Here is a 144,179-nt window from a genome sequence, read left to right as displayed (position 1 = left end):
TAAGAAAAGCAGTCTTCACATCCATCTGCCATATCTCATAGTCATACCATGCAGCTATGGCAATAAGGATTCTTATGGACTTGAACATAGCAACTGGTGAAAAGGTTTCATCATAGTCAACTCCTTGCCTTTGAGTATAACCTTTCGCCACCAATCGCGCCTTGTAGGTCAATACCTTACCATCAGGCCCAAGCTTTCTCTTGTAGATCCATTTACACCCTATTGGAACAATTCCATCGGAAGGATCTACTAAAGACCAAACTTGGTTTGTATGCATCGAATCCAATTCTGACTGCATAGCTTCAAGCCATAAATTCGAATCCGCATCAGAAATTGCTTCCTTGAAGTTTCTTGGATCACATCCAATGTCGGGTTCATCTTGATCCCCTTCAAGAAGAAGACCATATCGAACTGGAGGTCTAGAAGTCCTTTCGGATCTTCTAGGTGCAGGCGTGTCCAGCAATGGTTCCTGAGGTGTAGGATCGTTATTTTGTATTTCGGGTTCTTCTCGAACTTCTTCGAGTTCCATCATCTCGCCTTTCTTATCCAATAAGAACTCCTTCTCCAAGAAGGTGGCATTCCTAGAAACAAACACCTTTGTTTCAGCAGGATAATAGAAATAATATCCGATTGAATTCTTCGGATACCCTACAAAATAACATAAGCTGGATCGACTATCCAACTTATCTCCCACTGTCCGCTTCACGTAAGCAGGACATCCCCAAATCCTCAAGTACGAATACTTAGGAGCTTTGCCATTCCATAACTCGTATGGTGTTTTGTCCACTGCTTTAGTGTGGACGTTGTTCAACAACAATACCGCCGTTTCAAGCGCATAGCCCCAAAACGAAGGTGGAAGCTCAGTGAAGCTCATCATAGATCGAACCATGTCCAACAAAGTTCGATTACGACGCTCCGATACACCATTAAGCTGTGGTGTCATAGGAGGAGTCCACTGAGAGAGAATCCCATTCTCTTTTAGATAGTCCAAAAACTCGGTACTCAAGTATTCTCCACCTCGATCCGATCGAAGTGCTTTAATACTTTTACCTAGCTTGTTTTCTACTTCAGCCTTGAATTCTTTGAACTTTTCAAATGCTTCAGACTTATATTTCATTAAATATAAATACCCATACCTTGAATAATCATCAGTAAAGGTAATGAAGTAGGTGTGGCCATGTTGAGTCCCTACTCTAAATGGACCACAAACATCTGTATGGATCAAATCCAACAGATTTTGACTACGCTCAGGCTTCCCCTTAAAATGAGATTTAGTCATTTTTCCTTTTAGGCAGGATTCACAAGTAGGTAGAAAGTTAATATCAGACATATCAAACATGCCCTCTCCCACTAGCTTGTTCATCCTCCTTGAGGAAATATGACCTAGTCTAGCGTGCCAAAGGTTTGCCGGGTTTTGACTATCGATTTTCTTTTTGTTTGTTGTCGCCGGTTTGTCAATACAATTCACTGGAACGTCTTTTAGTTTTAAATTGTATAGATCGTTTTCAAGTTGTCCATTTCCAATTAAACATTCATTCTTGTAAATATTGCAAATCCCATTCACAAAATTACAAGAGTAACCATCTCTATCAAGCATAGAAATAGAAATAATGTTTTTAATTAAATCTGGCACAAATAAAACATCTCTCAACAATAATTTAAAACCATTCTGCAAAATCAAACAAACATCTCCAATGGCCGTAGCTTCAACTCTGGAACCATTCCCGAGCCTCAGCTGGGTCTCACCCATTCTAAGCCTGCGACTTCTTGTCATCACCTGCAAATCATTGCAAATGTGAGATCCACATCCGGTATCCAATACCCAAGAAGTTGTATTAAGTGACATGTTTATTTCGATATAGAACATACCCTTTGCAGTTCCTAACTGCTCAAGATACTCCTTGCAGTTGCGCTTCCAATGACCCGGCTTCTTGCAGTAATGGCAAACATCCTTGGATTTTCCATTGTTTGAAGCCTTTGTCTTTTGCTTCTTCTCGGGCTCAACTTTCTTGGGTGGGGTAGAACGTTTCTTGCCCTTCATACTTGGCCCCTTCTTCGCAGAAGATGAGGAGCCCACCAAGAAAGCTGGCTTATCCTTCTTAAGTGTGGATTCATATGTAACGAGCATATTGACCATCTCTTCAAGGGTGGCCTCTATCTTGTTCATATTAAAATTTATCACAAATCCATCAAATGAAGAAGGAAGAGACAGAAGCAATAAATCCACATTGAGTTCATGCTCCAACACCAAATCTAGGGTCGCCAACTTCTGTATGAGCCAAATCACTTGTACCCCATGATCACGGACCGAAGTCCCTTCACGCATGCGGCACGTCATCAACTCCTTAACAGTAGCGAACCTTTCAGCCCTCGACTGAGCCCCAAAAAGTTCCTTGAGTTGCGCGTGAATGTCAGCAGCATTCACCGTGTCCTCAAATCGCCTCTGGAGTTCATCAGACATCGAGGCTTGCATATAGCATTTGGTCTTGATGTCATGGTCACACCATGCATCAAGTTTGGCCAATTCCTCCGGACTTATGTCAGCTGGTGCTTCCTTCGGAGGTGCTTTCTCTAACACGTAGAGCATTTTCTCCGAAGTTAAGACAATCTTCAACTTCCGGAACCATTCCGTATAGTTGGCGCCAGTCAACTTGTTTTGTTCGAGGATCGAGAATAATGGATTTCACGAATTCATTGTATGAAATACTGAAAAGAAAAACAGACATATATCAATGATTGTTTAACAATTTACTAAGACATAAAATAGGCGAATTTAATTTTATGAATCTCACTCCCACTATTTTAACGATTTCACCACCCTCTAGTGAAAACGGGAAACTTTTTCCTTAGTGAGAACATGGAGTCCAATTGACAAACTTATGGTCCCGAATAATATCAGCCAACCATAATTCTCAAAAGGTAGAGCCCAATTGCTTCCAAAGCAACCCCCATGTGTTTACCTCATGTCCAATAAGGGCCCAATAATATGACGCCGTTTAAAGTGACATGTCAAGATGACCCATCAATATTAAGTTGTGATGGACGGTCGCCATGTGGATCCCCCAATAATATGAGCCGATCCCATGGGAGTTCCACCCAACTTACAACATTTGTCGATCCAATGTACAGCTTTTCGACGGACGGGCCCCCCAATAATATGAGCCGGACCGTATCCGCGGGTAGCATCACATACATTGACCGTTGATGGAAGGTAGGAACATTTAAACAATATTTAAATTTCCTTTATTTATCTTGATATAAATTTTAAATCATATTTAAAATGAGGGATTTCATTTATAAAAATATTTGTCTCATCATATTTAATTTATTGCATGCATTGCCGGATTCACGCAATTTATGTCTAAACATGCATACAATCATAATATCACATATTATATAGGATGATCGATTCCATTTCTAATTGACCCGTGGTTGCCAATCACGGGTCTTAGTCCAATCCTAGGTAATATGCAGTATGCAAATGCAATCCTATTACATATGCTTCCAATTTACATTTCTTCAGTCTTCATTGTCTGCTGGGTCCACCATCTTCAAATCTTGATCTCCCACTAAATCTAATGTATTTACAATAAATAACAATGACAAGTAGGGGATACATTTTTAGGGGGTGGGAACGGGCTATAAACCAAGCCCACTTTTATTACATATGACATTCATATCGGGCCATAAACCAGGCCCATTAATAAAACCAACAATAATAAAGACAAAATGTAAATTCCTAACATACACCTACAAAATTGGTCATGGCAATCGATCATCCTTATCCAATAACATTTAATTCAAAATTAATTTATTGGATAACATGCTGTGGCAATTCAAATTTAAACAAGATAAAATCATATTTTATATATAAAATCTCATTTCACATATAAAATCATATTTTATCTCTATATCAAATAAAATCATATTTTATCTATAAAATCCAATTTTACAAATAAAATCATATTTTACTTAATATATCATAAGATCATATCTTATCATCAATTGTACCAAAATAATTGATTTCAAAATTCAATTTACGGATAAAATATTAAAATTTTCCAAAAATTCAAATTTATCCAAAATCAATTTTAAAATTTACGGACTCGAACAATTCGATCCGAAATCTCGTGAACCAATCAAAAACAATTTTTGACCGGACCAAAAATAAAATTTTAAATATTAAAATTAATAAAAATATAATTTTTCCCGCGGGCCGCCCGGGACACTCCTGGGCCGGCCCGCACCCGGGGCGCGGGCCGGGGGCAGCCCGGCTGCCCCCTTAGGGCAGCGCCTGGCGCCGCCCTGGGCGGCGCCGAGCGCCGCCCTGCGCAGCGCCCAGCGCTGCGCTGGGCGGCGCCGAGCGCCGCCCCTGGGCGGCGCCGAGCGCTGCCCTGCGCAGCGCCCAGCGCTGCGCTGGGCAGCGCACAGCGCTGCCCTGGGCAGCGCACAGCGCTGCCCTGGGCGGCGCCGTGCGCCGCCCTGGGCGGCGACGGTCGCCGTCTTGGGCGGCGCCGTGCGCCCCCTTTGGGCGGCGCCGTGCGCCGCCCGGGGCAGCAACAATTGCTGCCCCACCAGGCAGCGATCCAATCGCTGCCCGAGTTTTGCCCCGAAAAAATTTTTTTTTATTTAAAAATATTTATTTTGTTTCAAAAACCGAGACTCAAAAATTTTGTACAATTGATTAATTTAATCGTTTGATCTGAGCAACCTGACTTTGATACCACTGTTGGAAAACTCTGGCGGTCAGATCAATCACGATTGATACCCGGTGCAGCGGAAGTTTAAAAATTTTGTTATGGAACAATTCCATAGTGTGGGTATCAACCGTTCAACGATTAAATTATTGTGTGTGTAAAATTTAAATAACAGTTATTAAATTTTACCTCCAATCTCGCAACGAGATTAATGGACACCAACAGATTTTATCTGCTCTTGTTGTCTCTCCCTGGAACCGATGAACTCCTTCAATCAGGTCCACGAACAGAGGTTTAATCCCTCTGATAGATTGCACTAGAAAATCTATCAGAAGTTTTCTGCGAAGAGAATAAACGAATCTGATTCGCTATTCCAGACTGCAATTCAAAATCACAGACCGGAAAATCTCGGGCAGAGGGGGAGGGGTCGGCCGAATGCTTTGAGAGAGAGGAGGGTTTCGAAAATTTGCTCTCAAAATTATGACCTGTTGTGTGTAATTTCTGTACTGCAATAACTTATTTATAATGCAGGCCACTAACACCTTAGGGCCCATTAGTCATAAGTCAGGGCCCGACAAGCAAAGCCCGCTCGTTCAGAAATTAATATAAAATTCATCGTGACTCCGATTGATGAAACGATTTCACCAATGTGCACAGAAACCATTTCTGCACGTTTTAAAGTCAAAATAAATTTTCCTGAATCCGAATTCAGTGGTTTCCAAAAATGTCCATCCCTATGTCATTTTAGGAAATCCTACTCCCTTACTCTTATTTAAGAAGTCCAACTCCTTAGTTCATTAAATTTAACTCTTTAAATTTAACTATCTCAACGGGGATTAAAACTCCATTACACTGTGTGACCCTCAATGGTTCAGGGATACAGCTAGCCGTGGGCTCACAACTTCCTTGTGACTCGGAACAACACTTTCCGACTTGCCCAACGAATCATGGTAAAGCGCCTAGCAACATCGCCCCATGATTCCCTAGGTATCACTGATAGTGCCTACAAGAACCAGTAGATTTTGGTTAGCGTACAGTACGGTCCCTTCATCCATATATCCCGATCGAATCAACAACCATTGGTATATCGAGAGTCGCTCAAGATTCGATAACTATGCAATACATCTTGAAGATCAAATTAGTGACATCGCATGTGCTACTAAGAAACCATTTCTTAAATCACATCAAGTACTCTGGCCAGAGATTTGTCACACTAATATCTCCTCAGATCGCATAGGATACCCACACTCGCAAGTATGTGGTGAATCCTTGACAACAATGCATTGACTCCTATATGTGTCGTAACTGTACCCAATCTCGACACCTGATGACCCCCATAGAGTCGGTAAACGAGTCAAAGCACAGCACTAGCATATAGAGTCTCCATGATGTTTCAAGTCGTAAGGACTAATGGTGTACAACCAAAACCGCGGACTTTATCCACTCGATAAGTGATAACCACTTGGAAAGTCCGGATGGGGTAGTTCGATTATTCATCCTATGAATATCCATTTGCATGCTTCGAACATCTCTATGTTCCCTACCAATGAAACGTGGTACTCCGCATCGCAAATGCTAGTCTCAAACTCGAGCGATCCTTATCCTTATTATCGGACGGCTCAATCGACTAGGAACAGTTTAGAATAAACAGTGACTATAAGATGTATTTCATGATAGACATCTCCATGTTCTACCACATCTTACATACACTATGGTATATTCAAGGTCTTTATCAAAACAACAATAGTATATCACAATATAACAATATGAAGTAATATAAAGTCATTGCCATAAAAGTGTAAATAATATTAAACAAAAGATTGTTTATACAAAGAGTCATCAAAGCCCATAGCCACACAGTTGGCTCACTGGGCACCCACTCTTACAACATTTCCACTTTCTTTGACAAAAAAATACATTTTGGTCGCAGTCGATTATGTTTCAAAATGGGTAGAGGCCGAAGCTTTTGCAACAAATGATGCACAGGTTGTACTAAAATTTTTGAAGAAAAACATTTTTAATCGGTTTGGTACACCCCGTGCAATAATTAGTGATGGTGGCACCCACTTTTGCAATAAACTTTTTGACAAACTCTTAAAGAAATATGGTGTCAAGCATAAAGTCTCTACCCCGTATCATCCCCAGACCAGTGGCCAAGTGGAAGTATCCAATCGAGAGATCAAACAGATTTTGGAGAAAAGTGTGAATACTAATCGGAAGGATTGGGCACTTCGAATGGATGATGCCTTATGGGCCTATAGGACAACATTTAAAACACCTATAGGCACCTCCCCTTATAGATTGTTGTTTGGAAAGGCATGCCATTTACCTGTTGAATTAGAGCATAGAGCATATTGGGCTATTAAGACTCTAAACTATGAATTTGCTGCTGTAGGTGAAAAAAGATTTCTAGAGCTTAATCAACTGGAGGAATTCCGCGACAGTGCATATGACATGGCGGTTTCGTACAAGGAACGAACCAAGAGAATACATGACAGGCGCGTTCGACAGCGGGACTTCAAGGAAGGAGATGTTGTGTTGCTGTTTAACTCCCGGTTAAGACTATTTCTCGGAAAACTGAAGTCTAGATGGTCTGGGCCCTATAAAATCACAAGGGTGTACCCATCAGGGGCCAAAGAGATCAAAGATGCCCATAACGAGTCGTTCATGGTCAATGCTCAAAGGTTAAAACACTATGTGGGGGGTGATGTGGATTCCATGCCAGTCATCACCACATTGACTGACCAAGACTAGTTTGGGGAGGATGAAAAGTCAAGCTCTCGACTTTAAATTGAGAACTAAATTCTACCTTTTTCTTTTATTTATATGCATTTTTGTTTATTTGAGTAAGTGTTAGAACTTTTTAAGTTAATTACTGTTATTTCTCGAGTGGAGTACTGTCTCTGAAAATTTTTCAAAAACGAGGGGTGCGCTCGCGCGGAAGTTTTCTGCCGCCCGCACACCAAAACCCACTGTCTCAAAATTTTTGGAAACGAGGGGGTGCGCTCGTGCGGCAGTTTTCTGCCGCCCGCGCACCCAAAACCACTGTCTAAAATTTTTGAAAAAAAAGGGTGTGTGCCCGCGCGGCAATCTTCTACCGCGCGGGCGCCTCGCTAAATCTCAGAATTTTTAAAAGCCCGATCCCCTTCTTTCTTTCTTTATTTCCCCTCTTTCTTTTCTCTCTAACCCTAAGCTTCCCTCACCGCCGTCTCTCTCTCACTCTCTTAACATATCTCTTCTCTAATTTTCACAGGTTCATCGCTTGATTTCTCATCTCTATTGACATGGCGCCCAAGAAACAGAAGATTGCTACCTCTAGGGCCAACCCATCCAAATTCATAGATGGAAAATTTGTTTCGGAGGAAGCCAAGGTGAGGTATGAGGAGGCCAAGGCTACAAGGAATCCAATTGCAGAGAGGGGAATCGATCTCTCTGAAAAACGCACCGCCTCCCTTGGCATCGTGGCTCGAGGATGGGCCGAGTTTTGCCGCCAACCTCTCGCGGCGTTAGTCCCGCTGGTCCATGAATTTTATGCCAACGCCGCCGAGCATACTGATAGCACAGCTTTCGTGCGGGGTAAGATGGTTTCCTTTACTCCCGCTGCTATTAATGAATTATTGAAAACTCCGGATGTAGATGATAGCCAATTTCAGGCATTTAAGGCTAACCCGGATTATAACGAGATCACGAATAGCCTATGCTATGATGGAAATGTGTGGAAGGATTCGGTAAAATTTATATCTTTTAAGGAAAAAAATTTGCAGCTAGAGCCGACCTTGTGGTATGCTTTTCTGACTCACAGGTTGATGCCGGTGTCCCACACCCATGATGTCACAATGAGCAGGGCGGTGCTGCTGTATGCCCTGCACAAGCAATGGCCGCTTAATGTTGGACGGATTATCAACCGAGAGTTGTACAATTCCATTCGAACGTCCAACATTTCAATTTTTTTCCCGACCATTATTTCTTTACTATGTGTGCAAGCTGGTGTCCCATTCAAGGACACCGAAGAATGGTTGCATCCAATGCAGGCAGTGGACAACACAATTTTGAAAGCAAAACATTCATTCCGCCTCCGAGACTGCCAACCTCCCAGCCAGGCCAGATCTGGACCCGGTCAATCATTAAGGAATGTGCTTAAGCCACCCCCTGCTCGCCGCACAACGAATGAATTTTTTAGCAAAATCTCGGCTTGGGTGCAAAACATGGACAAAAGACAAGAGGTGAACGCCGCCTACAATGAATCCACCAACGCCATGATGCGAGGACTGCTCGCAAATGTTGAGATGGACCCGGCCACTTATCCAGTACCACCGCCATATCCTCCACCGTTCCAATTCCAATATGCTCCACCGGTTCGGGATCTGCCCGAAGACATGGATGAGGAGGAGTCTGATTAGTACCAGGGGAGTTTTTAGTGCGTTTTGTTTTTATTTTCTTTTTGTTTGTTTTTAGATTTGGTGGTGTAAAGTAGCATTGGGGACAATGCTCGTCTTTAGTTTGGGGAGGGTGTGTGTCTTTTGTGTTTTCATTTTGTTTTAGTGTTTTCTTTGTTTGTTTGAGTCGTTTGTAATGTGGTTGCAAGGGTTGTGAATGAAAATCAAAAAAAAAAAAAAAAAAAGCCAATGAAGAAAAAAAAAATTTATTATACCATTTTTGCTTAAAGTCCATGATTATCTTATTTGTTTGACAAATCATCTTGAACTAGTACAACCAAGTCGATGAATAGATCTCAAAACACTCTGTGAGGTGTACTTCAATCTGAATTCAAAACATACAAACTTGGATATGATTGAGGCAATTTGTTTGATCGTTGGGCTTAAAATGTTTTTTTTTCGTGAATTACCCTAGATACCCAGTTAAACTTTCACGTTTATATGAGCACGAAAGGTGCATGATCTGGTATTGGTTTTGGTGTAATCATCGCTTACTATTGATGATTTTCTATTCTGCACTGATTGAGATCTATTTGAGTTGACTGTGAATTGAAATTTGTCTAGGACAAGTTCGAACACCCCTCGAGGCGCAATACGAGTATACTGTGACTTAGGAGTGATGTAGGCAATTCTTTATGAATTTCGGTTGTGCCTTTCAAACCACCCTTGATGTATTATGTCCCTAGTACCTAATTTGAGCTTAATAACGAATGGCATACGTGAAAACGTGTGGTAAACCCCATTCGACATTATTCAACATCCTACAACTACTACCCATAGCTTAAACACTCATTCCTACCTTGTAGGGAGTAAATTGAATGTAGATTATGTCTAAATGTACTCCGATTGCATAATGTGAAAAAGGAAATGGTGTGATTATTGACTTTCAAAACAAAAGGGTAGTTGAAAACAAGGGATAGAAAATTGTGGTGAAAGAAAGAAAGTTTTGTGGGTAAAAAGTTAATATTTGGAAATCAATGAAGTGAAAAGAGGTGATGAATATGAAGAGAAGGAAGTGGAGTCGAAAAAAATTTGGATCATCAATTACTCCCTCTTTGAATTCTTTTCCTTCATTTGGAGCCACTAACCTAGCCTGACATTATAAGCCAGATAAGACCTATTGACCGAGTCACAGTCACCCAATATACTAGTGGAGAGGGGTTGTAAGAATTTTGCTTATGGACTGTTGATAAACACGGTTAATGATTCAGGATTCTTGATTAAAACACGCACACACTATGTTCATTGAAGTCGTACCAGTCATAAGGGTGTGTATCATTGAATATTCCCAAAGTCTTGATCCTATTATAACTGAAAAAGTCCTTATGATCCTAGAATGTGTGAATTGAATTCGGAGTAGAGTATTCCAAAAACGGACTTGCGAGATTTTGAAGTTTGCAAGGTTTGCGAGTTAAAATATTTTTTTTAGGTCAGCATATATGGATATGATTGGACTGTTTTTCTTTTGGAAAAAGTTTTGAGGCTTGAGAAGATTGATTTTACTTCCTTGTTTCATCGTTTTGTTGTGTCTGCTTGTTAGTTTTCACCTATTTTGTTCGAGGGAGAACAAAAGGTTAGTTTGGGTAGGTCGATAGGAGTCGTTTTTGTGTGTTATTTTTCTTTGTTTTGCGTTTGTTTTGCATTCGTTTTGTTTACGTTGTGTCTGTTATTTTCCATTCTTGTTTTGTTTATTGTTTTTTTTTTGTTTTTGTTGTCACTCCTCTGGTTTATTTATTTATATGGAAGGGATTCACCAAGAAATGCTGATACTCGGTGAGAAGGCGATGCACATTGGAGGCCGTGAGGAGAGCACAAGAAGAAAGTCACATTTCTGGAAAAAGCAAGGCACGCGCGGGCTGTTGTTTTCTACCACGCGGGCGCAGTCATGGTTGAGAAAGACAATAGCTTGATTCAAGCGAGGCGCGCGGGCGGCCATTTTCTACCGCGCGGGCACGGTCACGATTTTTGGAAACAGTAGGTGGCAGAGTTTTGAGGCGCCCGCACGGTAATTTTCTACCGCTCGGGCGCGATGCGCTGATTTGATATTTTAATTTTTTTAAGAGTTTATTTCGGGAAGGATTCTTGGGGAATTTAAATACAATTATTTCTTTAGTTTTGGAGGGTTAGACAGGCGCACATCAGGAGGCAGACGACGGCTGAACACTCGAGAATTTCTCTTCTCTGTTGGGAGTTTTTCTTTTCTTCTCTTCTGAACTTTTATGTTAAACACTTTTGAGATTGAATTTTTGTAATGAATTTCAGTAGCTAAGTTTTTATTTTGTTGGAATCGAGGGGATCCTAACCCCGAAACACTTTAGTGTTATTGAATCATCGGACGTATTGAGATTTTATTTATGTTTATAATTGAGTTTATCATGTTTTTCTTTCTTTGTTGATGATTAGCTACCCTTAACATAGATTCGTAAATTGTGAATTTCTATCGAGAGATAGATTCTTAATTAGGACAAATGATAGAATCCATGGACTTAAAATATTCATAGAGATATGGTATTTAGTACATGTTGATTGCCATAGACCACCAGGTTGAAAGTTGTAGAATTCATAGAACGCAAAGCAATCATTCATGATAAATAATTAAAGAGATTTAATTATTTCACTGATTTGATTAGTTTGACATCACCTCAAGAGAGAGTGTCAATGTTGTAGGAATTTCTGTCAAATTTATAATAATAAATTAATTTCCAATCGTCCAGTTCAATTAGGGGAAAGGTGAACCGAAATTCCAACAAAATCATTTTGAATTGGTATTCTTCAATCTGAGAATTGATTGTTTGGTTGTGAAATTCACTTTTATTTACGTTGAGTTATAAATTTTAAATATTAGATAGTTTCAATAAAAATCAAATTTGAGACACTTTGTGTAGTTGAAAATCAACAAGACAAATTACTATTGTTAGTCCCTGAGGACGATACTCGTACTCAGTACATTTTATTATAACTTGAATCGTGCACTTGCGATTATTATCGACTGGATTTGAGAGATTTGTAAATAAAATTTAAGTGTTAGTATTTCGTCGATCATAAAACATGATAAAACATATAGCACATACTCATGCAACATACATGCAAATATATCATGTCGGCTATCTCGGTCAGTACTTACGTACCTCTAACATTGCTTGGTCAAAACCTAGCTCCGCTGGTCTAGACTCCAAGCCTACAAATCCAGTCTATTGCTACTACAATGAAATTACCCATGCATCAATAATTAAGCTCTAAAAGCCTTAACTAAGCTAAAGCATATTCCTAAATATTTTTAGGATGCCAAAGTTATTCCTGCGTCCATCGATATCCCTTACCTGTAGATAGCCTCAAAACTAGGCCACAGCTCCGCTACGACGCCTAGACTGCTATGCCACTTCCGGATTTCCCGTAGGACGCCTAGATCTTCCTAGATCTGAGTTAGAAGGCTTAGGAATATAGAGAGAAGAGATGAATTGGTGCATCTCAAATGAACCCTCGGCCCTCATATTTATAGACACGGAACGTTGCTTCCATTCGGGTTCGTTGCGTCCGTTCTGCCTGACGAACGTTGCGTCTGTTCCTCTTCGTTGCTTCTGATGTCCCATTAAGTGCGTAAGCAATGACGTAATATTGCTAACATCACGGATGACATCAGCTGCCAGAACGTTGCTTCCGTTCAAGAACGTTGCTTCCATTCTGGGTCACCCTCCGAACTATTTCCGATCATTCTGAATCCATTTCAGAAGTCCGTTAGTCAAACAGAAACTTCTTTAATCATGTTTTACTTAATCTAAACATAATCCTATGATTAATATACTCATTAACCATTAATTACGGATACGGGTCACTACACATTCTCCCTAAGATACTCTTGGAATTCAGCACTCAAGTACTTACCACCTCGATCCGATCGAAGTGCCTTGATGCTTCGTCCCAATTGTTTCTCTACTTCATTTCTGAATTCTTTGAACCTTTCAAAAGCTTAAGATTTTTATTTCATCAAATACACATGCCCATACCTTGAGAAATCATTGGTAAATGTGATGAAGTAGGAATGTCCATACTTAGTGGTGATTCTAAGTGGACCGCACACATCTGTATTGATCAAATCCAATAGTCCTTTGGCTCGCTCCACGTGGCCCTTAAAGGGAATTTTGGTCATCTTTCCTTTTAGATAGGGTTCACAAGTAGTAAGAGAATTAATATAAGACATATCAAACATACCTTCTCCCACTAGCTTGTTCATCCCTCGTATGGAAATCTGACCTAATCGAGCATGCCACAAGTGTGCTGGATTCAAAGTATCTTGTTTTCGTTTGTATTGTGTTGATATTGCTCGGACATTATTCAATGGAATATCTTTCAATTTTAAATTATAGAGATCATTTTCTAATTTGTCTGTACCAATTAAACATTCATTCTTGTAAACATTGCGAGCACCTTTGCCAAATAAACAAGAATATCCATCTTTATCAAGCATAGAAATGGAAACAATGTTTTTCACCAAATCTGGTACAAACAAAACATCTCTTAATACTAATTTAAAATCATTGTTCAACAATAAGTAAACATCTCCCGCCGCTTTAGCAGTAACTATTGCCCCATTGCCCATTCTCAAGAAAGTCTCACCTTCCCTTAGTCTCCTACTTCTTGCCATCACCTGCAAATCATTGCAGAGATGTCAGCCACAACGGGTATCCAATACCCAAAAAGAAGAGTTAATTGAAATGTTTACCTCAATGTAGAACATAACCTTTCCAGAACCAATCTGGTTAATATATTGCTTGCAATTACGCCTCCAATGTCCAGGCTTCTCGCAGTAATGACTGACGTCACTAGTCTTGTCAGCCTTAACTGGTGTGGCTGCCACAACGAGTATCAGAGCTTGATTCTTGAAGGAACGTTCTTCTTGGGAGGAGGAATAGAACGCTTCTTTCCCTTCCCACTGTTTGAAAACTGGCGTGTTCCCAGATCAATCACGATTGATACCCGGTGCAGCGGAAGTTTAAAATTTTATTATGGAACAATTCCATAGTGTAGGTATCAACCGTTTAACGATTAAATTATTTGTGTGTGTAAAATTAAATAACTATTATTAAATTTTACCTTCAATCTCGAAGCGAGATTATTGGACACCACACAGATTTCTCTGCGCTTCTTGTATCTCCCTGGAACTGATGAACAAGCTTTCCTTCAATCAGGTCCACGAATGGAGGTTTAATCCCTCTGATAGATTGCACTAGAAAATCTATCAGAAGTTTTCTACGAAGAGAATAAACGAATTTGATTCGCTATTCCAGACTGCAATTCAAAATCACAGACCGGAATTTCTCACGCAGAGAAGGGAGGGGCGGCCGAATTTGAGAGAGAGGAGGCTAGGGTTTTCGAAAAACCTGTCTCAAATTATGACCAGTTGTTGTGTAATTTATGTACTGCAATAACTTATTTATAATGCAGGCCACTAACACCTTAGGGCCCATTAGTCATAAGTTGAGGCCCGACAAGCAAAGCCCGCATGTTCAGAAATTAATATAAAATTCATCGTGACTCCGATTGATAACCGATTTTACCAATGTGCACAGAAACCATTTCTGCACATTTTAAAGTCAAGATAAATTTTCCTGAATCCGAATTCAGTGGTTTCCAAAAATGTACATCCCTATGTCATTTTAGGAAATCCTACTCCCTTACTCTTATTTAAGAAGTCCAACTTCTTTATTCATTAAATTTAACTCTTTAAATTTAACTATCTCAACGGGGATTAAAACTCCATTACACTGTGTGACCCTCAATGGTTCAGGGATACAGCTAGCCGTGGGCTCACAACTCCTTGTGACTCGGAACAACGATTTCCGACTTGCCCAACGAATCATGGTAAAGCGCCTAGCAACATCGCCCCATGATTCCCTAGGTATCACTGATAGTGCCTACAAGAACCAGTAGATTTTGGTTAGCGTACAGTACGGTCCCTTCATCCATATATCCCGATCGAATCAACAACCATTGGTATATCAAGAGTCGCTCAAGATTCGATAACTATGCAATACATCTTGAAGATCAAATTAGTGACATCGCATGTGCTACTAAGAAACCATTTCTTAAATCACATCAAGTACTCTGGCCAGAGATTCATCACACTAATATCTCCTCAGATCGCATAGGATATCCACACTCGCAAGTATGTGGTGAATCCTTGACAACAATGCATCGACTCCTATATGTGTTGTAACTGTACCCAATCCCGACACCTGATGACCCCATAGAGTCGGTAAACGAGTCAAAGCACAGTACTAGCATATAGAGTCTCCATGATGTTTCAAGTAGTAAGGACTAATGGTGTACAACCAAAACCGCGGACTTTATCCACTCGATAAGTGATAACCACTTGGAAAGTCCGGATAGGGTAGTTCGATTATTCATCCTATGAATATCCATTTGCATGCTTCGAACATCTCCATGTTCCCTACCAATGAAACGTGGTACTCCGCATCGCAAATGCTAGTCTCAAACTTGAGCGATCCTTATCCTTATTCTCGGACGGCTCAATCGACTAGGAACAGTTTAGAATATACAGTGACTATAAGATGTATTTCATGATAGACATCCCCATGTTCTACCACATCTTACATACACTATAGTATATTCAAGGTCTTTATCAAAACAACAATAGTATATCACAATATAACAATATGAAGAAATATAAAGTCATTGCCATTAATAAAAGTGTAAATTATATTAAACAAAAGATCGTTTGTACAAAGAGTCATCAAAGCCCATAGCCACAAGTTGGCTCACTGGTCACCCACTCTTTCACCCACGTGGTCCTTTTTTTGCACCAGATGAAGAACCCACATAAAGAACCGGCTTCTCTTTCTTGATTGTGTACTTTTACGTAACAAGCATGTTAACCAACTCCTCAAGGGATGGTTCCATCTTGTTCATGTTGAAGTTCACCACAAAAGAATCAAACGATCTCAGCAGTGACAAAAGCAACACGTCTGTGGTCAACTCGGCTGGAAAACAAGATCCATGCCAACAAGCTTTTCCACAAGCCCAATCATCCTCACACCATGCTCATGGACTGATCAAGTTCCCATCTTGCATGCGCAAAGTGATCAGTTCCTTGACTATCGCATGTACAAGGGGCCATGTTTGCTCAACAAATAGCTCTTTGAGATGCAAATGAATGTCGGTAGCATGCTTTGCACCCTCAAAACGCCTCTATAGCTCATTATTCATAGAAGCCTGCATATAACACTTGGCTTTGAAGTCATGGTCACACCAATCCTTGTAATTTTGTAGCTCCTCATGGCTACATCCAGTCGGAGCCTCAGCAGGGGGCGACTCATCAAGTGTATATGCAATACTCTCTTAGTTCAAGACAATTTTCAGATTTCAAAGCCAATCGAGGTAATTCAAACCAGTCATTACATGTTTGTCGAGTATTGCAGATAACGGATTGCGAATCGATGACATGTCAAAAAATTTGTACTCAAAAATAATAACAGATAAATGTTAATGAATATTTTAAAATATTTATTTAGATATAAAGTATGTACTTTTACTTTATAAATATTTGCTCCCACTGTTTTGACATTTTCACTACCCTCTAGTGAAAAACGGGAAACTCCTTTCCTCAGTAGGTACGTAAGGTCCAATTAACCAATCATAATCCTGAATAATATCAGCCAATCACAATTCCTAAAATTTAGTTTCCAATTGAATCTCCATGCAACCCTTACGTAAACTTTTTGTCTCACGCTTGATTAGGACTCAATAATATGTCGTCGTTCATCTTTATGTGTCAAGCCTTACCCACAAATATTAAACCTTAATTGACAGTCCCCATGAGTTCCCCCAATAATATGAGCCAAAATAATGGGAGTTCCACGTAGTTCACATCACCATGTCAATAATTGTCACTGTAGTAACCCATACACAAATAAGGTGATTAAGGAATTAATCATGATTAATTAATTTAAATCAGGTTAAACGTGATTAAGGAATAGATAATAGAACTAAGGACATCGAATAATAGTCTAAGGAATTTCCAAGATTCGGACGATCCGAACTAAGGGATCGGAGGATCCAAAGTATGGACAGTTTGAAAGCAACGATCAGGGGATCGGAAGATCCTATGAAGATCGGATGGTCCGATCGGAGTTCGGAGGCTCCTAACACTGGCAGGCAGCTGTGCATGTGATGTCAGCTTGATGACGTGAGGGATGATGTCACTGATGGGAGATCAGACGATCTGAAGTCCCGATCGAAGGCTCCGATGTGCAGGCAGGACGCGTGGAAGCCATGCAGAGATCAAACACTCCGAAGGGGTGGATAGGAGGCTCCGATCTCGCTCTATATAAGGCAGGTCTGAGAGCTCATTTGCTGCACCGAGCTCATTTTCTCTCCTCTTCCTTCTTAGTATATTTAGGCTATTTCTAGTCCTATAGGCGTTCTATTAGGAATCTGGAAGTGTTTAGGCGCTACGAGAATAATAGCAAAATTGTGTCCAAGTTTTGGAGACTATCGCCATCAGCGGACTGATGACGCACGCAGGTATAGTATAGTGACCCGTATCCAGAATTAACGATTAATGAGTATATTAATTGTGTGATCAAGTTTATATTAATTAAAAAATGATTAAAGAAATTCCTGATGGATTAATGGAGTCCGAGAATGGATCCAAAACAATCAAAATTAGCCGAGAAGTTCCGAGGGTTCGGACGATCCAAACTAGGTTCGGAGGATCCGAACTGGGAACGGAGCCAAGGATCGAAGGGCCTGAAGAGTTTGGAGGATCCGAACGTGCATGGCCAACTGTCTTGGAATAATGCATCATTGGTGATGTCATAAGGGTGACTTTGAACGATCCGAAGATGGATCGGAGGATCCGAACTTGTGTCGGCAAGCATCCTTTGGAAGCTAGACATGTGGTTGGTTGAGGAAGTTCGGACGGAGGGTTTGGACGCTCCGAACTTGTTCAAAGGATCCGAACGTGGATCGGACAGTCCGATCGTTGTCTATATAAAAGGCAGCTGAGATCATTTCTCCTTGCACCTTTTCCTCCTATCCTCTCTTCTCTTAACTAGTATTAGGCTTTCTAGGCATTCTATTGGGATTCCAAAAGTAACGGAGCAATTCAGGCGTCGTAGCGGAGCTGTGGCCTAGTTTTGAGGTTGTCTCCATCAGTGGGCTGAAGACGGACGCAGGTATAGGTTTTTCTTCCTAAAAATATTTAGGAGTATGCAATAGCTTAGTTAAGACTTTTGGACCTTAATGAATTATGCATGGGTATTTTCATTGTAGAGTTGATGATAGACTTGGAACCTAGAGTGGGACTGCTAGGAACTTCCTGTAGTAAGGTACGTAAGTACTGGCTGAGATGGCCAGCATGATATATATTATATGTGTTGTATAAGTATGTGCTACGTGTTTTGTATGTTTTACTGTTTTAGCACATGCAAGATTTTACGGTAGACTCCATCTGTATGATGTGAGTCATGACAGTGTCCATCGGTGAGGGGTTACTCCTTATGGATTTGTGTCTGGGGAGACTCAGCCCCTAGTTTTTATATCACTAAGAGTGGCTAAGATGGTGGGTTTTGACGCTATAGTTTATAGGCGAATATATGAGCGGCAACGCGGACTAGCTATCCGACATAGCCCTGTATATTCCTGGCGCCCCTAAGTATACTGTTTTACCCTTGTTTTTTACACACTTATGTGTTGCATATATTATATATATCATTGCTTATGTATTGAGCTTAGAGCTCACATCAAGTCTTTTTTGTTTATCTGGACACCCCATTCTACGGGGCAGGTGTAGGTGCAGTGTTGAGCACCAAGAGCTTGGAGTAGCCAGTGACTAGTGAAGACAACAGGATTAGCTGTAGGTCTTTACCCTAAGGATTATTTGTAATTCTATTGGGTTGTATATTGCTTTATTTAACCTGTTGTATTCTTCCGGTCTGCTTATATTTAAGTCTTGCGCAGGGAAATATTTAAATGCATGCTTAATTATGCTATAACTCTGATTAGGTAGTGGATCCGGGATGGGTCGCTACATTTATTGGTATCAGAGCAGCATGCAAGAGACTTGGGAGATAGTAATGAGACTTTTAGGATTATCCTTGTAGGATTGATGTGACCTTTAAAGATATGATTATGAGGCGACTAGTTTGCCCGAAGACTATCGTCATCGGAAGAAATTTTAAAGATTTGGCTTATGGGATTCCTGCAAGTGCGGACAGGAGCGATGAATCGTGTCCGAGTTTTCAAGACTTCTACTTATGTGGATCCAAGCATTGGATCGAGTACCGGATGCCAGAGGTAGCGGCATAGGATTGGTTGGGACGCACTTGATGCTTGCATCTGTACAATCCGTACCATGATGACACTACTCTGAAGATTCTCCAACCGTAGTTGGAGAGATTGTCATAAAGACCTTCACTAGGGAATGCCTCAAGTGGCTAAGACATGACTGGGTTTGAGCATAAGGTCATTAAATTCATGTAGGACATGATTTTATCTATATGCTTGTGTCGATGCTTTCGGTAGGCACACGGGAAACTTCATGTTCAAAATCATGAATTAGTTACAAGAAGAACGTTGACGGTAGATAGTGAGCAGAAGAGGTCGGCTGACATGAACTGATGCAGAGCATAACTGGTTAGCGAGCTCGAGTTATTTCTCTGGAAGTCTTGGCAGGACGAGATATCGAGATATTTGGGCAGGACTATGCTTGCATTGATGCGTGTGTCTATTAGAAGCTTCATACTCAAGCATCGAAGACTAGTACGATGATTTTAAATACTGTATTGTTGTAGTTGTAGATAGTATTTCAGTTGTAATAAATCATCAGACTCTGGTTGTATCATTTCAAGTTATTGGATGTACATTTTCATTGTATTTTGAATACTGTATGTATTACATGGATTGTAATAAAGAAATTGTATATAACTTGAAGGAATGATACGTGTATTATTTATCCAGCAATTCGTAAATGATTGCAAGTGATTTTGCTGAGATTGACATTGTTCTAGTTAGGGGTGTCAATTCGGGTAGGTCGGGTGGGTTCGGGTCGGGTTGACAAAAATAGTTTTAAAAATTTCTTCAACCCGAACCCGACCCGAACCCGAATCAACCCGAAAATGCCCAACCCAAACCCGAACCCGACTAACCCAACTAACCCGATCAACCCGAGCCAACCCGAATTTTTTTTATTTTTTTAAACAAATTATTAAATAAAATTCAAGAAACACAATAATAATAATAATAATTAATTTAAAACACATAATAATAAAATCTAAACTTATATATAATTTAAATTTGAACTTTTAGTTATAAAAAATTTAAACTATACTTAATACAAAAAATAAAAAAAATATTTAAAAAAATAAAAATTGTACAAAATAAACATTAAATTAAGAAAATATATTATATGAATATATAATAATTTTTTTTCAAACATACAACGTATAAAAATGTAGTAAATCTATCTTAATTTTATATAAAAATAATAATAATTAAAACTTTCGGGTTATTTTGGGTCAACCCGGGTTGACCCTAACCCAACCCAAACCCGATTAATTTTTTCGGGTTAGCTTTCGGGTCAACCCGATTTGACCCAAACCCAAAAACCCCCAACCCTAACCTGATATTTTTCGGGTTGGGTCGTGTCGGGTTGACGGGTTGGGTTGAGTTTTGACACCCCTAGTTCTAGTTGATTAGTGTTCAACTATTGTAGCTCATGGGCTTTAAGTAAGTCATCTGTAACTGTTTCACTTGTGGTTAGTCTACGCTTTTCCTAGGATTGACCTAGTTATTCAGTGGACTAAGTTAGTGCCAGTGATGAAGTGATTCATCTAGAGGCATGGGAATATTGTTCGGCTTGGAACAATGGGCTTTGTTCTAGGTTTTTTCCTTAGAATAGTGATCTGTATGACCTTCGTTTGGTTGAGACTTGTGATGATGGGTTTTCTTCAGGATGCCAGGTCCAATATATGCCGAAGGTTGTGAACTTCCTGAATCCAATTTTCCACTCCAATAACCCAATTGAAATTTATTTAATCATGTTTTAACCTTTTTAAATATGTTTAAATCACTTAATTTTGTAAAATGAGACTAAGGTAACTACAGTGCTCCTGCATCCCTTCAAATTATCCATCGGAATATACGAAATTCCGTATCTATAAATAGCTTAGCAAAAATGATTATCCTTTTTGAGAATGTGACTGAAATTTCAATATCCCTTTGAGTACATCAGTTGTGGTTATTCGTCAGTTATGCTTGGTTCCATTTGAGTTTTCCTTGTCCAGTTACAATAATAACTTTAGTTGTGAACTCTATTCAATCAACTTCTTCAAGTTAGGTGATTTTGTCCATTTATGAACTTGTCCAATTTTCATGTAGTTCAGTTAAGGTTTTGTACCAAGTTCATTTAGTTCAATAGACTGTTGGAGTATGGAGGCAAAATATATTTTGATAACTCACGTTAAATTAGATTTCACTCTAGAATTTATAAAAAATTACAACTACAAATATTAAATGCATACTAATTAATAATTGGAAAATGAACTTTTGACTGATATCAATTCTTCAAGCATTCCAAGAAAATGTCTCTTGAGATCACATGTTTAATTTTTATCACCGTCACTTAAACATGTGATTGGATAACACCAAGTTTATCTCTGAGTCTTTGGATATCTGAAATCTTCAATGCCTTGGTAAAGATATCGGCTATTTGTGCTTGAGTTTTCACATTCTTCAGCAGAACTTCACCCTTTCTTACACAGTCACGAATAAAATGATATCGTGTGTTGATGTGTTTACTTCTTTCATGGAATATCGGATTCTTGGCTAATGCAATTGCAGAAATATTATCAATATTAATATGAGTTGTCTCTTGTTGCTCAAGTTGTAACATCTTCAGTAGATTATTCATCCATATAGCATGGCAGACACAAGCGGTGGCAGCCACGTACTCAGCTTCACAGGACGATAATGTCACAATTTGCTGTTTTTTCGAACTCCAAGCTACCGCAGCAGATCCAAGAAAAAATACAAAACCCATAGTACTCTTCCGATCATCTAAATTTCCTCCCCAATCACTGTCACAAAACCCGGTCAACTTAAAATCTGAATTAATTGGATAAACTAAACCAAAACAGATTTTTCCCTTCACATAACTCACAATTCATTTGAGTGCCTTCATGTGATTTTGAGTAGGGGCAGTCATGACTCTGCTCAGAACACCTACTGCAAATTGAATGTCCGGTCTGGTGTAAGTTAGAAACCTCAAACTTCCAATCAAGCTTTTGAAAAAAATTGCATCTGCTCTACTTGTTCCATCATCTTTGAATAATTTAACACCAGAATCCATAGGCGTAGCCGCAATGTTGCAATTCCTCGTTCCAAATTCATTTAAAATTTTTTCTGCATATGTTTTCTGATTTAACCGAATTCCAGAAACTTCTTGTTTAACTTTAATACCCAAATAATATGACATGAGACCCAAATATGTCATCTCGAACCTTCGCCGCATGGATTTTTGGAATTCTTCAATCATGCTAGAGTTATTGCAAGTAAAAATAAGATCATCGACATAAAAACATACAATCAACACATCTCCAGCCTTCCCTTTCTTAACATATAACCCATGCTCAAGTGGAGATTTCTGGAAACCAGATTGCTCGAAATAAGAGTTAATGCAACTATATCATGCTCTCGGAGCTTGTTTAAGTCTGTATAGTGCCTTTCTTAGTTTCAAGACTTTGTCTTCATTTCTTGCAGAAATATATCGTTGAGGTTGAGTAACATAAACCTCTTATGAAAGTTCTCCATTCAAAAATGCGGATTTCACGTCCATTTGATGCACTTTCCACTTGAGATGTGCTGAAAGTGCCAAGATCAATCTGATTGTTTCAATCCTTGCAACAGGAGAAAAAACTTCTTCATAATCAATCCTGTTTTTCTGTATGAATCCTCGAGCTACCAATTAAGCCTTATATTTTTCCACATCTCCATCAGCGTTTTTCTTTACTTTAAATATCCATTTCACACCAATTGCTTTCTTTCCGGGTGGCAGCTGAGTCAACTCCCAAGTATGATTTTTGTTGATGGATGCAATCTCCTCATCCATAACCTTTTTCCATTCGATTTGATTCTTTACCTCCTCAAAATATAATGGCTCAATATCTGCAAATAAGCAAAAATAAGTAGGATAATTGATAATTTCAGAATCATCATATATCTCGGTTAGATTCCTGAACCGTGGAGGTCTTTCATTTGAATTTCAAAATGAGAATCTGCATCCATACGTTCAGAATGTTCAGTTTCTGAAGTCCAAAAATTGATTTTTGGAGATGACAAGAAATCATACTCATCACCTTGATTTTTCCAATCAAATGACTTGCTTTCATCAAATACAACATCTCGGCTAATGACGAGCTTTTTTGTATTTGGATTATACAACTTATATCCTTTTGAATTTTCCGCATAACCAACGAAAATAATTTTCTCACTTTTGTCATTAAGTTTACTTCTCGTCTCATCAGGAACATGCGAGTAAGCCACACGTCCAAATACTTTCAGATGAGAAACACTTGGCTTTCGCCCACTCCAAGCTTCAATCGGTGTCATTTTCACCAAAATTTTAGTTGGACAACGGTTGGATAAATATACTGCACATGCTACTGCTTCCGCCCAGAAATTCATTGGCATATTCATACTTTTCAGCATGCTACGAACCATATTTAAAATAGTTCAATTCTTCCGTTCCACAATGCCATTTTGTTGCAGAGATCTGGGAACAGTTAGAGGCCTTCTAATTCCATGTGATTCACAAAAATTTTTGAATTCTAACGATGTGAATTCTCCTCCACAATCGGTTCTCATGGCTTTAATCACAAACCCACTTTGATTTTCCACGAATGCTTTGAATTTTTTAAATGATTCAGAAGCTTCAGATTTCTTCTTGAGAAAGTAGACCCTTTTTTTCCTCGAAAAATCATCGATGAACAATAAGAAATAATTTTTCTTACGAAATGAAGTTGGCTTGAGAGGTCCACATATATCAGCATGTATTAGTTTCAGAGGTTTCGATGCTCTTGTTAAGTACTCCTTCGGAAATAATTTTCTTCTTTGCTTTCCAAAGATACAATTCTCACATAGTTGATTAGGATGACAAAATAATGGCAAAACATCAGCCATCTTCTCTTTACTTAAATTATTTAAACTCAAATGTCATATCCATGATGAATCAGAAATGCTATTCTTGAAACAATTCAAAATACATGTTTCTATGTTGGGAGCAGACATCCTGTTTTTCATCATAGGCACTTTAGCAATGATCTTCCCTTCATGGCATTTGAGTACCAGCCCATAGTTCATTATTTCAACTGCATATCCTTTTTCTAACAATTTTCCAATGCTCAAAATATTTGACTTCGAAGCAGGAACATAATAAACCTCGGAAATAAATTGATGATCTCCGTTCTTTAGTTTAATCAAAACATCTTCTCTTTCATCAATCGAAACTTTAGTTTTATCTCCCAAAGAAATGTTTCCTCCAAACGATTAATAAAAAATGGTGAACAAATCTTTGTTACCTGTCATGTGATTGCTAGCACCAGTGTCGAGATACCAAATTTCCCCAGCTCTTTGTTCATCCTCACTTTGGGATGCCATTAATAGAGTCAATTCTTCATTTTCAGCTTCAAGATAATGATTATTTTCTTCTTTCTTTTATGTATTTTGGCATTCACTTGCGTAGTGGCCAAATTTTTGACAAGAGTAACATCTTATTTTCGCTTTATTCCTTCCTCATTGTTGCTGAAAATATGATGTACCACGACCTCTCGAGTATTGATTTTGATTATTCGAATCATCATGGTATCCTTTTGAGTATTGAGTATTGGACTCACCATTGTATCCATTCCATCTTCCTCCTCTTCCTCGAGAATTTCTGCGTCCACGTCCTCTTTCATATTTTCTGCCTCTTCCATGTCCACGGCTTCCATGACTAAAATTTTTAGAATCATCATTCTTTTCTCCCAAATAAATTTTGGTTTGCAAGAGTTGAGAAGGTTGTTCTTCCTTTCTTTTAAATCTCTGTTCATGCGCTTGAAGCGATCCCATCAATTGACTTTTACGAACAGAGCATATGCACGAAAGAAGAAATATTCATCTTATTGATTGTGAATGAATGAATTTACAGTTACAGTGGGAAAACTTTATATACTATCCACCTAATACACATCATCACCTATGCATACAAAATATGTATATATTCTAATACTCCCCCTCAAGATGAGGAGTGAATATTGTGCACGCCCATCTTGGCTAAAAGAGAATGGAAATGATCAGGAAGCAACGATTTGGTGAATAAATCGGCGAGCTAAGCACTGGAAGAAACATGCAAAATCTTGAGAATACCAGCTTGTAATTTTTCCCGCACAAGATGACAATCAAGCTCAATGTGTTTGGTACGTTCATGGTACACAGAATTGGAAGCAATGTGGATAGCAGCTTGACTATCACAATATAAAACAGGTAGCTTACGAAGATGAACACCCAAGTCACGCAAAAGAGACAAAAGCCAAAGCACCTCACAAGTAGCATTGGCCATGGACCGATATTCAGCCTCGGCAGAAGAACGGGAGATAGTATGTTGTTTCTTGGAACGCCAAGAAATCATAGATGCTTCGAGAAAAATATAGAAACCACTAGTGGAACGTCGTGTATCAACAAAGGCCGCCCAATCAAAATCGGAGAAGAAACTTACTATAAGAGGTGAAGCAGAGCTATAGAAAAGGCCTTGACCCAATGTCCCTTTAATGTATTGAAGAACAGAATAAGCAGCTTTTAAATGCGTCTTACGAGGCTTAGAAACAAATTGGCTAAGCTTATTTACAGAATAACATAGATCAGGGCGAGTAATCGTAAGATATAACAAATTCCCAATTAAGCGATGATATACCAAAGGATCTGAAAGAAGATCACCATCATCTTGGCTAAGTTTTAGATTAGCATCCAACGGCGTTGTGCGAGGCTTACAGCCAAGAAAACCAACATCCGACAACAATTGCATGGCATAATGACATTGGCAAATAGAAATACCTTGATACGAACGAGCAACCTCAATACCAAGAAAATATTTGAGAGATCCCAAGTCCTTTAAAGCAAAATGACTGTGTAAAAGGGCTGTTAAATCAGTTGCAGCCTGAGCATCATTTGTAGCCACAATAATATCATCAACATATGCTAAAAGAGCAATAAAGACAGAGCCTTGAGTGCGTGTAAACAGAGAATTGTCAGCTTGAGATTGAACAAAACCAAGACTGAGCAGAGTAGAAGAAAACTTAGAGAACCATTGTCGTGAAGCTTGCTTAAGACCATACAAAGATTTATGCAATTTGCAAACAGCAGTGGATGGTAAATACTCCCCCTTTTTGCCATATCCTGGTGGCAACGACATGTATACTTCCTCGTTCAAATCACCATGCAAAAAAGCATTGTTCACATCCAATTGAATCAAGATCCAATTATGAATATCACTCAAAGCTAACAAGACTTTAACGGTAACCAACTTTGCAACCGTAGAAAAAGTTTCAAGATAATCCACCCCTTCTTGTTGAGTATAGCCCTTAGCAACCAATCGTGCTTTATAATGATGTAAGGTTCCATCAGCTAAAAACTTTGCCTTATAAACCCACCGACATCCAGCAGGAAACTTTCCAGGAGGTAGAGTAACAACAGACCAAGTTCCATTACTTTCCAAAGCTTGCAATTCCTCCTCCATGGCTTGCTGCCACTCAGGAATTGCAGCTGCCTGGGAATATGTATGAGGCTCAAAAACAGAGTACACATTGTGAACAAATACTGTTGGAAAACTGGCGAGTTCCCAGACCAATTACGATTGATACCCGGTGCAGCGGAAGTTTAAAAATTTTTCATGGAACGTTTCCATGGTATGGGTATCAACCGTTCATCGATTGAATTACGTGTGTGTAAAATTTAAATAACAATTAAATAAATTTTACCTCAAATCTCGCAACGAGATTAATGGACACCAACAGAACAATTCTGCTCTTGTTGTCTCTCCCTGGAACCGATGAACGCCTTCAATCAGGTCCACGAACAGAGGTTTAATCCCTCTGATAGATTGCACTAGAAAATCTATCAGAAGTTTTCTGCGAAGAGAATACACGAATTTGATTCGTTATTCCTTACTGCGATTCAAAATCACAGACCGGAATTTTCTCGGGCAGAGCAAGGCAGGGGTTCGGCCGATTATTCTAGAGGAGAGGCTAGGGTTTCGATTTTTCTCTCTCAAAATAATGAGCTGATGTGTGTAATTTCTGTACTGAAATAACTTATTTATAATGCAGGCCACTAACACCTTAGGGCCCATTAGTCATAAGCTGGGGCCCGACAAGCAAAGCCCGCTCGTTCAGAAATTAATATAAAATTCATCGTGACTCCGATTGATGAAACGATTTCACCAATGTGCACAGAAACCATTTCTGCACGTTTTAAAGTCAAAATAAATTTTCCTGAATCCGAATTCAGTGGTTTCCAAAAATGTCCATCCCTATGTCATTTTAGGAAATCCTACTCCCTTACTCTTATTTAAGAAGTCCAACTCCTTAGTTCATTAAATTTAACTCTTTAAATTTAACTATCTCAACGGGATTAAAACTCCATTACACTGTGTGACCCTCAATGGTTCAGGGATACAGCTAGCCGTGGGCTCACAACTCCTTGTGACTCGGAACAACACTTTCCGACTTGCCCAACGAATCATGGTAAAGCGCCTAGCAACATCGCCCCATGATTCCCTAGGTATCACTGATAGTGCCTACAAGAACCAGTAGATTTTGGTTAGCGTACAGTACGGTCCCTTCATCCATATATCCCGATCGAATCAACAACCATTGGTATATCGAGAGTCGCTCAAGATTCGATAACTATGCAATACATCTTGAAGATCAAATTAGTGACATCGCATGTGCTACTAAGAAACCATTTCTTAAATCACATCAAGTACTCTGGCCAGAGATTTGTCACACTAATATCTCCTCAGATCGCATAGGATATCCACACTCGCAAGTATGTGGTGAATCCTTGACAACAATGCATTGACTCCTATATGTGTCGTAACTGTACCCAATCTCGACACCTGATGACCCCCATAGAGTCGGTAAACGAGTCAAAGCACAGCACTAGCATATAGAGTCTCCATGATGTTTCAAGTCGTAAGGACTAATGGTGTACAACCAAAACCGCGGACTTTATCCACTCGATAAGTGATAACCACTTGGAAAGTCCGGATAGGGTAGTTCGACTATTCATCCTATGAATATCCATTTGCATGCTTCGAACATCTCCATGTTCCCTACCAATGAAACGTGGTACTCCGCATCGCAAATGCTAGTCTCAAACTCGAGCGATCCTTATCCTTATTATCGGACGGCTCAATCGACTAGGAACGGTTTTAGAATATACAGTGACTATAAGATGTATTTCATGATAGACATCTCCATGTTCTACCACATCTTACATACACTATAGTATATTCAAGGTCTTTATCAAAAACAGCAATAGTATATCACAATATAACAATATGAAGTAATATAAAGTCATTGCCATAAAAGTGTAAATAATATTAAACAAAAGATTGTTTATACAAAGAGTCAACAAAGCCCATAGCCACACAGTTGGCTCACTGGGCACCCACTCTTACAATCTCCCACTTGCCCTATAGCCAACTAGTCATACTACGTAGACCCATTGCTTCGCGATGTTTGTCAAACAATGGTCCTGGCAAAGGCTTAGTAAGTGGATCAGCGATATTGTCTGCAGAGGCCACTCGTTCGACACTGATGTCTCCTCTTTCCACAATCTCCCGGATTATGTGGTATTTCCTCAGTACGTGTTTGGATCTTTGATGAGACCTTGGTTCCTTTGCTTGAGCAACGGCACCCGTGTTGTCGCAGTACACCGGGACTGGACCAACAAATTCAGGAATGACGCCCAACTCTTGGACGAAATTCCTCATCCAAACGGCCTCTTTAGCAGCAGCTGATGCTGCAATGTATTCAGCCTCAGTGGTGGAATCCGCTGTGGTGTCCTGCTTGGAACTCTTCCAAGAGACAGCACCGCCATTGAGCATGAACACAAATCCAGAGGTTGACTTCGAGTCATCCACATCACTTTGGAAGCTAGAGTCGGTATAGCCTTCCAGTTTGAGTTCTCGTCCTCCATAAACCATGAACATATTCTTAGTCCTTCGCAAGTACTTAAGAATGTCCTTCACGGCTTTCCAATGCATCTGACCAGGATTAGACTGATATCTGCTCGTGACACTCAGAGCAAATGCTACATCCGGTCTGGTAGATATCATCCCATACATGATACTACCTATAGCTGACGCATATGGTACATGTGTCATATTCTCTATCTCTGCATCAGTCTTGGGACACATAGACTTGGATAGAGAAACTCCATGACACATGGGTAGATGTCCTCTCTTGGACCCATCCATTGAAAACCGTTTCAATATGGTATCGATGTAGGTTGATTGAGTGAGTCCTATCATTCTCTTAGATCTATCCCTATAGATCTGTATCCCAAGAATGTAGGATGCCTCACCCAAATCCTTCATCGAAAATCTACCTGTTAACCATATCTTTGTTGACTGCAACATCCCTACATCATTCCCAATGAGTAGGATGTCATCAACATAAAGTACTAAGAATGTTACCGCATCCTTAACTATTTTCTTGTACACGCAAGGTTCCTCCGGGTTCTTGATGAAACCAAAATCTTTTATTGTTTCATCAAATTTCTGGTTCCAACTTCTTGATGCTTGTTTTAGACCATAAATTGATCTCTGAAGCTTGCATACCTTATGCTCGCTTCCCATGGATGTGAACCCCTCAGGCTGCTTCATATAGATTTCTTCCTTAATGTCTCCATTAAGAAAAGCAGTCTTCACATCCATTTGCCATATCTCATAGTCATACCATGCAGCTATGGCAATAAGGATTCTTATGGACTTGAACATTGCAACTGGTGAAAAGGTTTCGTCATAGTCAACTCCTTGCCTTTGAGTATAACCTTTAGCCACCAATCGCGCCTTGTAGGTCAATACCTTACCATCAGGCCCAAGCTTTCTTTTGTAGATCCATTTACACCCTATTGGAACAATTCCATCGGGAGGATCCACTAAAGACCAGACTTGGTTAGTATGCATCGAATCCAATTCTGACTGCATAGCTTCAAGCCATAAATTCGAATCCGCATCAGAAATTGCTTCCTTGAAGCTTCTTGGATCACATCCAATGTCGGGTTCATCTTGACCCTCTTCAAGAAGAAGACCATATCGAACTGGAGGTCTAGAAGTCCTCTCGGATCTTCTAGGTGCAGGCGTGTCCAGCAATGGTTCCTGAGGTGTGGGATCGTTATTTTGTATTTCGGGTTCTTCTCGAACTTCTTCGAGTTCCATCATCTCGCCTTTCTTATCCAATAAGAATTCCTTCTCCAAGAAGGTGGCATTCCTAGAAACAAACACCTTTGTTTCAGCAGGATAATAGAAATAATATCCGATTGAATTCTTCGGATACCCTACAAAATAACACAAGTTGGATCGACTATCCAACTTATCTCCCACTGTCCGCTTCACGTAAGCAGGACATCCCCAAATCCTCAAGTACGAATACTTAGGAGCTTTGCCATTCCATAACTCGTATGGTGTTTTGTCCACTGCTTTAGTGTGGACGTTATTCAACAACAATACCGCCGTTTCAAGCGCATAGCCCCAAAACGAAGGTGGAAGCTCAGTGAAACTCATCATGGATCGAACCATGTCCAACAAAGTTCGATTACGACGCTCCGATACACCATTAAGCTGTGGTGTCATAGGAGGAGTCCACTGAGAGAGAATCCCATTCTCTTTTAGATAGTCCAAAAACTCGGTACTCAAGTATTCTCCACCTCGATCCGATCGAAGTGCTTTAATACTTTTACCTAGCTTGTTTTCTACTTCAGCCTTGAATTCTTTGAACTTTTCAAATGCTTCAGACTTATATTTCATTAAATATAAATACCCATACCTTGAATAATCATCAGTAAAGGTAATGAAGTAGGTGTGGCCATGTTGAGTCCCTACTCTAAATGGACCACAAACATCTGTATGGATCAAATCCAACAGATTCTGACTACGCTCAGGTTTCCCCTTAAAAGGAGATTTAGTCATTTTTCCTTTTAGGCAGGATTCACAAGTAGGTAGAGAGTTAATATCAGACATATCAAACATGCCCTCTCCCACTAGCTTGTTCATCCTCCTTGAGGAAATATGACCTAGTCTAGCGTGCCAAAGGTTTGCCGGGTTTTGACTATCGATTTTCCTTTTGTTTGTTGTCGCCGGTTTGTCAATACAATTCACTGGAACGTCTTTTAGTTTTAAATTGTATAGATCGTTTTCAAGTTGTCCATTTCCAATTAAACATTCATTCTTGTAAATATTGCAAATCCCATTCACAAAATTACAAGAATAACCATCTCTATCAAGCATAGAAATAGAAATAATGTTTTTAATTAAATCTGGCACAAATAAAACATCTCTCAACAATAATTTAAAACCATTCTGCAAAATCAAACAAACATCTCCAATGGCCGTAGCTTCAACTCTGGAACCATTCCCGAGCCTCAGCTGGGTCTCACCCATTCTAAGCCTGCGACTTCTTGTCATCACCTGCAAATCATTGCAAATGTGAGATCCACATCCGGTATCCAATACCCAAGAAGTTGTATTAAGTGACATGTTTATTTTGATATAGAACATACCCTTTGCAGTTCCTAACTGCTCAAGATACTCCTTGCAGTTGCGCTTCCAATGACCCGGCTTCTTGCAGTAATGGCAAACATCCTTGGATTTTCCATTGTTTGAAGCCTTTGTCTTTTGCTTCTTCTCGGGTTCCACTTTCTTGGGTGGGGCAGAACGTTTCTTGCCCTTCATACTTGGCCCCTTCTTAGCAGAAGATGAGGAGCCCACCAAGAAAGCTGGCTTATCCTTCTTAAGTGTGGATTCATATGTAACGAGCATATTGACCATCTCTTCAAGGGTGGCCTCTATCTTGTTCATATTAAAATTTATCACGAATCCATCAAATGAAGAAGGAAGAGATAGAAGCAACAAGTCCACATTGAGTTCATGCTCCAACACCAAATCAAGGGTCGCTAACTTCTGTATGAGCCAAATCACTCGTACCCCATGATCACGGACCGAAGTCCCTTCACGCATGCGGCACGTCATCAACTCCTTAACAGTAGCGAACCTTTCAGCCCTCGACTGAGCCCCAAAAAGTTCCTTGAGTTGCGTGTGAATGTCAGCAGCATTCACCGTGTCCTCAAATCGCCTCTGGAGTTCATCAGACATCGAGGCTTGCATATAGCATTTGGTCTTGATGTCATGGTCACACCATGCATCAAGTTTGGCCAATTCCTCCGGACTTATGTCAGCTGGTGCTTCCTTCGGAGGTGCTTTCTCTAACACGTAGAGCATTTTCTCCGAAGTTAAGACAATCTTCAACTTCCGGAACCATTCCGTATAGTTGGCGCCAGTCAGCTTGTTTTGTTCGAGGATCGAGAATAAAGGATTTCGCGAATTCATTGTATGAAATACTGAAAAGGAAAACAGACATATATCAATGATTGTTTAACAATTTACTAAGACATAAAATAGGCGAATTTAATTTTATGAATCTCACTCCCACTATTTTAACGATTTCACCACCCTCTAGTGAAAACGGGAAACTTTTTCCTTAGTGAGAACATGGAGTCCAATTGACAAACTTATGGTCCCGAATAATATCAGCCAACCATAATTCTCAAAAGGTAGAGCCCAATTGCTTCCAAAGCAACCCCCATGTGTTTACCTCATGTCCAATAAGGGCCCAATAATATGACGCCGTTTAAAGTGACATGTCAAGATGACCCATCAATATTAAGTTGTGATGGACGGTCGCCATGTGGATCCCCCAATAATATGAGCCTATCCCATGGGAGTTCCACCCAACTTACAACATTTGTCGATCCAATGTACAGCTTTCCGACGGACGGGCCCCCCCAATAATATGAGCCGGACCATATCCGCGGGTAGCATCACATACATTGACCGTTGATGGAAGGTAGGAACATTTAAACAATATTTAAATTTCCTTTATTTATCTTGATATAAATTTTAAATCATATTTAAAATGAGGGATTTTATTTATAAAAATATTTGTCTCATCATATTTAATTTATTGCATGCATTGCCGGATTCACGCAATTTATGTCTAAACATGCATACAATCATAATATCACATATTATATAGGATGATCGATTCCATTTCTAATTGACCCGTGGTTGCCAATCACGGGTCTTAGTCCAATCCTAGGTAATATGCAGTATGCAAATGCAATCCTATTACATATGCTTCCAATTTACATTTCTTCAGTCTTCATTGTCTGCTGGGCCCACCATCTTCAAATCTTGATCTCCCACTAAATCTAATGTATTTACAATAAATAACAATGACAAGTAGGGGATACATTTTTAGGGGGTGGGAACGGGCTATAAACCAAGCCCACTTTTATTACATATGACATTCATATCGGGCCATAAACCAGGCCCATTAATAAAACCAACAACAATAAAGACAAAATGTAAATTCCTAACATACACCTACAAAATTGGTCATGGCAATCGATCATCCTTATCCAATAACATTTAATTCAAAATTAATTTATTGGATAACATGCTGTGGAAATTCAAATTTAAACAAGATAAAATCATATTTTATATATAAAATCACATTTCACATATAAAATCATATTTTATCTCCATATCAAATAAAATCATATTTTATCTATAAAATCCAATTTTACAAATAAAATCATATTTTACTCAATATATCATAAGATCATATCTTATCATCAATTGTACCAAAATAATTGATTTCAAAATTCAATTTACGGATAAAATATTAAAATTTTCCAAAAATTCAAATTTATCCAAAATCAATTTTAAAATTTACGGACTCGAACAATTCGATCCGAAATCTCGTGAACCAATCAAAAACAATTTTTGACCGGACCAAAAAATAAAATTTTAACATATTAAAATTAATTTTTAATAAAATATTAATTTTTCCCGCGGGCCACCCGGGACACTCCCGGGTTGGCCCGCACCCGGGGCGCGGGCCGGGGCAGCCCGGCTGCCCCTTAGGGCAGCAACGCTTGCTGCCCTGGCGGCGCCTGGCGCCCCCGCTGGGCGGCGCCGAGCGCTGCCCTGCGCAGCGCCCAGCGCTGCGCTGGGCAGCGCCGTGCGCCGCCCTGGGCGGCGACGGTCGCCGCCCTGGGCGGCGCCGTGCGCCGCCCCTGGGGGCAGCGACCATCGCTGCCCCTTCCGGGCAGCGATCCAATCGCTGCCCGGGTTTCGCCCCCGGAAAAAAAAATTTTTATTAAAAATATTTATTTTGTTTCAAAAAAAAAACCGAGACTCGAAAATTTTGTACAATTGATTAATTCAATCGATTGATCTGAGCAACCTGGCTTTGATACCACTGTTGGAAAACTGGCGAGTTCCCAGACCAATTACGATTGATACCCGGTGCAGCGGAAGTTTAAAAATTTTTCATGGAACGTTTCCATGGTATGGGTATCAACCGTTCATCGATTGAATTACGTGTGTGTAAAATTTAAATAACAATTAAATAAATTTTACCTCAAATCTCGCAACGAGATTAATGGACACCAACAGAACAATTCTGCTCTTGTTGTCTCTCCCTGGAACCGATGAACGCCTTCAATCAGGTCCACGAACAGAGGTTTAATCCCTCTGATAGATTGCACTAGAAAATCTATCAGAAGTTTTCTGCGAAGAGAATACACGAATTTGATTCGTTATTCCTTACTGCGATTCAAAATCACAGACCGGAATTTTCTCGGGCAGAGCAAGGCAGGGGTTCGGCCGATTATTCTAGAGGAGAGGCTAGGGTTTCGATTTTTCTCTCTCAAAATAATGAGCTGATGTGTGTAATTTCTGTACTGAAATAACTTATTTATAATGCAGGCCACTAACACCTTAGGGCCCATTAGTCATAAGCTGGGGCCCGACAAGCAAAGCCCGCTCGTTCAGAAATTAATATAAAATTCATCGTGACTCCGATTGATGAAACGATTTCACCAATGTGCACAGAAACCATTTCTGCACGTTTTAAAGTCAAAATAAATTTTCCTGAATCCGAATTCAGTGGTTTCCAAAAATGTCCATCCCTATGTCATTTTAGGAAATCCTACTCCCTTACTCTTATTTAAGAAGTCCAACTCCTTAGTTCATTAAATTTAACTCTTTAAATTTAACTATCTCAACGGGGATTAAAACTCCATTACACTGTGTGACCCTCAATGGTTCAGGGATACAGCTAGCCGTGGGCTCACAACTCCTTGTGACTCGGAACAACACTTTCCGACTTGCCCAACGAATCATGGTAAAGCGCCTAGCAACATCGCCCCATGATTCCCTAGGTATCACTGATAGTGCCTACAAGAACCAGTAGATTTTGGTTAGCGTACAGTACGGTCCCTTCATCCATATATCCCGATCGAATCAACAACCATTGGTATATCGAGAGTCGCTCAAGATTCGATAACTATGCAATACATCTTGAAGATCAAATTAGTGACATCGCATGTGCTACTAAGAAACCATTTCTTAAATCACATCAAGTACTCTGGCCAGAGATTTGTCACACTAATATCTCCTCAGATCGCATAGGATATCCACACTCGCAAGTATGTGGTGAATCCTTGACAACAATGCATTGACTCCTATATGTGTCGTAACTGTACCCAATCTCGACACCTGATGACCCCCATAGAGTCGGTAAACGAGTCAAAGCACAGCACTAGCATATAGAGTCTCCATGATGTTTCAAGTCGTAAGGACTAATGGTGTACAACCAAAACCGCGGACTTTATCCACTCGATAAGTGATAACCACTTGGAAAGTCCGGATAGGGTAGTTCGACTATTCATCCTATGAATATCCATTTGCATGCTTCGAACATCTCCATGTTCCCTACCAATGAAACGTGGTACTCCGCATCGCAAATGCTAGTCTCAAACTCGAGCGATCCTTATCCTTATTATCGGACGGCTCAATCGACTAGGAACGGTTTTAGAATATACAGTGACTATAAGATGTATTTCATGATAGACATCTCCATGTTCTACCACATCTTACATACACTATAGTATATTCAAGGTCTTTATCAAAAACAACAATAGTATATCACAATATAACAATATGAAGTAATATAAAGTCATTGCCATAAAAGTGTAAATAATATTAAACAAAAGATTGTTTATACAAAGAGTCAACAAAGCCCATAGCCACACAGTTGGCTCACTGGGCACCCACTCTTACAAATACTCTATAAGAATTAGACAATTTATCTGAACTTAAGAACATAGCAAGAGGATGAGCTGTGGAAGATTTGGAAGAAGAAGAAGTCACTGTATAACAATGATAATCACGCAAATGAATAGGCTTTGTGAGAGTGCGCTGTGATCTAGTAGTGATAGAGCCTTCTTCAGAACCAGTGTAGTGACCCAACCCGGATCCACAACCTAATCAGAGTTAGAGTAAAAGCGCACGCAATAAAATCTTAAAGCGTAAAGTGCGGATAATTAAAATACAACAAATCCAATTGGCAGAATACAACCGACGATATCACAAGTGTATAAGTACTGTTATACAACCAAATCGAAGGTTCAGGGTAAATAAATCCCAACCCTCTACAACTTTGCACTCTCCAAAGCTCAATCCTGGTGAGAGCCGCCTGGACCGTCCAGCCTCAAACCTGCCCCGCCACAAGGTACACAATACCCAAACACAGGGGCGTGAGCTAGAACGCTCAATACGAATCAATGATATGAATACAAATATGCGCACACAGATGATTTAATACTCAAGTGAAAACACTTGCTCATGGCACCGAGAATATACAGTACCGGCTAGAGAGCGACTCCGCGGGGTACTCATATACTCCATATCAGGGCTGAGCCAACCCCATCCTGACCCGAATCCAAAATAGGATACAAGTCACATATGGAAACTGACATACCTGACTCGAGTCCAATATGAGATCACTGTTCCCTATGGAGACTGTCAATGACTCACATCTCTCCGGATGCAGTCACACGTAAAATCATGTATGTGTTAAGACGGTAAAACATGCTAAAATATGATAAAGCATATAGCACATACTCATGCAACATACATGCAAATATATCATGCCGGCTATCTCGGTCAGTATTTAAGTACCTCTAACACTGCTGGACAACCTAGCTCCACTGACCTATACTCCAAGCCTACTAGTCCAGTCTACTGCTACTACAATGCAAATATCCATGCATCAACAATAAAGCTCTAAAAGCCTTAACTAAGCTAAAGCGTACTCCTAAATACTTTTAGGATGCCAAAGCTATACCTGCGTCCATCGATAGCCCTTTGCTGTCGATAGCCTCAAAACAAGGTCATAGCTCCGCGACGATGTCTAGATCACTAAGCCACTTCCGGATTCCCCATAGGACGCCTAGATCTCCCTAGATCTGAGTTAGAAGGCTTAGTAATTGAGAGAGAAGAGAGGAAAATTGGTGCGAGAAAATGAATTCTCGGACCCTCTATTTATAGACAGCATTCGGAACCTTCGATCCCAGTTTGGAACGTCCGATCACAATCAAAACCTCCGATCGCACCTTCGGAGCTTCCGATCGCTCAATATTACGTCAGCCATGATGTCATCTTGCTGATGTAAGCGATGACATGTGCCCTGGTCCAGATCGGAGCTTCCGATCTCGCCGACGGAGCTTCCGATCTCGATCGGAGCCTCCGATCCTGGCACGGAGCTTCCGATCCACTTCGGATCCTCCAAGGTCTACTTCGGAGCGTCCGATCCTGCCGAACCAATTCAACTAATTCGAGTGCTTTGAATACATTTCTGAAGTCCGTTATCCCAACAGGAACTTACTTAATCATGTTTTACTTAATCTGAACATGATCATATGATTAATTACTCATTAATCACTAATTAGAAATGCGGGTTACTACATTCTCCCCCACTTAAGAAATTTCGTCCTCGAAATTTAAGTCTTAGAGGAAAACATAAATAGCCAACCAAATGTTCTTTATTACAACTGAACAAGTATAAACTCGATACAAAGAAGTACAATATCTCAAAATAACTCGGGGTGCTCGGCTAACATCCGGCTCTCCAACTCCCAAGTAGCTTCCTCGGTCCCTCTGCGTTGCCACTGTACCATCACCAACGGTATACGCTTGTTACGAAGTACCTTGTCCTTCCTGTCAAGAATCCGCAGGGGTTTCTCCACATAAGGTAGATCCCAATCTACCTTTACCTCAGTCGGATGCAAAATATGCTACTCGTCCGCCACATACTGCCTCAACAAGGACACGTGGAACACATCGTGGATCTCCGAAAGATCGGGTGGCAAGGCCAGACGATAAGCCACATCCCCAACCTTCTCGAGAATCTCGAAAGGACCAATAAATCTAGGTATCAGCTTACCATTGCGACCAAACCTCATCACCTTCCGGAAAGGTGACACACGCAAGAAAACATATTCCCTACCTCAAAATGAAGTGGCCTGCGGTGAGTGTTCGCGTAACTAGCCTGTCGATCATGGGCTGACTTAACCCTGCGTTGGATCAACTCTACTGCATCAATCATCTGCTGAATCATCTGAGGACCCTCAACCTGACGCTCACCAACCTCGTCCCAAAAGAAAGGTGTATGACAACAGCGTCCATAAAGAGCCTCAAATGGTGCCATGCCAATGCTGCGATGGAAACTATTGTTGTAGGTGAACTCCACAAAGGGTAAATTATCATGCCACGCTGGACCAAAATCCATCACCGCCGCGCGAAGCATATCCTCTAAAGTGCGAATAGTACGCTCCGACTGTCCATCTGTATTTGGGTGATAAGTCGTACTCAAGCTCAAAGTAGTACCAAGGGCTCGCTGGAAACTACCCCAAAATCTCGAGGTGAATCTCGGATCTCTATCGCTAACAATGCTCAACGGAATCCCATGCAATCGCACAATCTCCCACACATACAATTGTGCCATCCTATCAAAGGTGTAATCGCGGTTATAGGGAAGAAAATGTGCTGACTTCGACAACCAATCCACGACAACCCAAATAGCATCACAATTCCTGAAAGACATAGGCAAGTGGGTGACAAAGTCCATCGTCACATGCTCCCACTTCCATTCAGGAATCTCTAAGATGTGAAGTAACCCTCTGGGTCGTCTAAACTCTGCCTTGACTTGCTGACACACAAGGCATCGGGACACAAACTGATAGACACTGCGCTTCATCCCTTTCCACCAAAATCGAGAGCGAAGATCCTTATTGTAATGCCCCGATTTTAATATAATTGAGTTTAATCAAGATAATCAGAGTTTTTTTGTGATTGAGGATCGTTTTGATATTTAGCAGGGGTTACTTTGCAAGATTGGAGAAATAAAGGACTGAAATGCAAAAGTTGGATTTTATATATTATCTTAGCGTAGTTGACCAAGTCTTCCCATCACATCACATCATCTCTCCTTCCCTCCTTCCTCTCCTTCCATCGATCGAACCCGGAAGCCATAGCAAAATCGATTTCCAAGCTTTTCTTTTCGTTCGATTCGCTCGATCCGACCGTTAGATTTTCATTTCGATTTGAGATTCACGATCACCGCAACGAGGGCTTCATTCTGACGTAAGTTTTGCTACGATCTCTTGAACTTCGATTTTGTTGAGTGGTCAGAATTTGATAATATTGGAGTATGTCGTTCTTGAGCTAGTATAGATAGTGTATTCGAAGTCGGTTTTGAAAAAGAACGAAGTTTGGATTTTATATGATTTTTGAGGCATTAATTCGAAAATGGTGATTTTGATTGAAGTTGGATTTGAGTTGTTTTAATGGTTTGTGATGATGATTGAGTTATTGTGATGTTGTTGGATGGTTTGTATTTCCGGATAGTTAGTTTATAGCCGTTATGCCGTCGAAATCGAGTTTGAGTTATCGGTTTTGGTTCGGTTTGAATTGTATATCGAATTTGATTGAGTTTGAACTCCGAGTTGATATCGAATCCGTGTCTCAATGTTTTGACATTTGATTAGAGATTGGAATTGGAGGACTTGGAGATCGGTTACCAATCGAAGAGTTGGAAGACGGTATAGATTGTTTGATTTATCGACTTTGAGTTTCGAATTGTTTAGAGTTTGAACCGAGTTATCTTGTTTGACAGGTTTTCTTGAAGCCTCGAGAAAAAGGTAAAAGATTACATCGATTCGAATGGGGTTGAATACTCGAGTTTGATTGATTTTCAAGCCCCGAAAATCACATACTGCATGTTATTTGTTTGTGTGAACTTGACTGATTATTCCTTTACACTTGCATTCATATTGAGCCGATTATTCGATTCATTTTGAATATAGATGATTTAGGGATCTATATTGAAGTGGCTTTGGATTTCGAGTTTTTCCAAGTGCCAGAATACTTCTTATAGTTGCTCTGAAGTCTAGGGGTTGAGTTGAACGACATCCACCCTGAATGGGTGTGTCGGTGAGTTGTTGTGAAGACTTGGCCTCGGGATCCCAACCGAATACTGATTGACATTTCGATTATCTGACTTGATAGTCCCGATTTTGAAATCATGCATACATCCACTCTCATTTGTATTGATTGATGAATGTTACATTTCAAGGTGGAATGTTTAACTGATATTGTATGCCTGTTTCTTTTACTTAGAAATTATATTTCTAACCGGATTATTCCGGCTGTTGTCTTTGTTTTGTATGTGTAACTTGGCAACAAGAGGATCAGGAGCTGGACCGAGTCGTCCTGGTTAGCTTGGGGGTGAGATTGATAGAAGTGAAACTCCGGGTCGTAGGGTCGAGTCTATTTGGAATTGTATTAGTTTTGTTGAGTCGGTGGAACTCATTTATAAAACTCGACTGGTTATTGTATTTTGGGCAGAACCTAGATTTGGCATGTTCTAAACATTGATTTGTATTATGTTTGAACTTGGAATGTTTAGAATTGCCTTGTTGGTTGTTTTTGCAGGCTCCTCGACCCCTCTGCCCATTTTTCCTGCGCGCGGGCGAGGCATCACCTCGCGCGCGCGCGAGGAGTTTGAAGAGGCTCTTTATGGATTTTTCCCGCGCACGCGCGAGCTCCCTTCTCGCGCGGGCGAGAGCATCTCTGCGAGTCTCTGCTCGCGTAGCCTGCACGCGTGCGAGGTGATGACCTCGCGCGGGCGCGAGGCTTCTTTTAAAAAAAAAACATTTGATTCGTTTTCTGCGGCTTATTGTGTTCGATTATGATTAATTATTCGAGTTTAGAAGATTAGAAATGGGGTCTTACATTAAGTTGTATCAGAGCAATAAGATTCTTTGATTTGAACTAGAGTTAGCGGGGTAGATCGAGTCCGCATGAATTGAACTCTCGCATGTGATTGATTTATTTAAATGATTATTTTTAAATATGTGGGAGCATTCTTTATTGATTCTTGAATTAATTGAATTACATGAGTAGTGATTTAATTTATAAAGCATGAATTACGTGATATATATTTGTCCTTGTACTATTATCTATTCTCGTATATCATTGAGATTTATGAGTACTCAGAGCAGAGTTTTGGACAACGAGGTTATAAGATTGAGAATAAGTCTGAGATATTGTGTCCTAACCCTTGATATCAGATGGCACCGCGACGATATTTGAGAAGGAATCAACCACCTTTGACTCCTCCTTCTACTGAGAATCCTCCGCCAGTTATTACTCCTCCGAATGATCAGGATAGTACAGGAGTGGATCAGTTTGATGCAACCGCGACCATGATGGAGACTCTTCTGAAGAGGTTACAATCTTTCCGACCGCCTACTTTAACGGGTACCGAGAACTCCGTTGCTTGTGAAAGTTGGCTAGATGAAATGGATGAGCTCTTCGATTCCCTCGACTATACCGATGACCGCAGAATCGGGTTAGTCAGTCATCAGTTGCAGGGTGTTGCTAAGAATTGGTGGACCACAACCAAGAGAGCGAATGAGAACCGAGGCACCGCCATCACTTGGAGCTTGTTCAAGACTGAGTTCTTTAAGTGTTTCTTTCCTGTCTCGTAGCGAAAGGAAAAGGGTGCCGAATTTGCGAATCTGAAACAAGGGAACTTGAGCATTGAGGACTATGTGAGTAAATTTGATTGTCTCTTGAGGTTTGCACCTCACGTTGCAAATAATGAAGAAGCCAAGGCCGACCATTTCATCAATGGATTGAACCCTGAGATATTTACCTTGGTCAATACCGGAAGACCCAACAACTTCGCTGATGCTATGGATCAAGCAAAGGGAGCCGAAGCCGGATTCTTGATGCAACGAGGTAATCAAGTAGCTCCTCAGCAGCAGGAGAGATCTTTTCAGAACCAGCCTGTTCAGTTTCAGCCTCAATAGTCTCAGTATCAGTACCAACCGTCTCAACAGTCGAATCAGCCTCAGAGGTTTGAGGGAGGCAACAGTGGCAGAAACAGGCGAGATCAGTATCGGCCGAAGGGGAAGAATTTCAAGAAGTCTGGTAACAGTTCATCGAGTTCCAGTGGCTCTAGACAGTTCAGTTCTGGATAGAATTCTGGGTTTTCTGGAGCTTCGTGCAGCAAGTGTGGAGGAAGTCATCTGAGTGATCAGTGTCGAGGCGTGTTTGGTAGTTGCAACATCTGCCAGCAGCCGGGTCATTTTGCTAGAGTCTGTCCTCAGCGAGGATCCGATAGAGCTCAGAGCGGCAGTTCTTCATGACCGCCAGCTCAGCCCAAGAGATCAGCTTCTGCAGTCCATTCTTTTCCGCCTCAGCATCAGAATCGTCAGGGAGGTAATAAGAACCAGAACCAACCTTCACGACAGCAGGCGAGGGTGTTTGCCTTGACAGAGGATCAAGCCAATGCAGCCCCGAATGACGTGATAGCAGGTAACTGTTTGATCTTTGGTTATCTTGCATTTGTTTTGATTGATACGGGTGCTTCTCACTGTTTCATCTCTGAAAGATTTGTTGTGATGCATGATTTAATTGTTGAGCATTTATCTGATGTTGTTTCTATTTCTTCACCTTTGGGTGGAGAGACTGCTTCGGTGAGATTGGTCCGTAACTGTGTGTTAGAATCCGAAGGGAATTCGATTGAGATTGACTGCATCATTCTTGGATTATCTGATTTTTACTGTATTGTCGGGATTGATGCTTTGACCAAGTATAGGGCGACAGTAGATTGCTTTCAGAAAGTTGTTCATTTCAGGCCTGAGATGGCAGATGATTAGAAGTTTTTCGGTAAGGGTTCTCGATCCAAAATTCCTTTGATTTCGGTGTTAACCATGTCTCGTTTACTTCAGAAAGGAGCAGAGGGATTCTTGATTTATGCTTTGGATATTCAGAATTTTAGCCCTGAGTTGTCCGAGATACCGGTGGTTAGCGAGTTTCCTGATGTTTTTCCAGACGAGATTCCTGGTTTGCCGCCTATTCGAGACATCAAATTTAGCATTGAACTTGTGCCATGTACTCAGCCTATTTCAAAAGCACCTGGTTTGGAGTTTGAGAACGATAGGAGATCCATCAGAGTTTTTGCGATCAGGCCAAGCCAGAGTTGTTTCAGTCGATTAGAGAGGCTCAGAGATCAGATCCGAGTATTCAGAGTTCGATAGTGTAGTAACCCACATTTCTGATTAGTGATTAAATGAGTAATTAATAACGTGATCATGTTTAGATTAAGTAAAACATGATTAAGTAAGTTCCTGTTGGGATAACTGACTTCAGAAATGAATTCAGAGCACTCGAATTAGTTAAATTGGTTCAGTAGGATCGGACGGTCCAAAGAGAAAGTTCGGACGATCCGAAGTAGGATCCGAAGCTCCGTGCCAGGATTGGAGGCTCCGATCGAGTTCGGACGCTCCGTCGGCAAGATCGGAGGCTCCGATCTGGACCAGGGCACACGTCATCGCTTACATCAGCAAGGTGACATCATGACTAACGTAATATTGAGCGATCGGACACTCCGAAGGTGCGATCGGAGGTTTCGATCGAGTTCGGATGGTCCGAACCAGGTTCGGAGGCTCCGAACGTTGCCTATAAATAGAGGGTCCGAGAATTCATTTTCTCGCACCAGTTTCCTCTCTTCTCTCTCGATTCCTAAGCCTTCTAACTCAGATCTAGGGAGATCTAGGAGTCCTACGGGGAATCCGTAAGTGTATTAGTAATCTAGACGTCGTCGCGAAGCTTTGGCCTAGTTTTGAGGCTATCGTCAGCAAAGGGCTAACGACGGACGCAGGTATAGCTTTGGCATCCTAAAAATATTTAGGAGTATGCAATAGCTTAATTAAGGCTTTTAGAGCTTAATTGTTAATGCATGAATATTTGCATTGTAGTAGCAGTAGACTGGACTAGTAGGCTTGGAGTTTTGGTCAGTGGAGCTAGGTTTGACCTGCAGTGTTTGATGTACGTAAGTACTGATCGAGATGGCCGGCATGATATATTTGCTTATATGTTGCATGAGTATGTGCTATATGTTTTATCATGTTTTAGCATATTTTACCGTCTTAGCACATACATGATTTTACGTGTGACTGCATCCGGAGAGATGTGAGTCATTGACAGTCTCCATAGGGAACAATGATCTCATTTTGGACTCGAGTCAGGTATGACAGTTTCCATATGAGGCTTGTATCCTGTTTTGGATTCGGGTCAGGATGGGGTTGGCTCAGCCCTAATATGGAATATACCAGTACCCCGCGGAGTAGCTCTCTAGCCGGTACTGTATATTCCCGGCGCCATGAGCAAGTGTTTTACTTGAGTTTTAAATCATCTGTGTGAGCATATTTGTATTTATATCATTGCTTCGTATTGAGCGTTCTAGCTCACGCCCCTTTGTTTGGGTATCGTGTACCTTGTGGCGGGGCAGGTTTGAGGCTGGACGGTCCAGGCGGTTCTCAGCAGGATTGAGCTTGGGGAGTGCGAGGTTGTAGAGGGTAGGGATTTATTTACCCTGAACCTTTGATTTGGTTGTATAACAGTATTCATACACTTGTGATAACGTCGATTGTATTCTGCTGATTGGATTTGTTGTATTTTAATTATCCGCTCTTTACACTTTAAAGCTTTTATTGCGTGCGCTTTTACTATAACTTTGATTAGATAGTGGATCCGGGTTGGGTCACTACAATTTTGGTATCAGAGCGATGCATTGCACTGGGAATATCGTAAAGCGGATTAAGTAATTATCTTTTCTTATGTAACAGATGACAGATTTCGACGAGAGTCACGGTAGTGTAGACGGCGGTCGTTGGGGTGATCCAGATGATCGTAGACGTCGGGGACAGCCCGAGGAGCGCAGGCGAGTGAGCATGCGTAGATTCAAAGAAGTTAGCCCGAAGCCTTTAACGGGTGGTGAGACAGCTGAAGAGGCAGAGGATTGGATGGAGAGGATGGAGCAGTGCTTCCAGGAGTTCCGTTGCACGGCTGAGGATAGGATGGAGATTCTTGCCTTTATGCTTGAGGGCAGAGAGAGGAAGCGGTGGAGATCTACTTCCGCACCGTTCATAGCAGCTAGAGGTGCAGCTACTTGGGTCGAGTTCCGTACTGCTTATCAGAGATTTTATTTTCCTCCAGCTCTTCGTCAGGCGAAAGCCAGTGAGTTGTTGAGTTTGCGACAGGGGACGATGACGATCGAGGAGTACCAGCAGAAGTTTTTTGATCTGCTACCCTTTTGTCCTCATATTGCTGATAGCTCTATGGCAAAGTTTGATAATTTCCTTCAGGGTTTGAACCCTGACATTCATCGTATGGTTGTTGTGGGCAGAGATGGGACTTACGAGGATTTGGTGGACCGTTGTCGCCAGGCCGAGGACATTATTCGGAGGAACAGGGGACTTTACTCTTATTCTTCCAGGCCAGTGAGCTCTAGTCCTTTGGGTCCGAGAGGACTGTCCTTCAAGAAGCCAGGAGGTACTTCTTCTTCTTCCTCTGGATCTGGTGGAGTGCATCGTTTTGGTGGATAGAGACCGAACCGGTGTACTCAGTGCCGACGCAGACATCTGCCAGGTCAGTGTGGTCGATCGACCACGGCATGTTTCCAGTGTGGCCAGGAGGGTCACATGAAGAGAGATTGTCCTATGCTGATTGGGGCAGCGAGTGGTTCCGGAGGTTCTCAGGCATCTGTTCAGCCACCTCAGTACCAGCAGCCACCTTTCCAGCACCAGTATTCGCAGCAGCACCGGCATCCGCAGCAGTCTCAGAGACAGCCTACTCAGACTCCTCCTCGGGGTCATTCTTCTTTGAGGCCACGTACCCAAGGTCAGGTCTTTGCGCTTAACCAGGAGCAGACAGAGGCTGACAGCAATCGGATGATTGCAGGTATCTGTAGTTTATGTGGTTTTCCTGCATATGTTTTAATTGATACCGGTGCATCGCATTCTTTTGTCTCAGCACGTTTTGCTAAAAAGTATAGTTTGCCGTTTATTCCTTTAGACGTATTGCTAGTGGTTTCTACTCCTATGGGGAGCGAGGTTTTAGCCAAGCGTCTAGTTGTGGGTTGTGATTTGGATTTCTAGGGACATCAGCTTAGTACTAACCTGATGATTCTAGCGATGGAAGATTTCGATTGCATCATTGGGATAGATCTATTGACTACCTACCGAGCGATAAAGGATTGCTACCAGAGGTTTGTTCAGTTTCGTCCAAAGGATGACGAGTCATGGTATTTCTATGGTGAGGGAGCGCGACCCCCGATGCCAGTGGTTTCAGCTCTGAAGGCCCGGCGTGCTTTAGAGTCTGGCGGGGAAGGCTACCTTATCTACGCCATTGACGCATCCTTAGGAGAGCTAGATATCCGAGGGATACCAGTGGTTCGTGACTATCCAGATGTGTTTCTGGAGGAGATTCTAGGTTTGCCACCAGTAAGGGAGATTGAGTTTGGCATTGAGTTAGTGTTAGGGACTGCACCGATTTTCAGAACTGCTTACCGATTGGCACCGTCAGAAATGAAAGAGCTGCAGAAGCAATTGCAAGATCTTCTTGATAAGGGTTATATTAGACCTAGTGTTTCGCCATGGGGAGCCCCAGTACTGCTTGTCAAGAAGAAGGATGGTTCGATGCGGTTGTGTATTGACTACCGTTAGTTGAATCAGGTGACAGTGAAGAATAAGTATCCTCTTCCATGGATAGATGATCTCTTTGATCAGTTGCAGGGTACATCTGTCTATTCGAAGATTGATCTTCGGTCTGGGTATCATCAGTTGCGAGTTCGACAGGAGGATGTTCCTAAGACATCATTTCGTATGCGGTATGGACACTATGAGTTTCTAGTGATGCCGTTTGGTTTGACGAATGCTCCAGCTGTTTTTATGGATCTGATGAACAGAGTTTTTCGCGACTTTCTGGATAAATTCGTGATGGTGTTCATCGATGACATTTTGGTGTACTCTCGCAGCATGGATGAGAATGCCTACCATCTCTATACTGTACTGCAGGTCCTGAGGGAGAGACAGTTGTACGCGAAGCTGAGTAAGTGTGACTTCTGGATTGACCGAGTAGTGTTCCTTGGTCATGTCATTTCTCAGGAGGGCGTATCTGTTGATCCTAACAAGACAGAGGCTATTTTGAATTGGTCACGCCCGACTACAGTTTCTGAGATTCGTAGTTTTCTTGGTTTAGCAGGATACTATCGTCGTTTTGTGGAGAATTTCTCTCAGATAGCTAAGCCTTTGACTCAGTTGACGAAGAAAGACGTTTCTTTCGTTTGGTCTGATGCTTGTGAAGACAGTTTTCGTGAGTTGAGACGTCGTCTGACGACAGCTCCAGCTCTTGCTTTACCGTCTGGATCAGGTGGTTTTGTAGTCTTCACTGATACTTCTCTCCAGGGTTTGGGGTGTGTGTTGACTCAGAATGGCCACATGATTGCTTATGCCTTCAGACAGCTGAAGACTCACGAGGAGAACTATCCCGTACATGATTTAGAGCTTGCAGACATTGTCTTTTCTCTTAAGATATGGCGTCACTATTTGTACGGAGAACGATTTGAGATCTTCACCGATCATAAGAGTTTGAAGTATCTGTTCACTCAGGCTGAGTTGAACATGCGGCAGCGTCGTTGGATGGATCTGTTGAAGGATTACGATTGTGAGATCAAGTACAATCCAGGTTCTTCAAATCCCGATGCTGATGCGCTTAGCCGCAAGGTTTATGTGAGTTCCTTTCGTACCAGTTCGGTTTTGAAGGCAGTAGAGGAGTGTTGTTCTTTGGGATTCACGTTCCGTCATAAGAAAGAAAAACAAGGGATTCGTGTCTTTTCTGTGCTTGCAGAGCCAACGCTATACAGACGAATCCGGGAAGCTCAGAATTCTGACCTGAAGACTCAAAAGTTAGCCCGTTTGGCTGAGGGTGATAATACTTCTGGTTTTCATCTGCAAGTAGACGGTCTGTTGTGTCTTTCTGGTCGAGTTGTGGTACCTGAGGATTCTACTTTGAGGGATGAGATCTTATCGCAAGCTCACCGCAGTCAATTCTCTGTACATCCAGGCAGCATGAATCTGTATAAGGATCTTCGCACTCGATTTTGGTGGAAATGGATGAAGCGCAGTGTTTATCAGTTTGTATCCCAATGCCTTGTGTGTCAACAAGTCAAGGCAGAGTTTAGACGACCCGGAGGGTTACTTCACAGCTTAGAGATTCCTGAATGGAAGTGGGAGCATGTGACGATGGACTTTGTCACCCACTTGCCTATGTCTTTCAGGAATTGTGATGGTATTTGGGTTGTCGTGGATCGGTTGTCGAAGTCAGCGCATTTTCTTCCCTATAACCGCTATTACACCTTTGATAGGATGGCGCAATTATACGTACGAGAGATTGTGCGATTGCATGGGATTTCGTTGAGCATTGTCAGCGGTAGAGATCCGAGATTCACCTCGAGATTTTGGGGTAGTTTCCAGCGAGCCCTTGGTACTACCTTGAGCTTGAGTACGGCTTATCATCCAGAGAAGGACGGACAGTCGGAGAGTACTATTCGCACTTTAGAGGACATGCTTCGCGCGGCGGTGATGGATTTTGGTCCAATGTGGCATGATCATTTACCCTTGGTGGAGTTCGCCTACAACAATAGTTTTCATCGCAGCATTGGCATTGTAGTGACCCAACCCGGATCCACTCTCTAATCAGATTTATAGTAAAAGCGCACGCAATAAAAGCTTAAAGCGTAAAGAGCGGATAATTAAAATACAACAAATCCAATCGGCAGAATACAACTGACGCTATCACAAGTGTATAAGTACTGTTATACAACCAAATCGAAGGTTCAGGGTAAATAAATCCCTACCCTCTACAACCTCGCACTCTCCAAACTCAATCCTGCTGAGAGCCACCTGGACCGTCCAGCCTCAAACCTGCCCCGCCACAAGATACACGATACCCAAACACAGGGGCGTGAGCTAGAAAGCTCAATACGAAGCAATGATATAAATACAAATATGCGCACACAGATGCTTTAAAACTCAAGTGAAAACACTTGCTCATGGCGCTGAGAATATACAGCACCGGCTAGAGAGCTACTCTGCGGGGTACTCGTATATTCCATATCAGGGCTGAGCCAACCCCATCCTGACTCGAATCCAAAATAGGATACAAGCCTCATATGGAAACTGTCATACCTGACTCGAGTCCAAAATGAAATCATTGTTCCCTATGGAGACTGTCAATGACTCAAATCTCTCCGGATGCAGTCACACGTAAAATCATGTATGTGCTAAGGCGGTAAAACATGCTAAAACATGATAAAACATATAACACATACTCATGCAACATATAAGAAAATATATCATGCCGGCTATCTCGGTCAGTACTTACGTACCTCTAACACTGCTGGTCAAACCTAGCTCCACTGACCTAGACTCCAAGCCTACTAGTCCAGTCTACTGCTACTACAATGCAAATATCCATGCATAAACAATAAAGCTCAAAAAGCCTTAACTAAGATATTGCATACTCCTAAATATTTTTAGGATGCCAAAGCTATACCTGCGTCCATCGTTAGCCCTTTGCTGACGATAGCCTCAAAACTAGGCCAAAGCTCTGCGATGACGTCTAGATCACTAAGCCACTTCCAGATTCCCCGTAGGACGCCTAGATCTCCATAGATCTGAGTTAGAAGGCTTAGGAATCAGAGAGAAGAGAGGGAATTGGTGTGAGAAATGAGCATCTCGAACCCTATATTTATAGGCGACGTTCGGAACCTCCGAACCCAGTTCGGAACGTCCGATCATGATCGGAACTTCCGATCGCCCCTTCGGAGCTTCCGATCGCCCGATATTACATCAGCCATGACGTCACCTTGCTGATGTAACCGATGACGTGTACACTGAGTCCGATCGGAGCTTCCGATCTCGCCGACGGAGCTTCCGATCTCGATCAGAGCCTCCGATCCTGGCACGAGGCTTCCGATCCACTTCGGATCGTCCGAACTCCTCTTTGGACCGTCCGATCCCGCTGAACCAATTTAATTAATTCGAGTGCTCTGAATCCATTTCTGATGTCCGTTATCCCAACACTTACTTACTTAATCATGTTTTACTTAATCTAAACATGATCACGTGATTAATTACTCATTTAATCACTAATCAGAAATGCGGGTTACTACATTCTCCCCCACTTAAGAAATTTCGTCCTCGAAATTTAAGTCTTAGAGGAAAACATAAATAGCCAACCAAATGTTCTTTATTACAAGCACAAACTCGATACAAAGAAGTACAAAATCTCAAAATAACTCGGGGTGCTCGGCTAACATCCGGCTCTCCAACTCCCAAGTAGCTTCCTCTGTACCTCTGCGCTGCCACTGTACCATTACCAACGGTAGGCGCTTGTTACGAAGTACCTTGTCCTTCCTGTCAAGAATCCGTAGGGGTTTCTTCACATACGATAGATCTCGATCTACCTTTACCTCGGTCGGATGCAAAATATGAGACTCGTCCGCCACATACTGCCTTAACAAGGACACGTGAAACACGTCGTGAATCTCCGAAAGATCAGGTGGCCAGGCCAGACGATAAGCCACATCCCCAACCTTCTCGAGAATCTCGAAAGGACCAATAAATCTAGGTGTCAGCTTACCCTTGCGACCAAACCTCATCACCTTCCGGAAAGGTGACACACGCAAGAAAACATACTCCCCTACCTCAAAATGAAGTGGCCTGCGGTGAGTGTTTGCGTAGCTAGCCTGTCGATCCTGGGCTGCCTTAATCCTGCGTCGGATCAAATCTACTGCATCAATCATCTGTTGAATCATCTGAGGACCCTCAACCTGATGCTTGCCAACCTCGTCCCAAAACAAAGGTGTACGACAAAGGCATCCATAAAGAGCCTCGAATGGTGTCATGCCAATGCTGCGGTGGAAACTATTGTTGTAGTCGAACTCCACCAAGGGTAAATGATCATGCCACGCTGGACCAAAATCCATCACCGCCACGCAAAGCATATCCTCTAGAGTGCGAATAGTACGCTCCGACTGTCCGTCCGTCTCTGGATGATAAGCCGTACTCAAGCTCAAAGTAGTACAAAGGGCTCGCTGGAAACTACCCCAAAATCTCGAGTTGAATCTCGGATCTCTATCGCTGACAATGCTCAATGGAATCCCATGCAATCGAACAATCTCCTGCACATACAATTGCGCCATCCTATCAAAGGTGTAATCGCGATTATAGGGAAGAAAATGCGCTGACTTCGACAACCGATCCACGACAACCCAAATAGCATCACAATTCCTGGAAGACATAGGCAAGTGGGTGAAAAAGTCCATCGTCACATGCTCCCACTTCCATTCAGGAATCTCTAAGCTGTGAAGTAACCCTTCGGGTTGTCTAAACTCTGCCTTGACTTGTTGACACACAAGGCATTGGGATACGAACTGATAAACGCTGTGCTTCATCCCTATCCACCAAAATCGAGTGCGAAGATCCTTATACATCTTCATGCTGCCTGGATGTACAGAAAATCGACTGCGGTGAGATTGCGATAAGATCTCATTCCTCAAAGTAGAATCCTCGGGTACCACAACTTGAACAAAAAGACACAACAGACCGTCTCCTTGCAGATGAAAACCAGAAGTATTATCACCCTCAGCCAGGCGGGCCAACTTCTGAGTCTTCAGATCAGAATTCTGAGCTTCTCGGATTCATCTGTATAGCGCTGGCTCTGCAAGTACAGAAAAAACATGAATCCCTTGCTGTTCTTTCTTATGACGGAATGTGAATCCTAAAGAACAACACTCCTCCACTGGCTTCGAAACTAAACTGGTATGAAGGGAACTCACATAAATCTTGCGACTAAGCGCATCAGCAACGGGGTTAGAAGAACCTGGATGGTACTTGATCTCACAATCGTAATCCTTCAATAGATCCATCCAACGACGCTGCCGCATGTTCAACTCAGCCTGAGTGAACAGATACTTCAAACTCTTATGATCGGTGAAGATCTCAAATCGTTCTCCGTACAAATAGTGACGCCATATCTTAAGAGCAAAGACAATGGCTGCAAGCTCTAAATCATGTACCGGATAGTTCTCCTCGTGAGTCTTCAGCTGTCTGGAGGCATAAGCGATCACGTGGCCATTCTGAGTCAACACACACCCCAAACCCTGAAGAGAAGCATCAGTGAAGACTACAAAACCACCTTATCCAGACGGTAAAGCAAGAACTGGAGCTGTCGTCAGACGACGTCTCAACTCATGAAAACTATCTTCGCAACCATCAGACCAAACGAAAGAAACGTCTTTCTTCGTCAACTGAGTCAATGTCTTAGCTATCTGATAGAAATTCTCCACAAAAAGACGATAATATCCTGCTAAACCAAGGAAACTACGAATCTCAGAAGCTGTAGTCAGACGTGACCAATTCAAAATAGCCTTTGTCTTGCTAGGATCCACAGATACGCTCTCCTGAGAAATGACATGACCAAGGAACACTACTCGGTCAATCCAGAAGTCGCACTTACTCAGCTTCGCGTACAACTGTCTTTCCCTCAAGACCTGCAGTACAGTATAAAGATGGTAGGCATGCTCATCCATGCTGCGAGAGTACACCAAAATGTCATCGATGAACACCACCATGAACTTATACAGAAAGTCACGGAAAACTCTGTTCATCAGATCCATAAAAACAGCTGGAGCATTCGTCAAACCAAACGGCATCACTAGAAACTCATAGTATCCATACCGCGTACAAAATGCTGTCTTAGGAACATCCTCATGTCGAACTCGCAACTTATGATACCCAGACCGAAGATCAATCTTCGAATAGACAGAAGTACCCTGCAAATGATCAAAGAGATCGTCTATCCGCGGAAGAGGATACTTATTCTTCACTGTCACCTAATTCAATTGGCGGTAGTCGATACACAACCGCATCGAACCATCCTTCTTATTGACAAACAGTACTGGGGCTCCCCATGACGAAACACTAGGTCGAATATAACCCTTATCAAGAAGATCTTGCAATTGCTTCTGCAGCTCTTTCATTTCTGACGGTGCCAATCGGTAAGGAGTTCTGTAAATTGGTGCAGTCCCTGACACTAACTCAATGCCAAACTCAATCTCCCTTATTGGTGGCAAACCTGGAATCTCCTCCCGAAACACATCTGGAAAGTCATGAACCACTGGTATCTCTCGGATATCTGGCTCTCCCAAGGATGCGTCAATGGCGTAGATAAGGTAGCTTTCCCCGCCAGACTCTAACGCACGCCGAGCCTTCAGAGCTGAAACCACTGGCATCGGGGGTCACGCTCCCTCACCATAGAAATACCACGACTCGTCATCCTCTGGACGAAACTGAACAAACCTCTGATAGTAATCCACTATCGCTCGGTAGGTAGTCAATAGGTCTATCCCAATTATGCAATCGAAATCCTCCATTGCTAGAATCATTAGGTTAGCACTAAGCTGATGTCCCTCGAAATCCAAAACACAACCCACAACTAAACGCTTGGCTAAAACCTCGCTCCCCATAGGAGTAGAAACCACTAATAACACGTCTAGAGGAATATATGGCAACTTATACTTCTTAGCAAAATGTACTGAGACAAAAGATTGCGATGCACCGGTATCAATTAAAACATATGCAGGAAAACTACATAAACTACAGATACCTGCAATCATTCGATCGTTGTCAGCCTCTGCCTGCTTCTGGTTAAGCGCAAAGACCTGACCTTGGGCACGTGGCCTCAAAGAAAAATGACCCCGAGAAGGAGTCTGAGTAGGCTGTCTCTGAGACTAATGCGGCTGCTGGCGCTGCTGCGAATACTGCTGCTGGAAAGGTGGCTGCTGGTACTGAGGTGGCTGAAAAGATGCCTGAGAACCTCCGGAACCACTCGCTATTCCAACCAGCATAGGACAATCTCTCTTCATGTGACCCTCCTGGCCACACTGGAAACATGCAGTGGTCGATCGACCACACTGCCCTAGCAGATGTCTGCGTCGGCACTGACGACAACGGTTCGGCCTTTGGCCACCAAATTTATGCACTCCACCAGATCCAGAGGAAGAAAAAGAAGTACCTCCTGGCTTCTTGAAGGACTGTCCTCTCGGACCCAAAGGACTAAAGCTCGCTGGCCTGGAAGAAGAAGAGTAAAGTCCCCTGTTCCTCCGAATACTGTCCTCGGCCTGGCGACAACGGTCCACCAAATCCTCGTAAGTCCCATCGCCGCCCACAGCAACCATACGATGAATGTCAGGGTTCAATCCCTGAAGGAAATGATCAAACTTTGCCATAGAACTATCAGCAATATGAGGACAAAAGGGTAGCAGATCAAAGAAATTCTGTTGGTACTCCTCCATCGTCATCGTCCCCTGCTGCAAACTCAACAACTCACTGGCTTTCGCCTGACGAAGAGCTGGAGGAAAATAAAATCTCAGATAAGTAGTACGGAACTCCACCCAAGTAGCTGCACCTCAAGCATAAAGGCAAGAATCTCCATCCTATCCTCAGCCGTGCAACGGAACTCCTGGAAGCACTGCTCCATCCTCTCCGTCCAATCCTCCGGCTCTTCGGCTGTCTCCCCACCCGTCAAAGGCTTCGGGCTAACTTCTTTGAATCTACGCATGCTCACTCGCCTGCGCTCCTCGGGTTGTCCCCGATGTCTACGATCGTCCGGATCGCCCCAATGACCCCCGTCAACGCTACCGTGACTTTCGTCGTAATCTGCCATCTGTTACATAAGAACAAAAAATTACTTAATCCGCTTTACAATATTCCCAGTGCAATGCGTCGCTCTGATACCAAAAATGTAGTGACCCAACCCGCATCCAGTATCTAATCAGAGTTATAGTAAAAGCGCACGCAATAAAAGCTTAAAGCGTAAAGAGCGGATAATTAAAATACAACAAATCTAATCGGCAGAATACAACCGACGCTATCACAAGTGTATAAGTACTGTTATACAACCAAATCAAAGGTTCAGGGTAAATAAATCCCTACCCTCTACAACCTCGCACTCTCCAAACTCAATCCTGCTGAGAGCCGCCTGGACCGTCCAGCCTCAAACCTGCCCCGCCACAAGGTACACGATACCCAAATACAGGGGAGTGAGCTAGAACGCTCAATACGAAGCAATGATATAAATACAAATATGCGCACACAGATGCTTTAAAACTCAAGTGAAAACACTTGCTCATGGCGCCGAGAATATACAGCACCGGCTAGAGAGCTACTCTGCGGGGTACTCATATATTCCATATCAGGGCTGAGCCAACCCCATCCTGACCCGAATCCAAAACAGGATACAAGCCTCATATGGAAACTGTCATACCTGACTCGAGTACAAAATGAGATCATTGTTCCCTATGGAGACTGTCAATGACTCACATCTCTCCGGATGCAGTCACACATAAAATCATATATGTGCTAAGGCGGTATAACATGCTAAAACATGATAAAACATATAGCACATACTCATGCAACATATAAGCAAATATATCATGCCGGTTATCTCGGTCAGTACTTACGTACCTCTAACACTGCTGGTCAAACCTAGCTCCACTGACCAAGACTCCAAGCCTACTAGTCCAGTCAACTGCTACTACAATGCAAATATCCATGCATCAACAATAAAGCTAAAAAAGCCTTAACTAAGCTATTGCATACTCCTAAATATTTTTAGGATGCCAAAGCTATACCTGCGTCCGTCATTAGCCCTTTGTTGACGATAGCCTCAAAACTAGGCCAAAGCTCCGCGATGACGTCTAGATCACTAAGCCACTTCCGGATTCCCCATAGGACGCCTAGATCTCCCTATATCTGAGTTAGAAGGCTTAGCAATCAGAGAGAAGAGAGGGAATTGGTGTGAGAAATAAGCATCCCGAATCCTATATTTATAGGCGACGTTCGGAACCTCCGAACCCAGTTCGGAATGTCCGATCACGATTGGAACTTCCGATCGCCCCTTCGGAGCTTCCGATCGCCCGATATTACGTCAGCCATGACGTCACCTTGCTGACGTAACCGATGATGTGTACACTGAGTCCGATCAGAGCTTCCGATCTTGCCAACGGAGCTTTCGATCTCGATCGGAGCCTCCGATCCTGGCACGGGGCTTCCGATCCACTTCGGATCGTCCGAACTTATCTTCGGACCGTCCGATCCCGCTGAACCAATTCAATTAATTCGAGTGCTCTGAATCCATTTCTGATGTCCGTTATCCCAACAGGTACTTAATTAATCATGTTTTACTTAATCTAAACATGATCACGTGATTAATTACTCATTTAATCACTAATCAGAAATGCGGGTTACTACAGGCATGGCATCATTTGAGGCTCTTTATGGACGTCTTTGTCGTACACCTTTGTTTTGGGACGAGGTTGGCGAGCGTCAGGTTGAAGGTCCTCAGATGATTCAACAGATGATTGATGCAGTAGAATTGATCCGACATAGGGTTAAGGCAGCCCAGGATTGACAGGCTAGCTACGAGAACACTCACCGCAGGCCGCTTCATTTTGAGGTAGGAGAGTATGTTTTCTTGTGTGTGTCACCTTTTCGGAAGGTGATGAGGTTTGGTCGCAAGGGTAAGCTGAAACCTAGATTTATTGGTCCTTTCGATATTCTCGAGAAGGTTGGGGATGTGGCTTATCGTCTGGCCTTGCCACCTGATCTTTCGGAGATCCACGATGTGTTCCACGTGTCCTTGTTGAGGCAGTATGTGGCGGACGAGTCGCATATTTTTCATCCGACCGAGGTAAAGGTAGATCGAGATCTATCATATGTGAAGAAACCCCTAAGGATTCTTGACAGGAAGGACAAGGTACTTCGTAACAAGCGCATACCATTGGTTATGGTATAGTGGCAGCGCAGAGGTACAGAGGAAGCTACTTGGGAGTTGGAGAGCCGGATGTTAGCCAAGCACCCCGAGTTATTTTGAGATTTTTTACTTCATTGTATCGAGTTTGTGCTTATTCAATTGTAATAAAGAAAATTGGGTTGGCTATTTATGTTTTCCTCTAAGACTTAAATTTCTAGGACGAAATTTCTTAAGTGGGGGAGAATGTAGTAACCCGCATTTCTGATTAGTGATTAAATGAGTAATTAATCACGTGATCATGTTTAGATTAATTAAAACATGATTAAGTAAGTTCTTGTTGGGATAACGGACTTCAAAAATGAATTCAGAGCACTCGAATTAGTTAAATTGGTTCAGCAGGATCGGACGGTCCGAAGGGAAAGTTCGGACGATCCAAAGTAGGATCGGAAGCTCCGTGCCAGGATCGGAGGCTCCGATCGAGTTCGGACGCTCTGTCGGCAAGATCGAAGGCTCCGATCTGGACCAGAGCACACATCATCGCTTACGTCAGCAAGGTGACATCATGGCTGACGTAATATTTAGCGATCGGATGCTCCGAAGGTGCGATCAGAGGTTCCGATCGAGTTTGGACGGTCCGAACCGGGTTCGGAGGCTCCAAACGTTGCCTATAAATAGAGGGTCCGAGAATTCATTTTCTCGCACCAGTTTCCTCTCTTTTCTCTTGATTCCTAAGCCTTCTAACTCAGATCTAGGGAGATCTAGGCATCCTACGGGGAATTCGGAAGTGGCTTAGTAATCTAGATGTCGTCGCGAAGCTTTGGCCTAGTTTTGAGGCTATCGTCAGCAAAGGGCTAACGACGAACGCAGATATAGCTTTGGCATCCTAAAAATATTTAGGAGTATGCAATAGCTTAATTAAAGCCTTTAGAGCTTAATTGTTAATGCATGGATATTTGCATTGTAGTAGCAGTAGACTGGACTAGTAGGCTTGGAGTTTAGGTCAGTGGAGCTAGGTTTGACCAGCAGTGTTTGAGGTACGTAAGTACTGACCGAGATGGCCGGCATGATATATTTTCTTATATGTTGCATGAGTATGTGCTATATGTTTTATCATGTTTTAGCATATTTTACCGTCTTAGCACATACATGATTTTACGTGTGACTGCATCCGGAGAGATGTGAGTCATTGACAGTCTCCATAGGAAACAATGATCTCATTTTTGACTCGAGTCAGGTATGACAGTTTTCATATGAGGCTTGTATCCTATTTTGGATTCGGGTCAGGATGGGGTTGGCTCAGCCCTGATATGGAATATACGAGTACCCCGCGGAGTAGCTCTCTAGCCAGTACTGTATATTCCCGGCGCCATGAGCAAGTGTTTTCACTTGAGTTTTAAATCATTTGTGTGCGCATATTTGTATTTATATCATTTCTTCGTATTGAGCGTTCTAGCTCACGCCCCTGTGTTTGGGTATCGTGTACCTTGTGGCGGGGCAGGTTTGAGGCTGGACGATCCAGGCGGTTCTCAGCAGGATTGAGCTTGGGGAGTGCGAGGTTGTAGAGGGTAGAGATTTATTTACCATGAACCTTCGATTTGGTTGTATAACAGTATTCGTACACTTGTGATAACGTCGGTTGTATTCTGCCGATTGGATTTGTTGTATTTTAATTATCCGCTCTTTACACTTTAAAGCTTTTAATGCGTGCTCTTTTACTATAACTCTGATTAGGTAGTGGATCCGGGTTAGGTCACTACAGATAGAGAAGGTCCGAGCAGGTCATCAGTCAGAGTTTCAGGTCAGGGATGATGTTTTGTTTGTAAATAACCATATTGTTGTACCCGACATTTCTGAATTGAGACAGCGTATTCTTCGAGAGGCGCATTGCAATCGGTTCAGTGTTCATCCTGGAGGCCGAAAGATGTATAATGACTTGAAGACTCAGTTCTGGTGGAAACAGTTGAAAGGAGATGTCACGAGGTTTGTATCCCGTTGTCTGAATTGTCAACAGGTGAAAGCTGAGAGGAAGAAGCACGGAGTATTATTGCACAGTTTGCCTGTCCCGGAATGGAAATGGGATCATATCTCAATGGATTTTGTCACGAAGCTACCACGTTCAGTCAGAGGTTGTGATGCAATTTGTGTTGTGATTGACCGGTTGACAAAATCTGCTTGTTTCATTCCTTACCGTATGACATACCGTCACGATCAGATGGCCGAGTTGTATGTCAGAGAGGTAATGAGATTGCACGGCGTGCCGAAGTCGATAGTATCAGACAGAGATTCGAGGTTCACTTCTCACTTTTGGCACAGTTTGCAGGAGGCATTGGGTACTCGTTTGCACTTAAGCACAGCATATCACCCTCAGACCGACGGTCAGTCCGAGCGTACAATCCAGACTTTGGAGGATATGCTTCGCGCTGTAGTGCATGATTTTGGATCAGGTTGGCAGGAGTCCTTGCCTCTAGTGGAGTTTTTGTATAATAACAGCTTCCAGGCGAGTATTGGAATGGCACCTTTTGAAGCTTTGTACGGGAAGAAGTGCAGATCTCCGTTATTTTGGGATGAGATTTCAGAATCACCTGAGTTGGGTCCAGATATGATTCGCGATATGGCAGAGCAGGTGAAGTTGATCCGAGTCAGAATGAAGATAGCCCAAGATCGACAAGACAAGTATGCGAATGTTAGACGCAGACCACTGTGTTTTGAGCAGGGAGACCGTGTGTTTCTGAAGATTTCTCCTTTCCGAGGCACTGTCAGATTTGGGAAGAGAGGAAAATTGTCTCCGAGGTTCATTGGTCCGTATGAGATTCTGGAGAAGATAGGCGATCTTTCCTATATGATTGTTCTTCCTCCATCTCTTTCAGGCATCCACGATGTGTTTCACGTTTCGATGCTATGGAAATATCATCCGGATCCGTCTCACGTTCTTCAGCCAGACGAGACCGAACTTGATGAGACTCTGAGTTACTTCGAGCGACCGATTCAGATTCTAGACAAAAAAGAGAAGCAGCTCAGAAGAAAGTCGATTTCGTTAGTGAAGATTCAGTGTAGTCGTCACGAAGTTGAGGATGCGACTTGGGAGACCGAATCCAAGATGAGACAGCGATTTCCAGAGTTGTTCGATTGATGTGAGTTCGTCTTTCGTTTGGTTCTTTCTTGTTCAGTCTGTGATCTGTCAGATTTCGAGGACGAAATCGAATATTAGAGGGGGAGAATTGTAATGCCCCGATTTTAATATAATTGAGTTTAATCGAGATAATCAGAGTTTTTTTGTGATTGAGGATCGTTTTGATATTTAGCAGGGGGTTACGTTGCAAGATTGGAGAAATAAAGGACTGAAATGCAAAAGTTGGATTTTATATATTATCTTAGCCTAGTTGACCAAGTCTTCCCATCACATCACATCATCTCTCCTTCCCTCCTTCCTCTCCTTCCATCGATCGAACCCGGAAGCCATAGCAAAATCGATTTCCAAGCTTTTCTTTCCGTTCGATTCGCTCGATCCGACCGTTAGATTTTCATTCCGAGTTGAGATTCACGATCACCGCAATGAGGGCTTCATTCTGACGTAAGTTTTGCTACGATCTCTTGAACTTTGATTTTGTTGAGTGGTCAGAATTTGATAATATTGGAATATGTTGTTCTTGAGCTAGTATAGATAGTGTATTCGAAGTCGGTTTGGAAAAAGAACGAAGTTTGGATTTTATATGATTTTTGAGGCATTAATTCGAATATGGTGATTTTGATTGAAGTTGGATTTGAGTTGTTTTAATGGTTTGTGATGATGATTGAGTTATTGTGATGTTGTTGGATGGTTTGTATTTTCGGATAGTTAGTTTATAGTCGTTATGCCATCGAAATCGAGTTTGAGTTATCGGTTTTGGTTCGGTTTGAATTGTATATCGAATTTGATTGAGTTTGAACTCCGAGTTGATATCGAATCCGTGTCTCGATGTTTTGACAGTTGATTAGAGATTGGAATTGGAGGACTTGGAGATCGGTTACCAATCGAAGAGTTGGAAGACGGTATAGATTGTTTGATTTATCGACTTTGAGTTTCGAATTGTTTAGAGTTTGAACCGAGTTATCTTGTTTGACAGGTTTTCTTGAAGCCTCGAGAAAAAAGGTAAAAGATTACATCGATTCGAATGAGGTTGAATACTCGAGTTTGATTGATTTTCAAGCCCCAACAATCACATACTGCATGTTATTTGTTTGTGTGAACTTGACTGATTATTCCTCTACACTTGCATTCATATTGAGCCGATTATTTGATTCGTTTTGAATATAGATGATTTAGGGAGCTATATTGAAGTGGCTTTGGATTTCGAGTTTTTCCAAGTGCCAGAATACTTATTATAATTGCTCTGAAGTCTAGCGGTTGAGTTAAATGACATCCATCCCGAATGGGTGTGTCGGTGAGTTGTTGTGAAGACTTGGCCCCGGGATCCCAACCAAATACTGGTTGACATTTCGATTATCTGACTTGATAGTCCCGAGTTTGAAATCATGCATACATCCACTCTCATTTGTATTGATTGATGAATGTTACATTTCAAGGTGGAATGTTTAACTGATATTGTATGCCTGTTTCTTTTACTTAGAAATTAGATTTCTAACCGGATTATTCCGGTTGTTGTCTTTGTTTTGTATGTGTAACTTGGCAACAGGAGGATCAGGAGCTGGACCGAGTCGTCCTGGTTAACTTGGGGGTGAGATTGATAGAAGTGAGACTCCGGGTCTGTGAGACCTCGATTCCAAACAACTAATCTCGGGATTAAACAACAATAAGGCATACAATAACCAAAGGTTAAAAGCAATAAGATTTTTTTTTTAAAATAGTGCCTCGCTTGATCGGTAAGATATTACCGATCGAGCAAGCCAAAAACACAAAAGGTTCTGCCCGAGAAAACCAGCCCTCGCTCGATCTGTAAGATCTTGCGGATCGAGCGAGCCACAAAATTTCCAAAACAGAACTGCATCAAAATGCCCTCGCGATCCGCAAGATCTTGCGGATCGAGCGGTGATAGAAACAGAGCAAAAACAACAGAAATCATGCTAGAACTTGAGTCCAAAACCAACAACATTTTATCATGCATTACAATCACAAGTTCTCCAACTAATACATGAAATTCTAGGGTTACACAACTGCTCAAAAGTATTGGATTTGTAACGACAAACTTTCAACACAGCTCGCATAATCAATACAATAACCTAACGAAGTTCGATATCTAAACATGTTCAAATACAACTAGGTAGACATGCTGACACGACTTCTAAACCGAGTCTCACTACTAGCTCTCCCTCTTGTTGCTAACCAGGCCTTCGCTGACTTGGTCCTACCCCACCTGTTGCCAAGTACACATACAAAACAAAGCAACAACCGGATAAACCGGTGAGAATGACATTCCCAGTAAAAAAAAGATAACAAGTGTTGAATATACAACATGCTATCAAAACAACATATTCAAGTCGAAGCTAATGATATGCATGTCTTTAAAACCAGGATATCAATTCTGATAAACAAGGGAGTGCTGCTCTGCTTTTGGGATCCCGAGGATGAGACCACGTAACGACTCACCGACTCTCCCAATCGAGGTGGTGCCACGTATCCCACTCCTCTAGACTTTGAGCAACCATAATGAGTATGCAGCGCACTAGGCGAAATACTACAACCTAGGCCACTCAGTCATAGTTCCCAAACGTCTAAACAAAAAGGGCGGTTCTGCCCGCTGAAATCAAAGTAGGCTCAAGATGAATGCATAACAGAACATAAACATAAGCCACATAACAAAACTCAATCAATCAAAAAAATACAAGTTCCACATGCTAGAACAAGTATCGATGCAATATGTGATTTGAAAAGGGAAACTCGAGAACCTACAGTCTGAGTATGCTATCCCGCTACGATGACTGCTTTTACCTTTCAATGCAGTAGTTCCAACTTCTGGAAAGCTACAACAAAAGATTGTATCAAAGTCTAACCAATCTAAACAACAACAAGGCTCAAGGTAATTCTCTATACCGTTCTTCATCCAAAACTCTAAAACGAACAATTGCTGTTAACCTTGAGTTTGACAAGCTCCAAATGAATCTGTTCAGATACAAATAAATGATCAATAACCATGATCAACTTACAAGCCGAGATCACAACTCAAAGACGGTTCGAAATCCCCAAAACTCAAACCAATGGCATAACGGCTATAAACTGAACAAACCGGAAATGCAGACAGAAGTTCAATACTGATATAATCTCATAACAATGCTAATACCACAACAACAAGGCAATCCCAACAAATCTCAAAACTCAAACTTTAGAAAATGGCTTCCAAAAAATATAACAATTCCGAACGTCGCTCTATTTAAAAACCGACAGATAATAAACGATCAGAACACTGTAGAGAACAACATACTCGAAACTAGAATGATTCTAACAAAATCAAAATACTAGAATGTATCTGATCGTAGAAAAACTTACGATAGAACGAAGATCTCGCGGCAGTGATCGCTAATCTGCCTTCAGAAATAATTTCCAACGGACGGATCGAGCACGGACTGAAAACCCAAAGCTTGGAATGAGAAGTTGGCGGCTCTAATGGAGGAGGCGTGCAATGAGGAAGAAGGAGAAAATTTTTCCAATCAAATCCAAGTGTAGATAATATATAAAAATCAATATTTGCGTTTTAGTCCTTGAAATTTCTAAAATTTGCAAAAAGGACCCTGATCAAAATCAAACCGGCTCGAGAACTCTGTAATCTCTGATTAACTCAAATAAACTCATTTAAGATAAAAATGGGGCGTTACAATTCTCCCCCACTAAGAAAAGATTTCGTCCTCGAAATCAACGAGAACAACAACTCATAAGTTATAATAAAGAACTAAAGGCAGTAAGAAGAACTCACGTCATCCGAATAACTCCGGAAATCGCTGTCTCATGTCAGACTCTGTCTCCCAAGTCGCTTCCTCGACTCCGTGACAGCTCCACTGCACTTTCACCAACGGAATCAACTTGGTTCTGAGTTGCTTTTCTTTCCGATCAAGGATCTGAATCGGTCGTTCAAAATAGCTCAGAGTCTCGTCTAACTTGGCTTCATCAGGCTGAAGGATATGAGAAGGATCTGGATGATACTTTCGCAAGTGCAAGTCTGTAGGCAAGATCGCCTATCTTCTCGAGGATCTCGTACGGCCCGATGAATCTAGGAGATAACTTCCCTCTCTTTCCGAATCTGACAGTGCCTCTGAAAGGAGAAATCTTAAGGAATACACGGTCTCCCTGCTCAAAACTCAGAGGTCTACGTCTGACGTTCGCATACTTTGCCTGTCTATCCTGAGCTGACTTAATTCTAGACTGAATGTGTAAATGCCCGTACCCTAATTGAGTAATTAAAGGATTAATGCTAATTAATTGAATTGGGTATCGGACGGATCGGAAACTCCGAAGGCACGATCGGAAGCTCCGAACAGGATCGGAAGCTCCGATGAGCGATCGGAGGCACCGATGTTATTACGTCAGGCATGACGTGTGGTTGGATCGGAAGCTCCGATCACCCCTATCCGGAGTCAACAAGTGATATTTTGACACGTGGAAGATCAGGATCTTCGGAAGCTCCGATGGCAGGATCGGACGTTCCGATCGAGGTTCGGACGTTCCGATCAAGGATCGGAAGTTCCGATCGTTGTCTATAAATAGAAGGTCGGGGCTTTACTTTCATTTTCCAATTCCGAGTTCTCCTTTCCTTTCTAGTCCTTTTGGAGCTGTTCTAGTCTTCTTAGGCTTGGTCCGGAGGTCGGCGAGGAGTTCGGTGGTCGTAGCGGAGTTGTGCCCAAGTTCTGGAGGCATCGACATCAAAGGGCTAACGACGGACAAAGGTATAGCTTTTGCTTCCTATAAATATTTAGGAGTATGCAATAGCTTAGTTAAGGCTTTTAGAGCACTTTAATGATAGTAGTATCATTTGGAAGTGTAGAGCAGACTATAGGCGTGGACCTAGAGTTGGTAGAGCTTGCACTGTTTTGAGGTACAAAAGTACTGTTCGAGATATCCTGACTGAGTATGCATGTATTATGTGACTGCATGATTTATATGCCATGATATTATGCTGAATTCATCTGCATCTTGCTGTATCTCTTTCGAGATGTCTGTTAGTAGGGTTGTACCCTATCCTGTTAGTGGATGGACTTCCATCGATTTGGGTCCGGCGTATCCACGGTTATCTCGGTATGGGAGCCACCTCCTGAAGCGACGACACAACGTGCTACATACCAGGGCCCGGTCTGTCTCTGTTATCTGATCCTTGACCTCGAGTCTATAGGGAGTTCACTTTGCATGCATGTATACTCATACTCTCGCACTGAGCGTTTTATGCTCACGTCTCGTACTCTGTATTTTCTGGACACCCTATTCCATGGCGCAGGTTTGCGTTTGGACAAGGAGGGTGGATCCTAGAGAGGCTAGTCAGCGGTTGGCCGGCTGGAGCTTCGCTTAGGTTTTATTACTGTTGTTTGGGTTTATACAACTATTCGATTTGGTTGTATATTATTGGATAAATTACAGATTCCTTTACTTGGGATTGTATAATGTTTATGGTTTCCGCAGTTTTATTCTGATATCTGTTTCATTAAGTTAATTGCATGCCTAAGCTCTGTTTAGTAGGTAATCCGGGTAAGGGTCACTACATTTATGGTATCAGAGCATGCAAAAGATTTCTTGGGATTTAGTCTCATCTTGAGGTATTTTTGTAGATGTCAAATCGTGACGACCAGAGTTCTCATGGCAGTGTTGGTGGGCGTTGGGGTGATGCCGACCGGGAGCCTCGTCGAGAACGGCGTCATCGTCACCATGACGACGAGCGTTTCACTGTGCGTCGATTCTTAGCTATGGGTCCTAAGCCCTTAGTTGGAGGTGAGTCTCCGGAGGATGCGGAGAACTGGTTAGACCGCATGGAGACAACTTTTCAGACTTTCGAATGCACCGATGAGCAGAAGGTGGAGACCCTTGGCTATCTTCTGGATGGGCGTGCGCGCAGGTGGTGGAGGTTTACTTCTGCACCTTTTGTTACGGCGAGAGGAGTGGCCACCTGGGCCGAGTTCCACACAGCTTTCCAAAAGCGGTATTTTCCTCCTGCACTCCGTCAGTCGAAGGCAGGCGAGCTACTGAGTCTGCGACAAGGAGCCATGTCTATCGATGAGTATCAGCAGAGGTTCTTTGATCTGCTATCCTATTGCCCCGAGATTGCTGATAGCTCAGAGATGAAGTATAATCTGTTCCTTCAGGGCCTTAACCCTGAGATCCATGACCGTGTGGCGGTTGGCGACGACATGTCCTACGAGGGTTTCGTGAGCCGTTGTCACCAGGCGGAGGACAGCATTCGGCGGAACAGGTCTTTCCCTCAGTCGAGGCCTGCTAGTTCTTTGGGTCCCCGTGCCCAAACTTTCAAGAAGTCTGGATCTTCTTCTTCCTCTGGTTCTGGAGGTGTTGTCCGTTTCGGTAAGAAGGACAAGTGTGATCACTGTGGAAAGAACCATCCATCCGACAAGTGCCGTAGAGCTTCTGGAGCTTGTTTCCATTGTGGAGAGACTGGTCATATCCGGAGAGATTGTCCACTGTCTGGGGGAGGCGGTTCTGGTTCTGGTTCAGGATCGGGTTCTCAGGCCACCGTACAGCAGAGGTCGCAGGGACAGTCTGCTGGGAGTTCCCATTTGAAGCCACGAGCTTCTGGCCAGGTGTTTGCCCTGAGACATGATCAGGCTGTGGAGGAGAATGAGAAAGTCATCGCAGGTACATTTCTGCTTTATGGTATACCTGCTCTTGTACTTATTGACACTGGTGCATCTCATTCCTTCATTTTTGCACGTTTTGTTAAGAGGCATAAGTTACCATGCATTGCACTAGACGTAGTAATGTCTGTTTCTAATCCGACGGGCCAATCTGCTTTGGCTAAGCGTCTAGTGATGGGTTGCCCTTTAGATTTCGAAGGGAACATTCTGTTAGCGAATCTCATGGTCCTGGCGATGGATGACTTTGATTGCATTCTGGGAATAGATATGTTGACTACCTATCGAGCTTCAGTGGACTGTTATCAGAGATTAGTATGCTTTCATCCGGAAGGGAGTGAGAGCTGGTTTTTCTATGGTGAGGGAGCGCGACCCCCGATGCCTTTGGTATCAGCTTTGAGAGCCTGTCGAGCTCGGGAGTCTGGCGGGAAAGGCTACCTTATCTATGCAGTTGATTTGTCCGCTGAGAGTATTGGGATAGAGAGCATTCCTGTTGTGGATGAATTTCCAGATGTGTTTCCTGATGAGATTCCGGGTTTTCCTCCTACTAGGGAAGTCGAGTTTGGCATAGAGTTGATGTCGGGTACTTCGCCTATTTCTAGAGCACCGTATCGTCTGGCTCCGTCAGAGATGCGTGAGTTGAAGAATCAGCTACAGGATCTTTTGGACAAGGGGTACATTCGTCCTAGTGTATCTCCTTGGGGAGCTCCTGTTCTCTTCGTGAGGAAGAAAGATGGGTCGATGCGGCTGTGCATTGACTATCGGCAGCTGAATCGAGTCACTGTGAAAAACAAGTATCCGTTGCCTCGCATTGATGACTTGTTTGACCAGCTGCAGGGCAAGTCAGTTTACTCCAAGATTGACTTGAGATATGGGTATCATCAGTTGAGAGTCCGTGATCAGGATGTAGCCAAGACTGCATTCCGTACTCGCTATGGGCATTACGAGTTTCTAGTGATGCCATTTGGTTTGACTAATGCGCCGGCTATATTCATGGATTTGATGAACCGTGTCTTCAGGGAGTATTTGGAAAAGTTTGTCGTGGTCTTCATTGATGACATCTTGGTGTATTCACGTAATACGGAAGAGAATGTTTCTCACTTGCGGTTAGTACTGCAGACTCTTCGAGATGAGCGGTTGTATGCCAAGCTGAGCAAGTGTGAGTTATGGATGGATAGAGTGGTCTTTCTTGGCCATATCATATCCAGGGAAGGGATTTCTGTTGATCCAAGCAAGATTGAAGCGGCATCCACGATGTGTTTCACGTTTCGTTGCTATGGAAATATCATCCGGATCCGTCTCACGTTCTTCAGCCAGACGAGGCCGAACTTGACGAGACTCTGAGTTACTTCGAGCGACCGATTCAGATTCTTAACAAAAAAGAGAAGCAGCTCAGAAGCAAGTCGATTTCGTTAGTGAAGATTCAGTGGAGTCGTCACGGAGTTGAGGATGCGACTTGGGAGACCGAATCCGAGATGAGACAGCGATTTCCAGAGTTGTTCGATTGAGGTGAGTTCGTCTTCCGTTTGGTTCTTTCTTGTTCAGTCTGTGATCTGTCAGATTTCGAGGACGAAATCGAATATTAGAGGGGGAGAATTGTAATGCCCCGATTTTAATATAATTGAGTTTAATCGAGATAATCAGAGTTTTTTTGTGATTGAGGATCGTTTTGATATTTAGCAGGGGGTTACGTTGCAAGATTGGAGAAATAAAGGACTGAAATGCAAAATTTGGATTTTATATATTATCTTAGCCTAGTTGACCAAGTCTTCCCATCACATCACATCATCTCTCCTTCCCTCCTTCCTCTCCTTCCATCGATCGAACCCGGAAGCCATAGCAAAATCGATTTCCAAGCTTTTCTTTCCGTTCGATTCGCTCGATCCGACCGTTAGATATTCATTCCGAGTTGAGATTCACGATCACCGCAACGAAGGCTTCATTCTGACGTAAGTTTTGCTACGATCTCTTGAACTTTGATTTTGTTGAGTGGTCAGAATTTGATAATATTGGAGTATGTTGTTCTTGAGCTAGTATAGATAGTGTATTCGAAGTCGGTTTGGAAAAAGAACGAAGTTTGGATTTTATATGATTTTTGAGGCATTAATTCGAAAATGGTGATTTTGATTGAAGTTGGATTTGAGTTTTTTTAATGGTTTGTGATGATGATTGAGTTATTGTGATGTTTTTGGATGGTTTGTATTTCCGGATAGTTAGTGTATAGCCGTTATGCCATCGAAATCGAGTTTGAGTTATCGGTTTTGGTTCGATTTGAATTTTATATCGAATTTGATTGAGTTTGAACTCCGAGTTGATATCGAATCCGTGTCTCGATGTTTTGACAGTTGATTAGAGATTGGAATTGGAGGACATGGAGATCGGTTACCAATCGAAGAGTTGGAAGACGGTATAGATTGTTTGATTTATCGACTTTGAGTTTTGAATTGTTTAGAGTTTGAACCGAGTTATCTTGTTTGACAGGTTTTCTTGAAGCCTCGAGAAAAAGGTAAAAGATTACATCGATTCGAATGAGGTTGAATACTCGAGTTTGATTGATTTTCGAGCCCCAAAAATCACATACTGCATGTTATTTGTTTGTGTGAACTTGACTGATTATTCCTCTACACTTGCATTCATATTGAGCCGATTATTCGATTCGTTTTGAATATAGATGATTTAGGGAGCTATATTGAAGTGGCTTTGGATTTCGAGTTTTTCCAAGTGCCAGAATACTTCTTATAGTTGCTCTGAAGTCTAGAGGTTGAGTTGAATGACATCCATCCCGAATGGGTGTGTCGGTGAGTTGTTGTGAAGACTTGGCCCCGGGATCCCAACCGAATATTGGTTGACATTTCGATTATCTGACTTGATAGTCCCGAGTTTGAAATCATGCATACATCCACTCTCATTTGTATTTATTTATGAATGTTACATTTCAAGGTGGAATGTTTAACTGATATTGTATGCCTGTTTCTTTTACTTAGAAATTAGATTTCTAACCGGATTATTCCGGCTGTTGTCTTTGTTTTGTATGTGTAACTTGGCAACAGGAGGATCAGGAGCTGGACCGAGTCGTCCTGGTTAACTTGGGGGTGATATTGATAGAAGTGAGACTCCGGGTCTGTGAGACCTCGATTCCAAACAACTAATCTCGGGATTAAACAACAATAAGGCATACAATAACCAAAGGTTAAAAGCAATAAGATTTTTTTTTTAAAATAGTGCCTCGCTTGATCGGTAAGATCTTACCGATCGAGCGAGCCAAAAACCCAAAAGGTTCTGCCCGAGAAAACCAGCCCTCGCTCGATCCGTAAGATCTTGCGGATCGAGCGAGCCACAAAATTTCCAAAACAGAACTGCATCAAAATGCCCTCGCGATCCGCAAGATCTTGCGGATCGAGCGGTGATAGAAACAGAGCAAAAACAACAGAAATCATGCTAGAACTTGAGTCCAAAACCAACAACATTTTATCATGCATTACAATCACAAGTTCTCCAACTAATACATGAAATTCTAGGGTTACACAACCGCTCAAAAGTATTGGATTTGTAACGACAAACTTTCAACACAGCTCGCATAATCAATACAATAACCTAACGAAGTTCGATATCTAAACATGTTCAAATACAACTAGGTAGACATGCTGACACGACTTCTAAACCGAGTCTCACTACTAGCTCTCCCTCTTGTTGCTAACCAGGCCTTCGCTGACTTGGTCCTGCCCCACCTGTTGCCAAGTACACATACAAAACAAAGCAACAACCGGATAAACCGGTGAGAATGACATTCCCAGTAAAAAAAAACATAACAAGTGATGAATATACAACATGCTATCAAAACAACATATTCAAGTCGAAGCTAATGATATGCATGTCTTTAAAACCAGGATATCAATTCTGATAAACAAGGGAGTGCTGCTCTGCTTTTGGGATCCCGAGGATGAGACCACGTAACGACTCACCGACTCTCCCAATCGAGGTGGTGCCACGTATCCCACTCCTCTAGACTTTGAGCAACCATAATGAGTATGCTAGCACTAGGCGAAATACTACAACCTAGGCCACTCAGTCATAGTTCCCAAACGTCTAAACAAAAAGGGCGGTTCTGCCCGCTGAAATCAAAGTAGGCTCAAGATGAATGCATAACAGAACATAAACATAAGCCACATAACAAAACTCAATCAATCAACAAAATACAAGTTCCACATGCTAGAACAAGTATCGATGCAATATGTGATTTGAAAAGGGAAACTCGAGAACCTACAGTCTGAGTATGCTATCCCGCTACGATGACTGCTTTTACCTTTCAATGCAGTAGTTCCAACTTCTGGAAAGCTACAACAAAAGATTGTATCAAAGTCTAACCAATCTAAACAACAACAAGGCTCAAGGTAATTCTCTATACCGTTCTTCGTCCAAAACTCTAAAACGAACAATTGCTGTTAACCTTGAGTTTGACAAGCTCGAAATGAATCTGTTCAGATACAAATAAAAGATCAATAACCATGATCAACTTACAAGCCGAGATCACAACTCAAAGACGGTTCGAAATCCCCAAAACTCAAACCAATGGCATAACGGCTATAAACTGAACAAACCGGAAATGCAGACAGAAGTTCAATACTGATATAATCTCATAACAATGCTAATACCACAACAACAAGGCAATCCCAACAAATCTCAAAACTCAAACTTTAGAAAATGTCTTCCAAAAAATATAACAATTCCGAACGTCGCTCTATTTAAAAACCGACAGATAATAAACGATCAGAACACTGTAGAGAACAACATACTCGAAACTAGAATGATTCTAACAACATCCAAATACTAGAATGTATCTGATCGTAGAAAAACTTACGATAGAACGAAGCTCTCGCAGCAGTGATCGCTAATCTGCCTTCAGAAATAATTTCCAACGGACGGATCGAGCACGGACTGAAAACCCAAAGCTTGGAATGAGAAGTTGGCGGCTCTAATGGAGGAGGCGTGCAATGAGGAAGAAGGAGAAGATTTTTCCAATCAAATCCAAGTGTAGATAATATATAAAAATCAATATTTGCGTTTTAGTCCTTGAAATTTCTAAAATTTGCAAAAAGGACCCTGATCAAAATCAAACCGGCTCGAGAACTCTGTAATCTCTGATTAACTCAAATAAACTCATTTAAGATAAAAATGGGGCGTTACAATTCTCCCCCACTAAGAAAAGATTTCGTCCTCGAAATCAACGAGAACCACAACTCATAAGATATAATAAAGAACTAAAGACAGTAAGAAGAACTCACGTCATCCGAATAACTCCGGAAATCGCTGTCTCATGTCAGACTCTGTCTCCCAAGTCGCTTCCTCTGAATCGGTCGTTCAAAATAGCTCAGAGTCTCGTCTAACTCGGCTTCATCAGGCTGAAGGATATGAGAAGGATCTGGATGATACTTTCGCAGCATAGAGACGTGAAAAACATCGTGAATACCAGATAAAGACGGAGGAAGTGCAAGTCTGTAGGCAAGATCGCCTATCTTCTCGAGGATCTCGTACGGCCCGATGAATCTAGGAGATAACTTCCCTCTCTTTCCGAATCTGACAGTGCCTCTGAAAGGAGAAATCTTAAGGAATACACGGTCTCCCTGCTCAAAACTCAGAGGTCTACGTCTGACGTTCGCATACTTTGCCTGTCTATCCTGAGCTGACTTAATTCTAGACTGAATGTGTAATAGCCCGTACCCTAATTGAGTAATTAAAGGATTAATGCTAATTAATTGAATTGGGTATCGGAAGCTCCGATGAGCGATCGGAGGCACCGATGTTATTACGTCAGGCATGACGTGTGGTTGGATCGGAAGCTCCGATCACCCCTATCCGGAGTCAACAAGTGATATTTTGACACGTGGCAGATCAGGATCTTCGGAAGCTCCGATGGCAGGATCGGACGTTCCGATCGAGGTTCGGACGTTCCGATCAAGGATCGGAAGTTCCGATCGTTGTCTATAAATAGAAGGCCGGGGCTTCACTTTCATTTGCCAATTCCGAGTTATCCTTTCCTTTCTAGTCCTTTTGGAGCTATTCTAGTCTTCTCAAGCTTGGTCTGGAGGTCGGCGAGGCGTTCGGTAGTCGTAGCGGAGTTGTGCCCAAGTTCTGGAGGCATCGACATCAAAGGGCTAACGACGGACGAAGGTATAGCTTTTGCTTCCTATAAATATTTAGGAGTATGCAATAGCTTAGTTAAGGCTTTTAGAGCACTTTAATGATAGTAGTATCATTTGGAAGTGTAGAGCAGACTATAGGCGTGGACCTAGAGTTGGTAGAGCTTGCACTGTTTTGAGGTATGAAAGTACTGTTCGAGATATCCTGACTGAGTATGCATGTATTATGTGACTGCATGATTTATATGCCATGATATTATGATGCATTCATCTGCATCTTGCTGTATCTCTTTCGAGATGTCTATTAGTAGGGTTGTACCCTATCCTGTTAGTGGATGGACTTCCATCGATTTGGGTCCGGCGTATCCACGGTTATCTCGGTATGGGAGCCACCTCCTGAAGCGACGGCACAGCGTGCTACATACCAGGGCCCGGTCTGTCTCTGTTATCTGATCCTTGACCTCGAGTCTATAGGGAGTTCACTTTGCATGCATGTATACTCATACTCTCGCACTGAGCGTTTTATGCTCACGTCTCGTACTCTGTATTTTCTGGACACCCTATTCCATGGGGCAGGTTTGCGTTTGGACAAGGAGGGTGGATCCAAGAGGGGCTAGTCAGCGGTTGGCCGGCTGGAGCTTCGCTTAGGTTTTATTACTGTTGTTTGGGTTTATACAACTATTCGATTTGGTTGTATATTATTGGATAAATTACAGATTCCTTTACTTGGGATTGTATAATGTTTATGGTTTCCGCAGTTTTATTCTGATATCTGTTTCATTAAGTTAATTGCATGCCTAAGCTCTGTTTAGTAGGTGATCCGGGTAAGGGTCACTACATTTATGGTATCAGAGCATGCAAAAGATTTCTTGGGATTTAGTCTCATCTTGAGGTATTTTTGTAGATGTCAAATCGTGACGACCAGAGTTCTCATGGCAGTGTTGGTGGGCGTTGGGGTGATGCCGACCGGGAGCCTCGTCGAGAACGGCGTCATCGTCACCATGACGACGAGCGTTTCACTGTGCGTCGATTCTTAGCTATGGGTCCTAAGCCCTTAGTTGGAGGTGAGTCTCCGGAGGATGCGGAGAACTGGTTAGACCGCATGGAGACGACTTTTCAGACTTTCCAATGCACCGATGAGCAGAAGGTGGAGACCCTTGGCTATCTTCTGGATGGGCGTGCGCGCAGGTGGTGGAGGTTTACTTCTGCACCTTTTGTTACGGCGAGAGGAGTGGCCACCTGGGCCGAGTTCCGCAAAGCTTTCCAAAAGCGGTATTTTCCTCCTGCACTCCGTCAGTCGAAGGCAGGCGAGCTACTGAGTCTGCGACAAGGAGCCATGTCTATCGATGAGTATTAGCAGAGGTTCTTTGATCTGCTATCCTATTGCCCCGAGATTTCTGATAGCTCAGAGATGAAGTATAATCTGTTCCTTCAGGGCCTTAACCCTGAGATCCATGACTGTGTGGCGGTTGGCGACGACATGTCCTACGAGGGTTTCGTGAGCCGTTGTCACCAGGAGGAGGACAGCATTCGGCGGAACAGGTCTTTCCCTCAGTCGAGGCCTGCTAGTTCTTTGGGTCCCCGTGCCCAAACTTTCAAGAAGTCTGGATCTTTTTCTTCCTCTGGTTCTGGAGGTGTTGTCCGTTTCGGTAAGAAGGACAAGTGTGATCACTGTGGAAAGAACCATCCATCCGACAAGTGCCGTAGAGCTTCTGGAGCTTGTTTCCGTTGTGGAGAGACTGGTCATATCCGGAGAGATTGTCCACTGTCTGGGGGAGGCGGTTCTGGTTCTGGTTCAGGATCGGGTTCTCAGGCCACCGTATAGCAGAGGTCGCAGGGACAGTCTGCTGGGAGTTCCCATTTGAAGCCACGAGCTTCTGGCCAGGTGTTTGCCCTGAGACATGATCAGGCTGTGGAGGAGAATGAGAAAGTCATCGCAGGTACATTTCTGCTTTATGGTATACCTGCTCTTGTACTTATTGACACTGGTGCATCTCATTCCTTCATTTCTGCACGTTTTGTTAAGAGGCATAAGTTACCATGCATTGCACTAGACGTAGTAATGTCTGTTTCTAATCCGACGGGCCAATCTGCTTTGGCTAAGCGTCTAGTGATGGGTTGCCCTTTAGAGTTCGAAGGGAACATTCTGTTAGCGAATCTCATGGTCCTGGCGATGGACGACTTTGATTGCATTCTGGGAATAGATATGTTGACTACCTATCGAGCTTCAGTGGACTATTATCAGAGATTAGTACGCTTTCATCCGGAAGGGAGTGAGAGCTGGTTTTTCTATGGTGAGGGAGCGCGACCCCCGATGCCTTTGGTATCAGCTTTGAGAGCCTGTCGAGCTCTGGAGTCTGGTGGGGAAGGCTACCTTATCTATGCAGTTGATTTGTCCGCTGAGATTATTGGGATAGAGAGCATTCCTGTTGTGGATGAATTTCCAGATGTGTTTCCTGATGAGATTCCGGGTTTTCCTCCTGCTAGGGAAGTCGAGTTTGGCATAGAGTTGATGCCGGGTACTTCGCCTATTTCTAGAGCACCGTATCGTCTGGCTCCGTCAGAGATGCGTGAGTTGAAGAATCAGCTACAGGATCTTTTGGACAAGGGGTACATTCGTCCTAGTGTATCTCCTTGGGGAGCTCCTGTTCTCTTCGTGAAGAAGAAAGATGGGTCGATGCGGCTGTGCATTGACTATCGGCAGCTGAATCGAGTCACTGTGAAAAACAAGTATCCGTTGCCTCGCATTGATGACTTGTTTGACCAGCTGCAGGGCACGTCATTTTACTCCAAGATTGACTTGAGATCTGGGTATCATCAGTTGAGAGTCCATGATCAGGATGTAGCCAAGACCGCATTCCGTACTCGCTATGGGCATTACGAGTTTCTAGTGATGCCATTTGGTTTGACTAATGCGCCGGCTATATTCATGGATTTGATGAACCGTGTCTTCAGGGAGTATTTGGACAAGTTTGTCGTGGTCTTCATTGATGACATCTTGGTGTATTCACGTAATACGAAAGTGCATGTTTCTCACTTGAGGTTAGTACTGCAGACTCTTCGAGATGAGCGGTTGTACGCCAAGCTGAGCAAGTGTGAGTTCTGGATGGATAGAGTGGTCTTTCTTGGCCATATCATATCCAGGGAAGGGATTTCTGTTGATCCAAGCAAGATTGAAGCGGTACTTAATTGGTCGCGTCCGACGACAGTTGCTGAGATCCGTAGTTTCCTGGGTCTAGCAGGGTATTATCGTCGCTTCATTCTGAACTTCTCTCAGTTAGCTCGACCGTTGACGCAGCTTACCCGCAAGGGTGTGGATTTCGAGTAGTCCTCCGAGTGTGAGGAGAATTTCCGTGAGCTTCGACGGCGGTTGACTTCTGCGCCGGTGTTGGCATTACCGTCAGGATTTGGAGGGTATGTAGTTTACACGGATGCTTCTCTTCAGGGGTTAGGTTGTGTCCTGACTCATAATTGGCATGTGATCGCATACGCTTCTAGACAGCTGAAGCTTCACGAGGACAACTACCCAGTCCATGATTTGGAATTGGCAGCCATTGTGTTCGCTTTGAAGATCTGGCGTCATTATCTTTATGGCGAGAAATTTGATATCTTCACCGACCATAAGAGTCTCAAGTATTTGTTCACTCAGGCAGAGTTGAACATGAGGCAGAGACGTTGGATGGATTTGCTTAAGGACTATGATTGCGAGATTAAGTACCATCCGGAAGCTGCTAATCTCACCGCTGATGCTTTGAGTCGCAAGGTGCGACTATCCGCACTTCAGACTTGTTCGATGTCTAGTGCGATCAGGGACTGTTGTACTTCAGGTTATACCTTCAAGCATAAGAAAGGTATGCAGAGTATCCAGATGTTTGCGATATTATCTGAGCCAGCCTTGTATTCACGGATCCGAGATGCTCAGATGTCTGATTCGAAGACCCAGCGTTTAGCTCTTCTAGCTAACGAGGGTAGCTCGTCTGGATTTCATTATCAGTCAGATGGCTTTCTGTGTTTGTCTGGTAGGCTTGTGATTCCGCAGAACGAAGAGTTGCGAGAGGAGATTTTGTCTCAGGCACATCGCACTAAGTTGAGTATTCACCCTGGGAGCAACAAGATGTACAAGGATCTACGTACTCGTTTCTGGTGGAAGGGAATGAAACGCAGTGTTTATCAGTTTGTTTCGAGATGTTTGGTGTGTCAACAGGTCAAGGCAGAGCACCGACGACCTGGAGGATTGCATCACAGTCTGCCTATTCCTGAATGGAAATGGGAGTTTATCACAATGGACTTTGTGACCCATTTGCCGGTATCTCCGAAGAACTGTGATGCTATCTGGGTTGTGGTGGACCGACTCACCAAGTCAGCACATTTCATTGCCTATAGCCGGGAGTACAATGTGGATCGTATGGCACGGTTATACATTCAGGAGATCGTTCGACTTCATGGAGTGCCTGTGAGCATTGTCAGCGATCGGGACCCCAGGTTTACTTCTAGATTCTGGGGGAGTGTTCAGCGTGCGATGGGTACTACTCTCAGTTTGAGTACAGCCTATCATCCGGAGACTGATGGTCAGTCAGAGCGCACTATCCGTACTTTGGAGGATATGCTTAGAGCGTGCGTCATGGACTTTGGTTCAGCCTGGCAGGATCATTTGCCGTTGATCGAGTTCGCTTACAACAACAGCTATCACACTAGTATTGGGATGGCACCTTTTGAGGCGTTGTATGGGCGACGTTGTTGTACTCCACTCTTCTGGGAAGAAGTGGGGGAGAGACAGGCTGAGGGACCGGAGTTTATCCAGCAGGCGATAGACATTGTTGATCAGATCAAGAAACGGATTAAGACTGCACAGGATCGTCAGGCCAGCTATGCTAATATCAAGCGTAGGCCTTTGCAGTTCGAGGTCGGGGAGAAAGTGTTTCTGAGAGTGTCACCTTTCCGCAAGATTCTCAGATTTGGCCTTAAGGGCAAGTTGTCTCCCAGATTTATCGGTCCGTTTGAGATCTTGGAGAGCATTGGCGATTTGGCTTATCGACTAGCTTTGCCACCGCATTTATCCAGTATTCACGAAGTTTTCCACGTATCTCTGTTGCGACGGTATGTGGCGGATGAATCTCATATTCTACAGCGGTCTGAGGTTCAGGTAGACAAGGATTTGACTTATGTTGAGAAACCTCTTCGTATCCTGGATTATAAGGATAAGGTTTTACGGAACAAAGTCATCCCTTTGGTTTTAGTTCAGTGGCAGCGCCGAGGCACTGAGGAAGCTACTTGGGAGCTTGAGGAAAGGATGCGTAAAAACCATCCTGAGTTGTTTTGATTTCATTCTTTAAGTTGTATTCAGTTGCAGACTCTTTAAACGTTTGATTCGAATAAAGAATGTTTCTGATTTTTGTACTTTGCATTCGGTACTTAAGATCTATTTTTCGAGGACGAAATATCTTAAGTGGGGGAGAATGTAATAGCCCGTACCCTAATTGAGTAATTAAAGGATTAATGCTAATTAATTGAATTGGGTATCGGACGGATCGGAAGCTCCGAAGGCACGATCGGAAGCTCCGAACAGGATCAGAAGCTCCGATGAGCGATCGGAGGCACCGATGTTATTACGTCAGGCATGACGTGTGGTTGGATCGGAAGCTCCGATCAGGACCGGAAGCTCCGATCACCCCTATCCGGAGTCAACAAGTGATATTTTGACACATGGCAGATCAGGATCTTCGGAAGCTCCGATGGCAGGATCGGACGTTCCGATCGAGGTTCGGACGTTCCGATCAAGGATTGGAAGTTCCGATCGTTGTCTATAAATAGAAGGCCGAGGCTTCACTTTCATTTGCCAATTCCGAGTTCTTCTTTCCTTTCTAGTCCTTTTGGAGTTGTTCTAGTCTTCTCAGGCTTGGTCCGGAGGTCGGCGAGGCGTTCGGTAGTCGTAGCGGAGTTGTGCCCAAGTTCTGGAGGCATCGACATCAAAGGGCTAACGACGGACGAAGGTATAGCTTTTGCTTCCTATAAATATTTAGGAGTATGCAATAGCTTAGTTAAGGCTTTTAGAGCACTTTAATGATAGTAGTATCATTTGGCAGTGTAGAGCAGACTATAGGCGTGGACCTAGAGTTGGTAGAACTTGCACTGTTTTGAGGTACGAAAGTACTGTTCAAGATATCCTGACTGAGTATGCATGTATTATGTGACTGCATGATTTATATGCCATGATATTATGCTGCATTCATCTGCATCTTGCTGTATCTCTTTCGAGATGTCTGTTAGTAGGGTTGTACCCTATCCTGTTAGTGGATGGACTTCCATCGATTTGGGTCCGGCGTATCCACGTTTATCTCGGTATGGGAGCCACCTCCTGAAGCGACGGCACAGCGTGCTACATACCAGGGCCCGGTTTGTCTCTGTTATCTGATCCTTGACCTCGAGTCTATAGGGAGTTCACTTTGCATGCATGTATACTCATACTCTCGCACTGAGCGTTTTATGCTCACGTCTCGTACTCTGTATTTTCTGGACACCCTATTCCATGGGGCAGGTTTGCGTTTGGACAAGGAGGGTGGATCCAGAAGGGGCTAGTCAGCGGTTGGCCGGCTGGAGCTTCGCTTAGGTTTTATTACTGTTGTTTGGGTTTATACAGCTATTCGATTTTGTTGTATATTATTGGATAAATTACAGATTCCTTTACTTGGGATTGTATAATGTTTATGGTTTCCGCAGTTTTATTCTGATATCTGTTTCATTAAGTTAATTGCATGCCTAAGCTCTGTTTAGTAGGTGATCCGGGTAAGGGTCACTACAGAATGACCTTAGCTTGCTCTGCCATATCTCTAAGCAAATCCGGTCCCAAATCTGGTGACTCGGACAAGTCGTCCCAAAACAACGGAGATCGGCATTTCTTACCGTACAATGCCTCAAAAGGCGCCATACCGATACTCGCATGGAAGCTGTTGTTGTAAGAAAACTCAACAAGAGGCAAAGAGTCATGCCAACTAGTGCCAAAGTCTAGCACTACCGCTCGCAGCATATCCTCTAACGTCTGGATAGTCCGCTCTGACTGTCCATCCGTCTGAGGATGATAAGATGTACTCAGATGCAATCGAGTACCAAGTGCCTCCTAAAGACTATGCCAGAAGTGCGAAGTGAATCTAGGATCTCTGTCTGAAACGATCGACTTCGGCACACCATGCAATCTCACAACATTGCTAACATACAACTCAGCCATCTGATCATGACGATACGTCATCCTTTACGGAATAAAACAAGCAGACTTCATCAATCGGTCGATCACTACCCAAATAGCATCGCATCCTCGAACGGATCGTGGTAGCTTCATGACAAAATCCATAGAAATGTGATCCCATTTCCATTCAGGAACAGATAGACTGTGCAAAAGACCTCCTGGTCGCTTCCGCTCTGCTTTCACCTGCTGACAATTCAAACACCGAGATACAAACCTCGCTACGTCGCTCTTCATTCTCTTCCACCAAAAATGAATCTTCAGATCGTTGTACATCTTACGACCTCCAGGATGAATACAAAACCGACTGCAATGAGCCTCTCGAAGAATACGCTGTCTCAATTCCGAAATATCAGGCACAACAACACGGTTATTCACAAACAAAACATCATTTCTAACCTGGAATTCATACTGATGTCCCGATCTGACTTTCTCTACTGAAACCTGAATGCTCGGCTCAGACTTCTGTGCTTCTCTGATTGCAAAAAACAACTCCGGCTCGGCTTGAATAGCAAACACTCTGATAGTCTCCCTATCTATTTCAAACTCTAAACCAGAAGTGCAACAATCATCGATCAACTGAGAAACACCAATAGTAGAAAGAGATAAAGAACATAGCTTTTGGCTCAAAGCATCTGCAACTGCATTTGACTTTCCCGGATAATACTTGATTTCACAGTCAAAATCCTTCAACAGATCTAACCATCTTCTCTGTCTCATATTCAGCTCTGCCTGTGAAAACAAGTACTTAAGGCTCTTATGGTCAGAAAATATCTCGAAAGACTCACCATAAAGATAGTGACGCCAGATCTTCAGAGAAAAGACGATCGCATCTAGTTCAAGATCATGAACCGGATAACGAGTCTCGTGCGGTTTCAGCTGCCTCGATGCATATGCTATCACATGCTTATGCTGCATAAGAACACAACCCAAGCCTTGGTTAGAAGCATCACAATAGACTATGAAACCTCCAGTACCCTTCGGAATAGAAAGAATTGGAGCACTGGTCAGTCTCCTCTTCAGATCAACAAAGCTAGCCTCACAATCTGCAGTCCAGACAAAAGGCGCATTCTTCTGAGTCAGTTGGGTAATCGGCTTGGCAATAGATGAGAAACCCTCGATGAAATGATGGTAATAACCAGCCAAACTCATGAAGCTTCGGATCTCAGGTACTGATGTCGGCCTAGGCCAATTCATTATCGCTTCGATTTTGCTGGGATCGACAGAAATCCCATCTTCAGAAATAATATGACCGATAAAGACAACTCGATCTAACCACAATTCACACTTAGACAGCTTGGCAAACTCAACTCGCAAAATCTGCAGTATGGTCCTCAAGTGCTCTGCATGGTCAGTATGGTTTTTCGAGTAGATAAGAATATCATCGATAAAGATAATGACGAACTCATCTAAATAACGCTGAAAGATACGGTTCATCAAACCCATAAAAACCGCTAGAGCATTAGTCAAACCGAATGGCATGACTATAAACTCAAAGTGACCATACCTCGTCCTAAATGTGATCTTAGGAACGTCTTCCTCTCGCACTCTCAACTGGTGATAACCTGACCTCAGATCAATCTTAGAGTAGACAGAAGAACCCTGCAGCTGATCAAAAAGGTCATCTATTCGGGGTAAAGGATACCTGTTCTTAACTGTAGCCTGATTCAATTGGCGGTAGTCGATACAGAGCCACATAGAACCATCCTTCTTCCGAACAAAATGCACAGGAGCACCCCAAGGCGATACACTAGGTCTGATGTATCCCTTGGCAATCAAATCCTCAAGCTGCTCCTTCAACTCTCTCAATTCAATAAGTGCCATACGATACGGAGCTTTGGAGATAGGTTGAGTACCTAACTCTCAATGCTGAATTCGATTTCTCGAATAGGTGGCAAACCAGGAACATCTTCCAGGAACACATCAGCAAAATCTCTAACCACTGGTAAGTCAACCAAAGCTGGGCTAGATTTCAGTACATCAACCGCATAAACCAAAAATCCTTCTGCACCTTTCTGTAGCAAACGAGTCATAGATAACACTGAAATCAAAGGAATTCTAGATCGAGAACCCTTACCAAAGAATTTCCACTCGTCTGCCATTTCAAGTCTGAACCTGACAACTTTCAGAAAACAATCGACTGTTGCCCTGTACTTGGTTAAAGCATCTATACCGACAATACAATCAAAAACTGACAGTCCAAGTACAATACAGTCGAATTCTAACAAATTTCCTTCAAAACACAGTTCACAGTTCCTGACTAATCTGACAGAAACAATTCCTCCACCCAAAGGTGAAGTAACAGCTACTACTGTAGGCAACAACTCAGTAGGCAAAGCATGCAATAACACAAATTTCTCAGAGATAAAGGAATAGGAAGCACCTGTATCTATCAAGACATGAGCAGAATAACCGAAAATCGAACAGTTACCTGCTATAACATCGTCAGGTGCTGCTTGAGCCTGATCCTCTGTCAGAGCAAAGACTCGTGCTTGCTGTCTTGGAGGCTGATTCGCACTAGAGTTAACTCCCTGTCTGTTCTGCTGCTGAGGCTGGAAAGAGTGCACTGCAGAAGACTGCCTCTCAGGCTGAGCTGCAGGTCTAGACGAACTCCCACTCTAAGCTCTATCTCTGTTACGCTAAGGGCACACCTTAGAGAAGTGTCCCGGCTGCTGAGAGGTGTTACAATTACCAAAGACTCCCACACACTGATCTGGTGAGTGTCTTCCTCCACACTTGCTGCAGTACAAGTATGATGACCCAGAACTCGGTCCTGAACCGAATTGCTTCGAACCACTGGAACTGGACGAACTGTTCCCCTGCCTTTTGAACTGCTTACCTCTTGCCTTGTACTGATCCTTTCTGTTTCCCCCACTGTTTCCACCTTCATACCTTTGTTGTTGGTTCTGATGCTGCGGTGGCTGATTCTGATACTGAGATGGTGGGTTCTGATACTGCCTCTATTGCTGAGGTGCTACCTGGTTACCTCTTTGCCTCCACAAGCCTCCTTCTGCTCCCTTTGCGTGATTCATGGCATCCGCAAAGTTGTTAGGCCTGTTGGTATTTACCAACGTGAAGACGTCGGGGTTCAAACCATTAATGAACTGATCTGCCTTAGTTTCTTCATCTCCGGCAATTAGCGGCGCAAAACGCAACAGACTATCAAACTTAGCCACGTACTCTTCAATGTTCAGATTCCCTTGCCTCAGGTTGGCAAACTCTGCTCCCTTATCTTTGCGATACGAGATAGGGAAAAACCGCTTATAAAACTAAGATTTAAAAAGAGTCCAAGTAACCTCTGTACCTCTACTCTCAAATGCTTTCTTTGTCATGATCCACCAGCTCTTAGCAACACCACGCAGCTGATGAATTACTAACCTGATTCGGCGGTCATCTGTATAGTCAATGGAATCAAACAACTGATCCATATCATCCAACCAACTCTCACAGTCAACTGGATTTTCTGAACCCATCAACAACGGCGGATTGAACGACTGAAACCTCTTCAGCAAGGTTTCCATAGGAGTCGCTGAAGCATCCAACTAATCAACTTCAGTGCTAGCTTGCTCAGTTGCAGGGATAACTGGCGGTATGTTTCTGTTTATCACTCAACGAGGACCCATCTGATAATCAAAGGTTAGGACACGAGATATCTTAATCGCTACAATCAGTGCCCTTACAACCGCTTGGAATACCGGATACCAGTCGATAACAGAAACAGTTATATCTCAAGTAGATCATGTTTTATAAATTAAATCACATAACCATGTAATTCAATAATTCTCAATAATAAAGCATGCTCGCATGGAATTAAGTACACAGTTAAAATAATTCAAACACATGCGAGGAGCCAATACACGCAGACTCGATCTACCCGCTCACTCTAGTTCGACAGAGAATCTTAACGCTCTGATACCACTTAATGTGAGACCTCGATTCCAAACAACTAATCTCGGGATTAAACAACAATAAGGCATACAATAACCAAAGGTTAAAAGCAATAAGATTTTTTTTTTAAAATAGTGCCTCGCTCGATCGGTAAGATCTTACCGATCGAGCGAGCCAAAAACCCAAAAGGTTCTGCCCGAGAAATCCAACCCTCGCTCGATCCGTAAGATCTTGTGGATCGAGCGAGCCACAAAATTTCCAAAACAGAACTGCATCAAAATGACCTCGCTCGATCCGCAAGATCTTGCGGATCGAGCGGTGACAGAAACAGAGCAAAAACAACAGAAATCATGCTAGAACTTGAGTCCAAAACCAACAACATTTTATCATGCATTACAATCACAAGTTCTCCAACTAATACATGAAATTCATTATTCGAGTTTAGAAGATTAGAAACGGGGTCTCACACTTATACATCATCATGATGCCTGGATGTACAGAGAATCGACTGCGGTGAGCTTGCGATAAGATCTCATCCCTCAAAGTAGAGTCCTCGGGTACCACAACCCGACCAGAAAGATACAACAGACCGTCTCCCTGCAAATGGAAACCAGAAGTATTATCACCTTCAACCAAACGGGTTATCTTCTGCGTCTTCAGATCAGAATTCTGAGCTTCTTGGATTCGTCGATACAACGCTGGCTCTGCAAGCACAGAAGAAACATGAATCCCTTGCTGTTCTTTCTTATAACGGAATGTGAATCCTGAAGAACAACACTCTTCCACTGCCTTCCGTACCGAACTGGTACGAAGGGAACTTGCATAGACTTTGCGACTAAGCGCATCAGCAACAGGATTTGAAGAACCTGGATGGTACTTTATCTCACAATCGTAATCCTTCAACAGATCCATCCAATGACGCTGCCGCATGTTCAACTCAGCCTGAGTGAACAGATACTTCAAACTCTTATGATCGGTGAAGATCTCAAATCATTCTCCGTACAAATAGTGACGCCATATCTTAAGAGCAAAGACAATGGCTGCAAGCTCTAAATCATGTACGGGATAGTTCTCCTCGTGAGTCTTCAGCTGTCTGGAGGCATAAGCGATCACGTGGCCATTCTGAGTCAACACACACCCCAAACCCTGGAGAGAAGCATCAGTGAAGACTACAAAACCACCTGATCCAGACGATATGGCAAGAACTGGAGCTGTCGTCAGACGACATCTCAACTCACGAAAACAGTCTTCACAAGTATCAGACCAAACGAAAGAAACGTCTTTCTTCGTCAACTGAGTCAAAGGCTTAGCTATTTGAGAGAAATTCTCCACAAAACGACGATAGTATCCTGCTAAACTAAGGAAACTACGAATCTCAGAAGTTGTAGTCGGACGTGACCAATTCAAAATAGCCTCTGTCTTGCTAGGATCAACAGATACGCCCTCCTGAGAAATGACATGACCAAGGAACACAACTCGGTCAATCCAGAAGTCACACTTACTCAGCTTCGCGTACAACTGTCTTTCCCTCAAGACCTGCAGTACAGTATAGAGATGGTAGGCATGCTCATCCATGCTGTGAGAATACACCAAAATGTTATCGATGAACACCACCACGAACTTATCCAGAAAGTCACGGAAAACTCTGTTCATCAGATCCATAAAAACAGCTGGTGCATTCGTCAGACCAAACGGCATCACTAGAAACTCATAGTGTCCATACCGCGTACGAAATGCTGTCTTAGGAACATCCTCTTGTCGAACTCGCAACTGATGATACCCAGACCGAAGAACAATCTTCGAGTAGACAGAAGTACCCTGCAACTGATCAAAGAGATCATCTATCCGCAGAAGAGGATACTTATTCTTCACTGTCACCTGATTCAACTGACGGTAGTCAATACACAATCGCATCGACCCATCCTTCTTCTTGACAAATAGTACTGGGGCTCCCCATGGCGAAACACTAGGTCGAATATAACCCTTATCAAGAAGATCTTGCAATTGCTTCTGCAGCTCTTTCATTTCTGATGGTGCCAATAGATAAGGAGTTCTGGAAATTGGTGCAGTCCCTGGCACTAACTCAATGTCAAACTCAATCTCCCTTACTTGTGGCAAACCTGGAATCTCCTCCGGAAACACATCTGGAAAGTCACAAACCACTGGTATCTCTCGGATATCTGGCTCTCCTAAGGATGCGTCAATGGCGTAGATAAGGTAGCCTTCCCAGCCAGACTCTAAAGCACGCCGGGCCTTCAGAGCTGAAACCACTGGCATCGGGGGTCGCGCTCCCTCACCATAGAAAAACCATGACTCGTCATCCACTGGACGAAACTGAACAAACCTCTGATAGCAATACACTATCGCTTGGTAGGTAGTCAAAAGATCTATCCCAATGATGCAATCAAAATCCTCCATCGCTAGAATCATCAGGTTAGCACTAAGCTGATTTCCCTCGAAATCCAAAACACAACCCACAACTAGACGCTTGGCTAAAACCTCGCTCCCCATAGGAGTAGAAACCACTAGCAACACGTCTAAAGGAATAAACGGAAATCTATACTTCTTAGCAAAACATGCTGAGACAAAATAATGCGATGCACCGGTATCAATTAAAACATATGCAGGAAAACCACATAAACTACAGATACCTGCAATCATCCGATCACTGTCAGCCTCTGCCTGCTCTTGGTTAAGCGCAAAGACCTGACCCTGGGCACGTGGCCTCAAAGAAGAATGACCCCGAGAAGGAGTCTGAGTAGGCTTTCTCTGAGACTGCTGCGGCTGCTGGCGCTGCTGCGAATACTGCTGCTGAAAAGGTGGCTGCTGATACTGAGGTGGCTGAACAGATGCCTGAGAACCTCCGGAACCACTCACTACCCCAATCAGCATAGGACAATCTCTCTTCATGTGACCCTCCTGGCCACACTGGAAACATGCAGTGGTCGATCGACCACACTGCCCTGGCAGATGTCTGCGTCTGCACTGACGACAATGGTTCGGCCTTTGACCACCAAAGTTATGCACTCCACCAGATCCAAAGGAAGAAGAAGAATTACCTCCTGGCTTCTTGAAGTACTTCCCCCTAGGGCCCAAAGCACTAGCACTCACTGACCTGGAAGAAGAAGAGTAAAGTCCCCTGTTCTTCCGAATACTGTCCTCGGCCTAGCGACAACGGTCCACCAAATCCTCGTAAGTCCCATCGCCACCCACAGCAACCATCCGATGAATATCAGGGTTCAACCCTTGAAGGAAATGATCAAACTTCGCCATAGAACTATCAGCAACATGAGGACAAAAAGGTAGCAGATCAAAGAACTTCTGCCGTTACTCCTCGATCGTCATCGTCCCCTGTCGCAAACTCAACAACTCACTGGCTTTCGCCTGACGAAGAGCTGGAGGAAAATACAGTCTCTGATAAGCAGTACGAAACTCAACCCAAGTAGCTGCACCTCTAGCTGCTATGAACGGTGCGGAAGTAGATCTCCACCACTTCCTCGCTCTGCCCTCAAGCATAAAGGCAAGAATCTCCATCCTATCCTCAGCCGTGCAACGGAACTCCTGGATGCACTGCTCCATCCTCTCAATCCAATCCTCCGCCTCTTCAGCTATCTCACCACCCGTCAAAGGCTTCGGGCTAACCTCCTTGAATCTATGCATGCTCACTCGCCTGCGCTCCTCGGGCTGTCCCCGACGTCTACGATCATCCGGATTGCCCCAACGACCGCCGTCTACGCTACCGTGGCTCTCGTCGTAATCTGTCATCTGTTACATAAGAACAGATAATTACTTAATCCGCTTTACTATATTCCCAGTGCAATGCGTCGCTCTGATACCAAAAATGTAGTGACCCAACCCGGATCCACTACCTAATCAGAGTTAGAGTAAAAGCGCACGCAATAAAAGCTTAAAGCGTAAAGTGCGGATAATTAAAATACAACAAATCCAATCGGCAGAATACAACCGATGATATCACAAGTGTATAAGTACTGTTATACAACCAAATCGAAGGTTCAGGGTAAATAAATCCCTACCCTCTACAACTTCGCACTCTCCAAAGCTCAATCCTGCTGAGAGCCGCCTGGACCGTCCAGCCTCAAACCTGCCCCGCCACAAGGTACACAATACCCAAACACAGGGGCGTGAGCTAGAACGCTCAATACGAAGAAATGATATAAATACTGAAAGAGTGGGTGCCCGGTTAGCCAACTTATGGCTAAGGGCTTTTGTGACTCTATGTATAAACAATCTTTGTTTAATATAATTTACATTCATTAATGGCATTTTCTTTGTCTTTCTTCATATTGTTATATTGTGATATACTATTGATGTTTTGATAAAGACCTTGAATATACTATAGTTTAAGTAAGATGAGATAGTGAATAAAGAGAGATCACTATTATGAAACACATTTTATAGTCACTGTATATTCTAAACAGTTCCTAGTCAATTAAGCCGTCCGCTAATAAGGATAAGGATCGCTCGAGATTGAGACTAGCATTTGTGATGCCAAGTACCACGTTTCATTGGTAATGGACATGGAGATGTTCAAAGCATGCAAATGGATATTCGTATGATGAATGATCGAACTACCCTATTCGGACTTTCCAAGTGGTTATCACTTATCGAGTGGATAAAGTCTGCGATTTTGGTTGTACACCATTAGTCATTACTACTTGAAACATCATTGAGACTCTATATGCTAGTACTGTACTTTGACTCGTTTACCGACTCTATTGGGGTCATCAGGTGTCGGGATTGGGTACAGTTATGACACATATAGGAGTCGATGCTTTGTTGTCAAGGATTCACCACATACTTGCGAGTGTGGATATCCTACGGGATCTGAGGAGATATTAGTGTGACGAATCTCTGGCCAGAGTACATGATGTGTTTTAGGTTACTCGGTTTTCCTAGTAACACATGCGATGTCACTATTTGATCTCCAAGATGTAATGCATATCGAATCTCGAACGACTCTCGATGCACCAATGGTTGTTGATTCGATCGGGATATTTGGATGAAGGGACCGTACTGTACGCTAACCAAAATCTACTGGTTCTTGCAAGCACTATCAGTGATACCTAGGAAATCATGGGGCGATGTTGCTAGATGCTCTTACCATGATTCGTTGGGCAAGTCGGAAATTGTTGTTCCGAGTCACAAGGAGTTGTGAGCCCACGGGTAGCTGTATCCTTGAACCATTGAGGGTCACACAAGTAATGGATTAATATACCCCGTTGAGATAGTTAAATTTAAAGAGTTAAATTTAATGAAAGAGAAGTTGGACTTCTTAACTAAAAGGGAGTGGAATTTCCTAAAATGACATAGGGATGGGCATTTTTGGAAATCACTGAATTCGGATTCAGAAAAATTATCTTGACTTTAAAAGGTGCAGAAATAGTTTCTGTACACATTGGTGAAATCGGTTTATCAATCGAAGTCATGATGAATTTTATATTAATTTCTATACTTGTTGTACTAAAGTTATGGATTGTGGGCTCTAAGGACTTAGAGTCCTAATACAATTATAACTTAATCTAGTCTAGAAATTATCTATAAATACATGTGTAGTGTTCGAAAATTGACACAATTAATTCTAGAAATTTTCAAAATTCACATAAAATAATTCAAGGGGATTTTCGAAATTCCTCTGTCCCTTTTGAGAAAATTCGGTCTGTGATTTTTGTGAAAAATTACATTCCGAATTAACAGATCAAATCTGTTTGTTCTCATTGATAAACATCTGATTGATTTCTAGTGCAATCAATCAGAGGGTTTCTGTTTTCTATTCGTAGACCTTATTCCGGAGATTGATCGTGAAGCCATCGGTTCCCGGGATATACAAGAACAGTAGATTAAATTATGTTAGTGTCCATAATCAAGTCGTTGCTTGAATAGGTAAAAATTTAATTGTGATTTTATTTTTACTTGCATAAATTTAATCGTAAAGTTTTGATACACAGGATATGGAATCGTTCCATATTGAAAAAAAAAATATTTTAAACTTCCGCTGCACCGAGTATCAATTCATAATTGATCTGAACACATTTTTCCAACAGTGGTATCAGAGCCAGGTTGCTCAGATCAAACGATTAAATTAATCGATTGTACAAAATTTTTGGCCACGGGTTTTTGAAACAAAAACAAAATTTTAAATTAAAATTTAATGGGCACATCGGGCAGCGATTGTCGCTGCCCGAGGCAGCGAACGTCGATGCCCAGGGTAGCGCACGGTGCTGCCCATGGGCAGCGATTTGATCGCTGCCCAAGGGGCAGCGACGGGCTGCCCTGCCCGGCCCTCATTTTGGGGCGCGGGCTGCCCGGGATTGTCCCGGGTAGCCCGGGAAAAATTAAAATTAATTTTAATTAAAATTTTAAATTTTTGAAATTTTAGTTTTTGGTCCGATCGAAAATTGTTTTTGATTGGTCCACGAGGCATCGGATCAAATTGTTTGAGTCCGAAATTTTTAAAATTGATTTTTGGATAAATTTGAATTTTTGGAAAATTTGTAAATTTTATCCGTTAAATTAGATTTTATAAAATTAATTATTTTGGTACAATTGATGATAAGATATGATCTTATGAAAGTATTAGATAAAATATGATTTATCTTTTAAATTATGATGTCATTGCATGTTATCCAATGTTTTAATTATTAAATTAATTATTGGATAAAAGGATGATCGATTGGCATGATCAATGTTTTAGGTGTATGTTAGGTAATTTACATTTGGTTTTATTGTTGTTGGGTTTTATTAATGGGCTTGGTTTATAGCTCAATTTGAATTGTCATTTGTAATAAAAAGTGGGCTTGGTTTATGGCCCGTTCCCACCCCTTAAATATGTATCACCTACTTTTCATCGAAATTTATTGTAAATTTGTTAAACTTAGTGGGAGATAAAGATTTGAAGACAATGATGGGCCCAGCAGACGATAAAGACCGAAGAAATGTAAATGGAAGCTCAATGTAATAGGATTGCATTGCATACTTGCATATCACCTAGGATTGGACTTAGACTCGTGATTGGCAACCACGGGTCGATTAGATAATGGGATCGATCATCCATAAATAATATATGATATTATTGATGTATGCATGTTTAGACTAAATTGTATGAATCCCGCAAGCATACATAAATTGCATGATGAGACAAATTTTCAAAAATTAAAATCCCTCATTTTAAATACGATTTAAAATTGATATCAAGATTTATAAAAGGGAATTTAATTATTGTTTAAATGTTCCTACCTTCCATGAACGATCAATGTATGAGATGCTACCCGCGAATACGGTCCGGCTCATATTTTTGGAGGGGTCCGTTCGTCGAAAAGTTGTACATTGGATCGACGCATGTTGTAAGTTTGGTGGAACTCCCATGGGATTGGCTCATATTATTGGGGGATCCACATGGCGACCGTCCATCACAACTTAATATTTATGGGTTATCTTGACATGTCACAATAAACGGCGTCATATTATTGGGCCCTGTCTGGACATGAGGTAAAAACATGGGGGTTACTTTGGAAGTAATTGGGCTCTAACTTTTGAAAATTATGGTTGGCTGATATTATTCGGGACTATGATTTGTCAATTGGACTCCATGTTCCCACTAAGGAATGGAGTTTTCCGTTTTCACTAGAGGGTAGTGAAATCGTTAAAATAGTGGGAGTGAAATTCATAAAATTAAATTTCGCCATATTTTATGTCTTAGTAAATTAATTAAACAATCACTGATTATTGTCTGTTTCTTTTCAGTATTTCATTACAATGAATTCGCGAAATCCATTATACTCAATTCACGAACAAAACAAATTGACTGGCGCAAACTATACGGAATGGTTCCGTAAATTAAAGATTGTTCTAAACTCGGAGAAGATTTTCTACGTGTTAGAAAAAAATCCTCCAAAGGAAGCACCGGCTAATATAAGTCCGGAAGAATTGGCAAAACTTGATCAATGGTGGGACCATGATATCAAGGCTAAATGCTATATGCAAGCTTCAATGTCTGATGAACTCCAGAGGCGATTTGAGGATGCCGTGAATGCTGCTGACATACACATGAACCTCAAGGAACTTTTTGGAGCTCAGTCAAGGTCGGAGAGGTATGCCACCGTCAAAGAGCTCATGACATGCCACATGCGAGATGGGACTTCGGTCCGTGAGCATGGGGTACACATGATTGGGCTCATTGAAAAATTGGTAACACTCGATTTGACATTGGAGCATGAACTAAACGCGGACTTGTTACTTCTTTCACTTCCTTCGTCGTTTGACGGATTTGTGGTGAACTTCAATATGAACAAGATAGAGGTCACCCTTGAAGAGATGGTCAATATGCTTGTGTCTTATGAGGCCACATTAAAGAAGGATAAACCGGTACTCTTGGTTGGCTCCTCTTCTTACTCCAAGAAGGGGCCAAGTGGAAAGGGTAAGAAACGTTCTGCCCCACCCAAGAAAATTGTACCACAAAAGAAGGCCAAGACAAAAGCTTCAAATGTGAACATATCTGGAGATGTTTGCCATCACTTCAAGAAACCCGGTCATTGGAAACGTAACTACAAGGAATACCTCGAACAGTTGCGAACTGCAAAGGGTATGTTTTACATTAAAATAAATGTTTCACTTAATACTAATTCTTGGGTATTGGATACCGGATGTGGATCTCACATTTGCAATGATTTGCAGGTGATGACAAGAAGTCGTAAGCTTAGGATGGGTGAGACCCAGCTGAGGCTCGAAAATGGTTCCAGAGTTGAAGCCAAAGCAGTGGAAGACGTTTATTTAGTTTTGCAGAACAATTTTAAGTTATTTTTTAGAGATGTTTTATTTGTGCCAAATTTAGTTAAAAACATTATTTCTGTTTCTAGGCTTGATAGAGATGGTTTTTCTTGTAATTTTGTGAATGGGATTTGCAATATTTACAAGAATGAATGTTTGATTGGAAATGGACAACTTGAAAACGATCTATATAACTTAAAATTAAAAGACGTTCCAATTAATTATGTTGATAAACCGGTAAGAACAAATAAAAGAAAAAATGATAGTCAAAACCCGGCAAACCTTTGGCATGCTAGGCTAGATCATATTTCCTCAAGGAGGATGAACAAGCTAGTGGGAGAGGGCATGTTTGATATGTCTGATATTAACTCTCTACCTACTTGTGAGTCCTGCCTAAAAGGAAAAATGACTAAATCTCCTTTCAAAGGAAAGCCTGAGCGTAGTCAAAATCTGTTGGATTTGATCCATACAGATGTTTGCGGACCATTTAGTATCGGTACTAAATTTTGTCACACCTACTTCATTACCTTTACTGATGATTATTCGAGGTATGGGTATTTATATTTAATGAAATATAAGTCTGAATCATTTTCAAAGTTCAAAGAATTCAAGGCTGAAGTAGAAAACAAACAAGGTAGAAGTATTAAAGCACTTCGATCGGATCGAGGTGGAGAATACTTAAGTACCGAGTTTTTGAGCTATCTAAAAGAGAATGGGATTCTCTCTCAGTGGACTCCTCCTATGACACCTCAGCTGAATGGTGTCTCGGAGCGTCGCAATCGAACTTTGTGAAAGAGTGGATGCCCGGTGAGCCAACTTGTGGCTAAGGGCTTTGATGACTCTTTGTATAAACAATCTTTTGTTTAATATAATTTACACTTTTATTAATGGCAATGACTTTATCTTTCTTCATATTGTTATATTGTAATATACTATTGTTATTTTGATAAAGACCTTGAATATACTATAGTGTATGTAAGATGTGGTAGTACATGGGGATGTCTATCATGAAACACATCTTATAGTCACTGTATATTCTAAATGGTTCCTAGTCGATTGAGCCGTCCGTTAATAAGGATAAGGATCGCTCGAGATTGAGACTAGCATTTGCGATGCCGAGTACCACGTTTCATTGGTATGGAACATAGAGATGTTCAAAGCATGCAAATGGATATTCATACGATGAATGATCGAACTACCCTATCCGGACTTTCCAAGTGGTTATCACTTATCGAGTGGATAAAGTCCGCGGTTTTGGTTGTACACCATTAGTCCTTACTACTTGAAACATCATTGAGACTCTATATGCTAGTACTATGCTTTGACTCGTTTACCGACTCTATTGGGGTCATCAGGTGTCGGGATTGGGTACAGTTACAACACATATAGGAGTCGATGCTTTGTTGTCAAGGATTCACCACATACTTGCGAGTGTGGATATCCTATGCAATCTGAGGAGATATTAGTCTGACGAATCTCTGGCCAGAGTACATGATGTGTTTTAAGAAATGGTTTCTTAGTAGCACATGCGATGTCACTATTTGATCTTCAAGATGCATTGCATAGTTATCAAATCTCGAACGACTCTCGATTTACCAATGGTTGTTGATTCGATCGGGATATATGGATGAAGGGACCGTACTGTACGCTAACCAAAATCTATTGGTTATTGCAGGCACTATCAGTGATACCTAGGGAATCATGGGGCAATGTTGCTAGGCGCTCTTACCATGATTCGATGGGCAAGTCGGAAATTATTGTTCCGAGTCACAAGGAGTTGTGAGCCCACGGCTAGCTGTATCCCTTAACCATTGAGGGTCACACAGAGTAATGAATTTTTAATCCCCGTTGAGATAGTTAAATTTAAAGAGTTAAATTTAATGAACAAAGAAGTGGGACATCTTATTTAAGAGTAGAGGAGTAAGATTTTCTAAAATGACATAGGGATGGGCATTTTTGGAAATCACTGAATTCGGATTCAGAAAATTTATCTTGACTCTAAAAGATGCAGAAATGGTTTCTGTGAACATTGGTGAAATTGGTTTATCAATCTGAGTCACGATGAATTTTATATTAATTTCTGAACTTGCGGGCTTTGCTTGTTAGGCTTGAACTTATGACTAATGGGCCCTAAGCTGTTAGCAGCCCACATTATAAATAAGTTATTGCAGTACAGAAATTACACAACAGAGGTCACAATTTTCGAAAACCTAGTTGTTTTTCTCTCTAAAGTGGCCGCCCCCTCCCTCTCTCTGTCGGGAAAATCCAGTCTGTGAATTTTGAATTTGCAGTCTGGTTTAACGGATCAAATTCGTTAATTCTCTTCGTAGAAACTTCTGATAGATTTTCTAGTGCAATCTATTAGAGGGATTAAATCTCTGTTCGTGGACCTGATTGAAGAACAGTTCGTCCATCAGTTCCAGGGATATACAACAAGAGCAGAGTAATCTGTTGGTGTCCATAATCTCGATTCGAGATTGGAGGTAAAAATTTATAATTTTTATTTAATTTTTACACACACAATTTAATCGTAAAGTTTTGATACCCATTATGGATTCGTTCCATATAAAATTTTTAAACTTCCGCTGCACCGGGTATCAATACTGATTGATCTGATCGCCGTTCTCCAACAGTGGTATCACAGCCAGGTTGCTCAGATCAAGCGATTAAATTAATCGATTGTACAAAAAAAATTTTAAGCCTCGGTTTTTGAAACAAAATAAATATTTTTTTTAAAAATAAAATTTTTCGGGCAAAAACACGGGCAGCGAGGGTCGCTGCCCAGCGCTGCGCAGGGCAGCGCACGGTGCTGCCCAGGGCGGCGATCGTCGCTGCCCTAGGGGCAGCCACGGGCTGCCCGGGAGCGTCCCGGGCTGCCCGCGAAAATTAATTTTTAATTTTAAAATTTTAATTTTAATATGTTAAAATTCTATTTTTGGTCCGATCGAAAATTGTTTTTGATTGTTCCACGAGGCGTCGGATCGAATTGTTCGAGTCCGAAAATTTTAAAACTGATTTTTGGATAAATTTGAATTTTTTGAAAATTTATAAATTTTATCCGTTAAATCAGATTTTATGAAATTAATTATTTTTGGTACAATTGATGATAAGATATGATCTTATGGAAATATTGATAAAATATGATTTTATGTATAAAATTGGATTTTATATGTAAAATATGATTTTATTTGATAAAAAGATAAAATATGATTTTGTATGTAAAATTAGATTTTATATATGGAATATGATTTTATCCTTTTAATTTAAATTGCCATTGCATGTTATCCAATAAATTAATTTTGAATTAAATATTATTGGATAAGGATGATCGATTGCCATGACCAATTTTGTAGGTGTATGTTAGGAATTTACATTTGTTTTTATTGTTTTTGGATTTATTAATGGGCCTGGTTTATGGCCCAATATGAATTGTCATATGTAATAAAAGTGGGCCTGGTTTATGGCCCGTTCCCACCCCTTAAAATGTATCCCCTACTTGTCATGGTTATTTATTGTAAATACATTAGACTTAGTGGGAGATGAAGATTTGAAGACGGAGGTGGGCCCAGCAGACAATAAAGACAGAAGAAATGTAAATTGGAAGCTCAATGTAATAGGATTGCATTGCATACCTGCATATTACCTAGGATTGGACTTAGACTCGTGATTGGCAACCACGGGTCGATTAGAAATGGAATCGATCATCCTATATAATATATGATATTATTGTTGTATGCATGTTTTAGACAAAATTGTATGAATCCCGCAAGCATAAAAATTTTAAAATGATGAAACAAATTTTCAAAATTAAAATCCCTCATTTTAAATATGATTTAAAATTGATATCAAGATAAATAAAGGAAATTTAAATATTGTTTAAATGTTCCTACCTTCCATCAACGATCAATGTATGAGATGCTACCCGCGGACACGGTCCGGCTCATATTATTGGGGGGGCCCGTTCGTCGAAAAGCTGTACATTGGATCGACACATGTTATAAGTTGGGTGGAACTCCCATGGGATCGGCTCATATTATTGGGGGATCCACATGGCGACCGTCCATCACAACTTAATATTGATGGGTCATCTTGACAATGTCACAATAAACGGCGTCATATTATTGGGCCCTTATTGGACATGAGGTAAAAACGTGGAGGTTGCTTTGGAAGCAATTGGGCTCTACCTTTTGAAAATTATGGTTGGCTGATATTATTCGGGACCATAGTTTGTCAATTGGACTCCATGTTCCTACTAAAGAAAACAGTTTCCCGTTTTCACTAGAGGGTAGTGAAATTGTTAAAATAGTGGGAGTGAGATTCATAAAATAAATTTCGCCTATTTTAAGTCTTAGTAAATTAATTAAACAATCACTGATAATTGTCTGTTTCTTTGCAGTATTTCATTAAGATGAATTCGCGCAATCCACTATTCTCTATCCTCGAACAAAATAAACTGACTGGCGCAAACTATACGGAATGGTTCCGTAAGTTGAAGATTGTCTTGACCTCGGAGAAGATGCTCTACGTGTTAGAAAAATCTCCTCCGAAGGAAGCACCAGCTGATGTAAGTCTAGAAGAGTTGGCCAAACTTGATACATGGTGGGACCATGATATCAAGGCCAAATGCTATATGCAAGCCTCGATGTCTGATGAACTCCAGAGGCGATTTGAGGATACCATGAATGCTGCTGACATTCACGTACAACTCAAGGAACTTTTTGGGGCTCAATCGAGAGCTGAAAGGTTCGCTACTGTAAAAGAGCTAATGACGTGTCGCATGCGTGAAGGGACTTCGGTCCATGATCATGGGGTACGAGTGATTTGGCTCATACAGAAGTTGGTAACGCTTGATTTGGTGTTGGAGCATGAACTCAACGTGGACTTATTACTTCTATCTCTTCCTTCTTCGTTTGACGGATTTGTGGTGAATTTCAATATGAACAAGATAGAGGCCTCCCTTGAAGAGATGGTCAATATGCTTGTAACATATGAATCCTCTTTAAAGAAGGATAAATCGGCTTTCTTGGTGGGCTCCTCTTCTTCTGCTAAGAAGGGGCCAAGTACAAAGGGTAAGAAACGTTCTGCCCCACCCAAGAAAACCGAACCCGAGAAGAAGTACAAGACAAAGGCTTCAAACATGGAAAAGTCCAAGGATGTTTGCCATTACTGCAAGAAGCCCGGTCATTGGAAACGTAACTGCAAGGAATATCTAGAGCAGTTGCGAACTGCGAAGGGTATGTTCTATATTGAAATAAATGTTTCACTTAATACTACTTCTTGGGTATTGGATACCGGATGTGGATCTCACATTTGCAATGATTTGCAGGTGATGACAAGAAGTCGCAAGCTTAGAATGGGTGAGACCCATCTGAGGCTCGGAAATGGTTCTAGAGTTGAAGCCAAAGCTGTAGGAGACGTTTATTTAATTTTGCAGAACGATTTTAAGTTACTTTTGAGAGACGTTTTATTTGTTCCAGATTTGATTAAAAACATTATTTCTGTTTCTATGCTTGATAGAGATGGTTTTTCTTGCAATTTTGTGAATGAGATTTGCAATATTTACAAGAATGAATGTTTGATTGGAAATGGACAACTTGAAAACGATCTATATAACTTAAAATTAAAAGACGTTCCAATAAATTATGTTGATAAACCGGTAACAACAAACAAAAGGAAAATCGATAGTCAAAACCCGGCAAACCTTTGGCATGCTAGGCTAGGTCATATTTCCTCAAGGAGGATGAACAAGCTAGTGGGAGAGGGCATGTTTGATATGTCTGATATTAACTCTCTACCTACTTATGAGTCTTGCCTGAAAGGAAAAATTACTAAATCTCCTTTTAAGGGGAAACCTGAGCGTAGTCAAAATCTGTTGGATTTGATCCATACAGATGTTTGTGGTCCATTTAGAATTGGTGCTCAATTTGGCCACACCTACTTCATTACCTTTACTGATGATTATTCTAGGTATGGGTATTTATATTTAATGAAATATAAGTCTGAAGCATTTGAAAAGTTCAAAGAATTCAAGGATGAAGTAGAAAACAAGCTAGGTAAAAGTATTAAAGCACTTCGATCGGATCGAGGTGGAGAATACTTAAGTACCGAGTTTTTAGACTATCTGAAAGAGAATTGGATTCTCTCTCAGTGGACTCCTCCTATGACACCCCAGCTTAATGGTGTATCGGAGCGTCGTAATCGAACTTTGTTGGACATGGTTCGATCCATGATGAGCTTCACTGAGCTTCCACCTTTGTTTTGAGGCTACGCGCTTGAAACGGCGGTGTTGTTGTTGAACAACGTCCACACTAAAGCAGTGGACAAAACACCATATGAGTTATGGAATGGCAAAGCTCCTAAGTATTCGTACTTGAGGATTTGGGGATGTCCTGCTTACGTGAAGCAGACAGTGGGAGATAAGTTGGATAGTCGATCCACCATATGTTATTTTGTAGGGTATCCGAAGAATTCAATCGGATATTATTTCTATCATCCTGCTGAAACAAAGGTGTTTGTTTCAAGGAATGCCACCTTCTTGGAGAAGGAGTTCTTATTGGATAAGAAAGGCGAGATGATGGAACTCGAAGAAATTCGAGAAGAACCCGAAATACAAAATAATGATCCTACACCTCAGGAACCATTGATAGACACGCCTATACCTAGAAGATCCGAGAGAACTTCTAGACCTCCTATTCGATATGGTCTTCTTCTTGAAGGGGATCAAGATGAACCCGATGTTGGATGTGATCCAAGAAACTTCAAGGAAGCACTTTCTGATGCGGATTCAAATTTATGGCTTGAAGCTATGCAGTCGGAAATAGCTTCGATGCATACAAACCAAGTTTGGTCTTTAATAGATCATCCTGATGGAATTGTTCCAATAGGGTGTAAATGGATCTACAAGAGAAAGCTTGGGCCTGATGGTAAGGTATTGACCTACAAGGCGCGATTGGTGGCGAAAGGTTATACTCAAAGACAAGGAGTTGACTATGATGAAACCTTTTCACCAGTTGCAATGTTCAAGTCCATAAGAATCCTTATTGCCATAGCTGCTTGGTATGACTATGAAATATGACAAATGGATGTGAAGACTGCATTTCTTAATGGAAACATTAAGGAAGAGATCTATATGACGCAGCCTGAGGGATACACATCCATGGGAAGCGAGCATAAGGTATGAAAGCTTCAGAGATCAATCTATGGTTTAAAACAAGCATCAAGAAGTTGGAACCAGAAATTTGATGAAACAATAAAGGATTATGGTTTCATCAAGAACCCGGAGGAACCATGCGTGTACAAGAAAGTAGTTAAGGATGCTGTGACATTCTTAGTACTTTATGTTGATGACATCCTACTCATTGGGAATGACGTAGGGATGTTGCAGTCAACAAAGATATGGTTATCAGGTAGATTCTCGTTGAAGGATTTGGGTGAGGCATCCTATATTCTAGGGATACAGATCTATAGAGATAGATCTAAGAGAATGATAGGACTCACTCAAGCAACCTACATCGACACCATATTGAAACGGTTTTCAATGGATGGGTCCAAGAGAGGACATCTACCTATGTGTCATGGAGTTTCTCTATCCAAGTCTATGTGTCCCAAGACTGATGAAGAGATAGAGAAAATGACACATGTACCATATGCGTCGGCCATAGGTAGTATCATGTACGGGATGATATCTACCAGACCGGATGTAGCATTTGCTCTAAGTGTCACGAGCAGATATCAAGCTAATCCTGGTCAAATGCATTGGAAAGCCGTGAAGGACATTCTTAAGTACTTACGAAGGACTAAGAATATGTTCATGGTATATGGAGGAAGAGAACTAAAATTGGAAGGCTATACCGACTCTAGCTTCCAAAGTGACGTGGATGACTCGAAGTCAACCTCTGGATTTGTGTTCATGCTCAATGGCGGTGCTGTCTCTTGGAAGAGTTCCAAGCAGGACACCACAACGGATTCCACCACTGAGGCAGAATACATTGCAGCATCAGCTGCTGCTAAAGAGGGCGTTTGGATGAGGAATTTCGTCCAAGAGTTGGGCGTTATTCCGGAAGTTGTTGGTCCAGTCCCGGTGTACTGTGACAACACGGGTGCCATTGCTCAGGCAAAGGAACCAAGGTCTCATCAAAGATCCAAACACGTACTGAGGAAATACCACATCATCCGGGAGATCGTGGAAAGAGGAGACATCACTGTCGAAAGAGTGGCCTCTGCAGACAATATCGCTGATCCACTTACTAAGCCCTTGCCAGGACCATTATTTGACAAACATCGCGAAGCAATGGGTCTACGTAGTATGACTAGTTAGCTTTAGGGCAAGTGGGAGATTGAAAGAGTGGGTGCCCGGTGAGCCAACTTGTGGCTAAGGGCTTTGATGACTCTTTGTATAACAATCTTTTGTTTGATATAATTTACACTTTTATTAATGGCAATGACTTTATCTTTCTTCATATTGTTATATTGTGATATACTATTGTTTTTTTGATAAAGACCTTGAATATACTATAGTGTATGTAAGATGTGGTAGTACATGGGGATGTCTATCATGAAACACATCTTATAGTCACTGTATATTCTAAATGGTTCCTAGTCGATTGAGCCGTCCGTTAATAAGGATAAGGATCGCTCGAGATTGAGACTAGCATTTGCGATGCCGAGTACCACGTTTCATTGGTATGGAACATAGAGATGTTCAAAGCATGCAAATGGATATTCATACGATGAATGATCGAACTACCCTATCCGGACTTTCCAAGTGGTTATCACTTATCGAGTGGATAAAGTCCGCGGTTTTGGTTGTACACCATTAGTCCTTACTACTTGAAACATCATTGAGACTCTATATGCTAGTACTGTGCTTTGACTCGATTACCGACTCTATTGGGGTCATCAGGTATCGGGATTGGGTACAGTTACAACACATATAGGAGTCGATGCTTTGTTGTCAAGGATTCACCACATACTTGCGAGTGTGGATATCCTATGCAATCTGAGGAGATATTAGTGTGACGAATCTCTGGCCAGAGTACATGATGTGTTTTAAGAAATGGTTTCTTAGTAGCACATGCGATGTCACTATTTGATCTTCAAGATGCATTGCATAGTTATCGAATCTCGAACGACTCTCGATTTACCAATGGTTGTTGATTCGATCGGGATATATGGATAAAGGGACCGTACTGTACGCTAACCAAAATCTATTGGTTCTTGCAGGCACTATCAGTGATACCTAGGGAATCATGGGACGATGTTTCTAGGCGCTCTTACCATGATTCGATGGGCAAGTCGGAAATTGTTGTTCCGAGTCACAAGGAGTTGTGAGCCCACGGCTAGCTGTATCCCTGAACCATTGAGGGTCACACAGAGTAATGGATTTTTAATCCCCGTTGAGATAGTTAAATTTAAAGAGTTAAATTTAATGAACAAAGAAGTGGGACTTCTTATTTAAGAGTAGAGGAGTAAGATTTCCTAAAATGACATAGGGATGGGCATTTTTGGAAATCACTGAATTCGGATTCAGAAAATTTATCTTGACTCTAAAAGATGCAGAAATGGTTTCTGTGAACATTGGTGAAATTGGTTTATCAATCTGAGTCACGATGAATTTTATATTAATTTCTGAACATGCGGGCTTTGCTTGTCAGGCTTGAACTTATGACTAATGGGCCCTAAGCTGTTAGCAGCCCACATTATAAATAAGTTATTGCAGTACAGAAATTACACAACAGAGGTCACAATTTTCGAAAACCTAGTTGTTTTTCTCTCTAAAGTAGCCGCCCCTCCCTCTCTCTGTCGGGAAAATCCAGTCTGTGAATTTTGAATTTGCAGTCTGGTTTAACGGATCAAATTCGTTAATTCTCTTCGTAGAAACTTCTGATAGATTTTCTAGTGCAATCTATTAGAGGGATTAAATCTCTGTTCGTGGACCTGATTGAAGAACAGTTCGTCCATCAGTTCTAGGGATATACAACAAGAGCAGAGTAATCTGTTGGTGTCCATAATATCGATTCGAGATTGGAGGTAAAAATTTATAATTGTTATTTAATTTTTACACACACAATTTAATCGTAAAGTTTTGATACCCATTATGAAATCGTTCCATATAAAATTTTTAAACTTCCGCTGCATCGGGTATCAATTCTGATTGATCTGATCGCCGTTCTCCAACACTTTGTTGGACATGGTTCGATCTATGATGAGCTTCACTGAGCTCCCACCTTCGTTTTGGGGCTATGCGCTTGAAACGGCGGTATTGTTGTTGAACAATGTCCACACTAAAGCAGTAGATAAAACTCCATACGAGTTATGGAATGGCAAAGCTCATAAGTATTCGTACTTAAGGATTTGGGGATGTCCTGCTTACATGAAGCGGACAGTGGGAGATAAGTTGGATAGTCGATCCACCTTATGTTATTTTGTAGGATATCCGAAGAATTCAATCGGATATTATTTCTATCATCCTACTGAAACAAAAGTGTTTGTTTCGAGGAATGCCACCTTCATGGAGAAGGAGTTCTTATTAGATAAGAAAGGCAAGATGATGGAACTCGAAGAAATTCGAGAAGAACCCGAGATACAAAATAACGATCCCACACCTCAAAAACCTACAACGGACACGCCTATATCTAGGAGATCCGAGAGGACTTCTAGACCTCCTGTACGATATGGTCTTCTTCTTGAAGGGGATCAAAGTGAACCCGACATTGGATGTGATCCAAGAAACTTCAAGGAAGCAATTTCTGATGCGGATTCTAATTTATGGCTTGATGTTATGCAGTCGGAAATATACTCGATGCATACAAACCAAGTTTGGTCTTTAGTAGATCCTCCCGATGGAATTGTTCCAATAGGGTGTAAATGGATCTACAAGAGAAAACTTGGGCCTGATGGTAAGGTACTTTCCTACAAGGCACGATTAGTAGCAAAAGGTTATACTCAAAGACAAGGAGTTGACTATGATGAAACTTTTTCACCAGTCGCAATGTTCAAGTCCATAAGAATTCTTATTGCCATAGCAGCATGGTATGACTATGAGATATGGCAAATGGATGTGAAGACTGCATTTCTTAATGAAAACATTAAGGAAAAAATCTATATGATGTAGCCCGAGGGATTCACATCCATGGGAAGCGAACATAAGGTATGCAAGCTTCAAAGATCAATTTATGGTCTCAAACAAGCATCAAGAAGTTGGAACCAGAAATTTGATGAAACAATAAAGGACTTTGGTTTCATCAAAAACCCGGAGGAATCGTGTGTGTACAAGAAAGTAGTTAAGGATGCGGTGACGTTCTTAGTGCTTTATGTTGATGACATCCTACTCATTGGGAATGACGTAGGGATGTTGCAGTCAACAAAGATATGGTTATCAGGTAGATTCTCGATGAAGGATTTGGGTGAGGCATCCTATATTCTAGGGATACAAATCTATAGAGATAGATCTATGAGAATGATAGGACTCACTCAAGAAACCTACATCGACACCATATTGAAAAGGTTTTCTATGGATGAGTTGAAGAGAGGACATCTACCTATGTGTCATGGAGTTTCTCTATCCAAGTCTATGTGTCCCAAGACTGACGAAGAGATAGAGAAAATGACACACATACCATATGCGTCAGCCATAGGTAGTATTATGTATGGGATGATATCTACCAGACCGGATGTAGCCTTTGCTCTGAGTATCACGGGCAGATATCAGGCCAACCCCGGTCAAATGCATTGGAAAGCCGTGAAGGATATTCTTAAGTACTTGAGAAGGACTAAGAATATGTTCATGGTTTATGGAGGAAGAGAATTAAAATTGGAAGGCTATACCGACTCTAGCTTCCAAAGCGACATGGATGACTCGAAGTCAACCTCTGGATTTGTATTCATGCTCAATGGCGGTGCTGTCCCTTGGAAGAGTTCCAGCAAGACACCACAGCGGATTCCACTACTGAGGCAGAATACATTGCAGCATCAGCTGCTGCTAAAGAGGCCGTTTGGATGAGGAATTTCGTCCAAGAGTTGGGCGTAATTCCTGAAGCTATTGGTCCAGTTCCGGTGTACTGCGACAACACTGGTGCCATTGCTCAGGAAAAGGAACCAAGGTCTCATCAAAGATCCAAACACGTACTGAGGAAATAGCACATCATCCGGGAGATTGTGGAAAGAGGAGACATCACTGTCGAGAGAGTGGCCTCTACAGACAATATCGCTGATCCACTTACTAAGCTCTTGCCAGTACCATTGTTTGACAAACATCGCAAAGCAATGGGATTGCGTAGTGTGACTAGTTGGCTTTAGGGCAAGTGGGAGATTGAAAGAGTGGGTGCCCGGTTAGCCAACTTGTGGCTAAGGGCTTTTGTGACTCTATGTATAAACAATCTTTGTTTAATATAATTTACATTCATTAATGGCATTTTCTTTGTCTTTCTTCGTATTGTTATATTGTGATATACTATTGATGTTTTGATAAAGACCTTGAATATACTATAGTGTAAGTAAGATGAGATAGTGAATAAAGAGAGATCACTATTATGAAACACATCTTATAGTCACTGTATATTCTAAACAGTTCCTAGTCAATTGAGCCGTCCGCTAATAAAGATAAGGATCGCTCGAGATTGAGACTAGCATTTGTGATGCCATGTACCACGTTTCATTGGTAATGGAAATGGAGATGTTCAAATCATGCAAATGGATATTCATATGATGAATAATCGAACTACCCTATTCGGACTTTCCAAGTGGTTATCACTTATCGAGTGGATAAAGTCCACGGTTTTGGTTGTACACCATTAGTCCTTACTACTTAAAACATCATTGAGACTCTATATGCTAGTACTGTACTTTGACTCATTTACCGACTCTATTGGGGTCATCAGGTGTCGGGATTGGGTACAGTTACGACACATATAGGAGTCGATGCTTTGTTGTCAATGATTCACCACATACTTGCGAGTATGGATATCCTATGCGATCTGAGGAGATATTAGTGTGACGAATCTCTGGCCAGAGTACATGATGTGTTTTAGGTTACTCGGTTTTCCTAGTAACACATGCGATGTCACTATTTGATCTCCAAGATGTAATGCATAGTTATCGAATCTCGAACGACTCTCGATGCACCAATGGTTGTTGATTATATCGGGATATTTGGATGAAGGGACCGTACTGTACGCTAACCAAAATTTACTGGTTCTTGCAGGCACTATCAGTGATACCTAGGAAATCTTGGGGCAATGTTGCTAGACGCTCTTACCATGATTCATTGGGCAAGTCGGAAATTGTTGTTTCGAGTCACAAGGAGTTGTGAGCCCACGCCTAGCTGTATCCCTGAACCATTGAGGGTCACACAAGTAATGGATTACTAAACCCCGTTGAGATAGTTAAATTTAAAGATTTAAATTTAATGAAAGAGAAGTTGGACTTCTTAACTAAAAGGGAGTGGAATTTCCTAAAATGACATAGGGATGGACATTTTTGGAAATCACTGAATTCGGATTCAAAAAAATTATCTTGACTTTAAAAGGTGCAGAAATGGTTTCCGTACACATTGGTGAAATCAGTTTATCAATCGGAGTCATGATGAATTTTATATTAATTTTTATAACAACGGGCTTGGCTTGTTGGACTTAAGTTATGGATTGTGGGCCCTAAGGAGTTAGAGTTCTAATACAATTATAACTTAATCTAGTCTAGAAATTATCTATAAATACATGTGTAGTGTTCAAAAATTGACACAATTAATTCTAGCAATTTTTGAAATTCACATAAAATAATTCAAGGGGATTTTCAAAAATCCTCTATCCCTTTTGAGAAAATTCGGTCTGTGATTTTTGTGAAAAATTACATTCCGAATTAACAGATCAAATCTGTTTGTTCACATCGATAAACATCTGATTGATTTCTAGTGCAATCAATCAGAGGGTTTCTGTTTTCTATTCATGGACCTTATTCCGGAGATTGATCGTGAAGCCATCGGTTCCCGGGATATACAAGAAGAGCAGATTAAATTCTGTTGGTGTCCATAATCAAGTCCTTGCTTGAATAGGTAAAAATTTAATTGTGATTTTATTTTTACTTGCATAAATTTAATCGTAAAGTTTTGATACCAAGGATATGGAATCGTTCCATATTGAAAAAAAAAAATTTAAACTTCCGCTGCACCGGGTATCAATTCTTAATTGATCTGAACACGTTTTTCCAACAAATACAAATATGCGCACACAAATGATTTAAAACTAAAGTAAAAACACTTGCTCATGGCGCCGAGAATATACAATACCGGCTAGAGAGCGACTCCGCGGGGTACTCGTATACTCCATATCAGGGCTGAGCCAACCCCATCCTGACCCGAATCCAAAATAGGATACAAGTCCCATATGGAAACTGGCATACCTGACTCGAGTCCAATATGATATCACTGTTCCCTATGGAGACTGTCAATGACTCACATCTCTCCGGATGCAGTCACACGTAAAATCATGTATGTGCTAAGACGGTAAAACATGCTAAAATATGATAAAGCATATAGCACATACTCATGCAACATACATGCAAATATATAATGCCGGCTATCTCGGTCAGTACTTACGTACCTCTAACACTGCTGGACAACCTAGCTCCACTGGCCTATACTCCAAGCCTACTAGTCCAGTCTACTGCTACTACAATGAAAATATCCATGCATCAACAATAAAGCTCTAAAAGCCTTAACTAAGCTAAAGCGTACTCCTAAATATTTTTAGGATGTCAAAGCTATACCTGCGTCCGTCGATAGCCCTTTGCTGTCGATAGCCTCAATACTAGGCCATAGCTCTGCGACGACGTCTAGATCACTAAGACACTTCCGGATTTTCCGTAGGATGCCTAGATCTCCCTAGATCTGAGTTAGAAGGCTTAGGAATTGAGAGAGAAGAGAGGAAATTGGTGCGAGAAAATGAATTCTCGGACCCTCTATTTATAGACAGCGTTCGGAACCTCCGATCCCGGTTCGGAACATCCAATCACGATTGGAACCTCCGATCGCACCTTCGGAGCTTTCGATCGCTCAATATTACGTCAGCCATGATGTCACCTTGCTGATGTAAGCAATGACGTGTGCCCTGGTCCAGATCGAAGCTTCCGATCTCGTCGACGGAGCTTTCGATCTCGATCGGAGCCTCCGATCCTGGCACGGAGCTTCCGATCCACTTCGGATCCTCCAAGGTCTACTTCAGAGCGTCCGATCCTGCTGAACCAATTCAACTAATTCGAGTGCTCTGAATCCATTTCTGAAGTCCGTTATCCCAACAGGAACTTACTTAATCATGTTTTACTTAATCTGAACATGATCACATGATTAATTACTCATTAATCACTAATTAGAAATGCGGGTTACTACAACCAGTATGTAAAAGATTAGACGGAGGAGAAGAAATACTCATTTGTGTTGGCAGAACACTAGGAGAAAAAAGATCACAAGGATCTGATGCAGAGGCAGGAGCAGATTCTTTGAATGGGAAAATACCTTCATGGAAAACATCATCTCGAGAAACGAAAATATTGTTAGTATGAAGATCCAACAACTTGTAACCCTTATAATTTGGTGGATAACCCAAGAAAACACACTTAATAGCTCGAGGTGAAAACTTTGTGCGATGGGTTAAAAGAGTGGAACTATAGCATAAACACCCAAACACTTTCAAGTGAGCATACGAAGGATGTTTATGAAACAACAACTCAAAAGGAGTTTTATGAAGGAGGACTGGTGAGGGTGTCCTATTGATCAAATAAACGGCGGTACGAACACAATCACTCCAATAGACCACAGGAAGATGGGACTGAAAAAGAAGAGCTCGAGCCACATTTAGAATATGTTGGTTCTTGCGTTCAACAACTGAATTTTGTTCAGGGAGTTCAACACAAGAATGATAATGTAAAATTCCACAAGATTTGAAAAATTCTGTGAAATTTAATTCAGGAGCATTATCAGACCGTACTGATTTGATTCGTTTATCAAATTGTGTTCGAATCATCTCACAGAAACTTGGAAACACAATAAGAACATCAGATTTTGTTTTAAGTAAATATATCCAAGTACAGCGAGAATGATCATCCACAATGGTTAAGAAATATTTATAACCTTCAATGCTTATGGATGAGAAAGGGCCCCAAACTTCTATATGTATCAAATCAAAACAATATTTGGAAATAGAACAATTAGAAACGAAAGGTAAACGTTTTTGTTTGGACAAATGACATACCGAACAATGAGATATATCATCAATAATAGGAGTAAAATGCAATTCATTCTTTACAACAGAAAGTTTAGTAAAGGATGGATGACCCATTCTGGAGTGCCAAAGTTCTGTTTTAGAAGAGAAAGTAGTACAGATGATGGACGAAATACTTGGAGACTGTAGAATGTATAGATTTCCAACTCGTTTACCCATCCCAATCGTTTTCTTTAATGCTGGGGCCTGAATTTGACAGAAATCAGACAAAAAAGTAACAAAGCATTTAGTGGATTTGGTAAGAAAACTAATAGACAAGAGATTGAACTGAAAAGTAGGCACGAATAACACATCAGTGAGAAGAAGATCATTGGACAAAGATACCACGCCAACATGTGTGGCAAGAATGGTAACATTATTTGGTAACTTGACTGCCGTGGAAAAAGGTTTAAAAGACTGAAAAAGAGACAAGGAACAACAAATATGATGTGTGGCCCCTGTGTCTAGGATCCAATCAGTATGAGAAAAATAAGAAGATGTTGAAAAAATACCATGAAAACAGGATACAGAAGGTTCCCCAAGCTGCTGTGATTCTTGAGGGACTACAGAACCAAGTTGAAGGTGAGAAGTAAGGAAAGCAATGAGCTGGTGACATTGATCAGTAGTTAAAGCGTTCCCAAAACTATTCTTGGCATCATTAACAGGTGGAACATTTTGACAAGAATTCACATTCTCCTTCCCTGCCTGTGACGACTTAAATTTTGGATGACCTGGAGGATAACCATGAAGTTTGAAGCATTTGTCCACTGTGTGTCCTGTATAATTACAGTAGGAACAAACAATTTGATCTCGCTTATCTTGTTTATCAAATCTACCTCCCTTAGAAGACTGAAAATTCTTCACAACACCAACAGTAGACGCATTAGATTGAAAACTCCTCACAACAGCTACATTAGATGGAGTAGACTGATCGAGAGAAAATTTAGGCACATCAAGATTAATAGAACGTTGACGTTCCTCTTGAATAACTAAGGATAACACCTTTGATACGGTACGAAGAAGTTCCATCATTAAAATCTGTCCCCGCACTTGAGCATAAGAGTCGTTTAACCCCATCAAAAATTGAAGCACACAATCCTTATTCTGAAAATTCACCAACTGCTTCATTGATCCACAAGTACAAACATCAACGGGCTGAAAATTTCGAAGTTCATCCCAAAGTGTTTTCATCCGAGTGTAATAAGAAACCACATCCATCGAACCTTGATTGAGAGCAATCAACATTTTCTTAATTTGAAAAATGCGAGGTGCATTACTCTCATGAAAACGATCTCTCAAATCAATCCAAATCTCATAGGCAGTAGAGATATACATCAGATTATCAGCAATATCACGAGAAACAAAATTGAAAATCCACGAAATGACCATACTATTGAAACGGTTCCAAGATCCATACAGTAGATCATCAGAGGAAGGTTGAACAATGGTGCGATCCACAAAACCAAGCTTATTTTTGGCAGTTAAAGCCACAATCATCGCGCGACTCCAAGTGTTGTAATTATTGCCGATCAAGTGATGCGAGACCAAAATCATACCTGGATGATCTCCATTGTGAAGAAAAAAAGGACTGCTGGAATCTTCAAAATTGAAACGAGGATTACCAGCAGGAACCTGAAGATTTTGATTCGCCTTCACCATGGAAGTAGATCGAGAAGTATAATTGTAGAATTTTGGAGAATAATCTACTGCCTTTATTAAGCTATAGTGAGAATATATATACAAAGTACATAGAAATCAGATCCATGAAGATAAGATCGTACAAAACAGAAAAAGACCTAAAAAATAGGAACAAACAAAACAACCCATGTGCATAGCCATAAGACTCGGTACCTACCTTGACTATAATACACTTATAAAATGAACTTTAATTAATAAATCTACACTCCCCCTCAAGCTTGACGGTAGATACTCCAAAGATCAAGCTTGCTACAAAGTTCTTGAAAGTTAGGACGAGGCAAAGCTTTTGTCAATATATCAGCAACTTGGTGACGTGTGGGAACATAGCTTAAGCTGATAGTCTTATCTTCGATTTTCTCACTGATAAAATGCCTGTCTATTTCAATGTGCTTGGTTCGGTCGACTTGTATAGGGTTCTTAGCAATACTCAATGCAGACTGGTTATCACATAAGATATTGACTGATTTGTGTTCACCAACCTTGAGTTCTTCAAGTAATCGTTTGAACCACATTCCTTCACAGATTCCGAGTGCAAGTGCTCGAAATTCAGCTTCAGCACTGCTTCGCGCCACTACCGACTACTTTTTGCTACGCCATGCTACTAAGTTTTCCCATATGAAAGAGCAATATCCTGATGTAGACCTTCGATCTGTTGGAGAACCTGCCCAATCTGCATCAGTATACACTGACACTTCACGGTTTGGACTTTTCCTGAACATAAGACCAGTTCCTGGATTACCTTTAAGATACCGTAGAATTCTAAGGACAGCTTCCATGTGTAACTCCGACGGATTGTTCATAAATCTGCTCACCACACTCACTGGGAACCCAATATCTGGACGAGTATTGGATAAATAGATCAGCCTACCTACAAGGCGTTGATACTGACCTTTATCTGCTGCAATTTCATTAACCCGAGCTGTAATTTTTACGTTTGGATCCATGGGAGTGTCTACTGGCTTGCATCCTATCATTCCAGTGTCCTTGAGCAAATCCAAAACATATTTCCTTTGAGAAACTGAGATTCCTTCCTTTGATCGTGCTACTTCCATGCCGAGAAAATACTTCATATGACCGAGGTCTTTAATCTCAAACTCCTTGGAAAGAATTTGTTTTAATCGGTGTATTTCTTCCCCATCATTTCCTGTGATCACTATGTCATCAACATATACACTCAATATTGAACACTTCCCTTCTGTCGTGTGCTTTACAAATAGAGTGTGATCCGTTTGACATTGCAAATAGTGATGAACTTTGAGTACTCGAGAAAACCGATCAAACCATGCCCTTGGTGATTGCTTCAGCCCATACAGAGACTTCTTTAGCTTACAAACTTTATTTTGAGTTGAACCATCTTCAAAACCTGCCGGGATATCCATGTATACTTCCTCTTCTAGATCGCCATTTAGAAATGCATTTTTACGTCTAGTTGCAATATTGGCCAGTCAAGATTGACAGCGAGAGTTAATAAAACTCGGATGGTGTTGAGCTTGGCTACAGGTGCGAAAGTTTCTTGGTAATCAATTCCATATGACTGCGTATATCCCTTGGCGACCAACCTTGCTTTCAGTCTCTCGATAGTCCCATCAGCTTGATGTTTTACCGAGAAAAGCCATCGACATCCCACAGTTCATTTTCCTGGTGGAAGATTTGTTATTTCCCATGTTCCATTCTGTTCCAAAGCTCGGTATTCATCATATGTAGCATCTCTCCAAGCTGGATCTTTGAGGGCTTCATACACTGTATTTGGAATCTTGACTTGATCAACTTTGGATAAGAAAGCTCGGAAGTTAGTTGGTAGTTTCCCGTATTATACAAAGTCGTCCATGGAGTGAGGATGCCGTGATCTAGATGACTTCCGCAAGGCTATAGGATGATCAAGGTCAGATAAAGGAAGAGATGAACTGTTACCTTGTTCAGTGGTTTCTGACATTGCATTCCGAGAAGATTCCTGGGTGTCCTGAGCTTGTGCATCTGGGATATTTTCTGAGTTGGTACTGGACATGTCTAAATCAAGGTTTGGTGGATATGGCAGCACACTTGTGTGGACAGTGTCATTGTTATTCAGCTGTTGGATGTTAGGAGATGTGTTGTAGTAGCCCGTGCCCTAATTGAGTAATTAAATGATTAATGTTAATTAATTGAATTAGGCATCGGACGGATCGGAAGCTCCGAAGGCACGATCGGAAGCTCCGAACAGGATCGGAAGCTCCGATGAGCAATCGGAGGCACCGATGTTATTACGTCAGGCATGACGTGTGGTTGGATCGGAAGCTCCGATCAGGACCGGAAGCTCCGATCACCCCTATCCGGAGTCAACAAGTGATATTTTGACACGTGGCAGATCAGGATCTTCGGAAGCTCCGATGGCAGGATCGGACGTTCCGATCGAGGTTCGGACGTTCCGATCAAGGATCGGAAGTTCCGATCGTTGTCTATAAATAGAAGGCCGAGACTTCACTTTCATTTGCCAATTCCGAGTTCTCCTTTCCTTTCTAGTCCTTTTGGAGCTGTTCTAGTCTTTTTAGGCTTGGTCCGGAGGTCGGAGAGACGTTCGGTAGTCGTAGCGGAGTTGTGCCCAAGTTCTGGAGGCATCGACATCAAAGGGCTAACGACGGACGAAGGTATAGCTTTTGCTCCCTATAAATATTTAGGAGTATGCAATAGCTTAGTTAAGGCTTTTAGAGCACTTTAATGATAGTAGTATCATTTGGCAGTGTAGAGCAGACTATAGGCGTGGACCTAGAGTTGGTAGAGCTTGCACTGTATTGAGGTACGAAAGTACTGTTCGAGATATCGTGACTGAGTATGCATGTATTACGTGACTGCATGATTTATATGCCATGATATTATGCTGCATTCATTTGCATCTTGCTGTATCTCTTTCGAGATGTCTGTTAGTAGGGTTTTACCCTATCCTGTTAATGGATGGACTTCCATCGATTTGGGTCCGGCGTATCCACGGTTATCTCGGTATGGGAGCCACCTCCTGAAGCGATGGCACAGCGTGCTACATACCAGGGCCCGGTCTGTCTCTGTTATCTGATTCTTGACCTCGAGTCTATAGGGAGTTCACTTTGCATGCATGTATACTCATACTCTCGCACTGAGCGTTTTATGCTCACGTCTCGTACTCTGTATTTTCTGGACACCCTATTCCATGGGGCAGGTTTGCGATTGGACGAGGAGGGTGGATCCAGGAGGGTCTAGTCAGTGGTTGGCCAGCTGGAGCTTCGCTTAGGTTTTATTACTGTTGTTTGGGTTTATACAGCTATTCGATTTGGTTGTATATTATTGGATAAATTACAGATTCCTTTACTTGGGATTGTATAATGTTATTGGATTCCGCAGTTTTATTCTGATATCTGTTTAATTAAGTTAATTGCATGCATAAGTTCTGTTTAGTAGGTGATCCAGGTAAGGGTCACTACATTTATGGTATCAGAGCATGCAAAATATTTCTTGGGATTTAGTCTCATCTTGAGGTATTTTTGTAGATGTCAAATCGTGACGACCAGAGTTCTCATGGCAGTGTTGGTGGGCGTTGGGGTGATGCCGACCGGGAGCCTCGTCGAGAACGGCGTCATCGTCACCATGACGACGAGCGTTTCACTGTGCGTCGATTCATAGCTATGGGTCCTAAGCCCTTAGTTGGAGGTGAGTCTCCGGAGGATGTGGAGAACTGGTTAGACCGCATGGAGACGACTTTTCAGACTTTCCAATGCACCGATGAGCAAAAGGTGGAGACCCTTGGTTATCTTCTGGATGGGCGTGCGCGCAGGTGGTGGAGGTTTACTTCTACACCTTTTGTTGCGGCGAGAGGAGTGGCCACCTGGGCCGAGTTTCGCACAGCTTTCCAAAAGCGGTATTTTCCTCCTGCACTCCGAAAGTCGAAGGCAGGCGAGCTACTGAGTCTGCGACAGGGAACCATGTCTATCGATGAGTATCAGCAGAGGTTCTTTGATCTGCTATCCTACTGCCCCGAGATTGCTGATAGCTCAGAGATGAAGTATAATCTGTTCCTTCAGGGCCTTAACCCTGAGATCCATGACCGTGTGGCGGTTGGCGACGACATGTCCTACGAGGGTTTGGTGAGCCGTTGTCATCAGGCAGAGGACAGCATTCGGCGGAACAGGTCTTTCTCTCAGTCGAGACCTGCTAGTTCTTTGGGTCCCCGTGCCCAAACTTTCAAGAAGTCTGGATCTTCTTCTTCCTCTGGTTCTGGAGGTATTGTCCGTTTCGGTAAGAAGGACAAGTGTGATCACTGTGGGAAGAACCATCCATCCGACAAGTGCCGTAGAGCTTCTGGAGCTTGTTTCCGTTGTGGAGAGACTGGTCATATCCGGAGGGATTGTCCACAGTCTGGGGGAGGTGGTTCTGGTTCTGGTACATGATCGGGTTCTCAGGCTACCGTACAGCAGAGATCGCAGGGACAGTCTGCTGGGAGTTCTCATTTGAGGCCACGAGCTTCTGGCCAGGTGTTTGCCCTGATACATGATCAGGCTGTGGAGGAGAATGAGAAAGTCATCGCAGGTACATTTATGCTTTATGGTATACCTGCTCTTGTACTTATTGACACTGGTGCATCTCATTCCTTCATTTCTGCATGTTTTGTTAAGAGGCATAAGTTACCATGCATTGCACTAGACGTAGTGATGTCTGTTTCTACTCCGACGGGCCAATCTGCTTTGGCTAAGCGTCTAGTGATGGGTTGCCCTTTAGAGTTCGAAGGGAACGTTCTGTTGGCGAATCTCATGGTCCTGGCGATGGACGACTTTGATTGCATTCTGGGAATAGATGTGCTGACTACCTATCGAGCTTCAGTGGACTGCTATCAGAGATTAGTACGCTTTCATCCGGAAGGGAGTGAGAGTTGGTTTTTCTATGGTGAGGGAGCGCGACCCCCGATGCCTTTGGTATCAGCTTTGAGAGCCTGTCGAGCTCTAGAGTCTGGCGGGGAAGGCTACCTTATCTATGCAGTTGACTTGTCCGCTGAGAGTATTGGGATAGAGAGCATTCCTGTTGTGGATGAATTTCCAGATGTATTTCCTGATGAGATTCCGGGTTTTCCTCCTGCTAGGGAAGTTGAGTTTGGCATAGAGTTGATGCCGGGTACTTCGCCTATTTCTAGAACACCGTATCGTCTGGCTCCGTCAGAGATGCGTGAGTTGAAGAATCAGCTACAGGATCTTTTAGACAAGGGGTACATTCGTCCTAGTGTATCTCCTTGGGGAGCTCCTGTTCTCTTCGTAAAGAAGAAGGATGGGTCGATGCGGCTGTGCATTGACTATCGGCAGCTGAATCGAGTGACTGTGAAGAACAAGTATCCGTTGCCTCGTGTTGATGACTTGTTTGACCAGCTGCAGGGCACATCAATTTACCCCAAGATTGACTTGAGATCTGTGTTGGAAAACTGGCGAGTTCCCAGACCAATTACGATTGATACCCGGTGCAGCGGAAGTTTAAAAATTTTTTCATGGAACGTTTCCATGGTATGGGTATCAACCATTCATCGATTGAATTACGTGTGTGTAAAATTTAAATAACAATTTAAATAAATTTTACCTCAAATCTCGCAACGAGATTAATGGACACCAACAGAACAATTCTGCTCTTGTTGTCTCTCCCTGGAACCGATGAACGCCTTCAATCAGGTCCACGAACAGAGGTTTAATCCCTCTGATAGATTGCACTAGAAAATCTATCAGAAGTTTTCTGCGAAGAGAATACACGAATTTGATTCGTTATTCCTTACTGCGATTCAAAATCACAGACCGGAATTTTCTCGGGCAGAGCAAGGGGGCGGCCGAAAACGTTTTTGAGAGGGGCTAGGGTTTCGAAAATCCTGTCTCAAAATTATGACCTATTGTGTGTAATTTCTGTACTGAAATAACTTATTTATAATGCAGGCCACTAACACCTTAGGGCCCATTAGTCATAAGCTGGGGCCCGACAAGCAAAGCCCACTCGTTCAGAAATTAATATAAAATTCATCGTGACTCCGATTGATGAAACGATTTCACCAATGTGCACAGAAACCATTTCTGCACGTTTTAAAGTCAAAATAAATTTTCCTGAATCCGAATTCAGTGGTTTCCAAAAATGTCCATCCCTATGTCATTTTAGGAAATCCTACTCCCTTACTCTTATTTAAGAAGTCCAACTCCTTAGTTCATTAAATTTAACTCTTTAAATTTAACTATCTCAACGGGGATTAAAACTCCATTACACTGTGTGACCCTCAATGGTTCAGGGATACAGCTAGCCGTGGGCTCACAACTCCTTGTGACTCGGAACAACACTTTCCGACTTGCCCAACGAATCATGGTAAAGCGCCTAGCAACATCGCCCCATGATTCCCTAGGTATCACTGATAGTGCCTACAAGAACCAGTAGATTTTGGTTAGCGTACAGTACGGTCCCTTCATCCAAATATCCCGATCGAATCAACAACCATTGGTATATCGAGAGTCGCTCAAGATTCGATAACTATGCAATACATCTTGAAGATCAAATTAGTGACATCGCATGTGCTACTAAGAAACCATTTCTTAAATCACATCAAGTACTCTGGCCAGAGATTTGTCACACTAATATCTCCTCAGATCGCATAGGATATCCACACTCGCAAGTATGTGGTGAATCCTTGACAACAATGCATTGACTCCTATATGTGTCGTAACTGTACCCAATCTCGACACCTGATGACCCCCTCAGAGTCGGTAAACGAGTCAAAGCACAGTACTAGCATATAGAGTCTCCATGATGTTTCAAGTCGTAAGGACTAATGGTGTACAACCAAAACCGCGGACTTTATCCACTCGATAAGTGATAACCACTTGGAAAGTCCGGATAGGGTAGTTCGACTATTCATCCTATGAATATCCATTTGCATGCTTCGAACATCTCCATGTTCCCTACCAATGAAACGTGGTACTCCGCATCGCAAATGCTAGTCTCAAACTCGAGCGATCCTTATCCTTATTATCGGACGGCTCAATCGACTAGGAACGGTTTTAGAATATACAGTGACTATAAGATGTATTTCATGATAGACATCTCCATGTTCTACCACATCTTACATACACTATAGTATATTCAAGGTCTTTATCAAAACAACAATAGTATATCACAATATAACAATATGAAGTAATATAAAGTCATTGCCATAACAGTGTAAATAATATTAAACAAAAGATTGTTTATACAAAGAGTCAACAAAGCCCATAGCCACACAGTTGGCTCACTGGGCACCCACTCTTACAATCTCCCACTTGCCCTATAGCCAACTAGTCATACTACGTAGACCCATTGCTTCGCGATGTTTGTCAAACAATGGTCCTGGCAAAGGCTTAGTAAGTGGATCAGCGATATTGTCTGCAGAGGCCACTCGTTCGACACTGATGTCTCCTCTTTCCACAATCTCCCGGATTATGTGGTATTTCCTCAGTACGTGTTTGGATCTTTGATGAGACCTTGGTTCCTTTGCTTGAGCAACGGCACCCGTGTTGTCGCAGTACACCGGGACTGGACCAACAAATTCAGGAATGACGCCCAACTCTTGGACGAAATTCCTCATCCAAACGGCCTCTTTAGCAGCAGCTGATGCTGCAATGTATTCAGCCTCAGTGGTGGAATCCGCTGTGGTGTCCTGCTTGGAACTCTTCCAAGAGACAGCACCGCCATTGAGCATGAACACAAATCCAGAGGTTGACTTCGAGTCATCCACATCACTTTGGAAGCTAGAGTCGGTATAGCCTTCCAGTTTGAGTTCTCGTCCTCCATAAACCATGAACATATTCTTAGTCCTTCGCAAGTACTTAAGAATGTCCTTCACGGCTTTCCAATGCATCTGACCAGGATTAGACTGATATCTGCTCGTGACACTCAGAGCAAATGCTACATCCGGTCTGGTAGATATCATCCCATACATGATACTACCTATAGCTGACGCATATGGTACATGTGTCATATTCTCTATCTCTGCATCAGTCTTGGGACACATAGACTTGGATAGAGAAACTCCATGACACATGGGTAGATGTCCTCTCTTGGACCCATCCATTGAAAACCGTTTCAATATGGTATCGATGTAGGTTGATTGAGTAAGTCCTATCATTCTCTTAGATCTATCCCTATAGATCTGTATCCCAAGAATGTAGGATGCCTCACCCAAATCCTTCATCGAAAATCTACCTGATAACCATATCTTTGTTGACTGCAACATCCCTACATCATTCCCAATGAGTAGGATGTCATCAACATAAAGTACTAAGAATGTTACCGCATCCTTAACTACTTTCTTGTACACGCAAGGTTCCTCCGGGTTCTTGATGAAACCAAAATCTTTTATTGTTTCATCAAATTTCTGGTTCCAACTTCTTGATGCTTGTTTTAGACCATAAATTGATCTCTGAAGCTTGCATACCTTATGCTCGCTTCCCATGGATGTGAACCCCTCAGGCTGCTTCATATAGATTTCCTCCTTAATGTCTCCATTAAGAAAAGCAGTCTTCACATCCATTTGCCATATCTCATAGTCATACCATGCAGCTATGGCAATCAGGATTCTTATGGACTTGAACATTGCAACTGGTGAAAAGGTTTCGTCATAGTCAACTCCTTGCCTTTGAGTATAACCTTTCGCCACCAATCGCGCCTTGTAAGTCAATATCTTACCATCAGGCCCAAGCTTTCTTTTGTAGATCCATTTACACCCTATTGGAACAATTCCATCGGGAGGATCCACTAAAGACCAGACTTGGTTAGTATGCATCGAATCCAATTCAGACTGCATAGCTTCAAGCCATAAATTCGAATCCGCATCAGAAATTGCTTCCTTGAAGCTTCTTGGATCACATCCAATGTCGGGTTCATCTTGACCCTCTTCAAGAAGAAGACCATATCGAACTGGAGGTCTAGAAGTCCTCTCGGATCTTCTAGGTGCAGGCGTGTTCAGCAATGGTTCCTGAGGTGTGGGATCGTTATTTTGTATTTCGGGTTCTTCTCGAACTTCTTCGAGTTCCATCATCTCGCCTTTCTTATCCAATAAGAACTCCTTCTCTAAGAAGGTGGCATTCCGTGAAACAAACACCTTTGTTTCAGCAGGATAATAGAAATAATATCCGATTGAATTCTTCGGATACCCCACAAAATAACACAAGCTGGATCGACTATCCAACTTATCTCCCACTGTCCGCTTCACGTAAGCAGGACATCCCCAAATCCTCAAGTACGAATACTTAGGAGCTTTGCCATTCCATAACTCGTATGGTGTTTTGTCCACTGCTTTAGTGTGGACGTTATTCAACAACAATACCGCCGTTTCAAGCGCATAGCCCCAAAACGAAGGTGGAAGCTCAGTGAAGCTCATCATGGATCGAACCATGTCCAACAAAGTTCGATTACGACGCTCCGATACACCATTAAGCTGTGGTGTCATAGGAGGAGTCCACTGAGAGAGAATCCCATTCTCTTTTAGATAGTCCAAAAACTCGGTACTCAAGTATTCTCCACCTCGATCCGATCGAAGTGCTTTAATACTTTTACCTAGCTTGTTTTCTACTTCAGCCTTGAATTCTTTGAACTTTTCAAATGCTTCAGACTTATATTTCATTAAATATAAATACCCATACCTAGAATAATCATCAGTAAAGGTAATGAAGTAGGTGTGGCCATGTTGAGTCCCTACTCTAAATGGACCACAAACATCTGTATGGATCAAATCCAACAGATTTTGACTACGCTCAGGCTTCCCCTTAAAAGGAGATTTAGTCATTTTTCCTTTTAGGCAGGATTCACAAGTAGGTAGAGAGTTAATATCAGACATATCAAACATGCCCTCTCCCACTAGCTTGTTCATCCTCCTTGAGGAAATATGACCTAGTCTAGCGTGCCATAGGTTTGCCGGGTTTTGACTATCGATTTTCCTTTTGTTTGTTGTTGCCGGTTTGTCAATACAATTCACTGGAACGTCTTTTAGTTTTAAATTATATAGATCGTTTTCAAGTTGTCCATTTCCAATTAAACATTCATTCTTGTAAATACTGCAAATCCCATTCACAAAATTACAAGAATAACCATCTCTATCAAGCATAGAAATAGAAATAATGTTTTTAATTAAATCTGGCACAAATAAAACATCTCTCAACAATAATTTAAAACCATTCTGCAAAATCAAACAAACATCTCCAATGGCCGTAGCTTCAACTCTGGAACCATTCCCGAGCCTCAGCTGGGTCTCACCCATTCTAAGCCTGCGACTTCTTGTCATCACCTGCAAATCATTGCAAATGTGAGATCCACATCCGGTATCCAATACCCAAGAAGTTGTATTAAGTGACATGTTTATTTCGATATAGAACATACCCTTTGCAGTTCCCAACTGCTCAAGATACTCCTTGCAGTTGCGCTTCCAATGACCCGGCTTCTTGCAGTAATGGCAAACATCCTTGGATTTTCCATCGTTTGAAGCCTTTGTCTTTTGCTTCTTCTCGGGTTCCACTTTCTTGGGTGGGGCAGAACGTTTCTTGCCCTTCATACTTGGCCCCTTCTTAGCAGAAGATGAGGAGCCCACCAAGAAAGCTGGCTTATCCTTCTTAAGTGTGGATTCATATGTAACGAGCATATTGACCATCTCTTCAAGGGTGGCCTCTATCTTGTTCATATTAAAATTTATCACGAATCCATCAAATGAAGAAGGAAGAGATAGAAGCAGCAAGTCCACATTGAGTTCATGCTCCAACACCAAATCAAGGGTCGCTAACTTCTGTATGAGCCAAATCACTCGTACCCCATGATCACGGACCGAAGTCCCTTCACGCATGCGGCACGTCATCAACTCCTTAACAGTAGCGAACCTTTCAGCCCTCGACTGAGCCCCAAAAAGTTCCTTGAGTTGCGTGTGAATGTCAGCAGCATTCACCGTGTCCTCAAATCGCCTCTGGAGTTCATCAGACATCGAGGCTTGCATATAGCATTTGGTCTTGATGTCATGGTCACACCATGCATCAAGTTTGGCCAATTCCTCCGGACTTATGTCAGCTGGTGCTTCCTTCGGAGGTGCTTTCTCTAACACGTAGAGCATTTTCTCCGAAGTTAAGACAATCTTCAACTTCCGGAACCATTCCGTATAGTTGGCGCCAGTCAGCTTGTTTTGTTCGAGGATCGAGAATAAAGGATTTCGCGAATTCATTGTATGAAATACTGAAAAGGAAAAACAGACATATATCAATGATTGTTTAACAATTTACTAAGACATAAAATAGGCGAATTTAATTTTATGAATCTCACTCCCACTATTTTAACGATTTCACCACCCTCTAGTGAAAACGGGAAACTTTTTCCTTAGTGAGAACATGGAGTCCAATTGACAAACTTATGGTCCCGAATAATATCAACCAACCATAATTCTCAAAAGGTAGAGCCCAATTGCTTCCAAAGCAACCCCCATGTATTTACCTCATGTCCAATAAGGGCCCAATAATATGACGCCGTTTAAAGTGACATGTCAAGATGACCCATCAATATTAAGTTGTGATGGACGGTCGCCATGTGGATCCCCCAATAATATGAGCCGATCCCATGGGAGTTCCACCCAACTTACAACATTTGTCGATCCAATGTACAGCTTTCCGACGGACGGGCCCCCCCAATAATATGAGCCGGACCGTATCCGCGGGTAGCATCACATACATTGACCGTTGATGGAAGGTAGGAACATTTAAACAATATTTAAATTTCCTTTATTTATCTTGATATAAATTTTAAATCATATTTAAAATGAGGGATTTTATTTATAAAAATATTTGTCTCATCATATTTAATTTATTGCATGCATTGCCGGATTCACGCAATTTATGTCTAAACATGCATACAATCATAATATCACATATTATATAGGATGATCGATTCCATTTCTAATTGACCCGTGGTTGCCAATCACGGGTCTTAGTCCAATCCTAGGTAATATGCAGTATGCAAATGCAATCCTATTACATATGCTTCCAATTTACATTTCTTCAGTCTTCATTGTCTGCTGGGCCCACCATCTTCAAATCTTGATCTCCCACTAAATCTAATGTATTTACAATAAATAACAATGACAAGTAGGGGATACATTTTTAGGGGGTGGGAACGGGCTATAAACCAAGCCCACTTTTATTACATATGACATTCATATCGGGCCATAAACCAGGCCCATTAATAAAACCAACAACAATAAAGACAAAATGTAAATTCCTAACATACACCTACAAAATTGGTCATGGCAATCGATCATCCTTATCCAATAACATTTAATTCAAAATTAATTTATTGGATAACATGCTGTGGCAATTCAAATTTAAACAAGATAAAATCATATTTTATATATAAAATCACATTTCATATATAAAATCATATTTTATCTCCATATCAAATAAAATCATATTTTATCTATAAAATCCAATTTTACAAATAAAATCATATTTTACTTAATATATCATAAGATCATATCTTATCATCAATTGTACCAAAATAATTGATTTCAAAATTCAATTTACGGATAAAATATTAAAATTTTCCAAAAATTCAAATTTATCCAAAATCAATTTTAAAATTTACGGACTCGAACAATTCGATCCGAAATCTCGTGAACCAATCAAAAACAATTTTTGACCGGACCAAAAAATAAAAATTTTAAATATTAAAATTAATAAAAATATAATTTTTCCCGCGGGCCACCCGGGACACTCCCGGGTTGGCCCGCACCCGGGGCGCGGGCCGGGGGCAGCCCGGCTGCCCCCTTAGGGCAGCGCCTGGCGCCGCCCCTGGGCGGCGCCGTGCGCTGCCCTGGGCGGCGCCGAGCGCCGCCCTGCGCAGTGCCCAGCGCTGCGCTGGGCGGCGCCGAGCGCCGCCCCTGGGCAGCGCCGAGCGCTGCCCTGCGCAGCGCCCAGCGCTGCGCTGGGCAGCGCACAGCGCTGCCCTGGGCGGCGCCGTGCGCCGCCCTGGGCGGCGACGGTCGCCGCCTTGGGCGGCGCCGTGCGCCCCCTTTGGGCGGCGCCGTGCGCCGCCCGGGGCAGCAACAATTGCTGCCCCACCGGGCAGCGATCCAATCGCTGCCCGGGTTTTGCCCCGAAAAAAATTTTTTTTTTTTTATTTAAAAATATTTATTTTGTTTCATAAACCGAGACTCAAAAATTTTGTACAATTGATTAATTCAATCGATTGATCTGAGCAACCTGGCTCTGATACCACTGTTGGAAAACTGGCGAGTTCCCAGACCAATTACGATTGATACCCGGTGCAGCGGAAGTTTAAAAATTTTTTCATGGAACGTTTCCATGGTATGGGTATCAACCATTCATCGATTGAATTACGTGTGTGTAAAATTTAAATAACAATTTAAATAAATTTTACCTCAAATCTCGCAACGAGATTAATGGACACCAACAGAACAATTCTGCTCTTGTTGTCTCTCCCTGGAACCGATGAACGCCTTCAATCAGGTCCACGAACAGAGGTTTAATCCCTCTGATAGATTGCACTAGAAAATCTATCAGAAGTTTTCTGCGAAGAGAATACACGAATTTGATTCGTTATTCCTTACTGCGATTCAAAATCACAGACCGGAATTTTCTCGGGCAGAGCAAGGGGGCGGCCGAAAACGTTTTTGAGAGGGGCTAGGGTTTCGAAAATCCTGTCTCAAAATTATGACCTATTGTGTGTAATTTCTGTACTGAAATAACTTATTTATAATGCAGGCCACTAACACCTTAGGGCCCATTAGTCATAAGCTGGGGCCCGACAAGCAAAGCCCACTCGTTCAGAAATTAATATAAAATTCATCGTGACTCCGATTGATGAAACGATTTCACCAATGTGCACAGAAACCATTTCTGCACGTTTTAAAGTCAAAATAAATTTTCCTGAATCCGAATTCAGTGGTTTCCAAAAATGTCCATCCCTATGTCATTTTAGGAAATCCTACTCCCTTACTCTTATTTAAGAAGTCCAACTCCTTAGTTCATTAAATTTAACTCTTTAAATTTAACTATCTCAACGGGGATTAAAACTCCATTACACTGTGTGACCCTCAATGGTTCAGGGATACAGCTAGCCGTGGGCTCACAACTCCTTGTGACTCGGAACAACACTTTCCGACTTGCCCAACGAATCATGGTAAAGCGCCTAGCAACATCGCCCCATGATTCCCTAGGTATCACTGATAGTGCCTACAAGAACCAGTAGATTTTGGTTAGCGTACAGTACGGTCCCTTCATCCAAATATCCCGATCGAATCAACAACCATTGGTATATCGAGAGTCGCTCAAGATTCGATAACTATGCAATACATCTTGAAGATCAAATTAGTGACATCGCATGTGCTACTAAGAAACCATTTCTTAAATCACATCAAGTACTCTGGCCAGAGATTTGTCACACTAATATCTCCTCAGATCGCATAGGATATCCACACTCGCAAGTATGTGGTGAATCCTTGACAACAATGCATTGACTCCTATATGTGTCGTAACTGTACCCAATCTCGACACCTGATGACCCCCTCAGAGTCGGTAAACGAGTCAAAGCACAGTACTAGCATATAGAGTCTCCATGATGTTTCAAGTCGTAAGGACTAATGGTGTACAACCAAAACCGCGGACTTTATCCACTCGATAAGTGATAACCACTTGGAAAGTCCGGATAGGGTAGTTCGACTATTCATCCTATGAATATCCATTTGCATGCTTCGAACATCTCCGTGTTCCCTACCAATGAAACGTGGTACTCCGCATCGCAAATGCTAGTCTCAAACTCGAGCGATCCTTATCCTTATTATCGGACGGCTCAATCGACTAGGAACGGTTTTAGAATATACAGTGACTATAAGATGTATTTCATGATAGACATCTCCATGTTCTACCACATCTTACATACACTATAGTATATTCAAGGTCTTTATCAAAACAACAATAGTATATCACAATATAACAATATGAAGTAATATAAAGTCATTGCCATAACAGTGTAAATAATATTAAACAAAAGATTGTTTATACAAAGAGTCAACAAAGCCCATAGCCACACAGTTGGCTCACTGGGCACCCACTCTTACAATCTGGGTATCATCAGTTGAGAGTCCGTGATCAGGACGTAGCCAAGACTGCATTCCGTACTCGCTATGTGCATTACGAGTTCCTAGTGATGCCATTTGGTTTGACTAATGCGCCGGCTATATTCATGGATTTGATGAACCGTGTCTTCAGGGAGTATTTGGACAAGTTTGTCGTGGTCTTCATTGACGACATCCTGGTTTATTCGCGTAATACGAAAGAGCATGTTTCTCACTTGCGGTTGGTACTGCAGACTCTTCGAGATGAGCAGTTGTACGCCAAGCTGAGCAAGTGTGAGTTCTGGATGGATAGAGTGGTCTTTCTTGGCCATATCATATCCAGGGAGGGGATTTCTGTTGATCCAAGCAAGATTGAAGCGGTACTTAATTGGTCGCGTCCGACGACAGTTGCTGAGATCCGTAGTTTTCTGGGTCTAGCAGGGTATTATCGTCGCTTCATTCTGAACTTCTCTCAGCTAGCTCGACCGTTGACGCAGCTTACCCGCAAGGGTGTGGATTTTGAGTGGTCCTCCGAGTGTGAGGAGAATTTCCGTGAGCTTCGACGGCGGTTGACTTCTGCGCCGGTGTTAGCATTACCGTCAGGATCTGGAGGGTATGTAGTTTACACGGATGCTTCTCTCCAGGGGTTAGGTTGTGTCCTGACTCAGAATGGGTATGTGATCGCATACGCTTCTAGACAGCTGAAGCTTCACGAGGACAACTACCCAGTCCATGATTTGGAATTGGCAGCCATTGTGTTCGCTTTGAAGATCTGGCGTCATTATCTTTATGGCGAGAAATTTGAGATCTTCACCGACCATAAGAGTCTCAAGTATTTGTTCACTCAGGCAGAATTGAACATGAGACAAAGACGTTGGATGGACTTGCTTAAGGACTATGATTGCGAGATTAAGTACCATCCGGGAGCTGCTAATCTCACCGCTGATGCTTTGAGTCGCAAGGTGCGACTATCCGCATTTCAGACTTGTTCGATGTCTAGTGCGATCAGTGACTGTTGTACTTCAGGTTTTACCTTCAAGCATAAGAAAGGTATGCAGAGTATCCAGATGTTTGCGATATTATCTGAGCCAGCCTTGTATTCGCGGATCCGAGATGCTCAGATGTCTGATTCAAAGACCCAGCGTTTAGCTCGTCTAGCTAACGAGGGTAGCTCGTCTGGATTTCATTATCATTCAGATGGCTTTCTGTGTTTGTCTGGTAGGATTGTGATTCCACAGGATGAAGAGTTGCGAGAGGAGATTTTATCTCAGGCACATCGCACTAAGTTGAGTATTCATCCTGGGAGCAACAAGATGTACAAGGACCTACGTACTCGTTTCTGGTGGAAGGGAATGAAACGCAGTGTTTATCAGTTTGTTTCGAGATGTTTGGTGTGTCAACAGATCAAGGCAGAGCACCGACGACCTGGAGGATTGCTTCACAGTCTGCCTATTCTGATAGGAAATGGGAGTTTATCACTATGGACTTTGTGACCCATTTGCCGGTATCCCCGAGGAACTGTGATGCTATCTGGGTTGTGGTGGACCGACTCACCAAGTCAGCGCATTTTAATGCCTATAGCCGAGAGTACTCTTTGGATCGCATGGCACGGATGTACATTCAGGAGATCGTTCGACTTCATGGAGTGCCTGTGAGCATTGTCAGCGATCGGGACCCCAGGTTTACTTCTAGGTTCTGGGGGAGTGTTCAGCGTGCGATGGGTACTACTCTCAGTTTGAGTACAGCCTATCATCCGGAGACTGATGGTCAGTCAGAGCGCACTATCCGTACGTTAGAGGATATGCTTAGAGCGTGCGTCATGGATTTTGGTTCAGCCTGGCAGGATCATTTGTCGTTGATCGAGTTCGCTTACAACAACAGCTATCACACTAGTATTGGGATGGCACCTTTTGAGGCGTTGTATGGGCGACGTTGTCGTACTCCACTCTTCTGGGAAGAAGTGGGGGAGAGACAGGCTGAAGGACCGGAGTTTATCCAGCAGGCGATAGACATTGTTGATCAGATCAAGAAACGGATTAAGACTGCACAGGATCGTCAGGCCAGCTATGCTAATATTAAGCGTAGGCCTTTGCAGTTCGAGGTCGGGGAGAAAGTGTTTCTGAGAGTGTCACCTTTCCGCAAGATTCTCAGATTTGGCCTTAAGGGCAAGTTGTCTCCCAGATTTATCGGTCCGTTTGAGATCTTGGAGAGTATTGGCGATTTGGCTTATCGACTAGCTTTGCCACCGCATCTATCCAGCATTCACGACGTGTTCCACGTATCTCTGTTGCGACGATATGTGGCGGATGAATCTCATATTCTGCAGCGGTCTGAGGTTCAGGTAGACAAGGATTTGACTTATGTTGAGAAACCTCTTCGTATCCTGGATTATAAGGATAAGGTTTTACGGAACAAAGTCATTCCTTTGGTTTTGGTCCAGTGGCAGCGCCGAGGCACTGAGGAAGCCACTTGGGAGCTTGAGGACAGGATGCGTAAAGACCATCCTGAGTTGTTTTGATTTCATTCTTTAAGTTGTATTCAGTTGCAAACTCTGTAAACGTTTGATTTGAATAAAGAATGTTTCTGATTTCTGTATTTGCATTCGGTACTTAAGATCTGATTTCGAGGACGAAATATCTTAAGTGGGGGAGAATGTAGTAGCCCGTGCCCTAATTGAGTAATTAAAGGATTAATGCTAATTAATTGAATTTGGAATCGGACGGATCGGAAGCTCCGAAGGCACGATCGGAAGCTCCGAACAGGATCGGAAGCTCCGATGAGTGATCGGAGGCACCGATGTTATTACATCAGGCATGACGTGTGGTTGGATCGGAAGCTCCGATCAGGACCGGAAGCTCCGATCACCCCTATCCGGAGTCAACAAGTGATATTTTGACACGTGGCAGATCAGGATCTTCGGAAGCTCCGATGGCAGGATCGGACGTTCCGATCGAGGTTCGGACGTTCCGATCAAGGATCGGAAGTTCCGATCGTTGTCTATAAATAGAAGGCCGAGACTTCACTTTCATTTGCCAATTCCGAGTTCTCCTTTCCTTTCTAGTCCTTTTGGAGCTGTTCTAGTCTTCTTAGGCTTGGTCCGGAGGTCGGAGAGACGTTCGGTAGTCGTAGCGGAGTTGTGCCCAAGTTCTGGAGGCATCGACATCAAAGGGCTAACGACGGACGAAGGTATAGCTTTTGCTCCCTATAAATATTTAGGAGTATGCAATAGCTTAGTTAAGGCTTTTAGAGCACTTTAATGATAGTAGTATCATTTGGCAGTGTAGAGCAGACTATAGGCGTGGACCTAGAGTTGGTAGAGCTTGCACTGTATTGAGGTACGAAAGTACTGTTCGAGATATCCTGACTGAGTATGCATGTATTACGTGACTGCATGATTTATATGCCATGATATTATGCTGCATTCATTTGCATCTTGCTGTATCTCTTTCGAGATGTCTGTTAGTAGAGTTTTACCCTATCCTGTTAATGGATGGACTTCCATCGATTTGGGTCCGGCGTATCCACGGTTATCTCGGTATGGGAGCCACCTCCTGAAGCGACGGCACAGCGTGCTACATACCAGGGCCCGGTCTGTCTCTGTTATCTGATTCTTGACCTCGAGTCTATAGGGAGTTCACTTTGCATGCATGTATACTCATACTCTCGCACTGAGCGTTTTATGCTCACGTCTCGTACTCTGTATTTTCTGGACACCCTATTCCATGGGGCAGGTTTGCGATTGGACGAGGAGGGTGGATCCAGGAGGGGCTAGTCAGTGGTTGGCCAGCTGGAGCTTCGCTTAGGTTTTATTACTGTTGTTTGGGTTTATACAGCTATTCGATTTGGTTGTATATTATTGGATAAATTACATATTCCTTTACTTGGTATTGTATAATGTTATTGGATTCCGCAGTTTTATTCTGATATCTGTTTAATTAAGTTAATTGCATGCATAAGTTCTGTTTAGTAGGTGATCCGGGTAAGGGTCACTACATGTGTCATATAGGATGTCCCAGACTTGTGATTGTGGTTGAGATACTGTATTTAAATTCTCCCCCTCAATCACAGTTTGGGAATAGAAAGATTGGGATTTAGCAAAAGTAACATCCATGGAATTAAAAAATTTCTTAAGTGTAGGAGAATAACACTTGTACCCTTTTTGTCGAGGAGAATAACCCACAAATATGCATCTAATTGATCTTGGATCCAACTTATTTTGATGGTATTGGTGCACAAATGTTGTACAACCAAATACCTTCGGGCTGATGGTGCTAACAAGATGAGTGTTTGGATAGGCTTTGATGAGCAATTGGCAGGGAGTCTCAAATTTTAAGGTTCGAGATGGCATGCGGTTAATGAGGTATGTTGCAGTTAAAATAGCCTCTCCCCAAAACTGTTTAGGAACATTGGAAGTGAACATAAGGGATCGGGCAACCTCTAACAAGTGTCGATTTTTACGCTCGGCGATGCCATTTTGTTGTGGGGTGTCAATGCTTGAGCTGGTGTGTATAATACCATGAGACAGAAAATACTCACCAAGAACAGAATTGAAATACTCTCGGGCATTGTCGGAATGAAAAACTTGGATTTGGGCATTAAATTGAGTGTGAATCATAACATGGAAATTTTTAAATAATTGACTTTCCTCAGATTTATGTTTCATCAAGAATACCCAACTTTGACGTGTATGGTCATCCACAAAGAGTAAAAACCAACGTGCACCTGATATATTAGACACCCTTGATGCTCCCCAAATATCACTGTGAATCTTAGAAAATGGTTGAGATGGTTTGTAGGTCCTTGGAACATAGATGCTACGTGTGTGTTTAGAGATCTGACAAACATCACAAGTAAATAATTTTGCATCTTTATTGGAAAATAATGAGGGAAACATGCGTTTGAGGTACATGAAATTAGGATGTCCGAGACGATAATGTAACAACATAATATCGTCATCTTTATTTGCAAGAAAACTAGTCCTAAACTGAGCAATATTAAAGGATTGGGAGGTTGCTGCTGTGTGATGGGAAATTGGTGGAGAACCTTTTGACTTGAGGAGGTATAGACCTGCACAAAGCTCAGCACTGCCAATCGTCATCCCGGAATTCAAGTCCTGAAATATACACGAGTTAGCGGTGAACATAGTACAACAGTTTTGATCTTCATTTAATTTTCTGACAGACAGAAGGTTGCAATCAAGTTGAGGAACAAAAAACACATGTTGAAGTGTCACTTGTGGTGAGATTTGAACTGATCCTATTCCAACCACACGAGACCTGGAACCATCGGCAATGCTAACAGAGATATGCTTGGAGCATGGAGTATATGTGGAGAATAAGGAGTGATTACCAGTCATATGATCAGACGCCCCTGAATCAACAATCCATGGTGTGGAAGTTTTGGCATGTAACGCCTGGGAAAGATTACCTCGTTGAGCTACATTTCCGAAGCTTGTAGATTGAGAAGTATTCAAAGATGTAGTCTGTGATTGGCTGAAGAGGGTTTGAAGAAGACTCAATTGATCCTGACTGAATGGAGGTGAATTTGCTGCATTGCCGCGTGGTTTCCAGTCTGCTGGCTTCCCATGTATTTTCCAACATGTCTCCTTCGTATGTCCTGGACGTCGACAGTAGTCGCACCATGGTCGGCCCCGACGAGGCTTTCCATCATGGAATTGTTGAGATGTGCCTCGAGCTGCATGGCAGTGAAGTGGGTCACTGTCCTGAGGCGATGTCGAGTCATGGGACAATAGAGCATTGCTGTCGGGTGTGCTTGAGCTCATGTGTCCAAGCATGACTTTCCGCCGACTCTCTTCGCGTCTTACTTCCGAGAAGGCTTCACGGATGTTAGGCAGTGGTTTTGTTGATAGAATCCGTCCACGAACTTCGTCGAGAGTTTTATCAAGTCCAAAAAGGAATTTAAAAATTCGTTTGGTCTCAATAATTTTTCTATAACTCTCTGCATCAGCTGGGCAGTTCCATGTGTGGGATTCAAGGATATCTACCTTTTGCCAATATCGAGATAGGCTTGTGAAGTAAGCTATAACTGTAGATTCGCCTTGTCGGAGATCATGGAGTAGTCCCTCAATTTCAAAGAGTTCAGCAGTGTTTTCTTTGCAAGAAAAGGTTTCACGGGCTGCTACCCAGATTTCATATGCCGTCGAGAAGAGAAGGAAGTTTTCACTTACTTCTTGATTCATGGAATTTATCAGCCATGCCATTATCATGTTGTCCTCTGCTTTCCATGTCTTGAATGTAGCATCTTCTTTGGCTGGTTGAGTTCGGCTTTCAAGGAGGTGGTCTTCTTTTCCCTTCCCCCGAATGAACATTAGCACCGAGCTAGACCATTGCAGATAGTTGTGATCACTGAGCTTGTGGGTTGTGATGGATAGAAGAGATGGCTCATGATTAGAGCTTCGAGTGACACTGGATGAAGGATTACCGTCGGACGTCAGTGTTGGATTTTCCATGGCTCTGATACCATGTAGAATTTTGGAGAATAATCTACTGTCTTTATTAAGGTACAGTGAGAATATTTATACAAAGTACATAGAAATCAGATCCATGAAGATAAGATCGTACAAAACAGAAAAAGACCTAAAAAATAAGAACAAACAAAACAACTCATGTGCATAGCCATAAGACTCGGTACCTACCTTGACTATAATACACTTATAAAATGAACTTTAATTAATAAATCTACAATAATCCTTCTAGCTCTCTGATACCATTTTACGAACAGAGAATATGCACGGAAGAAGAAATATTCATCTTATTAATTGTGAATGAATGAATTTACAGTTACATTGGGAAAACTTTTATATACTATCCACCTAATACACGTCATCACCTATGCATACAAAATATGTATTTATTCTAATATTGACCAATACTCATGGAATCCAGATCTTTTGATTCCTCTATAGTCACAACAATATAGTCAAATCTTGCATCAAGTGATCGAAGATTTTTTTCAATCACGAACATCCTCTATTTTCTCTTCAAGTATCTTCAACTGGTTGACAGTGACAAGAACACGGGAAATGTATTCCGAAATCGATTCCGACTCATTCATATTCAAAGCGTCAAACTCTTTTTTCAAAGTTTGAAGGCGAATACGTATGACTTTGTCACTTCCTTTGAATGAATTTTGAAGCAAATCCCATGCCTCCTTTGACGTTTATGTCGTGGCTCTTTTTTCAAAACCAGCATCATCTTACATAAATTTGAATGGTGGACAGTGCCTGTTGATCCTTCTGTTCAGATTTTTGCAAAGCTGTTCTTTGAGCTTGACTCAACGCTGCTTCATCTTCGGGAGCTTCCACACCTTTTTCTACAGCATCCCACACACCTTGAGAACGCAGCAGAGTCTTCAGTTGCTGTAATTTTCCTTTGTCAGTTTCGAAAAATGTACGGGAAGAGGATTCATGGTGATGTCTTCTTCCTTTCAGTATACACTCCAATCAAATCTCCCTGATACCACTTTGTTGGAGTATGGAGGCAAAATATATTTTGACAACTCACGTTAAATTAGATTTCATTCCAGAATTTATAAAAAATTACAACTACAAATATTAAATGCATGCTAATTAATAATTGGAAAATGAACTTTTGACTGATATCAATTCTTCAAGCATTCCAAGCAAATGTCTCTTGAGATCACATGTTTAATTTTTATCATCGACTTCCTTCAGATCTTTGATATTAACTATTTTGTTTAACACCAAAACATATATTGATTTCCCAACAAAATCTTTAAAAAAAATTTAACCCACGGGTATCGTTTGGACAAATAAAGATCTACGCAAGGGAAAAAATTAAAACACACACAACGAATCTCTTTTACGACATGCCTACCATATATGCAAAATACTAATGTGATCTTCAATTTTTGGCCTTTATTTTTAACAGGGAAAAAACTTTTTTGATTTCCTAAATTTTTAAAAAAATTTAGGGTTTCACCCGGCAAGTTTTCAAAGTTGGATTTTTGCACTAGTTTTAATTTTTTTTTCTCTTTAGGACTTATTTCGCCGAAATATTGACGTAAAACCGGAAAATGTTAACGCGATATTGAAAACTATTGACTTGTCATATGCGATGTCAGCAATTGAACCAAATAGGTGAAAAAAATTTAGACGCATATCAAAACTAAATTTTAAAAATTTAATGCATCAAAATCCATGATATGGCAAGTTAGTGGAAAAAAAATGTTTTCCCTTTCTACAAATTATTTGATTTCAGAATTCGCTAACAGAGCGGTTTAGCTACAATCTTCAGCAATGTGTAAAACACTAGAAATGAGATGAACAATCTAATAAAATCAATCGAGTGAGGATAAAACAAAAAAAAAACGTTAGATATGTATTGGGAACAAATTTCTATAAAATAATGAAAATTAGTACAACAAATTAAGGAACAAAATGCTCAAAATTACAATACAAGGATCAAGGAGAATGGTGTAAAATTTCATCCTCCCATTTATGCCTAGATTTTCCTCTATGATTTTAACATTATAAACGTAACAAATTCAACATATAAATTGCAAAGTACACAAATAGACCAAAGAAACAATCTAGAAATATTAATTAGAAACTTTACTGTTTGTTTGCATCCTCTGCTTAGAATTATCCGCATCTTCTGAAACATTTATTAGAGCTTAATTTTGTCGCGTAAAATCATAGGACACGACGACGAATATCAGATCGATCAGTGTATGTAAAGCATGTAGGAAACATGCTTTAATTTAATGAAGCAGAAATCCATGTAGCAGGATATGGAATGTAGGGGAGCTCGGTTCGATCAGGGATCGTGGCCTAACCGGAGCTCCAAGTCGACTTGATTGTTTTCCTCCTCATTTTCCTTCTGTCCCTCTTCAGCAGCAGGTGGTATTCCAATCCTCAAACTCAGGGTTTCATCTTTTTTACCTTCTTCCTTGTTTTCTAGCCTCCAGAAAGGCACGCGACTCCGAAAATTTTCGGACAGGAAACTAGGGTTTGATGAAGGCAAGTAAACTTGATAGTTCATGTGTGCATCCACAGGCCTACGGTGCTCTCTTTGCTGCTGCTGATCAACAGGGAGTACTTGGGCAAAGGCACTATACCTCAAAGTCGCGTGATCTTCGCTCGGTTTCGTGTTCTTGGTCGAAGGCTCCTCTTGATTCTTCTGCTTAGCCTTGGCCTTGTCTTTCCTATGTATGTTCATGTGCCCGCCTAGAGCCTGCGCATTGGTGAAGCCGCGTTTGCAGAAAGTGCACTCGTAGGATCTCCCAACTCCGGTATTTTCGTCGCTATTCTTCTCCGGCTGAGGGTCGTTTTCGGTGCTCGCGGTTTCAGGATTCATCTGTTTCCCAGGCTCCATTGTAATGGTTTTTTTTATTTATTTAATATTAACAAGAACACAAGAGAAGATTTATTGGGTTGAAAATTACTAGAGCTAAGAATTCTTGATAAGTGGGAGAGAAGAGAGTTTGATAGCTAGCTAGGGTTCGGTTTTGAGATGGGGAAAGGAATAGAAAACTCGAGACTACCTATTGTCTTGTCCCATGTTGTATTTATATTTTGACGGGGACATATTGTTTTGGTGTCAGTTTATTTTATTTATTGGTTTGTTATTCTTGCCGGCTTAGAAACTTTTCTTTGTCATTATTTTTATTTTATTTATTGGTCTCCTAAATGGCATATTTCTTTATGGTCAAAACATTATAGACACAGAAATTTACACTCTTAAGTTGATATCTTTTGTTTTTTTTTCCTTGTAAAATGTTAAAGTTTGGTATTGACGAGCTTAGTATTAACTGACTAACTTGGTTTTAGGCTATTATATAGACCAAAAGTTTACGACTGAAAGATAATGATCGAAGGTTCATCGGCATAAAGTTTGGTATTAATCCAATAAATTGATCATTGTACACGGAAGTGCTGAACTTGTCCGAGTTCGACACCATATCAACAAATACAATTAAATTCATTTCTCATTTTTCAAGCTCCTAGGATGAAAATTAGTTTCATTTAATGTTCATCAATAATAAATGGTAGGTTTGATCGTGAAGTTTCCTTTGGCAATTGGCACGCGCAATAGGAACAAGATTGGAAACAATCTTTTGTAAATTATTTATTCCTTTCTCCTAGAGATTTCTTCGTATTAGGATATCAAATATCTAAGTTTTGGTATTTGACAAAACTAAAAAGCACATCTCTGGAAGAGCAATAGCTGATCGATAAACAAGAGCAAATCATAAGACCAGATCAGCAGAGCAACCAGTACAAGAGTAAGCAGAAATGGTCAGCAGAAGAAGTAACAGATGCTATCCAGTAACCAGTCAAAGATATTAACCTCTGGTCAAAGTCTCTCGTACCCTGATGGACTCAGAACTGTGCAGCCGTAAAAGTGTACCTTCTCACATTGAACTAAAAGACAAGAAAACGGCCACAAAAACGGATATTTTTGTTGGAACACGGTCTCGGATCTGTCAGATATGATACCTATGGCAGCGGAAGTTTAAAAAATTTTATTTTTTGATCTGGAACGATTTCAGATCATGGGTACCAAATCCGTTCGATTAAAATAATATGCGTAAAATAAAACAAAAGCAAATTTTACCTCTCAAGTCTCAACTTGAGGTTCTGGCTCCAACAGATAAATCTGCTCTTCTTATATATCCCAAGAACCGATGCCTCGATCAACTCCTAAATCAGGTCCACGAACAGAAATCTAAAACCCTCTGATAGACTGCACTAAAAAGTCTATCAGAAGTTTATATGAAGAGATTTTAACATATCTGATCTGCTAAACCAGACAGTAATTTTCGAAAACTGCAGACTGGAATTTCGAACAAGAAAGGGGGGAGTGGTCGGCCACCCTAGGGAGACTACTCTCTAGGGTATCGAAATTACGATCTTGTGTTGTCTAATTTCTGTACTGCAATAACTTATTTATAACATGGGCTGCTAACAGCTTAAGGTCCATTAATAATAAGTTCAAGCCTGTCAAGCAAAGCCCGCATGTTCAGAAATTAATATAAAATTCATCGCGACTCAAATTGATAAACCAATTTTACCAATGTGTGCAGAAACCTTTTATGCATATTTTAAAGTCAAGATAAATTTTCTGAATCTGAATTCAGTGGTTTCCAAAAATGGCATCCCCATGTTATTTTAGGAAATCTCACTCACTCTATTCATTAATAAGAAGTCCTACTTTTCGTTCGCTAAATTTAACTCATTATATTTAACTATCTCAACTGGGATTAGAAATCTATTACTTGTGTTACCTTCAATGGTTAAGGGATACAGCTAGTCGTGGGCTCACAACTTCTTGTGACTCGGAACAACAATTTTCGATTTGCCAATCGAATCATGGTAAGAGCGCCTAGCAACATCGCCCCATGATTCCCTAGGTATCACTGATAGTGTCTACAAGAACCATTGGGTTTCGGTTAGCATACAGTAGGGTCCCTTCATCCATATATCCCGATCGAATCAACAACCATTGGTATATCGAGAGTCATTCGAGATTCGATAACTATGCAATACATCATGAAGATCAAATAGTGACATCGCATGTGCAATTAGGAAACCAAGTAACCTAAAGAACATCATGTACCCTGGCTAGAGATTTGTCACACTAATATCTCCTCAGATCGCATAGGATATCCACGCTCGTAAGCGTGTGGTGAATCCTAGAAAACAAAGCATTGACTCCTATATGTGTCATAATTGTACCCGATCTCGACACCTGATGACCCTCATGTAGTCGGTAAACGAGTCAAAGTACAGTACTAGCATATAGAGTCTCCATGATGTTTCAAGTAGTAAGGACTAATGGTATATAACCAAAACCACGGACTTATCCACTCAATTAGTGAAAACCACTTGGAAAGTCCGAATATGGTAGTTCGATCATCCATCCAATGAATATCCATTTGCATGCTTCGAACATCTCTATATTCCATACCAATGAAACATGGTACTTGGCATCGCAAATGCTAGTCTCAATCTCGAGCGATCCTTATCCTTATTGCGGAAGGCTCAATTGACTAGGAATTTGTTTAGAATATACAGTGATTACAAGATGTGTTTCATGATAGTCATCCATATCCACTATCAAATCTTACATGCACTTTATTATATTCAAGGTCTTTATCTAAACATCGTATAGTATGTCACAACATAACAATATGATAAAAGATAAATTAAATGCCAATAAAGAGTGTAAATTATATTAAACAAAGATTGTTTACAAATAGAGTCATAAAGGCCCTTACCCACAAGTTGGCTAGCAGGGCACCCGCTCTTTCAATCTCCCACTTGACCTAAAGCCAACTAGTCATACTACGTAGTCCCATTGCTTCGTGATGTTTGTCAAATAATGGTCCTGGCAAGGGCTTAGTAAGTGGATCACCGATATTTTCTGCAGAGGCCACTCTCTCGACAGTAATGTCTCCTCTATCCACGATCTCCCGGATGATGTGGTATTTCCTCAGTATGTGTTTGGATCTTTGATGAGACCTTGGTTCTTTTGCCTGAGCAACGGCAGCAGTGTTGTCGCAGTACACTGGGACTGGACTAACAGCTTCAGGAATGACCCCAACTCTTGGACAAAATTCCTCATCCAAATGGCCTCTTTAGCAGGAGCTGATGCTGCAATGTATTCTGCCTCAGTGGTGGAATCCGCTGTGGTGTCTTGCTTGGAACTCTTCCAAGAGACAGCACCGCCATTGAGCATGAATAAAAATCCAGAGGTTGATTTCAAGTAATCCACATCGCTTTTGAAGCTAGAGTCGGTATAGCCTTCCAATTTCAATTATCCTCCCCCATAAACCATGAATATATTCTTAGTCCTTTTCATGTACTTAAGAATATCCTTCACAGCTTTCCAATGCATTTGATCGGGGTTGGCCTGATATCTGCTCGTGACACTCAGAGCAAAGGCTACATTCGGTCTGGTAGATATCATCCCATACATGATACTACCTATAGCTGACGCATATGGTATGTGTGTCATTTTCTCTATCTCTTCTTCAGTCTTGGGAGACATTGACTTGGATAGAGAAACTTCATGGCACATAGGTAGATGTCCTTTCTTGGACTCATCCATTGAGAACCTTTTCAATATGGTGTTGATGTAGGTCATTGAGTGAGTCCTATCATTCTCTTAGAAATATCTCTATAGATCTGTATTCCTAGAATATAGGACGCCTCACCCAAGTCCTTCATCGAAAATTTACCTGATAACCATATCTTTGTTGACTACAACATCCCTACATCATTCTCAATGAGTAGGATGTCGTCAGCATAAAGCACTAAGAATGTCACAGCATCCTTAACTACTTTCTTGTACACGCACGATTCCTCCGAGTTCTTGATGAAACCAAAGTCCTTTATTGTTTTATCAAATTTCTGGTTCCAACTTCTTGACGCCTGTTTGAGACCATAGATTGATCTCTGAAGCTTGCATACCTTATGCTCGCTTCCCATGGATGTGAATCCCTCAGGCTGAATCATATAGATCTCTTCCTTAATGTTTCCATTAAGGAACGCAGTCTTCACATCCATTTGTCATATCTCATAGTCATACTATGCTGCTATGGAAATTAGGATTCTTATGGACTTGAACATTGCGACTGGTAAAAAGGTTTCATCATAGTCAACACCTTATCTTTGTGTATAACCTTTTGCGACCAATCGTGCCTTGTAAGTCAGCACCTTACCATCAGGCCCATGTTTTCTCTTGTAGATCCATTTACACCCTATGGGAACAATTCAATCGGGAGGATCTACTAAAGACCAAACTTGGTTTGCATGCATGGAGTCTATTTCAGACTGCATTGCTTCAAGCCATAAATTCGAATCTGCATCAGAAATTGCCTCCTTAAAGTTTCTTGGATCACATCCAATGTCAGGTTCACTTTGATCCCCTTCAAGTAGGAGATTAAGTCGAACAGGAGGTCTAGAAGTCCTTTCGGATTTTCTAAGAAGTGGCGTGTCATTTATTGGTTCCTGAGGTGTGGGGTTGTTATTTTGTATCTCAGGTTCTTCTCGAATTTCTTTGAGTTTCATCATTTTTTCTTTTCTATCAAGTAAGAACTCCTTCTCAAAGAATGTGGCATTCCTAGAAACAAACACTTTTGTTTCAGTAGGATGATAGAAGTAATATCCGATCGAATTCTTCGGATACCCTACAAAATAACATAAGGTGGATCGACTATCCAACTTATCTCCCACTGTTTGTATGGAGTTTTGCCAGTCCATAATTTGTATGGAGTTTTATCCACTGCTTTAGTGTGGACATTTTTCAACAAAAATACTGCTGTTTCAAGTGCATAGCCCCAAAACGAAGGTGGGAGCTCAGTGAAGCTCATCATAGATCGAACCATGTCCAACAGAGTTTGATTACGACGCCCTGCTACACAATTAAGCTGAGGTGTGGCAGGAGGAGTCCACTAAGAAAGAATTCCATTTTTTCAGATAGTCTAAAAACTCGGTACTCAAGTATTCACCGCCTCAATCAGATCGAAGTGCTTTAATAATTTTACCTAGCTGATTTTCTACTTCCGTCTTGAATTCTTTGAACTTTTCAAATGATTTAGACTTATATTTCATTAAATATAAATACGCATAACTAGAATAATCATCAGTAAAGGTAATAAAGTAGGTGTGACCATATTTAGTACCAATACTAAATGGGCCACAAACATCTGTATGGATCAGATCCAATAGATTTTGACTACGCTCAGGCTTTCCCTTAAAAGTTGTTTTAGTCATTTTTCCTTTCAGGCAAGACTCACAAGTAGATAGAGAGCTTATATCTGACATATCAAACATGCCCTCTCCCACTAGCTTGTTCATCCTCCGTGAGAAAATATGACCTAGCCTAGCGTGCCAAAGGTTTGCTGGGCTTTGACTATCGTTTTTCCTTTTTATTGTTGTTGTCGGTTTATCAACATAATTAACTGGTACGTCTTTTAATTTTAAGTTATATAGATCGTTTTCAAGTTGTCCACATCCAATCAAACATTCATTATTGTAAATATTGCAAATCACATTCACAAAATTGCAAGAAAAACCATCTCTATCAAGCATAGAAACAGAAATAATGTTTTTAACCAAATTTGGCACAAATAAAACATCTCTCAAAAATACCTTAAAATTGTTCTGCAAAATTAAACAAACATCTCCCACAGCTTTGGCCTCAACTCTGGAACGATTCCCGAGCCTCAAATGGGTCTCACCCATCCTCAGCTTACGACTTTTTGACATCACCTGCAAATCATTGCAAATGTGAGATCCACATCCGGTATCCAATACCCAAGAAGTAGTATTAAGTAAAGCATTTATTTTAATATAAAACATACCCTTTGCAGTTCGCAACTGCTCGAGATATTCCTTGCAGTTACGTTTCTAGTGACCGGGTTTCTTGCAGTGATGACAAACATCTTCAGAATTGTCCATGTTAGAAGCTTTGGTCTTGTGCTTCTTCTTGGGCCCAATTTTTTTGGGTGGGGCAGAACGTTTCTTACCATTTGCACTTGGCCCCTTCTTAGCAGAAGAAGAGGAGCCCACCAAGTGAACCGATTTATCCTTCTTGAATGCGTCCTCATAAGTGACAAGCATATTGACCATCTCTTCAAGGGTGACCTCTAGCTTGTTCATATTGAAGTTCACCACAAAACCGTCAAACGATGGAAGAAGAGAAAGAAGCAATAAGTCCACACACAGTTCGTGCTCCAACGTTAACTCGAGGGTCACCAACTTTTCAATGAGCCAAATCATGTGTACCCCATGTTCACGGACCGAAGTCCCTTCACGCATGCGGCACGTCATTAGCTCTTTGACAGTGGAGTACCTCTCAGCTCTCGATTGAGCCCCAAAAAGATCCTTGAGGTGCATGTGTATGTCAGCAGCATTCACGGCATCCTCAAATCGCCTCTGGAGTTCATCAGACATTGAAGCTTGCATGTAGCATTTTGCCTTGATATCATGGTCCCACCATTTATCAAGTTTTGCCAACTCATCCGCACTCACATCAGCCGGTGCTTCCTTCGGAGGAGCCTTTTCTAACTCGTAGAAAATCTTCTCCGAGGACAAGTCAATCTTAAACTTACGGAACCAATCCATATAGTTTGCGCCAGTCAGTTTGTTTTGTTCGAGAATAGAAAACAGTGGATTACGCGAATTCATCATAATGATATACTAAAAAATAACACACAATAATCAGTGATTGTTTAATTAATTTAATAAGACATAAAATAAGGCGAGTTTAATTTTATGAATTACTCTCCCACTATATTAACGATTTCACCACCCTCTAGTGAAAACGAGAAAACCATTTTCTTTAGTAGGAACATCGAGCCCAATTTACAAATTATAGTTCCGAATAAAATCAGCCAATTATAATTTTAAAAAGGTAGAGTTCAATTGCTTCTAGAGCAACCTCCATGTTTTTACCTCATATCCAATAAATGGCCCAATAATATGATGCCGTTTAAAGTGATATGTCAAGTTGACCCATCAATATTAAGTTGTGATGGACGGTCGCCATGTGGACCTCCAATAATACGAGGCGATCACATGGGAGTTCCACCCAACTTGCAACAATTGTCTACTCAATGCACAGCTTTCCGGCGAACGGGCCTTACCAATAATATGAGATGGACCACGGTCGCGGGTAGCATCTATCATTCATTGATAGTTGATGGAAGGTAGGAAAATATAAACTATATTTAATTTCCCTTTTGTTAAACTTGATATTAATTTTAAATCATATTTAAAATGAGGGATTTTAATTTTGAAAAATTGTCTCATCATTTAATTAATTTGTATGCTTGCGAGATTCATGCAATTTAGTCTAAACATGCATAGAACAATAATATCAAATATTAAATAAAGGATGATCGATGTATAGATCTAGTCAACCCGTGGTTGCCAATCACGAGTCTAAGTCCAATCCTAGGTCATATGTAAGTATGCAATGCAATCCTATTACATTGAGCTTCCAATTTACATTTTTTCGGTCTTTATCATTGTCTGCTGGGCCCACCATCATCTTCAAATCTTTATCTCCCACTAAGTCTAATAAATTTACAATAAATTTCGATGAAAAGTAGGGGATACATATTTTAAGGGTGGGAACGAACCATAAACCAGGCCCACTTTTATTACATATGACAAATCAAATTGGGCCATAATACAAGCCCATTAATAAAAACCCAACAACAATAATAAATAAAAACCAAATGTAAACAACCTAACATACACCTAAAAAATTGGTCATGGCAATCGATCATCCTTTTATCCAATTATTTAATTCAATTAAATGATTGGATAACATGCAGTTCTAAATGGCAATATATTTAAACAGATAAAATCATATTTTATACATAAAATCCCATTTTATATATAAAATCATATTTTATCTAATTTATCCATAAAATAATATTTTATACATAAAATCTAATTTTATATATAAAATCATATTTTTTTATCAATTGTACCAAAATAAATAATTTTTAAAATTTTAATTTATTGGATTAAATTTATAAAATTTCCAAAAATTAAAATTCATCCAAATAATTAATTTTCTTAAAAATTTCGGGTTCAAACAATTTTGATTCATTGCCTCGTGGACTAACCGAAACAGTTTTTGATCGGGCCAAAAACTGGGCCCAATAACTATTAACGGGCCGAAATTCATAATTTAATAAAAAATAAAATATAATTTTCTGGGCTGCTCGGGACGATCCCGGGCAGCCCCCGACCATCGGGGGCCCAGCCCC

At 41.7% G+C, this 144,179-nt stretch overlaps 2 protein-coding genes across 2 annotated transcripts; both read right to left on the bottom strand.

Moving 5' to 3' along the window:
* Nucleotides 1-25,514: 25,514 nt before the first annotated feature.
* On the bottom strand, nt 25,515-111,274 carry LOC140861080 (uncharacterized). Its single transcript, XM_073264083.1, has 4 exons — nt 110,128-111,274; nt 109,928-110,007; nt 109,607-109,822; nt 25,515-26,948 (listed from the first exon to the last, which is right to left on the bottom strand). Exons 1-4 carry the CDS (start codon nt 111,272-111,274, stop codon nt 25,515-25,517), a joined length of 2,877 nt encoding a protein of 958 aa, XP_073120184.1.
* A 23,931-nt stretch (nt 111,275-135,205) lies between these two features.
* LOC140874748 (transcriptional regulator TAC1-like) lies at nt 135,206-135,763 on the bottom strand. Its single transcript, XM_073278126.1, has one exon. It carries the CDS (start codon nt 135,761-135,763, stop codon nt 135,206-135,208), a length of 558 nt encoding a protein of 185 aa, XP_073134227.1.
* Between the last annotated feature and the right edge of the window lie 8,416 nt (nt 135,764-144,179).

This window comes from Henckelia pumila, chromosome 1 (assembly GCF_033568475.1).
Source record: "Henckelia pumila isolate YLH828 chromosome 1, ASM3356847v2, whole genome shotgun sequence".
NCBI lineage: Eukaryota > Viridiplantae > Streptophyta > Magnoliopsida > Lamiales > Gesneriaceae > Henckelia > Henckelia pumila.
The sequence above is the reverse complement of the archived record's forward strand: the minus strand, read 5'-3'. Positions and strand labels throughout refer to the sequence as shown.

Coding starts and splice junctions, on each gene's coding strand:
- LOC140861080 (XM_073264083.1), bottom strand. CDS start 111,274: ATGGTGAAGGCGAATCAAAATCTTCAGGTTCCTGCTGGTAATCCTCGT. Junction 110,008..110,127: donor TTCTGTATCCTGTTTTCATG/GTATTTTTTCAA, acceptor TTTCCACGGCAG/TCAAGTTACCAAATAATGTT. Junction 109,823..109,927: donor ATGATCTTCTTCTCACTGAT/GTGTTATTCGTG, acceptor TGTCAAATTCAG/GCCCCAGCATTAAAGAAAAC.
- LOC140874748 (XM_073278126.1), bottom strand. CDS start 135,763: ATGGAGCCTGGGAAACAGATGAATCCTGAAACCGCGAGCACCGAAAAC.